The sequence below is a fragment of the Mytilus galloprovincialis genome, chromosome 1 (assembly GCF_965363235.1).
Source record: "Mytilus galloprovincialis chromosome 1, xbMytGall1.hap1.1, whole genome shotgun sequence".
NCBI lineage: Eukaryota > Metazoa > Mollusca > Bivalvia > Mytilida > Mytilidae > Mytilus > Mytilus galloprovincialis.
In genome coordinates, this window is record NC_134838.1 from 54,198,283 (window position 1) to 54,329,254 (window position 130,972).

Genomic DNA, 130,972 nt, shown 5'->3' on the forward strand with positions numbered 1-130,972 from the left:
CAAAAAAAGTGAAAAAGTATATTTAAACAAAACGCATTTGACTAACAGGTCGAACAACTGATGTTCTTTAACCTTGCTGACTGCCAATGGCGATTGCCAAATAAAATTGATTATGTACAAGATCTAACAAAATGGATCTTAATATAAATTTAATACTAAACAGAAAACAATTGACTTGTGGCCACGATGTTATGCCACAAACATAAGGTGTCAATATATATATTTTTTTGTACACCAGATATATATATATATAAGTGCCTATAAATAGCAGCACATGACATACAAATCTATGGGAGTGTGGATTAATCAGTACAGAGATTAATTCAATTACACAAATAAAAATATAGATTGCCTAACAATGTAATTTTAACACACTATTTAGTATGTAAATATAAGAATGTTTTAATATTTACAAAATGATGAAAATAAACGCAATATTTCGCTAGACCAACTAGCTTTATCAAGCGTGCATCTATCCAGGTGAAATCGGATGTAGATGATAAGAAACTTTTGCAGCTCAATGTATATGTTGCACTTAGCTGCCTTGAAAATAAGAAAATTTTGCAGCTCAATGTATATGTTGCACTTGAATTTAGCTGCCTTGAAAATAAATACTTGGTAGTTGAAGTTAGCAACGTCCATTGACCAATATTACGGGATAAAAAGGACGATGCTTTGTTTTAAATTATTCTTTATCTTTCCTGTATCTTTTCTCGTCTTTTTCGTTAAGACCATCAGGTTCTAAAGTGTGGAGTTGGTGGATCCAAAAGTTTTATCTTCTCCTTCTTGCCGTGGTGTCCCACTCGGTGTTGACTTCTATAAATTGGAAAGTAACATTATCAAAAGGATGTTTCGTTGAACGAAGATGTCTTGTGAGAGGACAGTTTTTGTTGGGTTTGTACGATGAACGATGGTTATTGAGCCGAATATTAAATTTGTCCATTGTTTCTCCCACATACTGAATGCCACAAGTGTCACATGTTATTATATATAAATTGAGTTCTCCGTTTTACAGTTGGAATTAGAGTAGATGGTATAATTTTGTTTGGTAACGGAGCTGATGAAAGAACTGCTTGTATTGGCAGCTTTACAACACACAATTCCTTCGACCACATTGTTCGTAGCAACCGGGCGATGACGTAGGCTGCTTGGCTAATACAGATGTTACTAATTTGTCACGGATGTTTTTATGTCTTCTGAAGGCCATGACTGGTGGTGATGAAAATACTTTTTTTTAGATTTAAATCATTTTCTATAATTTTCCAATGGTTCTGAACAATGGATGACACATTTTTAAAATCAGGATGGTAAGTGAGTACAAGGGGTGTTCTGTTAGCTACTTTATTCTTATCTTTGTACTCAAGAAGTTCTTGGCTACTAGTTCTGTTTGCTCTTTCGAAAGCGCTATTAATGATGTTGTTATTGTATCCTCGAACAACTAGATGTTTAAGAAGTTGTCCAAGTCTAGCATTTTTCGTTTTTTCAGTAGAGCATATTCTCTTGATTCGCAATGCTTGGCTGAATGGGATACCACGGGAGCAGTGTTTAGGATTATATATATATTATATAATATATATATATATATATATATATATTATATATAAACGCCTAAAAAGTGTACATAACAACACCAAAATAATAAAATAAAATATAAATATTTCGGATAACAGATATCCTTCATCGGTATATACGATTGTGATGTTGAATGAATCAATTATCAGTCTACTTAGATTAAGCTGTTACAATCTTGAAATTTATACAATAACAAGAGTCAAACCGAACATCAGGTAAGACGCTTGCACAATTCTAAAAATTTGTTAAACACGACATAGGTTATATCACTAGAGACATCAGAGAGTTCAAATATATGCTTTAAAGAAAAATAATAATGTGCGATATGAACTAGCACATTCTAAAGCTTTAACGGTGTCGACAATTATGATGTTACAAGAAAGATTGCGTCAATAAGAATTCCAAATAAACAGCACTGAACGGTCTAAATTTGTAAATATTTCAGATTTGACAACGGTAGTGTAGTTACATTAGAGTCTGCGATGTTTAAAACAAACGGCCGTTAAAATATAATAATACATTTTGACTAAAGTAAACCAGTTGAACGTGGCTTGGTACTTATACATCCCTAAAAAAATTAAGCAATTTAAATTGTTATATTCAACAGATTTATTTTAGAGATGAATAAGGTAAAGAAATAGAAACAGAGTATAATAATAAGTAATATAACCCAGTCGGAAGCACTGCATGGTGTCGAACTACATCTTTTCATTTATCCCATTTGGTGCCAAAGTTGTTAATTTTCTTATCCAAAATCTTTCCCGAGTAAATCTATCCTCCCTAGACCAAGCAGAGTTGTGGTCAATGATTGTAATGGTCAGTCGATTGAGATCTGCCTTAGTGTGGCCAGGGGATCTCAAATGTCGACTAAGAGGGGATCTGGCTTGCACTGGTAGTCGCTTCGATGACCGTTCATTCGTTTGTGAAACGGCTGTTCTGACTCGCCAACATACTGTTTACCACATTTACATTGTAGGAGGTAAACAACATTTGTAGTCTTGCAATTAACATTGCAAAATATGGTGTCTTCTGTACCAGTGGAGTGACTGTTTAAAGTCTGGGTAATCAGTATTTGCTTGCAAGTCATACATCGTTTGTTTCCACAACCCTTACAAGAGCCCACTGACGAAGAGCCTGCTTGAGAGGATAACTCAGCTCTCACAACTCTGCTTGGTCTTGGGAGGATAGACTTACTCGGGAATGATTTTGGATAAGAAAATTAACAACTTTGGCACCAAATGGGATAAATGAAAAGATGTAGTTCGACACCATGCAGTGCTTCTGACTGGGTTATATTACTACTTATTAGTCTCTGTTTCTATTTCTTTACCTTACTCATCTCTAAAATAAATCTGTTGAATATAACAATTTTAATTCCTTAATTTTTTTAGGGATGTATAAGTACCAAGCCAAGTTCAATTAGTTTACTTTAGTCAAAATGTATTATCATATTTTAACGGCCGTTTGTTTTAAACATCGCAGACTCTAATGTAACTACACTACCGTTGTCAAATCTGAAATATTTACAAATTTAGACCGTTCAGTGCTGTTTATTTGGAATTCTTATTGACGCAATCTTACTTGTAACATCATAATTGTCGACACCGTTAAAGCTTTAGAATTCTGCTAGTTCATATCGCACATTATTATTTTTCTTTAAAGCATATATTTGAACTCTCTGATGTATCTAGTCATATAACCTATGTCGTGTTTAACAATTTTTTAGAATTGTGCAAGCGTCTTACCTGATGTTCGGTTTGACTCTTTTTATTGTATAAATTTCAAGATTGTAACAGCTTAATCTAAGTAGACTGATAATTGATTCATTCAACATAACAATCATATATACCGATGAAGGATATCTGTTATCCGAAATATTTATAAATAATTACATTTATAGTTCCTTTTTATTTTATTGGTGTTGTTATGTACACTTTTTAGGCGTTTATATAATTTATTTTATTGTGTACATGTATCGTTACTTGTAACGATCCAGCGCCCTCGTGGGAAAAATCGTTGACTATTATTCAGACGTTTTATCTATATATATATATTATCAGTACCGTTGTGCAAATTTTTAGACTGATATATATATATTATATATATAACAAGTCAAAAAGGGTACAACATCACCATTAAATAACTATAAAATGAACAAATATTAGATATTTCGGATAACAGATATCCTTCTTCAATAATAGCACGATGTCAAACTTATGTATATATAATATTTTGTAGTGTACAGAATCATATTACATGATCCATCGCCCTGTAAGATTAATCATTGACTATTTATTCAATCATTCTATATAGTCATTCTATATATATATATATATATAACTCGTCTAAACATCAACCCAACAATGTTAGATCTGTAAATTTGCTTTCGCATAGCTACATAGCCAGGTGTAAAGTCAACCCCTCTGAACTCTGGACCATATAGAAATTATCTGTAAAATCAAAACAATATTTTCGCATTTTACATTTGAACCGCGAGTTAATATTATAACACCTTCGTGTCTAGCATATTAAACTCGATCTATTCATTATAACATCATTTATAAGTCTGTGACAATAAATTGTACGGCATGTGACCTTGATTTGGAATAAGAACTGGGGAAAAGTCATACAGACAGGGGACAGACGGACAATATTTCAAGATTTGTTATAGAGATCATAATTTGTTTGACTAAATCCTTTTCATTTAAAATTTACTTTTTTATGTTTTGCAGTAGTTGGACAATTGTACTTATAGGTATAGCCTGCCTCGCCGCCCTCGTTGGATTATTTTTCTTCATCACAAAAATATGCCGTTGTAATGATAAATCACCAAGAGGAGTTATTCACAAGGACTTAACAATGACACCTATAAATAATATCCACGAGCAGTGTAAGTTAAAAAAGTCTTGATTTATATATCGAAGGCAACAATTTCAGTACATTTATTGTAAACTACAGTCTATAACTACGGCTGTCATTCGGGGTATATCGAGTACATGATCTTGACAGAATACCTTACGGTGTGAAAAATCTGGTGTCGTGAATGTAATTAACTATCATTCCACTTCAATATATGTAAAAAAAAGTTTCTGTATTTTCATAACGCGAAACAAATCCGACAAAAACATGTCTTTCAAAGTGATTGAATTTTCCCAATAAATTTGTGCAATTAGATAAAGAAAATATGCAGTACTTTATCAAAAATAAACACAAAAGACGAAGCACAAGTGTCCGGGATTCATAAAAAAAAACCACGTACTGTACATGACATATTTAAAACTTAATCTTTTGTGTGTCAGATGGAACAATAAAAAAACATAATTCTTTCTCTAAATCGTTCATTTCGTTTTTGGAAACAATGCATTTTGTTGATTTGTCGTCAACATTGATCGTGACATATCGTACAACGCAACGCAATATCCTGATCGTGAAAGACAAGGCGTGACCAGACGGACACAGAAAATGTGCGCCTTTTGACTTTTACAACTATAGGAAATTTGCGCTTCAAACAATATCGTCATTTGCGCTTTAAACTTTTAACACCTGTACAAAAAATAACAAATCATATTCTATATTTCGGGTAAACCAGACATATTTTAAAGATACAGTATACGTTAATGGGTAAACACTAGAAAAAAAACGAAGTTTTTATGGATAAAACATTTAAATTTTGAACAAAATCTTCAACCCGCTTTCTAATTAGTGGATTTAGAATAGGCAAACATATTCTTCTTGTGTCCATTCTGTTGCATGAATAGTTAAAGCATGTTTACCATCTTGGATTATTCAAGAAGAGTGAAATTTTATTTTGAACCACCTGCTGAACCTCAGACTTTTAGAAAGATTCATTGTTGTAATACGGAGGCTATTTTCGTCAACCCTCTTTGTTGATGCTTTTAATTGTATATGAAAATATAAATATTAAGTTGTTTTTTTATATATTTAATTTTATATATATATATTATTTGTTGTTGTTTTTTTTTTTTTTTTTTTTTTTTTTTTTATGTTGTTAAAGCGCCAATGTCCTATTGGAAAAGCGCAAATGTCTATTAAAAATGCACAAAAAAGTACAAACGTCATGCGCCAGATCAGAAAATAATATTTATTTTACCAATTGATATAATTGTAACTAGTTGAAGCGTAAAATTATTTTGATAAGAACAAACAGTCATTCTTTAAATTTTTTTCACATTTTTTGTTTTCAACACTTATCCTTAAAAGCTATTACAATAACTAAATAAAGGCAACTGTACTATACCGCTGTTCGAAATAAATAAATCGATTGAGAAAAAAACAAATCCAGGTTACAAATTAAAACTGAGGGAAACACATCAAATATAAGAGGAGAACTACGAAACAACAGAAACACAACACTAAAGTGTAACACACACAGAAATGTTTTGTAGCATCAAATCTTTTACGATTCTTTTCACGATCTTCGAAAAGCGGTACGCGATCTTTCACGATACGACGTTTCTATTTTTTGTGAATATTTACAAAAAAAGTGTATTATGCTAAAACAAAGTTACTTTAAAAAGTCATTTGAACCATTGAAATGAAACAAAACTTTACAAAGAAAGTCATTACATATGAAAACATCTTGTTAGTTTACATATCAAATGTCATTGAAATGTCGTGGAGCAATCATCCATTTGTAGTTTTGTAAATACGATGTACTTTTAAACATTGAGTTTTTTTCAGATACTGATCAAAATGTTGAACTATTTGACAGACGGTTTTCTATTTATGTAAATTTGTCCGTATGTTTCATTAAGTTTGATTAGTTATTAGCCTTGCATATGTCTTTTTGATAAAATTTCCTTCACGATCCTAAACAAGAGCTTTCACGATCGAATCGCAAAACTTGACCACCATTAGGTATTCTTTCACGATCTTTTTTCTCGATATATCGAATGACACCAGTGAGAACACTGCTCAACTCTATAATACAAATGTCAATACGAAGAGAAATAAATAGACAATCAGCCAATAATACAGTTAAAAATATATTGGATCTCAGATACTAGTACATTAGTTATTTATAAGGAAGTACGACCAATTTAGCTGTATTTGTTTTTGGTATTTTATATTACATCTTTGAATTTGAATATTAAAAAAATAGATATGTTTACTGAAATAAATTTCAAATTAACATTTATATCGAAATTTGATTCAGTGTTTTTGTTGATGGCGACAATTTGGAAACCAGATCGCAAATTTTTATTTTTCTTTGTAAACTTTAATTTCAAAACAAATCGTGTATCCACTAAATTTGTCTGATTGATGGATTTGATTAATTTTCCTTTTGAAATACAATGTACTCCTGATTTGTCAAAGCTGGTAATGGCAGCTGATATCTCTAGACAAATATATACTGTTGTTATATATTCAAAAAATACGTCAAAGTATTCTTAGAAACCTCGTCCCCACAATAAGCAGTATTCTTATCTGTAAATTCAAATAAAGACTGAAAATAGCATCGGTGTAAATAAATGACTGATGATTTCCTCTTTGATAGCAAGTGTTTGTATATGCTCATTAGTTCATCTTTAATTCATTGTCGTTGTAGAACAAAACTGGCGAAGGAGGAATGATAAAGAAGATCTTGATAGCAGTTTTTTGAAAACTTATTGACACCTTTTGAAAATTCAGAAGGATTAAAAGCTTGTCAAATTGTATTGACACTTGTTTATTGTTTATGTGTTTATTATTTTTACAGTGTATTCATAAATATGCAAGAAATAGTGGCAAACTGAAATCTAAACGTTTATGTAGATACGAGTAATTATCTGCTCCCGAACAACATTATAAAAAAGTACATTAAACCTGACAAAATCAAACGCGCGACTATATCAACAAAAGGAACGAATGGAAAATAACTGTCGTATTCCTGATAAGGTACAGGCATATTTTTAAGAAAATGACAGGTTTATCCTGGTTTTAAACCTTGCTTATATTCACGCTTGTATGTTATATAAAAAAGAAGATGCGGTATGATTGCCAATGAGACATCTATCCACAAAAGACCAAAAAGACACAGACAGTAACAACTATAGGTCACCGTACGGCCTTCAACAATGAGCAAAGCCCATATCGCATAGTCAGCTATTAAAGACCCCGATTAGACAATGTAAAACAATTCAAACGAGAAAACTAACGGCCTTATTTATGTAAAAAATGAACGAAAAACAAATATGTAACTTATAAACAGACGACAACCACTGAATTACAGGCTCCTGACTTGGGACAGGCACATACATAAATAATGTGGCGGGTTAAACATGTTAGCGGGATCCCAACCCTCCCCCTAACCTGGGACAGTGGTATAACAGTACAACATAAGAACGAACTATAAAAATCAGTTGAAAAAGGCTTAACTCATCAGATGGACAAAAATACAAGTAGACGTGGCCGGGTACTTATACATCCCGACACAAAAAGACGCAATGAACAGATCTGAGAGTACTTGCAGTTATCTGACAACTAGTTCAAAGCCACTAACAACTAATAAAAAAAAAACATGCATCTAAGACTAAACAATCAATCCGTACACATCCAACATCCAATGGATTTAGTGTAAAGACGTCATAAACAGCCAGAGAAAAACATGACCTTGTGCAATGCCAAGTTACAGGTATCGACAGATTGTAGATCCATGAATATATATATGTATATAACATACTAGTAATATTTAGTTAGCTTTTAATTTACTGATAACAAAATTAATATTTATACCAATAAAAACAATATTCAATGATCTTATTACAGTGTTGAATAGGTAACCTTTTAGAATAAGTTTATTTAAAGGAGCGACAAGTTTACATGGATCATTTCTAAATTTCCGGGCACGGTTAGTTGATTATAGTACCGTTATATTGAGAAAAAAAACTAGCTTAGCAACCGAAACTGACATGATTAGTTTAAGTGACACTTATTTGGATCCAGCAGCAAAAAAAAAACGTAAACAAACTTTACAGACATACAAAGACAACTGACATAACAATTCAAACAAATACACTAAATTTGATAAATACTCCAACAAAACACGTTTAGTAGTTCAAGACTAAGGATTTTCTTATCCCAGGAATAGATTACCATTGCCGTAATTGACACAACTTTTTGGTATAATGGGTCCTCAATGCTCTTCAACTTTGTACTTGTTTGGCTTTATGATTTTTTTTATCTGAGCGTCACTGATGAGTCTTATGTAGACGAAACGCGCGTCTGGTGTACTGAATTATAATCCTGGTACCTTTGATAACTATTAACACCACTGGTTCGATGCCACTGCTTGTGGAGGTTTCGTCCCCGAGGGTATCACCAGCCCAGTAGTCAGCACTTCGGTGATGACATGAATATCAATGTTATGGTAATTTTTATAAATTTCCTGAAATAAAACTTTGAATTTTTCGAAAAAACGAAGGATTTTCTTATCCCAGGAATAGATTACCTTAGCCGTATTTGGCATAACTTTTTGGTATTTTGGGTCCTCAATGCTCTTCAACTTTGTACTTGTTTGGCTTTATAACTATTTTGATCTGAGCGTCACTGATGAGTCGTATGTAGACGAAACGCGCGTCTGTCGTTTTAAATTAAAATCCTGGTACCTTTAATAACTATTTAAACAGTTCATTATCTGTCAAATATATGTCCACAGATTTGTGACAAATTCTTACATCTAATTTTCTACATACTAAAGCGTATATTCAAGTTAAAACAAGCACTTGGGACCCTTAAGTGCCTGAGTCCATCATAACGGTCTACAGGAACATTGTAGACTATAATATATTCTTGACAAAATTTTTTTTTTTTTTTTTGCTGATCTTGTATTGTTTTTCATATTTACATTTGCTCTCTATCTCCCTACGTTTATGTATCAGTGTCTGAGTAGAACGTTGATGAACCAGGGGTATGTCAAAGAACGTCTCGTCGTTTTTCTAAAAAAAAAAGTTCATCGGAAGGTACCAAGACCTTGTTGATAAATATTCCGTATCAACTTCACAAATAATACATGATGGTCTTGATGTATAGATTCTGCGTACTGATGTTGTTTATCACCTTAATAACGTGTTTTATTCAGGGGCGGATTTAGTCGGGGGCGTGGCGGGCGTGCGCCCCCCCCCCCCCCCCTAAAATTTGCAAAGCATGGGTTGTCCGCACGTAATAAGTATCCGAAGAGACGACGAAAGCTAGCCTAATGTCGTCGCATTCAATCTGTTTTAACATTGAAACAAGTATTAATATATAAAACAGTAATTTAACAGAATTATTTAACGTGATTACTAATCAACTGACCTATTGTTTATTTAAGTTCTATAAACATGTTACACTTCAAAGGAAGGTGTCAAACGCGGTACTGCGTTTGATGACAAATATCATAGGCTTTCAGCAGTTAGAATAAAACAATTGTGACATTGTAGTTGCAGTTTTAATAAACAATTTCTTTGATAATCGAAGTTCAAAAACATCCCTACATCACTTTCTCACGAAGAAGGTGGAAGTGCCCTACCCGCTATTTGGGTTATTTCATCATGGCAAGACCAAGAAAGCAGTCTAAGTTAGATTCTTTCTTAAGGAAAGATAAAGATTATGTTTCAAGCGAGAGGTTAGTTTGTTAATTTGACTCATTATTTTATATGTGACAATATATGATTCTCACTTGCAACATATAAATTTTGCCGAAGCATGCATAAACGGTCAAGGACCAAACCAGTACTAAAGTATTACATGGGATCCCAAGAAAATAAGCACAATTTTTTAAGGATCTCATTTTGATTTTAGTGGTTAGCGGCCAATATTTTTTTACAGAATTGAAAAGTCTAGCACGACCTCCGAAAATAGAACAAAAATAAAAACACGTATTATGAATTGACAAATAAATTGTACCAGTAATAATTTTCGTTTTCAAAATCTTATATTGGTCAGATGAAAAATCGTCATTTGCTTCGTCTCACTTTGCGTCTGTCGGTCCGCCTGTCTATCTGTCAACTCTTCACATTATGGTTAATGTAGATTGTCATTAAAATTATGCGGTTTTAGATTGAAACTTTAATTTCTCGCTCATTTTACCACAAATGTTTCTCGCCACACTTCGCTTGGCAAGATATCTATCTACATTGCACCCACTCTAGAAGAATATTTCAATAACTTTGATTATTTTAACCTCAAAAAAATTTTCGCTTCGCTCCGCTCGGCGAAATTTTATTCTGCGCCCCCCTAACGTCTAATCCTATATCCGCCCCTGTTATTGTTCTTTCATTTGGCCTTGTTCTATTATTAATATTACGTTTACTGTTGGATTATTTTATGAGATATCCGTTTAACGTGGCTCGGTACTTATACATCCCGTCAATGTGTTTGTATTGTCTATCATGTTTTGGTGGTGTGTTTTGTATATCCGACTTTTTGTATTTCTTTGGTTCTTATAACGTGACTCTGTACTTTAAAAGATCCCGTCAGTATGATATTTTTCTATTTTATGTCATTATGATATATTTCTATTATGAATTACAAAATACGTTGAACCACAAACGTCAAAATCATTCAATCACGTAGTGGAATTAACTATTTGTTGATTCTTATAAATTCTAAATAACTTTTGGACTATTTTAAATCTCGGTCTTATTTCTGAAATTTATTCTTACATACTTTTGATTTTTTAACCCTGGGTGCTAACATTGCCTATGTGAAATTTTAAAATTGTTTGTATGTACATTGAACGACAAATATATGTGACGTATAAAACAATTTCTGACGTCAGACACGCAAATCAATGAATTTGTTTGTAGATAGATGTTTTTGTGTTCTGTTAAATTGTTTCGTTTAAAATTGTTACACGATGATGACTGCTGTACTCATATTTTGACTATTTTATTTATTGTGTCTGTTTAGTTAACGCATCATTGTAAATATAACGGAATTTGATGAGACTGTCATCAAAGTGAGAAGGTTAGCGCTATAAAACCAGGTTTAATCCACCATTTTCTACATTTGAAAATGCCTGTACTAAGTCAGGAATATGACACTTCTTGTCCATTCGTTTTTGATGTGTTTTGTTATTTGATTTTGCCATGTGATTATAGACTTTCCGAATTGATTTTCCTCTAAATTCAGTATTTTTATTTGTGATTTTACTTTTTATGCCAAACACAAAAGAGAGCAATCTTATAAATAGCACTATTTTGTCAATTTTGTTTAGCATTTTTGTTATCTAAAGTTTTTAGAGAACTCCAATAAAGATTTGACTTATGAATTCGACAATGTTGACTGATTTCTAGGTTTTTTTTCTATTTGAAGTGTCTATATATCAATGATAGTTTTTAAAACAATAGGCAAATGCACTGAGAATAGGTGAACATCGTCATAAAAGGCATTAATTATAATAGGGATTCGTCTGCAAATTTCAAACATATTGAATCATATTTAAAACTTGTTTTGTTGAACATTTTGCTATTATAAATTTTCTCTATTTATTATGGTTTTCAAAATAAAAGGCAACACTGGTAAACATCTTAAAATGCTTTCGTCATTTAAGGACAATAACCCCCATGAAAAGATGTCTGAAAATTTTGACGGAAAAAGACAGTAATACATTGTAATTCAATCATTTTTGCTTCTGTAAGAATTTATCCGTCTATAGCGGTTTTCAAAGTAATTGACAAAACTTGCATTTTACCCTGAACTTCTTTTTGTAACAATGTTGGTCATGTTGGTTTTATCATTTCAAATTGAAAGGGTATTTTTTTTCAATTACGATAATGTAGTTTTTATGCATAGTAAGATATCTTACTCACCGACACATAATTAAGTTATTTAGATATAAATTTATACAATAAAGAATACAAACATTTCCTCATGAAGTTTGAGATTTTTGAAGGAACTAACAAGAATTCCCAATTAGTTACATATAAATTGTGTACCTTTATATGATTTTATGTCATTGAAAATCTTTTATATCAACAAGAATTGTTAAGGTAATATTTCATTATATATATAAAAGAAGTACAAACCAAAGTGGTAACTCAGTTTAAAATAATATTGTGGATTAGTGTACTCAATTCAGAAGGTATGTACAAAAAGTAATGGAATAAAAACAATGCCGGGTTTGGTACACAATTATTCCTGTTGATTTCATAAACATCTATTTCTCTTTTTGAATTTAAAACTTTTTTGGGGGGGGTATTTAAGAATACCATAACATAACAACTTCAGAGAGGAAATGTAAAGATAATGCTTGTCGCGGACTTTATAGTATGTATTAACAATCTTTAATTGAAAGTTCTAATTAAGTTTTCTTGTTAAAAATATCATCCGTTTTAAAGACGAATGCACCTCTGGCGTAAAACATACTGATTCTGGATATCTATGATTAGTACGTTTACCTTGTCTATCTCAGGGTATAACCGACCAAGTTGTTAGCACTTATGTGTTTGAATGAATGTTATTTTCATGGTCATACATTTTGGAATTATAAATAAACTATTATCAACTGTTTAATTTTTTTGAAATACTAAGGATTTTCTTGAATACATTTTACAAGTTTCCCTTTTAAAAATAAATCGCTTGCTTCATTGACCTAATGTGTGGTGTTCTATTTGATAATAAAATAAAAAGACACTTTATACATTGCATGCATCTTGAAGCGTTTGTATGTACGACTTGCTCAGCAAACAAATATATCAGCTTAACTAAAAAAAAAACTGAATGTAAACTTATTGGATACCTGATGAATTAACCTACCAATAATTATTAAAAAATATGAGAAGATGATCTGTGGGTGTGACTTCTACGAAGATAAGCTCGAGTTATAAGATAATACTTACACTTCCTGAATTCCAAAATAGGGAACTTCAAGGTAGATGAAAACACTGGATTCAAAATTCAAATTCATATTGAGAATTTTCATTCATCTCGGATACATACAATTTTATATGTTTTGGACAATACATTTGTTGAAAGTTGTCGAAAGTTTTGTTAATTTTTTGTTCATATGTTTAGTTATAATATTTATAGTGTTTTCCACTCCTCGTTCATTTCAAATTAAATAAGATTTTATTTTAGCTCGGAAAACCACTTTTACCTTAACTATATACTTTTTATGAAACATGCATTTTGTACAGTTACGGTAGATAAGTTATTGGTGAATGAAGTTTCTTTTTTTTCAATTGGTCTATTAAGACGTGAACAAATGAATTTTCAAAATCTATTCAATGTTTTTTTTTTGGGGGGGGGGGGGGGGGGGGGAGGGGTAATGGTTCAACTTTTGAATCACAACAAAAGTCATTGGTATCTAAGATATCTAACTCATCGACGCATAACAAAGTTAGTTAAATGTATTTTATTATACAAAACATAATACAATCATTTCCTCCCGAAATTTGAGATTTTTGAAAGAACTGATTGAAATTCCCAATAATTTACATATGAATTCCTTTTTATGATTTAAAATCCACCTTTTAACGACAATCAAAAATCAAGATTTCTCAAGGTAATTATTTTCTATAAAAAACAAAATTGATAATTCTTCCTTACAAATGATATGGCTAACTGTCTCTACAGCAAATTTACATGTATGTACAAAAAGTAATTAAATAAAACGATGCTTAGTTTGGTACCAATAATGCTTGAAGATATCACAAGTATCTATCCCTTTTTAAATTGACCTTATTGGCCTCAACAACCATCTCCCTACCACCCCCACGCCCTCCCTCACCAAAAAAAAACAAATTAGAAACCAAGAAACAAAACAAAACTAAAACATGCACGAGATGTACACATTACTTTTCAATATTAAAAAAATCGGATGAGTATCATAAGCAGATAAGCAATTTTCCAGCTACTTATTGTCCCATTAGTTTTGTAAATTTTGTACCCCGCATATTTATTTATTTTCAAGTCATTGTATATAGAGCATAGCGAAAGTTGTAATTCAATATCACCCTTTACATGATCTTGACGTATTGATTCGCTAATCAACCTAATAAAGTTCTTATTTTGCAGTACATCAATACACGCATAATTGTATATGGATCATCGATATGACATATTCAAACATTGAGAGAGGATTATATTAATGAAGACTATCATTACTTTAAATATCCAACGAGATGATACCTCAATTTTAGGCCCTATACCTCAGTAAATGTGAAGCCGTTTCTTTAGAAGGATAAATGTATTTTTTGAAAATCCCACTTGCTTTTTCAATAAGATTTTTATAATATTGTAAAAGGTAAAATCACTAAAATACTGAACTCCGAGGAAAATTCAAAACGGAAAGTCTCTAATCAAATGGCAAAATCTAGTACAGTGATAATGAACGCCTTACATACTCCAAATTATACACAAGGAACTAAAATTAAAAATTATTCAAGACTTACAAAGACCAGAGGCTCCTAACTTGGGACAGGCGCAACATGCGGCGGGGTTAAACATGTTTATGAGATCTCAACCCTTCCCCTATACCACTAGCCAATGTAGAAAAGTAAATGCATAACAATACGCACATTAAAATTCAGTTCAAGAGAAGTCCGAGTCTGATGTCAGAAGATGTAACAAAAGAAGATAAACAAAATGACAATAATACATAAAAGTCTATTCTATGTTGGGAGTCTGTAATTCAGTAGTTATTTCTTTTAATTCCTCTTTTGTATATTAATTAAGCCGTTAGTTTACTTGATTAAGTTGTTACACATTTGTCAATTCGGGGACTTTTAAAGCTGATTATTGTTGTATGCCGAACGGTGACCTAAAGTTTTATTTGAAGATTTGCCTCATTTCTGCTATCCTACATCTTCTTAATTTTATATGAGTTGTAAATCAATATATTGAAAATTTCATTATAAGGGGGTCTTTAAAGTTATATGAAACGAGTTTCTTGAAATTATAATGCTACGGAAATTATTCACACAACATGTATCTACTGTTTTATTAGCATTATTAAACTATGTAAAACACTTTATTCCCATCTATTTTCGCAGCCAACTAGAGGATAGACCTCTATTCTTCAATAAACTGGATCAATTTGTATGTATTGTCAATAAAAATGAGGACATATTTCCTGTTTTAGAAGGAATTATTATGTCCCTCTTGCCATCCCGAAATGTATACATTGTGCAATAGTATACCGCAGTTCAAATGAAGAATATTCTTAGGAAGGGGGATGAAAAAATGTATTTTAAAAATTGCCACAAAGCACCTTCAAAAACAAATTTATTTTTATTCTTAGATTACTATAGCATGTTAACTTCCATAGTAATCTTAGTGTTATTGTGTTTGGATATATAATTATAAATACTAATGTCCCGAACATGTCTATGTATAGATATTAAAAAGTCTTTTTATCGTGTCTAGAGGATTAATACCGGAAACTATATAAAAAAATCATGTCACAACTTCATTGTTTCTTGTTTATTTTATTTTCAATCCTTACAATCTTCAATTTGACAGTATGGCAACTGTTGTTATGGAAAACGGAACATGGTTATGTAAAGCTGGTTTTGCAGGAGAAGACAACCCAAAAACTGTTTTTCCTGCCGTGGTTGGCAAACCGAGCCAAATGGTTTGTATATGGATATTTTAAAATATTGTATTTCTCTAATTTTGTTTAGGCTTAAGAATCTTTATAAATGTAGAAAGAACGCATTAAATTGATGAAAATATGTTGAAAAAAAATATAGAATACTTTAACACATTCAAGTAGTAAAGGAAATGAGGCCCATGTCCAGATCGTTTGTTATCGTAGAAACTATATCAGCACACGTGTGAATAAATAATATACTCCCAAGTCCGCAAGCATCAACTATTGTTGCTCTTAACGCCATATTTACAGAACGCATAAAAAAACAAATAAACAAATGTATAAAGTATAAAATTATTTCAGTAATAAACTGGCTGTATATGACATGATAGCGTGCAGTCTGAATTTTTTTCTTTTATTCTAAGGGAATTACTTATTACCTACACAAATGTACTTACTGTTTGTTATACTATTTTCTGGGTTTTTGTGCTGATCATCTTTTTCTGCTTTTAAGATTATTAACTTTCATGTATACAAATGCAAGTTGATACAAATAACTTATCATGGAAGTCTGTAAAATAGTTACAAACACTTTTATTATTCTTAACTCTATTTAATTCATTCTTTCAAGTTGCAAAATATTAAACGATATCAACAACTTTATTTTAGACAATACATTTCAATTTAGTAATAGTCCCATTAGAAATAAAGACAAAATTATTAAATTGTATTATAGATATTAAATTATTTTTCACCAGTAGATGACGTCATTTATAAAGTAGTGTAAGCATTTTCTTCATCGAGTTAAGAATTGTTGTTGAAACGGTTATGTTAGTGGCATGATCTTATCATTTTAAACGTAATCATTGGAGTTCCTAAAAAAAAATCAGAAAAACTAAAAGAAAATGATTAAAATTATATAGACTGTTGCGTCTAACGGTTATCGATTGTCCCTTGCTATCTGCTTCAAAATCGTGCGTCCTGTACCATGGATCTTTTTTTTTTTTTTTTTTTTGTCGTAAACTAGACCATTACTTTTTATATCTCAGAAAAAAAAGGAACTATAATTTCAATCATTTTTTATATATTTTAAATGCTTAATTTGCATACACTATTTCTTAAAAACCTGACCCGATGGTGTACTTGTATCGTATATGCCTCGTGGGCAGGAGGCCGTAAGTATTTGATGCTTCTCCGTCGTGCAACGGCATTAAAGAGTGAGAGAAAAGACTGGTTGCCGCGCGGTCAGAATAAAGTGTCCGGTTGGTTGACATTGGTTCCTGTATGTTTAAAATCCACTGTATCATTTTGGTCTAGTACAAAGTATGCTGAATAATCATATTACATTAAAATGATAGTATGCTTGTCCTGAATATGCATTCAATTTTAAAAAGCTATCAATCATAACATATGTTTGATTCCAATTTATGTACCTGTTACTTTTTAAATATAACAATGATTTGACTTCACTAATATCGTATTATTGTTAGGCATGATTTGTTTTATTGTAGGGCGAAGCAGCTGGAATGGATCCGAATTCCGTTTACGTTGGCGATGAAGCGCGCAGAAAACAAGGACTCCTTACAGTTAGACATCCAACTACAGATGGTTTTTTGTCTGACTGGAGTGATATGGAAAAAATATGGCACCACACATTCCATGACGAACTCGATATTGCAACGAAGGAGCACTCTATTTTACTAACAGAGCCTCAGGTAAATCCTAAAGCTCTCAGAGAAAAAATGGCCGTAATGATATTCGAAGATTTTGATTTCCCTACGATGTATATTAAAGCAAAAGAAGTTCTTTCCTTATACTCTTCTGGGTGTATTACTGGTGTGGCATTGGACATTGGTGACGGTATTTCTTGTTCTGTACCAGCATGTGACGGTTATGCAATTCGCCATGCCGTAAAAAGATCGGGAAACTTAATTAAACTGACTGAAAGATTATGATTTCATCATATGAACATCAGGCACAATCCTTCTCGTTAGGGGTTTAGTATCATACCATCATAACATATATGAGAAGAACATAACCCGTGTCATTCCGACAACTGGTTTTTTAATAAATGTGTTTAGTTCCGATGCAAAGACCCTATAAGTGAATCAATATTAACGCCAAAATATGCAATCTTTAATGACCTGACAACAGTATCGTAACTATATCCCTTCTTAATAAGTCTATTCAAAGGTTTTGTTAGTTTTTGAGGTGAATACTGACACCTTTGTGCTTTATAAAGAATATTTCCATAAAAAATTGGATGTGAAATACCTGAACGTATATGAAGTCTGCATGTTGAGCTATATTTACGAATGATGTCCTTATACCGATGATAAAATTTAATAAATGTTTTGACTAGTTTGTGATATCGAAAACCCTTGTGTAATAATTTTTCAGTAATACATAAATTTCTCTCGTTAAAATCTAAAACATTGTTACATACACGAGCGAATCGTACAAGTTGAGATATATAAACACCGTAAGATGGTGACAAGGGAACGTCACCATCTAAAAATGGATAATTAACGATAGGAAATGAAAAATCGTCTCTTTTATCATAAATTTTAGTATTCAGCTTTCCGTTAGTGATATAGATATCAAGATCGAGGAAAGGGCAGTGGTCATTGTTAGTATTAGGTTTATTTAAAGTAAGTTCAACAGGATAAATTTCTTTGATATACATACTGAAGTCGTCATTATTGAGAGCCAAAATATCATCCAAATATCTAAAAGTGTTATTAAATTTGTTTATCAGATGTTGTTTCGATGGGTCTTTGCTTATTTTTGTCATAAATTGTAACTCATAGCAATACAAAAACAAGGTCCGCAATAAGTGGTGCACAGTTAGTCCCCATTGGAATTCCGATAATCTGACGATATACGGAATCCCCAAAGCGAACAAAAATGTTATCTAGTAAAAAGTCAAGGGCATATATAGTATCAAAGCATGTCCAATTGACATAGTTTTTTTGTTTATTACTACTAAAAAATTACCTAAAAGAGTTTGAACATATATATTCACATTCTGACTTTTTAAATGCCCATTTAATTAGGTGTGTGATTTTTTTCTTAATGAGAATGTGAGGCAATGTGGTATACAGGGTAGAAAAATCAAAACTTTGAATAGATTCAAAATCACCAATATAAGCATGCAATTTATCAAGTACTTCCAACGAGTTCTTGACACTCCAAAAGTAATTAATTCAATTTATTATCAGGTTTTTAATTGTACCAAGTGTGCTGGTAAGAAGAATAGACAATTTAGTAGTGGAACAATGGCTTGAAGACGAAATAAATCTATATTTGTAAGGTGTTTTGTGTAGCTTCGGAGTTGGGACTTTCATTGTATTTGGCTCTGCTTGTAAAGCGGTAGCTAAAAGTTTATGTTTGTTACAGATGTCGTTTTCTGAAAATGGAGTCAGTTCGAATGTTGGTGAATTGGTGATTTCTTTTTTCAGAACCTCAATGTAAAATTTACGTCAAACAATAATAATATTATTAGCAGCTTTATCGGCCGGGACAAAAACATATATCATATATATATCATGAAGGCCAGAAAGGGAATAACCAATATATATTATTAATATTTAAATAGTGTGTACAGTCTTACTAAATGAATTCAATTAGAAAGAGCCACCTGTTCAAGTATATTTTTTTAAGTAAACCGAAATAAAGCAGATAGAATTGATATTGCATAGTTATTGTTCTCAGTCAATATACTTCTTTCAGTACGATATATCCTCATATCGACCTCATACAAAAGCTTTAATTGTACAGTATCGTATTATACAATTGGTCGACAGAAGTCTATAAAAGACATCACAATACGTGGAATAAAAAACTTCCTACTTAAATGTCTTTTGAAAATGAGCGAGTTTCCATTGTTTCAAATAAAACTTTAAACGTTACCAAAATTTTCAAATTCATATTGAATGGTTTTACACTAATAATTTTGGGTCCCTTTGTAGCTTGTTATTCGGTGTGAGCCAAGGCTCCGTGTTGAAGGCCGTACATTGACCTATAATGGTTTAACTTTTTTTTAAATTGTTATTTAGATGGAGAGTTGTCTCATTGGCACTCACACCACATCTTCCTATATCTATGAATTACAATTGATTTGGTTAATGTCCAATCCAGATATATAGTCACATACTTAATCAAATGTGTTTTAAGTTATAATCTAAATATTATTAAAAAAAAAATATTAGAAACTCAGCAAATTTATTAATTTTACTGTTATGAATATACATTTTTCCTGTATAAATATGTATATATATATATATATATATATTTAAAAATGTATTTATAATAATGCGCTTATGACAGCCACAGGAAAACATATAATATCTATATAAATATACATTATTGTTTAATTTATCTTTCTTTCCATTTTGATTATAAATTTTAGTGCAACCAAATCATTTAAAACCTTGTAATCATTAATACCTAATTTAACTTGAGAATCCTGACCGTCATTACAGGCGACTTTAATTGGCAATAAAATATTTGAACTTGAATTTTGTATATATAGTTCCCTTTACCATATGAGTTTTGTTCAATATTGCAGGCCGTACGGTGACCAATGAATTCTACTGCTAACGTCTTATTTGGCATTGGTGGAGGGTTGTTCAATGGCATACAACATCTTATTACTTCACAGAATGTCATTACTGCTTACTGCATTACTTACGATTGATATTACCCTCTAATCGGGAACTAATCGTTTATAACCACTGGGTCGATGTCACTGCTGGTGGAGATTTATTTCCCCGAGGGTATCACCAGCCCTGTAGTCGTCACTTCTGTGTTGACCTGAGTTATCATTGATATGTTCATAATAATAAATTAACTGTTAAATACTAAGGCTTTTCTACCTCAGGAATAGATTACATTAGTTGTATTTGGCAAAACTGTTAGGAATGTTTGTTACTCAATGCTCTTCAACTTTGTACTTTATTTGGCCTTTTTAACATTTTTTTACTCGAGCGTCACTGATGAGTCTTTTGTAGACGAAACGCGCGTCATGCGTATATATGAAATTTGAATCCTGGTATCTATGATGAGTTTATTTATCTGCAGTGGTCTAACTTTTTTATTCGAGTGTCACTAATGAGTCATTTGTAGACGAAATGCGCCTCTGGTGCTAATTCAAAATTTCAGTCCAGGTATCTATGGTGAGTTTATTCTCTACCCATTAGAAGTAAATGAAACAATTCAAGACGGTGTGAATGTCTATCCAGTTTTTTTATTGCTATTCAGCTATAAGAGTTTCAAGATAAAGCACATCAATAAAACATTTATTTTCATGGATGGTATGATTGGCAAAACGACAACCAGTGGTAAATCAGGAAGCGGTTATTAATCTGCTCAGGGGCCAGTTAAAAAAAATGTTAAATACATTTGTCAACTCAATTTTAGATTGATACAAATTTAAATCGCTCGGTGTTACCCTTTTGAGATGTGTAATTACGAACTACTGGATGGAGCAACTAAAAAAGGGCGAAAGATACAAGGGGACTTTCAAAGTTTAACTCTTATATCGAAAATAAACTGTCAACACTATAGCTAAAAAAAAATTCTTATTTGTAATTCTTATTGTATCAATCTCTTCTATTTGCATGGCGGTGCGTGTAACCCTTTGTGAACACGTGGAGGTTGAAGTATGCGGCTAATGATCGAGCAGGATAAGCTCTTTCAAGTTATGAATATTATTGGTTATCATGGTGTAATCAGGGGTGTACAGAATTTTACACCGTTGTTGAAATTCATACACCCTGAGGCGCAGCCTTTGTTCACAAAGGGTTACACGCACCGCCATGCAAATAGAAGAGATTGATACAATAAGAATTACAAATAAGAATTTTTGGTGTAATCAGGGGTGTACAGAATTTTACACCGTTGTTGAAATTCATACACCCTGAGGCGCAGCCGAATGGGTGTATGAATTTTCAACAACGGTGTAAAATTCTGTACACCCCTGATTACACCAAGATAAAGAATTTATTTCTTATGAACAATTCCTTTAAATACTCATTTTTAAACCAGGATGTCAAATTGAAAAAAGGTAATGAAAAATTTCCAGTGTATATTTTTTTCAAAGTCGATATTGTTGTTTATTGTCAAATACTTTTTTTCTTTATTTTCGGGAAAATTCTGAAAAAAATTGTATTCTTTTGAATTTTTAGGGGTAAAAATATTTTTTCAATTTTTTTTTTTTTAATTTTTGTCCTCAAATTTATTTATTTTTCAATATTTTTTTTTTTTTTTTGACATTTTATTATTATATATAATTTTTCCTTAATTTTGGCAAAATTTCATTTTTTTTTAAATTTGGCAAAATTTTATTTATCCCCGGGTGAACAAGGGTGGGGTGTTATTTACACCGGGGTAATTAACCAATCAGATTGTAGTATTTTTGCTCCTGTAGAAATAATAGGATTTACCTGGGACTATAATAGTCCCAGGATATACACAACATTTATCTGCTGATTATTTGACATTGAACTATGTAAAACATTACTTATTATTATTAGTCGTGCGCTACAAAATTTCTTACACGATATTGTATTTGAGATGAAACTTAAAATGAAATGACGTTATAAATGTTTCCTGAAAGATGACGCAAAAATGTATTTGTAAATTAGTTGTTTGGTGCAAATGAAGTATAAACTTGTAGCGTAAATAAAATTATATATATATTAATATTCTAAGATTTTAAATCATGTTAACCTAATCAGTTATATTTTGTTTGATATAGATAATATATGTCCCGAACAGGTGCCCATATAAAGACAATGTTTATTTCCGACACGTTTGGATGATTTATACCGGAAACTATATAAACAAATTTGTTTTATTTACTTTATTAACTATTCTTATAAAGTTTAAACCGGCAGTATGGCAACTGTAGTTGTAGACAACGGATCATGGTTCTGTAAAGCTGGTTTCGCAGGAGAAGACAACCCAAAATGTGTGTTTCCTGCTATGGTGGGCAAACCGAAACAAGTGGTTTGTATAATGGATTCTTTGACATTATATATTGGATTTCCGGGAAAATACCTGATATTGTTTTAGGCTTCAACAAGTCTTACAAGTATATATATTTCATTTGACTTAATTAGCCGTCCTTTATAGTATCGGCCGCCCATCGTAATTACTAATTTTGATAAGTATTTCAATGTTTTGATTATATAGATCATGAGCAAACGCCTAAGGCATTTGTACAATAAAATAGATGGACAGCATAACAAAAATATACTGCTATTGAAATATCGTATAAATAAGAGGAAGAGTGCATTAAATCTGTGAAAATAAATTAAAATGATAAAGAATATGTCATTGAACAAAAAAAGAATAAACATATAACATGTATAATAAGGAAAAGGAAAATAGAGGATCCTTTCCCCAAGTCTTCTCATTGTATGATTTAATGAGAACTTCATCAACACTAGCTTTTTACATGTTATACATGTTATAAGAGGGTAAGGACCAACTATGTATGCTCATGATGTTATGTTACTAAGAGCAACTAATTTTAAAGGTATAAATACATTAATATTTCTGTGAAAAACAACTGGCTGTTATCAAATAATTGTTTTGATAAATATAATACATCAATTGATGACACGCAGCCCGAAACTCGTTCTTTCTCTCTTTTAATGTTGATATGTATGACTTACCAGATTTCCATGATTATGGATATTTCCTTTTTTCCAACACTAGAATGCTAGATGAGGGAAATTGAGATTAATATTTTTCATACAATATTCAGATGCAATTCCACATGCTTAAATTGCATTCAATATTTCATATATAAATCTGTAAAATTCCCATTTACCTTTCTGTTACCTAATTTTTAGTATAGTGTACTATCAACGTAAAGCATTATTTGTTTTATTATAGGGCGTAGCAGCTGGAATGGATCCTAATTCCGTTTACGTTGGCAATGAAGCGAGCAGAAAACAAGGACTCCTTTCAGTAAAATATCCAACTCAATTTGGTTATATCACAAACTGGGATGATATGGAACATATATTACACCACACATTCAATAACGAACTTGGTATTGTAACGGAAGAACATCCTATTTTACTAACCGAGGCTCAGTTAAATCCTAAATTAAACAGAGAAAAAATGACAATGATGATATTCGAAACTTTTAATTTCCCTGCCATGTATGCTAAAGCAAAAGGAGTTCTTTCCCTTTATTCTTCTGGTTGTATTACTGGTGTGGCATTGGATATTGGTGAAAATATTTCGTATTCTTTACCTACTTATGAAGGTTATGCACTTCGCCATTCTGTAATGAAATCGGAGACATTATGGATTGCTTACAGCAATCTCTCATTGATAAAGGTTACAGTTTCGATTTCTCTTCCGTAGCAGACAGGGAAATCGTTCGTTATATCAAGGAAAATATATGCTACGTTGCATCCGATTTTAAAAAAGAAATGGAAAAGTTTTCAAATGAAGTATCCTCATTAGAAAAGAAATTTGAACTTCCAGATGGAAATGTTTTAAGTATCGGCAATGAACGAATTCAATGTGTGGAATCTCTGTTTCAACCATCTATTGCTGGAAAAGAGTCTCCGGGACTGCATGAAACGTTAAACTATAGTATTTTAAACAGTGGTGAGGATCTTCGTAAAGATCTGTATGGAAATATTGTTTTATGTGGCGAGACATCACGAACTCCAGGGATAACTGAACGTATGCAAAGTGAGATTACTAACCTTGCACCGCTCATTAGAAAAATAACAGTACAAACTCCACCAGATATTAAAAATTCAGCATGGGTTGGCGGTTCTATCCTTGCTTCTTTACCAACTTTTCAACAAATGTGCATCACTAAAGAGGAATATGATGAGGAGGGTCCGATAATTGTGCACAAAAAATGTTTTTAAACTAGTTATTTTTATTTGGTTAAAAGGATAACCGAATGAAATCTTTAAAATTCAAATTGTTTACTATGCATAAGTTGGTTGAATTAGCTGTGGGTTCTTAAAGAAATAATGATTTAATAAAAATATCGGAATTCATGTTTTGTGTACATAGAATAACGATTTCAAATATATCAATAGCATATTACAACAAATATTTACAGTTTTGACATCTCAGGTTTTCATTCAACCATTCCATAAAATGGTTGATTTTTTTCTAAGATATATATACAATGTATTATAAAGACAAAAAAGGAAATAACCCAATATATCTTGCATATTGTTTATTTACTTTGGAAATTATGATTATTTTTTTTTTCTATAAATTTTGTACAATTTTGTTATGATCTAATGTTGTTACATGTCTTTATATTTATATATTATAATACTTATTAATTATCATATTTAGGAGAAGGCTATCTAAGTTGTGATAACTTGTTTCTGATCCTTTTTGTTATAAGTCATGACAAATAAAATATGTTTGTATGAAAAAAAATATACAAGTCTAAAAGACAAAGCAATAGATGGAATATAGAGAAAAATAATATTTTGCAAACTTTAGAACAAACTATGCCCCGTTCCTTATGTAAATGCACGGCATATTACTGGAGAGGGACGGAAATGTGTGCGTTACTTCAGTTACAAGCCGGTGAAAATGTAAGATGGAAAGTGTTCGGCTCAGTACAAAGCATGTGTCCATCAACTTAATATATGCTCCCATCCGAGAGTAAAAATCCTAAAATGCTGTAAGGTTTTATTCCATGAAAAGTATATTTGAAGGGAAGATTATAGCGCTAAATCCAGACAAATCATTAAAACACATAGCTTACACATTGTGATATTGATATGGTGTTTTTTTTTTTGTTTGTTATAGACAAATATAAGTGTAATGAAATACGCAAATACTCTATCAAATGTCAAATCTTGCATACATATTCAGGATAAGAAAAAAAATAACAATTGACAAATCTTGATTAACCTGGAAAATGGGACATTGCCATTGAAAGATAAGGGAGAATTTTGGTACGGTCAAAGTTCCGCTTTATACAATATGTCAGGCATATAGCTTGGTATGTGTTATGGCTTTTTTTCATTGGTGAAGCCGTCCAGTAACATATTGAAAGTTTCTACTTTTTACGTCATTTGTTCTGATGAAGAGTTGTTTCATTGACAAAGGAGTAGGTTCAGTAACAAAATTAACGGTACCAATTTTCTTGCACCAGATGCGCATTTCGACAATACATGTCTCTTCAGTGATGCTCGTGGCCAAAATATTTGAAATACAAAGCTTATATAAAAGATGAAGAGCTATAATCCAAAAGGTCCAAAAAGTATAGCCAAATCCGTGAAAGGAATCAGAGCTTTGCATGAGGGAGATACATTCCTTAATTTATAATAATTTCTATCATTTTGTAACAGCAAATTTTAATAACACAAAAAAATCCGTATTTTCATGCCAGTACCGAAGTACTGGCTACTGGGCTGGTGATACCCTCGGGGACTAATAGTCCACCAGCAGAGGCATCGACCCAGTGGTAGTAATAAAATTAACGGTACCAATTTTCTTGCACCAGATGCGCATTTCGACAATACATGTCTCTTCAGTGATGCTTCAGTAAGACACCTTTTTGGCCCCAAAATATAGCAGTTTTACAAAATTGTGAAAATGTAATCTTTTAGCTATTTACTGGAAAGAAGAATGCTTCTGCTACATAAATATGGACTGTTTTTGACAATACGATGCACATATATCGGATACTAGCATCATTAAGTCATGCTAAATTACTGAAATCTTCTCAATTTTAGCATTTTAGATAAATTTTAGACGGTTTCCGTCTTAAATGAAAGTGGCCGCGTTCGTGTTCATTTATAATATTGAAATGAAAGTTGTACTTAATGATAATACATAACATATGTAAAGGTTGGGGATGAACACGGATGCGGCCATATTCATTTTTGACAAAAACCATCTGAAAAGTGACGTTTTTTGGCATATTTTATAGATTTTTCATAGTTAAGCTTGAATCGGAGCTTTTTTAATGACTAACTCAGTCAAAATCTTTCACTTAAACGAAATGAATCAATTGAAATAGACACTCAAGTGTTTAAAAAGTGTCCAAAATCTTTCGTTAGATGAACCTGAAATTTAAGGCCAAAATTGGCCCTTACCGGACCTACTCCTTTACCACATCTTCGTATGGATCCTTTTGCTAGTGCAAAACACGTAATTTAACAAGTTTTTTTAAGAAACAGAGAGATTGACAGTCTTTTACCATGTTTTATTGAGTTGTATTCTTACCAATGATACCATACTCGTAAAAATATTCTGAGATCAGACATGATTTGATGTGGAAGCAGATAAGCTCTTATTGCTGTTCTTAATCTTGACACTTGCTGAATAGTTTTTAGCAATATAGTACACTGTATAGAACAAGAAATCTGTCTCAAATTGCTGCATTCCCTTAAAAGGATTCTTGTAATACTCTCCTCGTACACTCCGGCTTTCTCCATCAATAAAAAATGACTGCGTAAAAATAGCACAAAAGTGCTGAAAGTGGACCTAAACGCTAATCTACTTATCAATTGTTTAAAGAACACTGGTGGTAAGTTCAAGTCCCAGAGTAGAGGGTCACAGGCACTTGTCTCAGATTTTTTTTCTGAGACAAGTGCCTGTGTAGAGGGTAGTATCAATCAGGGTAGTATCAATCACGCTTTGGTACTGACATTATTTATACACATTTTGTAAAAGCAAAAAAAATCTTCGACATTGTCAAAATATGGTTATTCAATCTCATTCGGCAATATTCGGTAGAATCCGCTACTCTCCTTCTATCTAGATGAGGGTACGGAATCGACCGAGTTGTGACGAATGATTCCAATCTATTTCTCAATCGTTATCAATGTTGTACAATAAACTTTGATAGAGATTGAGGAACAACGAGTAATCCATGAACTTCCATTATTTTTTTAATAAGGATGGGAGTAGGTCAAATATAAATAGTAAAATTGTCTATTTTAATGGTTTATACAGTTTTGCATTTAATGCAAGACGTGTAAGTCTCAAGTAAAAACAGTTTGAAAATATAATTGAATTTAGGTGGTTGCATTTTTTTTTTTATGTAAAGTGTGACGTCGACTGGCACATATTTCCGACCCAAACAATATATGATGGCAAAACCTGGCCTTACCGTACCATTTGATTATTTTTTTAATAATACTATTTTTCATGGCTGTCTTAAAAATTCTGCTTTATAGCTATTAAAATCGTGACCAGCGGAAACTTTCAAAATCGAGATTTATCGGTGCCCTATTGCTTTACCAAAAGAATGCCGAGTATAGTATATACAAAAATCAAAAGATAACTTCTTAAACATCTTACAATGTAAATAAAAATCAATGTCGATTAAAACAATAGATAAATGATTGTATAAAGCATATGGGATAATCAGATGCTGCAATATGTTACATCTAAATGTCTTCAGTATTGATGCTGCAAAGGAGTGATTTCGATTTAATTGATGACCACGCATTCCTTATCTTTTCTACATTAATACAAATTATCATTCTGACATATAATGTTGTTAGTTGACTTTGATTTGAGCCTGGCACATACATCTATGAGGGAAGACCGGTCGTGTAAATAAATACTGAAACAACAATTTATAGATCGGGTTGAGTCAGATAAATCAGAAGCGCCTTCCACTTAAAAAGCTCATCATGTTCTAATTGTAAACATACATGTATGATTTATAAAACTGAAACCGCGTTGGTCATAGAAAGAAAAGTAACACCATGGCAACAAACATGAACAGAAGAAAAACACCACGAATCCTACGAAAACGTGGATTTATTCTAGTGTTCTGAAGGTCAGCAGTCCAGGTTCTACTAGTGCCCAATAGTATAATTCATATACATTTTGATGAAATGGCAGTTTAGCTGTTTCGATCTATAAAAAAAAGAACGACAATAATAGTATAAGTGCTGATTTAACTTCATCTTCCATTTTTTAATTACTTTTTCTAGCTTAAGAAACAAAAATTAAAGTGTACTCGCTAGAACGACAATAATAGTATAAGTATACTGTAATATTCGCTGATTTAACTTCATCTTCCATTTTTTAATTACTTTCCCTACATTGTAGCTTAAGTGGTGGGGTTCGTGTTGTTTATTCTTTAGTTTTCTATGTTGTGTCATGTGTACTGTTGTTTGTCTGTTTGTCTTTTTTTATTTTTAGCCATGGCGTTGTCAGTTTATTTTAGATTTATGAGTTTGACTGTCCCTTAGGTATCTTTTGTCCCTCTTTTAAGAAACAAAAATTAAAGTGTATTCGCTATTGATGTGTTTATCATATGGACCCTCTTTTCCTTCATCAGACTCCAACATGTTCATGTTTGAATCTGTCACACATTGAGAGGTAACAGTTTGTGTATTCAGCATTTCTATCAGTAACTTTAAATAACGTCTTTAGAATGGGTCGGACTATTTTCGCAGTATTTACCCTTCTTTTTGTTGTTGCTGTTATCTTCGTTCAAGGTAAGAAACATTGACCTGAAAAACTTTCCATATTTGTTCATGTTGTATTTATTGTATTTCCGTTTACTAATAGTATGTGAAATTTGAGAATTAAAGAAAAATCACCCTCTTAGTGAAATAAAAATTTCCATAGTTGTACGTGATACATTAATTGTTCTTCGGTTTACCTAATATTCTAAAGATGATAAAAATAGAACTAAAACACATTATTTGTGAAATTTAAGAAATATGTTGAATTTTTTTTTACAGAAACTGTCAGTCTTGCAGATCCATGTGGAGCATTCTGTGACTCCGCTACAGGAAAAGGTTAGTTCAAACTATCAATTTAGCATTTAGCAGGACGGTCCACTTTTTGTTTAAAGTGTTAATTATTGTGTAAAAGTACTGGTGGTAGTATTTTTCAAATCATTTAATAATTTGTAAAACATATAACAGCTATATTTGACTATTAAAGGAGACTAGGACTGTTTGAACTTTGGTCTATTTTAGCAAAATTTCGGAAATTGTTTTATCTTTTTTTAATACTGTATAATTGGTGAAATTATGTCACTGTTTGTGTTTTTGGTATTGAATAGCACTTTTTAAAGAAGCTTTCATATTTCTTTATTGTTTGTTATGATGTATGGTTTTAACATGCTTTATCGGGTTTTTCGTGTAAAATACACTATGATCTTGATTCAATCAAACAATCTTTAATTTTAACTACTGATGTATACATATCCACATTTAAAAAAGTATATTATCTTCTACCAGGAATTACTGGTAAAGGAGGAAAGGTAAAGGGCAGAGCAGAATGTATTCAGAAATGTAAAGGTATGTCTTATTTGTTGTTAATTAAGGCGGTAGACCTGGGATAAGGGAAATAACTCTTAAAATCATCAGTACGTTGGTGTCAAACATTTTCCTTAACTGCAAGGTTACATAGATTATTTTCAATCTGTTTCAGGTAAGGGATTATAAATCTTTGATGAAACTTGACTTTTACAAACGCGTTATTGGTTGAAAGAGTTATCTCCCTAAACCGAGGTCTAACTTCTTTCTTAAGTTACATTTATATGTATAATGCATAATTGCTATAGCATTGATTTCGAATCAATATCAGATCAAACATCCTTCACTGGACATGAATGAACATTTTATGGAGATTCGATATTGTTTCCCTTGAATAAAAAAAAATACACACGTCAATTATTTTTTTTTTTTTTTTGTATAAACGTTCAGCACAAAGAAAGTTTTAACAACTACTGCTCTTTTCTTTAATTTTCTATTAATATCCTTACATGCATATCGTACCGAAATATCTCACTGATAAAAAGAACAATTACTATTTACAAAAAAGGTAAATTTTAACATAGGCCTATATATGCCATCGTAATTTAACATATTTCTACCGTCAATGTTGATTTCGACTTATTTCGACTAACGTGTTAAAAGGACGATGTCATTTCAAGGGAATACTCCTTGATAAAACTTGACAAATCCTCATCATCATCAGCTGTAAAATAAACAAAATATTAATCTCACGTGTTTAATTGTAGACGGAAACTTTTATGAGAACTGCATCAAGCAAGGAGACAGAGGTAATTATGCATACAAGAAAGCGCATACATGTACTAGTGCTATTGTGCAAAGAATACTTAAAATAATATCTCTGTTGGATGTTTCATATTTGCCAATTAGCTTTTGACAGAGATGTGTTGTGTGATGTATATAGTTTTTCGGACTTGTCAGTCATGGTCGCCGATACTTTGAATTTTCAACATCTTGAATGAAAACCAACAAATTCGTAATACTTTTCTATATACATTTACTCAACAGGACTTTGTATTTGCCCGCTAGCTTCGTAATGTAAAAAAGGGACGAAAATTTAACTTCCAAAGGGGTGGGTATGGTTTTTTTTCTTAAATGAGACTGTAATCCTCAATTTGATGAAAAAAATATTCTAGTTGAGCAGACTACCCAAAAATTTATTCTGAATGCAAATCCCCCCATTCCTTATACAATATAGTGTAAAACATTTTTTTTAAATAATCTGATAGATCGCGTCGAAAAACTAAAATAAATCTGGTCGCGCTCTGTGCGAAGAAAACAATTGTGTCTAAAAAAAAAAGAGGGGGTCTACAAAAAAAAAGAATACGAGACGTGTCAGATGAATGTTTTTTGTAACATGATGAAACTATGCTAATAATCTGTAAACTGTATTTTAAACAGCTAAAAATGATTTATATTTTTTTTTTTTTTTGCATATGTACTTTCGGTTGTCCACCTTATATGTATCGTTCAAGAACCTTAAAACATATGTAAATGTGTATAAATATTCTTTTGTAGAGAACCCCACACTTACAGCCTGCATTAAAAACTGTTGTAAGTAATTTCTTTTCATTCTTATGATTATATTTTAACATACAGCGTCATTGACAATCCTCATAATTTGTTTTGAAGAATTATATCGGTTTCGAGTCTGTAAAGCACTTGCACATTTTTAAAAATAAGCTATTAACGGTGAACACAGCTTTATTAATTTGTTTAAACGTCCATTGACAAATATTTCATATATAATCAAAACGAAAAAAATTCACACAGTCCTACATGACGAAGTCCATTCATTTAAGTCCTTGAAAAAAAGGTATGCTAAATTTAGGAACCGCACGTTCTTGTATTTCGTGAACATCAAAAATAATCAGTAATTAGTAATGTCGAACTAGAGATTCCGTATGTGACCCCTTTTCTATACCTCAGTAAGGCATCGACTATTAGATATTCTTAGGGAGGGGACAAGAAGATATTTTTTCGGGGAAACTATTTCCTTTTCATCTGTTGCTACGCATACTTATATTTTTCAGCGCAAAAGTTATTTTCACTTTTGGACACCATTGATTCCATAATTGTGTGTAGTAGATCATTCATGGTCATCCTGTCTTGACAAGGTTATCAAATTATAAAATCCTCCTGCCCCTCCAGAAAATCAAATTGCCAACCGCTAATAACACTAAGATCCATTTAAAAAAATGTACTTCTAACATTTTACATTTCCAGGTTATCGGCAGTTTTTATGCCACATTTATGGGCATTATGTTTTCTGTTCTGTTCGTCCGTCCGTTCGTCCGTCCCGCTTCAGTTTAAAGTTTTTGGTCAAGGTAGTCTTTGATGAAGTTGGAGTCCAATCAACTTTATACTTATGACATGTTCCCTTAGATATGATCTTTCTAATTTTAATTGGGGCATCCGTGTACTATGGACACATTCTTGTTATACTATCTCATCCAATACCTCATTACGATGTTAGACTTTATGAACAACACCAGCTCACTTTTTAACAAATTTAACTTATATTTTTTGGAAATAATAAGTTTGGAACTTCCTTAAATGCAAGAAAACACGTTTTTTTTTTTTTATCTAATTGATTTGAAATTGTTTTTACAGTTACGTTTGCACCACAACCAGAACCTCCTGCGAGTGCATAGATGAAGATGGCCATCATGCTGTATTGCAATACTGAATTACATTGCAATTAAAATTTAGTATGTCAAGAGAGAGAACATGCTTTATATTAAAAGAGTATACAGTTTATGAAAAATATTCTCCAATTCGTTCTTTGTTCCAATATTTATGCTTACGAAATATTTGATTTGCAAATGTAATATAATTTAACTTTTACTTAATATAAAATTACTGCTTAATTATAAGTAGACATGGAAAAGTCACACACCGGCATTAAAATAATATTTTTTCTCTGAAAATTTGAAATAGATTAAATTTTGAGATATATTTCGAAAATGAGGCTCATAACCAATAAATCTTTCTATAATCTGGCTTGAATTGGTTTTTTTTCTATCTTTTCTTTTATTTCAGCTTTTAGAAGTTGGTTTGTAATTATTCATCAGTTGCAAAATTTAATGCATCAAAACTGGATATTCTTTTTAAGACTACAATCTTAATTGACTAGGATTGTCAGTTTTCCGATCGAAAGTCGGTGGTTTTCTCCGGGCACTCCAGTTTTTTCCACTAATAAAAACTTGCCGCCACGAAATAGCCTAAATGCGGTGCTTAAAAGTGGCGTTAAAACACCAAAAATCAAAAATCATTTTTTTTAAGAGTTGTGTATTGTAGTTGATATAGTATTTTGCACTGTGTGGGATTTATTTCTATTGTCTTTTTTTATGTATTTTATTTTTTCTCGACATGCATGAATTACAGAGACTAGTTGAAGATCAACCATTTCCATGAAACATTAACAAAAGACATAAAATCAAAGAAATCAATTGTATTTTCAAAGAAATTAATCAAAAGTCATTTAGATAACTATCTGATTTCCTTAGGTACTGTAACGTGTCAGTATTCTTCATATTCCTCCACTGGTGGTTCGAATCCATCCTGAAGCAAAACACAATTAAATTGTTATTTCATTAATTATTGATTGAACCCGACAGTATAAGCGTGGAGATAAGTTACTTTGAGATAGCATTAAAAAACGGATAATTCTTTGTTACGGTGTGATTTTTATAATTAAGGCTATATACCGGATTTGTAATAACATAAGCCACACGACGGGCTTGGAGAGCAGGATTTGCTTACCCTTCTGGAGCACTTGAGATTACCCCCAGTTTTTAGTGGGGTTCGTGATGCTTAGTCTTTAGTTTCCTATGTTGTGTCTTCTGTACTAGTGTTTGTCCGTTTGTCTTTTTATGTTTTAGCCATGGCAGTTTGTTTTCGATCTGTGAGTTTGACTGTCCCTCTGGTATCTTTCGCCCCTCTTTTATATTGTTGTTGTTACTTGTAGCTGGTTTGACAATGTCTGATACTGATAATATTGTGTAAAGTTGATTTGCAAAACATATTAGGTTTTGTCCCTTACTCTTAGTCTGGTCAATATGAGAAAAGATTAGCTACATGTACTGCTTGATAGTGTTCATTCCATCTAAGTCGATATGTTTGAATAAAGTCTGAAACCTTGTCAGTTGGTGTTTTTTTAATGTGCCTGTCGTCCAATGTTGATAGCAGGTGTTTATGTTTTGCCAATGAAAATTTAAATTACATTGTATATAATGTAGAAAATTGTCAAAACAAAAATATTCGAAAGACAAAAAATCTAATGCAAGGGAAACGAAAATCAGACGATAAAAAAAAACATCAAAGGCAGTTGTAACTATGAACAAGAGACATCCTGGCATTGTAAGCAGTCCTAAGTCAGGAACCTGATGTTCAGTGGTTGCCGTTTGGTGGTGTGGTTCGTAAGTGTTTCTGTTTTTTTCTTAATAGATTAAACGGTTGATATTCCTTTTTTTAACGGTTAAACACTTACTAGACATTGTTGGGCCCTTTACAGCTTGCTTATCGGTGCGAGCCAAGGTTCCGCGTTGAAGACCACACTTTAACCCATAATGGTTTACTTTTTCAAATTGTGACTTGGATAAAGTTGTCTCATTGAAAACTCATAGCACATCTTATATCTATTTCATCCCATATGCACAAATTGCTAAGACGTCTAGTCTTATCTAATCACTCATGTAATGTTCTTGAATATTCATCAAAACACAAAAGTTATCTATTTATTCTTTAATTAATCCATACAATTTACCTCATAAGCACATAGCACGTCCATTACATGCTTGGACATTGGCTCATCTTCATAGTCTTCAGATTGGCATAATACTTCAATTTGACGTAATTTGTCGAAGTAGAAGTCTCGCTCTTTTTCTAAGGATTCCTTGTCCATTTTAACCTCCATAATCTGGTAAAATGAAACACTATTACTCAAAGCAATAATATATATATATGACCCGATTTATTCTAGTTGTTTTAAATTCCTAGGGAAAGTTGGTCGTCAATATGCATTTTGGCCTCGGTTTGGATTCGTTTTGGTGCTCTCGAAAGATTAATCAATTCGTTCACTTTGAACTAGGTTCTGGATTTTAAAACATTTTGATTTAGAGCATTACTGAAGAGAATTAACTTTTTAAATACGCATTTGATGCAGTAAAATTGATATCGTTAATGTTTTACTACGATATCTCTGCGGGTGGACTTTTAGTGTCTGAGGGTACACTAGTAAGCAGCCCAGTAGCAAGTTTTTTTTTAAATATTGGCATCATTGAAGACCATTCTTTGACCTATAATGGTTTACTTTCATAAATTGTGACTTGGATGGCGAGTTGGCTTATACCACATCTTCTTATATCTATCAACATTATAAAAAATCAAGGAATGTATCTGATAAATAAAAAAGCTCTGAATCGTTGTCGTAATTATTAAAGTTTTTTGTTCCTTTAAATTTGTTAGTTTATTCAATGGGAGTCATGTTGAAAGTCGTCATTTGCACTATAAATCGTACCACATCTAATTTGTACTTCAGTCATTTGTTGTTATGAATTAACCAATGCATACCTGCTGCCTAAGTTCTTCAAGTTCTACATCTAATTCACTACTAGGTCGACCTCCAGATTCCACTCGATATGTGGATGTCGATGAGGCTGAGCTCTTGTTTGAGTTTCTTGCTACAATATTTCAAATAATTCCATTAGAAGACCATATATTGGGATGTATTGGGATATTATATGACAAAACTACGTCTGCAGTAGTTTACTTTGTTTTTTTTTCAAATATATTAATTATGCGTATGATGACCCAATGTCATGAAAAAAAGATAGTTCTGCATTAATCTGACCATATGTAATACACCATACTATTTTGTCAAAACTATTGCCATAATTTGAACAGATTGGCATTTTTGACTTTCAGTGAATCTCTATGTTGTTTGTCTTTATAAATTTCGCGAGACCAGAGCGCTGTTCAGACACTTTCACCCACATAAATGAAATCCATAGATGTATAAGTACATAGAAACGTGATGATCTATATACATTAAAAAGTGCTACATAAAATAATTAATCTTTAATTTAGTTACTAGGTCCACTTTGGTGAGCATTTAATGTGATAGTATGATAATTAACATACTCGTTTTACATTAAAAGTTAACAAAAATACAACATTTTCTTCTTATTAAGAGGTGTTGGCATAGTTTTGAAATTCTAATGTAAATAATAAGCCTGATCTGTTAGCTTAGATTTTAGTTGTAATAATTACATATACAATACAGTTTAAGTTATACTTTTATATTATTGTTGTAAAATGATTATAAATGTACTATATCGAAATTGCTTACTCTGACTTTGCTGAGTTAACTCCCTTTTGTGTACTGTACTTACTAAAATCAACTTACATGATCTCTTTGATCGTCTGGCAATGACAGACTGCGGCCTATCTTGTGGTTGGCTATATTTCATACCTCTACAGTTTGCATCAAAGTACAATTTGAACCATTGAACAAATTCAAAATTATCTTGAAACCTTCCCTTTACCAAGCGCTCGACTGGAATTATCTAAGTACAAAGTAAATAAAATTAATTCCCAGGGTGCAATGCTAAGTATGTATAATGGTTAAGGAATTATAGACATCGGGTACATACTTGAAATTAGAATAATCATTTAAAGCTTAAAAATGAAAATGTTGATTGAATAATACATATTGTGCTATTAAAACGCTTCCATTCTTCAAGTTATGAAATATACATTATACTATGCTGTTTAACCCAAAAATAATTTTAAGGATAAAATTGAGAATGTAAATGGGGAAAATTTCAAAGAGACAACAACCCGACTTTAGAGCAGAAAACCCAATAAGCTTACCTTGTCTGTTCCAGTTTTATTGAAGGCATTCTGTAGTATTTTGAAGTTATTTATAAATTCATGCTCTAGTTTGGTCTGTATTTTGACTCTTTGAAGTGGTACTTTACCTATTTTACAAGTATGTAAATATAATATGAAAAAATAGAAAATATATGATTCAACATTTTTAATGACTGTCAGTTTTGACCAACTTAATCAGTTGTTTTTTAACAACAAGAAAAAGGCTTAAAAGCATAACAACTGATTTACATTGGATGCCTCGATCTATAATATTGATCTAAGTGACTTATCTGGTTTTGACTTTAAATTAAGATAAAACAGCTGTCGTTTAGTGACTTGCGTTACTCTGCCAACCTTTATTCACACCTTTAATTTATTTTTTTAAGACTGACAGATTCTGTTTTATCAACAAAAAATACGTTTTATAATATTTAAGCTGCAGTTACTATAGTATCATACTTTTTTGTCGTGTATTGGTAGAGTTTTGGACAGTATTATTCAGTACGTACCAGGAAACAGTATATCAACAGCTTGACAATAAGCAGCACCTGTAAAATAATATATGCTTCGCAGTTACTTACTTTTGTTTTTATGTTTTAGATGACAAAATACTACCGTTCAAATTTAGTATTTACAAAATTAATGTGTGTATGTGTCTGTAACAAGTCAGGAGCCTATAATTTAGTGGTTTGCGTTTGTTGCTCTGTTAAATATTTGTTTTTCGTTCAATTATTTTACATAAATTAAGCCGTTAGTTTTCTCCTTTGAATTGTTTGACATTTGTCATTGGGGGCTTTTTTTAGCTGACTATGCAGTATGGCTCATTGTTGAAGGCCGTACGGTGACCTATAGTTGTTAATTTCTGTGTTATTGGGGTTTTTTTTTAATAAAAAGTTGTCTCATTGGCAATTATACCACATCTTCCTGTGTATATGTAGCTAAAACATTTATGACAGTATACATAATGGCCTTTCAACCATTCCTTGGGAAAATGAGGGATTTTAACCTTTTACTTTTCCGTGTCCTTTTGGGGTTTTTACATATATTTCCTTTCATTTCGTAAGTTGGGTCAAAGTTCCTATTTTTTATACCAAGCAATATCATCAGTGCGACATACGAAATTTTCCACATGTAATAATTGTTCTCTAAATCTACTATTTCTCGTTCACAGTTAACAAAGGCCGTTTCACAAATTTTAAAGGTTTGAAAGGATGTAATGTAACACGTTCAACTATAACGTTTCTGAAGTTTTCATTCTTGATTTAAGATCAATGTGTTGTGTGTTCATTTTGCCAGACTGTCTGTTGATATCTATCTATTTCGAAATACGTCACTCTAAAATTTCAATAATAAAAAGCAACTGTTTTCAGCACATAAAAAGGTTTACTACCTGTACTGAGCTCTTCAATCTTGTTGTAGTTGGTATTTAAGATACTATTTATCCAATGAATGATGTCATTTCTACTCAGATTATGGGAATTATGATTGTTAGTTAATCGTACGTTGATTGCCGTCATTTTATTTCTGAAATTAAAGTTGATAGTCAGTGTATAGAATCAAAATTCTAAAAATGTAAGAAATACGTCCTGTTGTCAAATACGTTTACATTTTAAAGCAAAGATTCCCTCTTCAATGACAATGTTTTGATCATAAATTCTGAATAACATTAAACATTTTTCTACGCGGATTTCTTCACTAATTCTTTGCTAGAAATCTGATTCCATTGCCAGAAAGTATTTTCGGGTGAGTGATACCATCAAGAAATATATTTCACCATGCTGACACACAAAAGCCACTTTTCGAGGTCCGATTATCTTCGATTAAGAAAGAAAAGCGCCTATACCGAAGTTCCAGTTTGTTTTTATTTATATTTATACAATGTTTTCAGCAGAAACAATCGAAGGTACGACATAAAAACTTAAGTATAGATACAGAAAAAGATAAAGAAAAACATATATGATAAGTAAATTACATAACAAGTAGCTTTTTTATTAAACCCTTCGGAACTGTTGGTACTCAATGCCTTTCAACTTTGTATCATTATACTTTATTTTAACTGGTTATATTTGGTCAAAAGGAGAAACTACTGTACTTCCTCACACACGATGAAACATCGTTTTACTTTTCTACTCCAGGATTATACCATAACAAGTGGCGGATGCAGACTTTTCATAAAGGGGGGGGGCGCTGACCTACCTAAGGGGGTGCACGCTCCAGTAATGCTCCAGTGATTCCCTATATAGTCAACCAAATGTTTCCAACGAAAGGAGCACTAAAACTTAAGCAGTACAATCGGATAACAAATTGGCACAGTTAAACTCTTGTCGGTTTAGAAATCAGACCTTATTTATTTGTTTATAGTTTTTTTCATGAAATAATGAATAGATATCAGAAGATGAGGTATGAGTGACAATGAGACTACTCTCCATCAAATTGGCTCAGTTAAAACTCTTATCGGTTTTGAAATCGTAGCTTATGTTCATAGTGTTTTTTATTGAAATAATGAAATAATGAATAGATATCAGAAGATGGGGTATGAGTGCCAATGAGACAACAGTTAAACTCTTATGGGTTTTGAAATCAGAGCTTATTTATTTGTCCATAGTTTTTTTATTGAAATAATGAAATAATGAATAGATATCAGAAGATGGGGTATGAGTGCTAATGAGACAACAGTTAAACTCTTATGGGTTTTGAAATCAGAGCTTATTTATTTGTCCATAGTTTTTTTATTGAAATGATGAAATAATGAATAGATATCAGAAGATGGGGTATGAGTGCCAATGAGGCAACAGTTAAACTCTTATCGGTTTTGAAATCAGAGCTTATTTATTTGTCCATAGTTTTTTTTTTATTGAAATAGTGAATAGATTTCAGAAGATGAGGTATGAGTGCCAATGAGACAACTCTCAAAGTCACAATTTGCAAAAACAATCCATTATAGGTCAAAGTGAGGCCTTCAATAGGGAGCCTTGACTCAAATGGACCAGCAAACTATAAAGTGCCCCGAAAATGACATGTGTAAAATCGTTCAAACAGAAAAACAAACGGTCTCATCAATATAAAAAACGAGAAACGAGAAACACTTATGAATCACATGAACGACAACCACTGAACAACAGGTTCCTGACTTATGACAGGTGCTAACAAATGCAGCGGGTTTAAACGTGTTATCAGACACCAACCTCCCCCCTAACCTGAAAGAATAGTGTATCATCACAATATAAAAAGACATAGTCTATACTTGCTGCTTTCACAACCCTATTTAATGCTCATTTAACTGGACTTACTGTTGGTTGTTTATCTCAATAAGAAATTTGGTAATGTTGAGAACTTCAATAAATCGATATTCTTTGTTATAGTGTTTATTAATCGGTGAAAATGTCAGTTTCTTTTAAACTTCATAAGAAATTCTTCCTAGATATCGAAGGGAATTTTCTATTTTTCGCTTGTCCGGCAACGCGGTTATTCGGTTCTCTTCTAATTATGGGGTTTGAATGTTTTGTTCGATATCTTCCCCCTTTTTTAATTCAAATCGTACACAGTTTGTACGTGTAAAATATTTACGTGTACCTTTAAAATGACATTTCACGGATAATTAAAATAATTATTTGTTTTTTAAGCTTTATCATAGAGAAATATTTCGTTACCTACAACATATAAATTTGAAAGATGGACTTACCTATAGGCTAACCGTATGTAGATACAAAACAAAGTATTAAAAATTAATTAACAAAGTATGTCGATGTGTTTGCATCAGTGATTTGCAGCCAGTATTAATTGCTTCTACTACTTGTGTTACAACGTACATGTATGAATTATTTATATCTTTATGGTTCGCTAATGCATAACTCGAACGATTTCATTTACTAGAATAAAAATTTCTACTAGGTCAAACTGTATTGTTCTTCAAAAAGAACTAGTCCAGCGTTAATCAGGTAAATCTCCTGTGTTTTAATAAATTATTTATTGTATTTTTAAGTGTTTTACATTGATTTTTACAATTATTTCTTGTAACTTTTTATTTAATCTGTAATTTTTTTTAATTTTTATTGGAATTTAATAATTAAAGATGTCAATTAATTTTGATTGTGGCTTCATTTACAGAAGCGATGTTCATATTGATTGATTGTTGGTTGCTTAACGTCCAGTGGCAAATATTTAATGCATATTTAGGACGAGAACAAGTTTACAATAAATACAATAGGTAGGTTGATACAAAAGAGGCCTTGCAACAGGCCACCTACGGACCCCTCAAAGAGTTGTTGCAAGGGTTCTTAACGTGCAAAGAGCGTGGCACTCTCCTTACACGAGGCATCGGATTTAACGTCCCCAATCTGACCGGACGTGACTGCGTACTTGATACATCCCGCACAGCCAAACGGACGCCTCACTTCGGCAAGCGTTTTACTGCCGGTCTGAAGAAGAACAAGAGACCATATTTCTATTCCCCAGTCACCCTTGGGGGAGGGGGGGATGTTCATAAGATCTTTATATAAATAATTGTAATAATGAACGGTATGCAATACGTTTAAGATAAAACACATCATGAATTTTTCTTTAATGAACAAGATTTTTAGAAATTTTTATACATAATAAGTAAGTTAACTAACCACTTTCATTCGAATATGAAAATGTTAGTAAAAAAAAGCAGACAGGACCACCGTCAAAAGAAAAAAGAGGAAAAGACCAACAACAGTCGTTGCACATTTCTATACAGGATGACTGAGCACAACGAACTCAATCAAAATACGAAAAGGAAATCGGTTCCTCCAGAACGGTTTGATAGTTCTTGCTTTAGTTATAGTGACACACTTCGGGTAAATTTTGGTGATAAGTTGCAAGAGGAAAAGAGATTGTGTCTACAAGTAGAGTAAATAATATTCGGTATGGGCTTTGCTCATTGTTGAAGGCCGTACGGTGACCTATAATTGTTAATGTCTGTATCATTTTGGTCTCTTGTGGGCAGTTGTCTCATTGGCAATCAATCATACCACATCTTCTTTTTTTTTTATATATAATGATCATTTGAACGGATATTTCTTCTGTGTGACAAATGAAGAAAGTGTAGCCTGGAGCAATTCGGGTAGTCGGACCAAGCAGTACACACCACGTGTTTCAGAGTAGCAAGTTTATTAGTCTAATTAAAATACAGTTCTACTATAATGTTATATAATAATCTGGTCTAGGGATGTTCAATACTCTAAACAATCTCTAAACACCTTTAATACCGCGAAGAGAAAGCTGCATGCGAAGATAAAATTACTTCAATCAAAACTGTACTTTCGCTCATTTTGACAAGCGATTTAATTACAGTTTATTTTGCATTGAAATGTGACGTTATAGGATCTTATATATTTGAATAATACATAACAAAGGAAAACTGTATAAACAATATTGAACAGTTCAACAGACCATATATCAACAACCAACACTGATGCAGACCAACAACAAAGAACATTGAACACCACGTGGTCAAGCTAGTATGATGTACATGTACGTGCTGAATAAAAGTTTGAATGTGAACGCAATGCGAACACTTCTGCGAAAGAAAGCCAACACAAGCTAACAAAAAAATAAACCTGTATTAAGTTTAACTGTTCTATCTTCAATTAAAAACACACATTACTACAAAATGAAAGACTTTATTTCAATATAGAATCATTGTATTAAGCATAATAAAAAGCACCAAATCATAAAACTTGTAAATTTAGAATATCACACTCATATTTGATAATGCATGTGACATTTGCATGATCTCATTCAAACGACATCGATCTCTGTATATGCTTACACAATGTTACATATGTTTGTGTACACAAAACATTTGCCTAAAATCGCATAATGATAAGTGGTGTTTTCGAAACACTCCTTTCTATTTCATCACAAAAACTTATTTGTAGCAGATGTAATGTATGATTTATTTGGATCCTTTTTTACAAAGGTTACAACTTACACATGTTACAAAAAAGAAAGGTGAAATGAATGTCACTATTGTTGTGAATTATGATAACATAGTAAGCTTTCAATTTATTATTTATGTTTGTTAACTAAAGGTATTTTGATCCAAACCGTATGTTATTAATTACGATATGAAAAGGATTGAGCAACTTGCACATGCAACATATAATTACTAAACAAAAAAGTTACTTATGGGCTCACACAATCACATGTTTACATATTTTCAAAACTTATCTGAGTGTGTATAGTAATTATATGTTATTCAAGTACCTTAATATAAGAATTGATCTTTTATAAATCAACACCATGTATAAGTCTTGTTAAGGTAGAGTTTTTATCGATCGTGTCAAACATTCCTTTGTTGAACACTTCGACTATTAAGCTTTATCTGCGCTGCCTTTTTTCTCCAGCGCTGATAACGAAATGACAGACAGGGGATTTAAAAAAAACTATGTCGGTATGAAACCTACAGCAATACAAGTATAAGATGTATATTGAACAAGAGACACGAGTCAAAGTGACGAAGATGTAAGCAGACACAGGTCATCATGTGGCTTTCAACAAGCATTACTAATAATTAATTCGGATATTCGTTCCTTAATAGTTACCTCTATTTATGCATATAATAATTTCACCCTGAGAAATGTTTAAAATGACATGCAATTTGAAGAAAATTTTAAGCGCTTTTTCCTGTATTTTATCACTCAAGAAATATAAACAAATACGATGTTGGTATATGTTAGGGAAAAAAATAATATGTGCACACTCAGTGAATAACCCGCGTAGCGTGTTATTTTAAAGTGTGCACCACATATTTATGTTATTTTGAATAGGCAGAAAAAATATTACAGGCATTCTTTATAATTTGATTCCAAGTTAAAGTTTTAATAATCAAACCGGAATAAAAAGTGAAAAAATGTTGATGACGTCACAGTCACATGATAAAATTATGTCTATGAGCTGATAGATAAAACACTGTCAGCCATTCAGAAGACGCGTAACATTTAAAATTAAATCATTACATAATAAAAACCAAACAATCTGAGACTCATGGCTGTGCTCTTTGGTATTGTCAATGGCATTTACTATATATTCGAGTAATGCATTTTCTAGAGTTCTTGTTTGAATTAAATCAATGTTGCATACGCATACATTTGTACACAAAGAATGAGGATTCCAATATGTATAAAAAGGAAAGTTCCATTAAATAAAGTTAAAATGATGTTTCACTCTGCTAGCAAATATTATCCTTCGTTCAAATGGACGCATATTTACTGTGGCGGTGGTGCAGTCGGTTGTTCATTTGGCTTAGTTTGATAGGATGCTTCCTCGTACGATGGAGGACTATATGCTATATTAGAATAACCCGCCATAGGGGGTTGCTGTGTTGGCTGGCCGGTTGGGTATGTTGGTTGACCGGCTGGGTAAGTTGGTTGACCGGCTGGGTAAGTAGGATATGTGTACTGTGGCTGATATCCCGGCTGTTGTGGATAGTATGGCGCACTGTAGCCTTGTTGTTGAGCTGTAAATAAAATAATGAATATAAATACACACGGTTTAAAAAAATGCTATCGAAAGTTTATTTATAATAAAGATCGACATAAATAAAAAGGCTTTTATTCTATGATAAGATTTTACGCGTTGCAAGTTTCTATTGTCGTTCGTTGTTCCCCTGTTCGTTGGTACTACGCGACCCAATGCCTCGCGTGTTGTATAAAATGCATTGCTTTGTCCAATAACGAATCTTATTTGAAGTGTTCACTTTACTCTCTACTCACAAGAACTGTTGCAACATTAAACTCCTTGTTATGTTATGGGTTAAGTTAAACCAAGATTTACACCTTACATAGTGTCATTGGTTATAATCAAAATTGGTTTATTGTGAAGTTTATTTTCCTTCCTTGACATATTTTGGATATATGTGAAAATATGTGGTAATCATGAAAATCTCAAAATAGTAAATAAAACTTGACATTCTAATTCTTTCAAGATTGATTGATATATTGGTTGATTTGTGGTAAACGACACTTTAGCACTTTTATGGTATTTCGATGGGGTCACTGTATTGGTGAAGGGAGTTGTAGAGAACCACCGACCTTGGGTAGGAAAAACTGACAACCCAAATCAATAGATACTTGCATCGAGTGCACTTGCCACGTGCCGGATTTGAACTTACATGTACATGTACAACCTCAGTCTTGACAGGCTTGTAATACAATAGTTCGAACACTTAGACCTATCGACCGCCGAGGCCTCCATATTTCAAGTGATGCAAACAATTTTGCATTGTAGCCATGATTACAGGTACTAACTGAGGTAACTAAAGCTGTCACGATTTCATTGATCAAATCATTAAGGTATGATTTTTAATAATGTATTATGTGCTCCTTAAGTTCCTTACGTACGTCAGCATAAAACCTTGTTCCATGTTACCGTAATTAACGGGTTCTCTGGTTTTTGTCGAGAAAAAGCGAGACAAAGCGATCCAACATATATATTCTCTCATCGTCGGCTGTGCAACCATTTGAGATTCAGTCAAAAGTTCAAAGATTTTTTTTAAATCAATAAAATCTTTGTCGTACCTTTATAGAATATTCTGACAAAAGCTGATGAACTTGGAGTATTAAAAATGTAAATCAACTGTAATATATGATACTTGAAATATTTTGAAGTTTAAAAACATCACCAATAGGGCGATGATGTGTTCCCCTTTAAGATCCCTTAAAGCCGTGTTGCTTGTTTCGGGTTTAAAATAAATCAACAGCGTTAAACGCGTAAAAACCATGCAGATATGATTAAGCTTGTGAATTTCGTCAGCAGATTTATTTTGATAAGGATGTGCAACGAACACAAAAAATGCTTCTATGTTTTATATATCGAGCATATTTCTGATAGTCTTTGTTTTGTATGTTGACCTTAAACAATTAGTGACCCCATAAATTAGTATCGGTTGTAATAGAGCCATCTGAGTGGACGTAACTTACACAGTTTTGCTTATTTGGACAGGCCAATGAATTCATTGCCATAGGTCTAAGTTGTTTTATCATGCATTCCATATCACTTAATATATAGTTAATATGGACATTTGATTTTGAATTTACATTGTGTCATAGATCAAAGTATTCGTTCAGTGTATGTTCCCTTGTTTTTGATAATATGTCTTTTGATTGAGTTGAGCCATTTTAATTGATATTTTATAGTGTCTTTCTATGTTGTGACGTTACACTATTGTTTCAGATAAGGGTGAAGGTTGGTACCTATTAAAACGTTTAAACCCGCTGCATTTGTTTGCACCTGTCCTATGTCAGGAACTTGATGTTCAGTGGTTGTCGTTTGTTGATGTGATTCAGACGTGTTTCTCGTTTCTCGTTTTTTTTTATTATACAGATTGGACCGTTGGTTTAATTTCCTGTTTGAATGGTTTTACACTAGGCATTTTTATCGCGATTTATTATAGCTTGTAGTTCGGTGTGAGCCAATGCTCCGTGTTGAAGACCGTAATTTGACCTATAATTGTTTACTTTTACAAATTGTGACTTGGATGGAGAGTTGTCTAATTGGCACTCATCTTACATCTTCTTATATCTATTTTCAAATAAACTTACATGCATTGGTAGTCACTGTAGAGACTGATTGATTATTTACAATTGTTGATCCATTGTAAGCTGGACGTCTTTTACAGAATCTACATAACAAAACCATTACCACAATACAAATAACGAAACTGATTCCTCCTCCAATAGCTGAACCAATTATTCGTGCGGTGCTCCTGTAATATTTTCACATTTCAAATTATTTTCACCATTATCAATGTTGTACAAACATTTATAATTGCTTACTTACGGAAATAATGTTCACGGATAAGTTTAAAGTCGAAAATTTGAGAGAGAAAAATAATGTCCCCTATAATACGTTTCCGTACTTTTTGTATATTAATTTACATTTAAATCAGTTTTTGGAAGAGAAAAAATATCTTTCCATTATAAGAAATTTTGAACAGAGACGAAGCTTAACAAAGCTCACAAATTCATCACACCACTTAAGAATTGAGTCCGGAAGGTATCAGGATACTCTCCTAAATGACAGAACTTTTACTCGTTTAACTCCGGAGAAGTGGAGGATGGATATCATTTTCTATTCCAATGTGTTAAATTTAATGATGACCGCAATCATCTATTTCAAGAGATAACTAAAAGTTGCCCCAACTTTTTAAAGTTTGACGCAAGAGATAAACTGATATGGCTTATGAACACAGAAGATAAGTATATTCTCACTGCTGCATGTAAATTTATTTCGAAAAATTGTTAATTATGTGGCTTTCTTGTCTGCTTCAGACAAAAATAAGTAAATAAATAAATAAAAAAAGTTTGCCACATCTATGGAGTAGCAACTCTTAAATACTTTTTTTATTTAACAAATAATACCTGTATGACTTTATTTCAATAGTTTATTTTACAATGTTATGTAAAATACTGTATGTTGTATCAATTATATATGTTATGTGTATTTGCACACCTGGGGACCTAATTTGGAAAATAAAATTTATCTTATCGTTATCTTATCTTATCTTATTAATAAGAAATTGATTTTCAATATTTAAAAAAAAAAATCCTTTATATTAGCTCAGACGTCAATGCTTTGGTTCTGACATGATAATTCCATTTTTTTTTTTCTGAAATTCCTGTTGAGGAATTTAGAAATTATTAAGGAAAAACTAAGATTCCGATTGCAACATCCAAAACTGACTTCAGATGAATTAGACTGTTCAAAAATTTCCCTTGACAAGTTCATATGTGAGAAAACCAAGTTCGCTATGCGTAGGTCGATGATTTAGTTTTAAATAAAAATGCTAGTTTTGCCCCTATAATTTTTCTGGGTTAAAAGGTTTCATATCACAATACAGAAATGAAGCATTGCTATTGATTTTCTCATTAATAAGTTACTTACCAATGACTGCCATAGTTGTAGGAATAATAGCAGTAATAACTAGAAGTGTAGTAATAGCATGTAGCCGTGCTCTGGATCACTACAAAAGAATTACAAGTCATATCTAATACATTGTTATTTAATATGAGTTATGACAGCGGTGATCACTAGGATTAGAAACGAATTCCAAAAAATAAAATGGAAACAACAGTCATTTTCTTATTTACAGTCTCCTCATTGCGGTAAGTGGCATTACAGTTAAAATCAGTTTTGGCATCTCTGAAAATGTATCAGGATATGTGAAGCGAATAAGTAGTCAAGACATAGGCCTATTAGACACCAATCAGAACTGAAGAAGCTGTATTCGTTGTCCTTGAAAATTTATAGACAATTTTACCATACCATATTGTGACAGTTCTTGATCTAGAAGACCTCTTTTGAAAACATTTTTGTAATATAATACTGAAAGAAGTGCATTGTATGTAGTCCTATACCATATCAATTATATTTTCCGTTTTCTCATTGTGACGAGGAATTGTCGCACATGTAGCTACACAGGAAACATTTAATGTGTCTGTCTTCTTTGACAGCTGGATAAGATTTTAGAATTCTAATGAGTAATAGAGAAGAAAAAAGACCAACAAGTCTATGAAAAATTAGTATATTTGTACCTTAGAACCAATTCTGACAGTTCTGCCCTGAGAACAGTATATCCAACATCAGTATATATGTTTCTGTTCTACCCTCGAACATATTCGGACAGTTCTAACACAGAACTGATTCTGACAGTTCTACCCTAGAACAGATTCTGACAATTCTACACTAGAACATATTCTGACAGTTCTACCCTAGAACTGATTCTGATAGTTCCACCCTAGAACTGATTCTGACAGTTCCACCCTAGAACTGATTCTGACAGTTCTACCCTAGAACTGATTCTAATAGTTCCACCCTAGAACTGATTCTGATAGTTCCTACCTAAAACTGATTCTGATAGTTCCACCCTAGAACTGATTCTGATAGTTCCTACCTAGAACTGCTTCTGATAGTTCCACCCTAGAACTGATTCTGATAGTTCCTTCCTAGAATTGATTCTGATAGTTCCACCCTAGAACTGATTCTGATAGTTCTACCCTATTCTAACATATTCTGACAGCTCTACCGTATAACAGATTCAAACACTCAATTGTACCACAGAACAGATTAGGACAGTGTTATTGTAAACTCTAGCTCATTAAAAGTTTTACCCTCGAACAGAGTCTGACTATTCTTGGTTAACTATACAACTATAGTTGAGATCTCATAAACATGTTTAACCCCGCCGCATTTTTGCGCCTGTCCCAAGTCAGGAGCCTCTGGCCTTTGTTAGTCTTGTATTATTTTTAATTTAGTTTCTTGTGTATAATTTGGAGTTTAGTATGACGTTCATTATCACTGAACTAGTATATATATGTGTATAGGGGCCAGCTGAGGGACACCTCCGGGTGCGGGAGTTTCTTGCTGCTTAAAGACCTATTGGTGACCTTCTGCTTTTGTCTATTCTATGGTCGGGTTGTTGTCTCTTAGACAAATTCCCCATTTCCATTCTCAATTTTACAACTATTATATGACAGTTTATTCAGACAGTTCTGTAGAAGGATTCGACCGAACCTAGTATCCCAACAATATAGTGAACACTATTACACAGATCGGAGCCTTTAATAGAACAATACTTATATATTAATTTGAATTGATATATTTTATAAAGCGCATAGGGTCATTTTAATATTATATAAGGTGCGGTTATAAATACTGTATAATAATAACAATAATGAACAATGGAAAGAAAGAGTGTGAACTATATGGTGTACATATAGATTAACAAATCGATATCATTTTTGAATATACCTTTTTGGTTTATGATAGGCCAAACAAAAGATATGGGGGTATCTATTCAAAACAAAACATCAGTACATACATAGCAAAAATACACACAAAAAGCAAAGGAACAGCGCTTTTATTGCTATTCTTCATGCCAAAGTCATTATATCTTTCCTGAGCTCTTTTTTTTATAATTTTCAAATAGTTTTCCTCGAGCATCACTGACAATAAATTAATGTAAATGCGCATCTGGTTTAGAAAAGTTGGTAACGTTAATAATATTACATGACATGTTTAATGATAGAATACTCACTTCAAAAATGTACCCCATTTTGTGTAAGCTTCATCCGAGTATTCAAAATTGTGTAAAGCAGTTAACTATGACACATGATTTTTTCCTTATTGACATACTCAGTTTATTCGGAATCTAACTTCCATTTTAGTGACAGATTATTTGAGTAACCCTTTCAAAGTATAATTTCTCTTCGGGGTTTTGATCCCTCCGCGTATTTCGGATCCGATCAGGATACTCAGTGTTGTCTGTGACATAATATTTTGACTATTTCAAGATGTGTTGTATCACACCTTCTAATTTTTAAATTAAGAGTTAACAAGAACGACCACGATAACGATATAGGAAAGTATTTTTTCAAAGGACACAATGTTTAGAAAATTTAAAAACAAAAATATGTTGACAAGGATGAACAAGTTAACGGTACAGGAAAGTAATCTTCAAATGATATGTACATGTAAACAGACAAATAGTGTTGACAAGGGCGATAACTGAAAGTATCACCTATAATGATAACTTGAAACTATCCTGGTTTTCAACAGACGTTAGTCGTCTCATGAGAGTCAAAACCGACTAAAATTATTTTGTATTATATATAAATAGAAAGATATAAAAAGGACACTGTTTATCATGTTATGTATATTTTTTTCAAATTGTAAATATAATAATGGTTCAGTAATTATCTACATAAATATTCTTCTGTAACACAGTTGGTCAACTAATCCATAACTTTTAATCGATATCATTTCATTTGTATTGACATGTGACTTCCTTCATAAATTATATAAAACTCTACCTACCAGAAGCAAGAAAAGTAAATAAAAACAAATACAACTGTCGTCCTTCCATTTTGAAACTTCTTGGTAATTGTACTATTTCACGGATGTTTGATTTTAAAAGGCCCACTGATCAATAGTAGAAATTCAAATACCTGAGTTCTATAAATAACCCTTAAGGTACATATTTATAAATTGTAAAATGTAAAGGTATACATTCAAAAATTTATATAAAGTCCACTCGATGTTTTATATTAAGTACTGTAAGACCACAAATAAAGGATCGCCGGTGTAGGTACCTAACGTAACTATAACAATTTATTTTTCAATATGGGATTATTTTTTATTTATTTCCCTCTTTTGGGCTAAAGAATAATAATAAAAAAAAAAGGTCCCAAAAAGTGAAAACATCTCGAGTCTGTGTTTTTTTTTTCTTTACTTTTGAAACTTCTTCACCAAACGATGTGTACTCAAATGTTATCTTCATAAAACATAACAAACTAGTATATCTGAAGATTTACGACTTTTTCTGTGGGCTTGTGAGAAACCGGATTAAGAATATGACTCGCATGCACATGACCTCATGTGACAATAAGACAAGAAGGAGGCGTGGTACGGTACGATTGACAATAACCGCGAAAGACAAGGATCCTGTTACGCGTTTTACATGTTTTATATGACGAAGTTCACCGATTACGGATTAAAAAAGATGGACGAATTGTTGTGATTTTTTCTTTTTTTTCAGAAAATGTAACTGAGATAATCCTATAAACTGTATATAATCCAATAACATTTTGGCAAGAGGGTTACTGCAAATTTACAAAGTACAAATATATATATATACATCATGATGATTGATTTATTGTTGGTTGCTTAACGAAACATTATGAAAATCAATTTATATATGGGCCTATATACGTCGATAAAAAAACCACACATGACTATAAAATGAAAAACTTTATTTTTAAAAATTGTATCAGTGAATATAAACAGCAAAGCATTATAAAACTTTATAAAAGCAATTTAGATGTAAGCATTAAAAATAAACGACTTTTTGACTATAAGTGACGTCAGAAAAGTAAACTTATTTTTCTGAAATAAAAAAATACTGTAAAGTTAAAAGGAAAGAATACTTTCTTTTGATACATTTAAAAAAAAAAGTTGATTGTCAAATAAATGCAGGAAGGATAACTTGAGAGCTAAATTTTGAAAAGCACAATGACATATGTATCGCGTATCGTAAATGTACATGAGTGTAAGTACCATGTGTATATTGCAGTTCTGTCCCCCCCCCCCCCCCCCCCCCCGGTTTGACTTAACGTTTGGTCCTTTTCGGTATTTTGACTGCAACAAGAATATTAAGTCCAACTATCATATCGAATCACCGACAGTCAATTTGTAGAAATTAGTGTGTTTTCTTCTCAAATTTTACATTTGACTGATATATATTCAAGATATTAAATTTGTTGTTGTATAATTCTTGCCAGACGATAATTATAATCAAAGACGTAATATGATCAGAAAATAGTGTTGTTCTTTATACGAACATAGTAGAATCATATTCAAAACAGTGTAGCTGTGGCCATTGATTGACAACCTTAAATTATCCCATTGACTGGGGCAGATTAGGTGAACGTTTGTCTGTAATAACCGCTGCTCACTATGTACTTGTTAAAGGCACTTAAACTGTGGGGTCACAAAAGGTTCTCAACACCTAAATAAAGAAATTAGAAAAACTAATCAGGAACATAACGATGTTTTGATTTATATCAATAATATAAATCAAAACATAAAGTTATTCCTGATTAATTTTTCGAACTATTTTAATATTAAAGGCGTTAAGAACCTTTGGTGACCCCACAGTTTAAATTCTATAATAAATAAGTAGTGAACAGTTGTCGTTACAGACACACGTTCGCCTAATCTGCCCCAGTCAATGGGATAATTTAAGGTTGTCAATCAATGGTCACAGCTACACTGTTTTGAATATGATTCTATATTATTAGATTCAGATTCAGATTCAATATTTTATTATAGTCTCACCACATACAAACATAAAATGAGATTCACATACATAGATTTAAAACATTAAAACATTTGCATTGCATGTACCAATCTTAAAAAGATTTATGAGAGACTTTTAAGATATACATTGTATTATATACATATAAACATATTTTTACAATTTATAATTAAAATTCACAATATACATTTTTACTAAATGATAGTAAAACATTTGTTTCATTAAGAACTAGTGAAATAGAATACTATTTCTTCTTAATAAAATATTGTTGCAGGTTTTGGCAACTATAGCAGCAACATTGCCATTACTAAATAAAAATATAAATTTTTCATTATCTGATAAAAGGTTAAAATGTTCATTAAAATGTATCGCTTCATGTATCATGATTTGTCTTAGATCCACATTTTAAAATGACATGTAGTTCATCTTCAACAATAGAGCTACAGTTAAAACATGTCCTCTCGTGGACTTCTTCCCTTTCATATCTTCCAGTTTCTATTTTTAGTGGAGCTACCCCACATCTAAATTTAGCAAATGAACTTCTGTTTTTAATGACAAAATATTTTGCAAATAATTTTCAGTACAATAGTTATTTATTAGAACAATCTCATTACTTTCTTCTCTGTTATTGTGAATTGCGGTATAACTTGCATTTTCAAAGTTCTTATATTTTACAGTTTAAATAGTAATATATTGAAATCCATACCACCGTATGTGCAATTCGTGGATGATTAAAAGCATTTGTTTTATATGCATTGAGACATACACTATAAGAAAGTGAATATGAAAAAAAACTTTTAAAAATTACGCAGCATTCAAATTTTCATGTTATTTATTAATTTTTCTGATAAGCGGTATATGTATTGGTTAATCGAATGACCATATTCACAATGCTGCCTTTACTTTTGTGAATGAAGTAACTTGGTTAGATTCGTTATGTTATAAGTCATCCGTTTATATAATCAATTTGTTGTACAATGTCCTTGCGAATTTACTGCATGGGTGCAGTCGGTTGTTCATTTGGCTTAGTTTGATAGGCTGCTTGTTCGTACGATGGAGGACTGAAAGCAGTGTTAGAATATCCCACCATAGGGGTTTGCTGTGGTGGCTGACTGGTTGGATAAGTTGGCTGACCGGTTGGGTAAGTTGGTTGACCGGCTGGGTAAGTTGTCTGACCGGCTGGGTAAGTAGGATATGTGTACTGTGGCTGATATCCCGGCTGTTGTGGATAGTATGGAGCACTGAAGCCTTGTTGTTGTTGTTGTTGTTGTTGCGCTGTAAATCATGCAAGAAAACAATACACTGAATTTTAAGGAAGCTCGCTTGTCATGTTTTGGAATTTTGGTCAGATTTTCGGAATCCTCTGGTTTTATCAATTTGAATGCCTTAACAAATTTTGCCCGGTGACCCCCATTTTTCTTTTTATAATTCTTTTACATGTATAATGATAAGCTGTCTGTTAAAGTCTTATAAAATTTTAATTATTTTTTAATAGTTTTTGAGGACTTGAACTTGTCAATGATAAAGCTATGTAAAGTCAAGAGAAAACATTTTCCCGCCAAAATTTCAATGGCTTATATCTTGAAAACAAGCACGGTGACCTATATATTTTTTTTTTGCTCTTTTGATTCCTTTATTAATCCCCTATTAATATATGCTCGTGTTATGAAAAGTTAATTACTTTTAAACTGAGAAGCCAACTCCCTTAAAATACTATTGAAAGTGCATTATGTGATTAAAAATCGGCATAACTCAATTGTACTTTAAGCATTCTGTTTCTATTTTCGCGTATTTTATATTAGCTGATGTTCTCATTAATTGTACGTTTTCAGTTTACATTTAAGTATAATAGCCTTTTGGTTATCCTTTGGGTGCCATTTGAGTTTAAATAATTACTTATATATTTATTTTACCAATGACATATCAAGTTATAACTTGTAATATTAGAACGTTCCTTGGACCATTCAATCTGTTATCATTTGAACATGTATTTAAAAAATTTAATCAAGTTTAACTGGAATGCATTTGCGTATTGACGTATACTCTATATTCCATTATTTTTTTTGTAGCCCATATTTGTCTCAGTCCGACCGATTTTTTCTTGATACCGTAGCATCGTAGAATACAAGTCATTTGATCTTAATCTGATGTCACATGGTTAACATACTTGATCAAATGCATGTAGCTGCACCCGAATTTGTTAAAAGGATTTCATCATAAATACTACATTATCAAGGCTAAATGCATGTGTGTTGTCGTTTTAATAGAAATTTTTTATATTATAAGCTTGCAAAATGTGGTATTAGTGGTAAACTTTTTTCAATTATTAAATCTTTATATGATAATTCTATGAGCTGTGTAAAATTTAAAGGTGAATTTTCTGACATATTTTCTGTAGAAAAAGGAGTATTGCAAGGGGAACCATTATCACCTATACTATTTTCAATGTTTTTAAATGATTTTGAAAATGAGTTTATTAATAGCTTATGTCTACCAGTAGACATAAAAGAACTTTCATTGTTTTTATTGATGTATGCAGATGACACTGTTATATTTTCCGAAACTATTGATGGGTTGCAAAATATGTTGAATTCACTACATAATTATTGTAAAAAGTGGAAACTTATTGTAAACACAAGCAAAACTAAGGTGGTTGTTTTCAGAAATGGTGGTAAATTACGAAGCGATGAAAAATGGTTTTATAATGGCGAAATTATTGAAGTTGCTGATCATTATTTGTATCTGGGTGTTATGTTATATTACAATGCAAAGTTTAATCAAACTCAGTTAAATATTGCTGCCAAAGGCAGAAAATGTTTATCAATGTTGTATGGTAAAATAAAACATATGCGTTTAAATGTACAAACAAAATTGTATTTATTTGATGTCTATGTATCACCTGTTTTATTATATGGAAGTGAAATATGGGGTTTTCATAATGCATCTGATATAGAAAAACTTCATATAGAATTTTGTAAAAATATTTTGACTGTTAAAAAATCCACTGCTACCGCAATGGTTTATTCTGAGTTGGGAAGATTTCCTTTATTGATATCTCGGAAAGTAAAAATATTAAAATATTGGATTCGTCTATTACGGACGAGAAATTGTATTCTTAATGCTATATATAATGATATGTATGATGAGTGTGAATCAGGAAATAAGTCATCATGGGTTAATAATGTTAAATGTATGTTACTTAGCCTAGGTTTTGGACATGTGTGGTATGCACAGAATGTTGTATGCGAAGAAGCATTTATTATTTTATTCAAACAAAGGCTTATTGACCATTTTCTTCAAGAAAGAAATATGTTTTTCGATTCATCATCAAAATGTACTATCTATAAACACCTTGTGGATAATGTTCAATTGCAGTTTTATTTGACAAAAAATTTAAGTCCACAATGTATTAGATTTTTAACTAAGTATAGACTGTGTTCACACAAATTGAATATTGAATATGGTAGATTCATTAAAAAAGCAAAAAATGAAAGATTATGTATCTTATGTAACCAGGGTGACATCGAGGATGAGTTTCATTTTATTTTAAAATGTCCAAAATATGACAATATTAGAAAAATGTATATAAAAAGGTATTATAATTATACAAATGCATCTGTTTTTAAATTAGTTCAATTATTGTCAACAAAGAATGTTTCGGAATTATCTAATTTAGGAAAATATCTGAAATACGCCACAGATATAAAATTTTCATGACAATCTTCTGAATGATTTATACTATGTAGTCTTGCCTCCTATTGTATTTAAAATGTTCTGTTATGATATACATGTACATATTTATGATATACCTATAAGCTGTATTGCTTTTGGTTTGAAATAAACTATTAAACTATTAAACGTTTAATTAAAGGATACTTATCACTTATTAGTTAATATTTTTGACTTGGATGGAGAGTTGTCTGATTGGCACTCATACCACATCTTCTTATATCTATTTTCAGATAACTTGACTTACATGTAGTCACTGTAGACACTGATTGATTATTTACAATTGTTGACCCCGCATAAGCTTGACGTCTATTACAGTATCTACAGAAGCAAACTATGACCACAATACACACTATTAGGCTGATCCCTCCTCCGGCCGCTGAACCAATTATTCGTGTGGAGCTCCTGCAATATTGTTTTCATTTATTTCATGTTCCTTCTGTTTTTAACTTGTTATTTTAAAAGAAATAGGGTTCATCCCCCTCATTTTGTTTTACTCGAAAATAGGCAAATCTGAAAGCTCTCCAAACCTACTTGGATTTAGATTACACTTGCAACATTTTTTAACGGTTTTGAATATAACTATGAAGTACAAACCTATTTAAGCGCAAAAAGAGCTGTTGAACTCATTTTGATAATAATTGTATGCAAATTTTATATTTTTTGACTGAACTTATGATCACATTGGTACTGAGAACAATACCGCCTAATGAAGAAGTATCACCTAATATTCGCCAAGACAAAATAAACACCTGAGAATAATTCCATACACCAATTTTAGTTGACTAATCACCTAAAGTAACTGAATCACTTATACTAAAAAAGACATGTACAACTTACTATAATTTTAGATCTATATCCGAACTTTAATTGCAATTTGCTTATAATATCTGAGAAAAACAAACTTAATTACGAAAATTTTACGTTCACCAATGAACCACCAAGATGAGGTCAAATTCGGATGAACCCTACAGACAAACATGTGCATCTGCCAATCAGTTCATTCCTTAACTATAGTTGACCTAGTTCTATTGCATATAGTATTCATATAATGTCTTTTATTCAAGACATGAATTATTTAGGCCTTTTTTTTTTAAATATAGTTTAACTTATAGAAGGAGAGTCCAAGCATATCCAAAAACTTATTTGTCACAAATAAATAGAAATTAAAGATACTAGATTATACTTCATCAGCATTTTCTTTAATTAATCAGAAATTTCCATTAAGTCGAGTTCAACTCGCCAACAAAAAAAAAACTAGTATATTTTTTCCGCTTGCATGGTAACTAAAAACACTCAAAATATTTATCATAATATTCATATTAGCCCTTACCATAGGATAATCTAGCGTTGTATACCAACTTAGAGAGGATAACAAGCACTCAATTTCATTCCTATAATGTGGTCTATGTTTGAAATAAATACGAGGTAGTTCCGCCTATTATATACTTTGTCAAGTTTAGAATAGGGACCAAAAGTTGAAAAAAAAAGAAACATAAAAATAAATCTTAGTTTTTAAAGTAACTTACCAGTATGTGGAATAGTAATAGTAGTAGTATCTACTATAACTAACGCAGTAACGTCCCAAAGTATCGTAACGGTAACACAAAGCTTTGCACTGTATCACTGAAAAAGAAGCATATTCACAGACTTCAAGAATATTTTAAAGGTAAAATCGACAGATTTAGGGAGAGAGGATAGCGAGCACTCCAACCTAAAATCAACAAAATAAGCGAAAGGTTTTTTTTTTCTTCTTATTTTTTTTTTTTTTTAATGATCTCGCTATACGCTCTATTGCAAAAATTTCGTTTGAATATATATTTAACCCTTCTAAAAACCTAGCAGATCTGTCATGAGAAAATTCTAAAACACTTCTCCTGTTGCCATTTTTTACATAATCTGTCTTACTTTACAACATTTTGGGTTGTACGAAACACATTGCGACAGTATTATCTTAAGGAAAATTTTATGTTTATTACCGTTTTCGTTTTCCCACATTGACGAAGTATTTGTCATAAATGCATAATAATTTTTAAAGCTTTGGCATTTTGTTGCGTCAGATTTTCTCGACGACTAGAACTGACTAGGGCATTTTGGACAGTTCTATCTTAGAACAAATTCAGAAAGTATTACTCAGAACAGTGTTATACCTATTTACGCTGTCAAATTTCTCTGGTATAAATGCTTTATTACAGATTGTGACAGTTCTGAAGATAGGTTAAATCTGAATCTAATTTTATCGGAAACAACTTCCTCGTCCTGTTTTTAACAAAGGTCATAAAATGTATTTTCGAATATCAAATCGATATAGTTTAAATTGGGACTATATGTGATCACTTTTTACAATATTACAGTTTGTCCACTGATGTAATTCAAATGGCAAAGAAGATACTGATCGTGAAATTTTCTGTTTTACTGAATATTATTTTGAAAATCTAAATCATATTGATAAAACATTTTTGTGCATGTATGATCAATTAAAAAGAAAGTCTTAGTTGACGTTGATTGTTCGTGCGTAATTATTGTGACTGTATAAAAAATTTAATGATTGATTGATTTTATGGTGTTTTTTAAATCGCTGTTATCATGGCATTTACTACGTATTTATAAGTTTTGTATGTTCGTTTCTTTCATATGCCTCAATTAGTTAAGATTTACCTACCTGAAGCAAGAAAAGTAAATAAGAACAAACAAAATTGTAGGCCTTCCATTTTGAACAGGAAGTTCTTGTTTAGTCTATTTCACGGCTGTATGATTTTAAAAGGCTTGTTGATCAACAGGAGAAATTTAAGAACCTGAATATTAAATATCTCAACAGTGCAAGTGCAGTATGTAAAAGGATGTCACCGCTCCATATATTTAATTGAAGTCCTTTGTATGTGAATAAATTTACGGGGGGGGGGGGGGGGGGGGGGGAGTGTGTAAAGTTTGTTATATGTTTTTTTTTTTTTCAAATCTCAAAAGTTTAGTTTTTAATATTTTCCGAATCATTCCAACAAAGATTAAAGATTACAGAAAATAACTCTCATGCACATGATATGCAATATAAAACCTATACGACGTGATATTGCAAATAAAAACTACCCACCGTTTATTTAACACGGATGTAAACCACTCAGGGGCGCCGAATGGGACTCTTTTGGTTTTGTACTCGAAATTCAATTTTGTACGGACAAAAGTGAGTTTTGTTCAACAAAAATGAGTTCAGTTTAACAAAATTTGTAGCATACTACAAATTTAAATTTAGTCATACGAAATTATCTTTCAGTGGGTTTTGTCATGACAAAATTCATTTTTGTAACAATACAATACAATACAAATATTTTATTTACGTCTCACCATTAATCATGTTAATATTACAATACATAACATAATACACGAATACATACAATAATATAAAATATTAATGCCAATCTAAAAAGAATTATGAGAGACGGGATTAAAATATATATATGTATATATATTGAAAGTTAAATATCACTGTACAGCTAGATTTAAAAAAAAATCCTTTAGATATTTATATTTACAGTTAAAACAAAATGTTTAACGATATAAAAAACGACGTCTTCTATTGAAAATAAATCTGCAGATTTTGGCACTATAAATAATGATACTATCACAGTTACTGACAAGAACAATAGACAATTTATCCGGTTAGAAAAATTTTAAAAGTTTGAGTAACACAGACTTTTGTTTTGTTATTTTGTTTGGATTCTGAACTAATTTGCATACAAAACTGAGATTTTGTCACAAAATTCAATTTTGTGTTTATTTTTGTGTAGACAAAATTTAATTTTGTAAAACAGAAGTGAAAATTTAACACAAAAGTCATTTTTGTCACAAAAGTCAATTTTGTCTACACAAAAATAAACACAAAATTCAATTTTATAGACAAAATTCGTTTACAAAATTCAATTTTGTGTTTATTTTTGTGTAGACAAAATTGACTTTTGTGACACAAAATTGACTTCTGTCACAAAAGTTAATTTTGTGTTAAATTTTCACTTCTGTCTAACAAAACTCAATTTTGTCTACACAAAAAATCATTTTAATTACAAAATCACAGGATGCTAATTTAATCCACATGTTAATTGCGTACAAATTCAATTTTGTCTCACAAAATTGACTTTTGTGTTTTAATTTCCATATCAGGTAACAAAAGTCAATTTTATATATTTGCGGTGGCGGTCATTTGTTATTGGTGGAGGGAGCCGGTCGTGCCCGAAGAGAACCTCCGACCTTCTATTCGAACCCACAACCTCAGTGTTGACAGGCTAGTGATACAATATTTGAATTCGTATACATGTATCATATGGCACCGATGACCCGACTAGCAATTGACGTTTTATTTACAAAGAAAATATTACAGTGAAGTTGCAGGTTTTTCTTGTGGTTTTGTTTAAGTTTTTTCCCCTTCCTTTTGTTAAGAAATTCATTCTGATCGTTAGTTGTAATTAGACTGGTTTATCGGCTTGAAGTCATTATAAAACAAATCCATATTTGATAAAAAATAAATTTTTAAAGTTCTTTATAGTATATACGTCGGTTCAAAAAAAAAACCACACGAAAAAAAAATTAAAGACTTTATTTTCATAAATTTCAGTAATGAATATAAACAGCAGCATATTATAAAACATTATAAAGCCATTGAGATGAACTATTTAATATAAAAAAAATAATAAACGACTTTTATGAGTGACGTCAGAAATTTACACATTTTTGGGAAATGAAAAATACTGTAAAGTTAAAAAGGAAACACAACCTTATTTTGATACATTTTTCAAGTTTTGATTGTCAAATAAAGGCAGGACACTATATATGTACTGTATCGTAGATGTACATGTAATAACTATGTACATGTGCATTGCATATCTTGAACCTGTTTCCTTTTCCGGGTTTGACTTGACATGTAGTCCTTTTCGGTTATATGGCTGCAACAAACACTGATTATAATCATATCGAATGTAGGGTTCGTAAGGTAACTCTGTTTCAGAGCAGAATAAACTTAACTATCATATCAAATCTCCGACATTCCAATTTGAAGAAATGTTGTAGCGGTTTCTTCTCAAAATAGTCGTTTGATGATGGACGATTTTAACGACCTTGACTTGCTATACAGGTGAGCCCTTGCACGGTCGGTCAAATTACACACTGAGACCAGAGAGATATTTAGAGTACCATTTTTTTTATTGTATAATTCTTGACATACGACAATTATAGTGAAAGTATTTGTATGATAAAAAAAAAAGTGTTCTTCTTAAAAAAAAAATTCGCATATTCGAAAAAGAAAGCTTTACAAAATTTATACACAGCATAAATTATATAGAATGAATCTGATTTCAAATGTTCATGTTATTTAAATTCTGGTTAATCAAGTGATACCGTATTTACAATGCTACCTTAACCCTTTTTAAATGAAGCAACTTAGTTAGATTTTTTATGTTATTAGTCATCCGTTTATATCTATCAATTTGTTGTACAATGTGCTTGCGAATTTACTGCATGGGTGCAGTGGGTTGTTCATTTGGCTTAGTTTGATAGGCTGCTTGTTCGTACGACGGTGGACTATATGCAGTGTTAGAATATCCCGCCATTGGGGGTTGTTCTGTTGGCTGACCGGTTGGATAAGTTGGCTGACCGGCTAGATAAGTTGGCTGACCGGCTGGGTAAGTAGGATATGTGTACTGTGGCTGATATCCCGGTTGTTGTGGATAGTATGGCGCACTGAAGCCTTGTTGTTGAGCTGTAAATCAAACAAGAAAATATTACACTGATTTTAAAATTCTATTGAAAGTACATTATGTGATTAAAGATCGGCATAACTCAGTTGTACGTTACGCATTCTAATCCCTTTTTCAATTGTTTTATATTTTAAGAGGAATTCTCTGTAAGGACCAGAATTTTAATGAGGGGGCCAGACATGCATAGTCTCAGAATTTGGTCATACTTGTACACAGAATCTATTACCACCCCACAATAACTTAAACAATAAAAAAATTCAAAGTTTCAGTATGGTTGCCATGGTAACCACTCATGCTTATTTTCATCCATTTTACATGGAACAAATACCCTTTTTTTGCCATTTTCTATAATTCAATTCTCATTATGCATAACTGATAGGGCAGTAACAAAGAAAACATGAACTTAATAAAGTTTAATCATGACATAAATACATCTATTGGTAAATTTCGATATTTCCTTACTATAAAAAAAATATAGAAGGCCACCCCCCTTTTTCATTTTTTTGAAATGTCAAATTTTGTATGGATTTCTAAGGCTAATTTTTAAAAATGCACCAAATCAGTGATAAAGTTATTACTCTTTTTAAAGAACATTATTATTATGCTGTTCAAAATTTAAAAAAATATAGTGGGGTAAGAAGTATTTATAGTTAGACATGAACCCCAAAAAGCCCCCACCCAGTTGCAAATTTTCTGCATTTCACACATATCAAAGTAATGTTTTTTTCATTTTCTTATATTCAATTATTAACCAAAATGTTCAAAAAGGATATGCCAATGAGATGCTATGAAAAGCAAAAGATTGATAAGGAATTTTAGATTAATACTCTAAAGGTCAAGGTCAGAGGTCAATGTCATAGATCTGAAATATTTACATTTTTACCAAAATCTGTAGATTTCTAATGATATTCCTGACTGTTTCTTTATTGTTAATAGTATATATCTACATTGTTTATTGCTATAAAGAAAGAAATACAAATAAGACTTGCCAGATTTAAAAAATCAAGATTAAAGGTCAAGGTCAAAAATAAAAAAAATATGTTAAAAAAGATTACTCCACTTCCTGATATGTTTTAACTTTCTTCATGTTACCTTCAATTAATATAATAGGTTAATATTCAATCGGATAACTTTAAGGGCATTATATATAAGTTTTTATAAATCAAACTGGTCAAATACCAAGGTCATTTCCACAAAATTCAAGCTCAAGTGTTCAGATGAAATTACATGATCAAATATAGAAGAATAATATTTCGTCTAGTTTTAGTCTAGTATAATAACAGAATTCTTCTTGAGTTGTTATCTTTAATCAAGCTAGTCAGTATTCAGAATATGTCATTTTGAGGTGAAAAAAGGTTCAAATTGCACTTTCAGGACAACTTTAAACTGGCAAGGTCAAATTTGCAAAATTCAAGTTTTTGCCTTGAAAAATGAGATATGGCGTTTGGTCGTACTAGAATTAACAAAACATAAAAGTACTGTAACGTTTTCGCTCTGTGTTGCTATAGCGTTTTCGTTACCCTGAAGTGAAACTCTGACCCACTGACAAAACTAGACAATTCGCCAGACAAACTAATACTCGGCAATAAATACTGTTTCAAATGACTGCTCCCTTGGGTTAACTCAACCCTGTAATCCAATAGGTGTATTTAAAGATGCGTTGATTCAGAAGACAGAAATAAATAATTCGTTTAAAGTTAATGATTTAATGAAGTGTTACTATGATCAGTTATATATATATGTCATTCAAACAATTTCAATATTGTATATCTTTTTACATTAGATCAACACAATAAATAACACTTAAATAGTATGCAAGCTAGTGAGTACTCTGGTCAAGTTCTATATACACATGTATTAAATAAACAATCTTATTAACAAGTAATTATAGAAATCTCTATAATTATATAAGTGATGCCGACTTCTCAAATGTATAAGTTGCGACTCCGGGTTTTACTGTACTTTTTGTGAATATTCGAATTCGTAATATATATGTAAAGAATCGTTAATAATTGCAGTTTCTATACTGTTGGTATATCGAGTAAATAATACAAGAATAACTTTAACTGTTACTTTCTCTGAAGAAAAACTCTATGGACGTCTTATTAAAAGCGACCTTAAGACTCGAGACTGCGTCGGTGAGTCTCTGTATATAATATGGAATATTTTATATTTTTCTGACTTTTCTGTACTTTTCAGTATATAACTTTTTGTACGTCTAATGATCTCTAATCTCTAGAGTCCCTTATAATATAAATTTATAAAGCTATGTTTTACATAAAGTAAAACTCTGACAAAATATTTCCTAACCTTTTAAAGTGCAAGACTCAAATTGTAAGTTACAGTGCAGAAAGGATTTATTATTAGGCTTGTGATTGTAAGCAACCTTTTGCCACGGTAGTCCGATCACGACTAACGCGCTCAATGGTAGTGCAGTATATATACAACACAAAAGACTTGAAAGACTTCATATTGACGTCAAAAGCGACTCGAAAGACTCTATTTCAACGTAATATTGCCGTTCACGACAGTGCACTTTGACGGTTTACGGTAAAGCGACTCAAGTAAACATGGCGGACATTACAAGGAAAAAGAGAAACTCTGAGTCTCTAGAAACTTGACCAGGTTAACTAATTCACTCAATATAAATATATATAGAGATTAAAACAACATAATACAATCATCAACAAATATATAAAGGTAGGTCCAGCATAAGGAAATTCTGTATTTACACTGTACAAAAATAAATAGAAAGGCGACTCAGTTTCAGGGAGGACTTGACATTATTTTTATCTTTGCTCAAGTTACTGTTCATAATAAATATCCAAGATAACTTATTCTAATAAAAAGAAACATATTTAAAAATTTATAAGTATCCAATACGGTTAAACAGAGATTTAATCTGATAAAAAGTGAAAAGGGGGAGGGGACTCAAACTGTTGAACAACGAGGCCGAAATCCGTTACATTGCCCCCTTCTTTAAAAAATTGTCCGACCTCGGACAAGTTGATTTACTAAAATATTTTTTTTAGCATTAATAAATATACTACCTTTATAATACACATTTCTTCAAAATTGATTCAATAAATACAATAAATAAATGCACTTTATATACAACTTTGCATATTCTCAACACACAACACTCTAAACTGGAATGAAACATCCAAGTTTCATTAATATTTGTTCTAAATAACCAATCCCTTCCCAAACTATCAAGAACTTTACCCAACCCAAAAATTTTCCTAATTACTCTACCTTAAATATAAATTTTTACATAATAACTAATTTCTTAAAAGCCTATAATTGTCCAAATTTAAAACTGTTCTAATGATAAAAGTCAAAATCCATGTATTCTTCCTCTATGTCCAGCTCTAGTTCTTCTTCTGTGTCTTTTTCCATTACCACTCTACAATCTTCTGTTTGGACTTCTCTCTCTTTCTTAATAACTCTCCTCGTCTGGGTGGCTGTTGTTGTAAGCACAACCCGCTTATCCTCTGTTTGTGTACTGGTTTGTTGCACTTGACGCTCGTCTGTCTGTATGTCCTTCGACCTTAATATTTGGAAAGATGGATCTGGTACCCATGTTGCAAACAGTTTGTAAACTGTCCCGTCTGGCAGAATACATATTTCTTCCTTCTTCACACATCCATAACCTACTGGCAATACACTGCCTGTATATTTCCCTGTCTTCTTTGCCTTCTCGGCCACTAGCATGCACTTTGAAGCTTCATATGAACACTGGAAGCGGGAGGGTGGAGCCTGAAATCTGTCTTCAGGACAGACTTCATTTCCAATAGCTGGCAAAGCCAAATGCCTACTATCCCTCAAAGTAGTAACTATGGAGGGTTCTGGTGTTGGTTTCTCAGGTACAATACTAGTTTCTTCTCTGGGCTCTTCCACAGCCTTGTAGGAGAGTCAAAAAGATCTACTAAGTTCTTCTTGACAGGTGACACGGAGCTGTAATCCTCAATTCCCAAGGAAATGCTACAAGGAGATATTTCTGACAATGGAGAAATGGGTTTAATAGACCTTGTTAATATAGGTGTTGTTGGTGGTGTTACTTCTCTTGGTCTAGTGACTGTGCAACTTTGTCTTGTATTAAAATTAGAGGTTGTCACTGGTTTTCTTGTTGGAGTTTCTGGGATAATAAGTTCTCTGTTGTTGGTTCTTGGATTCAGAATATGTCTATGGACATTCTTTTCATGCTCATTCAGGCGGAACCTCTTACTTGTTGGTACCATGTAAGTGCAAAATCTGCACTGAAGCATCTTCTTAGGATGTTTGTCCCTTACATGTCTTGTTAATTGGCTTCTTAGGTTGTACTGAGCACCACAGTGAAAGCAAAAGAAAACCATCTGAAGTATAAAAATACTGTTTTGAGAATATATTCAATTTCAACATACAGCACAGTTGACCAGTACCCATAATTTTGCTTGCATACTTTGGTAAGTATTTATACTTAAATTTCTGTTTTTCATTTTATTTAAAAAAAAATGAAACACATTACTTTTTATTAACACACAGCAATAAACCTCGCTATGATTAATATATATATATGAACACACAAAATGCGTTCTTCATTTATTCAAACACATTTACTAGCTTTCAAATTTCAAATACGAATTTGAAACACATTTTATTTATTTTTCAGATTCCAGAGGCAACCACAGTGTTAACAGTATTGTCAGTTCTTTGATTTTCTTGTTCGTTGACCCAGTTTTGAACATCACCAAAGAATGGTTTTAGCCTATCATGATGCACAATTTGCATTTTAGACGTTGCTGTCTCTTTAATCTTATATATTAAATCCGATATAACTTCTACAACAAAGTATGACCCATCCCAATTCCTTTGTAACTTTGGACTCAGTTTTGGCTTTCGATTAAAAGTATAAAGCCATACTACATCGCCTGTCTTGTATGTGTTCTCATGTGCCTTAACATCATACTGACGTTTTTGTTTGTCACTATTTTTAGAAATATTTTGTCGTGCTTTAGCAGACACTTTCCATATGCCTTCCTGCATATTTTTAACATAATCATTGTGTGATACTGTTTCGTCGGGATATTCAATCTCCTGGGGATGGGGACCATATATCAAGTCAACTGGCAATTGTATTTCTCTGCCTAGCATAAGCATACTAGGACTAAACTTAGTCGTTCCATGTTCTGATGAGTTGTAAGCCATTAAAGCCCAGGGAAGTTGCTCATCCCAATCCCTTTGATTTTTGCTGATGTATTTACTAATGGTATTTTCAAGAGTTCTATTGTAACGCTCCACAAGACCATTACTTTGTGGCCTAAATGATGTAGTCCTTGTTTTGTCAATTTTTAACTTAGCACACAGTTCCTTAAATAAACCAGACTCAAATTGTCTCCCTTGATCTGAGTGCATTTGACAAGGTATTCCAAATCTACAGAAGAAATGGTTAACTAAATTATCAACTATGGTAGTAGTTTCCATATCTGGCATGGGAAAGCCTTCTACCCATTTAGTAAAATAATCTGTTACAATCAAAGCATATTTGTTATTTTTATATGAAATCGGTAAGGGTCCTATTATATCCAAGGCAACTCTTTCCATTGGAGCACCCACATTATTTGTTTCATTTTGCTTTTAGCTTTTCTGGGAGGCTGTTTGCGTGAATTGCAAACAATACAGTTTTGCACCCATTTGGTTATTTCATCTTTATGATTAACCCAATAAAATCTATTCTGTGCTCTGGCTACAGTTTTGTGAATGCCAAAATGGCCAACTTGTATGTCATCATGTAACATTTTCATAATATTTTCTTTCCAGATTTCAGGGACTATGAATTGTAAATTACTTTCTTCAGTGGTAGTGTTTATCCACTTTCGGTACAACACATTGTTTATTAGTACAATGCGATCCCACTGAGACCAGTATTTCTTAAGTTTTACATCGTGTAAAGCCACATCGGCCCATTCAGGTCTGTTATTATTATCAGACTTCAGACGGAATAAATTGAACAACACATTGTCGCTCTTTTGAGCTTCAAACATTTCTTCATTTGTTTTATGCTCATACCACATAACTGAGTCTGTTTTAGTTGAACAAGAGGTCTCTTAAGAGTCCTGCACTTTAGCCATTCTTAAAAAGTCAACCGTTTCAAAAGTTTCATCGGAATTATCAATTTCTTTTTGATCCTGTTTTGAACAATGACTACATGGAAAACATTGTCTGCGAGACAAACCGTCTGCATTACCATGTTGTTTACCAGGGCGGTGACGAATTTCAAAATTATATGTGTTTAAAGTCTCAAGCCATCTGGCCATTTGACCTTCAGGATTTTTGAACCTGAGAAGCCAAGTTAAAGCTCCATGATCTGTTCGTACTTTAAAATGTGTACCATAGAGATAGTGATGAAAATGTTTAATGCTTAATATTACAGCCAAAAGTTCTCGTCTTGTTACACAGTATTGTCTTTGCGCTTTACTGAGGGATTTACTGTAATATGCTACTACAACCTCTTTGCCTTCATGAATTTGAGAAAGGACTGCACCAATTCCGAAACCACTAGCATCCGTATCTAGTATGAATTGTTTTGTCATATCAGGGTAGCCTAAAATTGGTGCAGACATTAAAGTCATTTGGAGTTTCTCAAAAGCTTCATTACATTCATTGGTCCAATCAAAAGTACAATTTTTCTCTGTTAATTTATGAAGTGGTCTTGCAATTTCAGCAAAACTTTTAATAAATTTGCGGTAATACGAACATGTTCCTAGAAAACTTCGAACATCTGTCATTGATTTTGGCAATGGCCATGTTTTTACACAAGCAATTTTATCAGGGTCTGTTGCTATACCCTCACTTGAGACAATATGTCCTAGGAAAGAAACTTGTTTCTGAAACAAACTACATTTTTTAGGTGAGACTTTTAGTCCTTGTAGTGCTATTCTATCTAATACATCACTTAGTCTTGATAAATGAGATTCAAATGAATCTGAAAACACTATTATATCATCAATATAAATCAGACATGTCTGCCAATTAAGGCCAGCCAAAGTATACTCCATTAGGCGTTGAAAAGTGGCAACCCCATTACACAGACCCATAGGCATTACGTTAAAATGAAATAGCCCTTTTGTGCTGGTAAAAGCTGTTTTCTCCTTATCATTTTCGTCCATCTCAACTTGCCAATATCCACTTGAAAGATCAAGTACACTCAGCCATTTAGAACCTCTCAGAGCATCCAGAGAGTCGTCTATGCGGCATAAAGGGTACGAGTCCTTAATTGTAAGGCTATTTATGGGTCTAAAATCTATACAAATTCTCGTGGAGCCATCTTTCTTAGTCACAGGCACTATACAAGATGCCCAGGGACTTTTTGAAGGCTCAATTATTTTACCGTCCAAAAGACGTTGAATTTCTTTATCGACTTCATCCCTTTTTGTTAGAGGTAAACGCCTAGGGGGTTGCTTAAAAAAGATGATGTTATGATTAATTGTATATTTCATAACATATTAGTGTAGCCGTTTGATTCTCCTTTGGGTGTCATTTGAGCTTAATAATTAAATATGAAAATTGTATTTATTTTACCAATGTCAAATTATTATTAATAATATTCAAACGGTCCTCGGACCATTTAACCATTTTAACATGTTGTTAAAAAAAAGTAAAAATCACAAAAAAATACTGAACTCTGAGGAAAATTCAAAACGGAAAGTCCCTAAGGCAGCAACCATTTGATTTTCTGGGGGGGGGGGCCATGGGGGCTATGGATTTTTTTGGAAAAAAAGTTTGTTTCCAGTTTTTGGAGAAACAAATAATTTGTTTCTGATCCTGTTTCACCCTCAGCTGCCACTATATGAAAATAGATTGTACAGGAAAAAAATCCATAGCCCCCCCCCCCCCCCCCTCAGCCAGAAAATCAAATGGTTGCTGCCTAATGAAATGGCAAAATCAAATGATAAAACACATCAAACGAATGGACAACAACTGTCATATTCCTTTAAGTTACTTTGTGCAGGCATTTTCAAATAATTTAATTTTGAATGTAACGCGTCTTCTGATTGACTGACGTTATTTTGTTATCAGCCCATAGACATAATTCAGTCATGTGACCGTGACGTCATCAACGTTTTTCGTGGTTTTCTACGGTTTAAAATGGAATTTAGAATTAAATTATAAGAAAAGACTGTAAAATTTTTTTCTGTCTATTCGAAATAACATAAAAAATGTGGTGCACACTGTTAAATAACCCGGTACGCGCGTTATTCAGTGTGCACCCATTTTTTTATGTTATTTCTTCATAGACAGAAAACATATTACAGTCATTCCTTAAAAACACTGAAATTTCTCACTTGTATGACGGTCGCATCAAATTCCATCACATTTACAACGACGCGTAAACAAAACAAACACAGTAGTTAAAAATTGTCAAAAAATTAGTACAGCAGTCATCACTGTGTCACAATCTCAAGACAAACAATCATTTAACAAAGAAGCACAAAAACATCTCTCAAATTTAACAACATCATTCATTGCTTCGTGTGTTTAACGTCAGAAAATGTAAACGTCACACAGGAAAATATAAAATAATTTTGTCATTCAAAGTATTTTCCGATAAAATATAATTTCACGGTGGTATACAGGGTTAAAAATTCTAAAGTTTTGATAAAACTAATTTCAGAAAAAGACCGAGATTTGAAATTATCCAGGAGTTCTTTAGAATTTTTAAGAATCCACATATGGTTAACCCCGGGTCCAGTATGCGAGTAAAATAATTTAGTCAAAATGTTTAATGAAGCAAATTTAAACTGCATTTACGTCTTGACAATTACTCTATATCCCCTTTATTTTTTGAAGACTATAGTGTCCCTGCCGATTTTTTCCTTGCGACTAGTGCATCGTAGAATAAAGGTTATGTGATTTTCATCTGATGTCACAGGTCACCATACGAAATTATATAGTACATGAAATTGCCCAATTCACTTTATATTATCATATATACTAAATTATCGATATCAAATATGAGTATTTAATCTAAAGACACTAATGTTCCTTCATTATAGATAACCGCCTCGGCGGTCTCGCCTAGAGTGCTGGAGGTCGTGGGTTAGGACCCCTGCGGGCTCATACCAGAGACTTGAAAATTGTAATTTGCTGCTTCTCCGTTAAGCCAATGACATTAATGAGTAAGAGCAAATATGATCGCCTCGCAGTCAGAATAATGTTTCTGGGTATGGTGACATATCTTGCTACGGACTGTTACCATTGTGAACTGTGAACCAGCATGTTGAAAATATGGTCTACACTTCGTTCGCTATGCCCGTGTCTGTTGTGACGTTTTTTTTTTTAATGAACGGAATCTATTTATAACTGATAAATTATTATTTAAGCTAGGTATTTCGGTACCACAAATTACTTCAAACATTTAATTAATTCTTCCATAGATATAAAGATTTGGTTTTGAAGTTTGGTTGTACTTATTTCAAACGGGATAGCACGTTCTCATTTTTATTGACATGTTGTTTACTGTGCCCGGAGATTTCGAAAAGATCCTTGTAACCTTATCGATTCTTTAAATAAACTTATTCTCATCAAAGGTTACCAATTCAACACTGTAATAAGATCATTGAATATTGTTTTATTGGATTTTGTTATCAATAGATTAAAAGCAAACGAAAAATTATTGTAATATATATATACATATTCATGGATCTACAGTCTGTCGATACTGGTATCTTGGCATTGCACAATGTCATATTTTTCTCTGACTGTTTACAACGTCTTTACACTAAATCCATTGGATATTGGATATGTACTGATTGATAATTTAGTCTTAGATGCATGAATTCTTTTATTAGTTGTGGCTTTGAACTAGCTGTCTGTAACTGTGAGTACTCTCAGATCTGTATTTAGTGTCTCTTTCTTGTTGGGATATACAAGTACCCAGCCAATGATTTTTATAGTTCGTTATTATGCTGTACTGTCCCAGGTTGGGGGAAGGGTTGGGACCCTGTTAACATGTTTAACCCCGCCACATGCTGTATTTATGTGCCTGTTCCAAGTCAGGGGCCTGTAATTCAGTGGTTTTCGTTTGTTGATGTGTTACATATTTGTGTTTCGTTCCTTTTTTGTATAAAATTAGGCCGTTAGTTTTCTTGTTTAAACTGTTTTACATTTGTCATTTCGTGGCCTCTTATAGCTGACTTTGCGGTATGGGCTTTGATCATAGTTGAACTCGGATATATACGGTGAGCTATAGTGGTTAATTTCTGTGACATTTGGTCTCTTGTGGAGAGTTGTCTCATTGGCAATCACACCACATCTTTTTTTTATAAGAAGGATTTATATTTCATATCACATAACCATGTTCTTTTTCTGAATATGAAATGATTTGCAATTTACTGGACGTTGAACAACCATCAATCCATCGTTACTAGAAAACACTTACTTCCAATAGTGGTAACTGTAGGCATTGATTGACCAGTAGTAAATGTTGACCCCATGAAAGCTGGACGCCTATTACAGAATCTGCATAACAAAACCATCACCACAATACATACTATGAGACTGATTCCTCCCCCGACTGCTGATCCAATTATTCGTGCGGTGCTCCTGTAATATTTTTCATATTTATTTCATGCTCCATCCGTTTTTAACTTATCATATTGAAAGATGTAGGATCAATTCCCTTGTTTCATTTCACTTGAACAGGGTCGAATCTGCAAGCTATCAAAACCGCCTACTTGAATTTGAATATAAATGAGTCTATGTTAAACACTAAGAGCATATTTCAATAGTTTTACATATTGCTATAAAATAAAAATCATTTCAGCACAAGTCAACATGTTTACCGTCTTTTATACAAGATAAGAAACACCCAGACCTTCATCTTTATAAAATATATACCGTTATACAAAAGGTCTACGATGTCGATGACGCCGATGGATTGGAATACATATTTTTCTCATTATGCGACTTTCAACGAAGGTGATTCCGAACGGATCCAAAAACTAATTGTCAAAAATAGAAAGAAATTATGTAACCAAATTAAACCTCATCACCATTTTCTATAATTAATCACCAAATTTCGTTCAGACTAATTCCTCTCGGTGACAAAGTGAATTTTATTTTTTTCGTATGTGTTAAAATGTTATAATACTTATATAACTTATATATAAGAATCTGGCTTTTTTTTGTTTAACGAACTTTGGGAGACGAGCAAAAACCTGATTCATTCCGCTTATTATTTGGTCTATGGTTAAGAATAAATATTACTAGAACACACCCGTGATATCGCGGGTCTGTGGCTGAATTAAAGAATATAACTATGCGTAAGCCTTATTTTAGTATTGGTATTGTCATCTGATAAAGTCATGCCGATTATAAGATGCACAGTTTTCTCTGCTTTCAACATCTTTCTGTTTGAACCCGTCGACCTGGAACTTATCAATTATTGGTATTATTAATTTTATTTGGAAAACAAAAGTCTCATAATTAAAGTTTTACGTCATTCCGGCTAACAAATTGAAAACTGTACATGCTGTACCTATATGCCTTATTTTAAGTCCAGAATTATATTATTCGTATTGTCATCTTAGAAAGTCATACTGATTAAAATACTACAATCCGGAACAATGTGACAATGATTGAATTTAGTAGTGTCAACCCTGTGATTACGACCCGTATAGCAAAATCCTAAATACAGCGTTTGGTGGTGCGCCTGTCACATGCGGAACGTACAGATAAGGTAATAGGTAACAGGTGAATATACTATTGGTATCGGTATCGGATTCGACCCGGAACTTCTTAATTATTGGCAATATTAATTATGTGGGAAACAAAGGGGTCTGGAGTGGTGTAATTTTTAATCAACAGCATTGTACTATATCGGTTAGATATAAAGTTGAATTCTTTGATTCATCATTTTTACGTGATGACGGCTGATAAATTGGACCTCGTAATTTTAGTATTATAGATTTATCGTAGTTTCACCTTCAATATTATTTCTACTTTAGAAAATTGGAAAAATCCTACTTTTTTTAAAGTAACTTACCAATAATTAGAATAATAGTAGTAGTAGTAGTAGCTGTAGCAGTTATATTCATAGTAACAAGAGGCTTTGCACTGTATTACTAAAATAGAAACATATTTATAGAAATATATTTAAGGGTGACAACAACAGATTTACTCCAACCTTCAATTGAATACTTATTAAAGTTTGTTAAACAATCGTCTCGCTGCGCTCTGTTACAAATGTAGTTTGAATCAGGTTTAATCTTAAAAAGTTTCTTAAAATCTGTCAGAGAAAAGTTTTAAACACTTCATCTGATTCTTAGTAACCACGTTTGAACAATGTTGGACAGTTATGTCTTTAGAAAAGTTTGATTTTCATTACCGTTCCCGGTTTTTTTTTTTCCATATTATCGCAAAATAACAAATCTTTGATGTAAATGCATTTCGAAATCCTGTAATCTTTGACAAATCCAAAAGACTTCCTCAACGTCTAGAATAGTTATCAAGGGTACCCGGATTATAATTTAGTACGCTAGACGCGCATTTCTCACCAGTGACGCTCTTATCAAAATATTTATGAAGCCAAACAATTACAAAGTTGAAGAACATTTATCAGGGAGTATTTCACGTCTACATCCTGACAGTTAAATGTTCTACCCTTGAACAATTTCTAACATTTTTTAACAGTTCAACCCTTGAACAATTTCTGACAGTTTTATCCTTGAACATGTTTGAACAGTTCTACCATTGAAGATGTTTGAACATCTCTACCATTGAACAGTTTTGGACAGTTCTTACCTGTAGAATGTTGAATAGTTCTACCCTAGAACAAAGTCACATTCAATCCAGAACATTGTTTACAGTTCTACCCTAGATCAGATTCACAAAGTCACATTCAATCCAGAACATTGTTTACAGTTCTACCCTAGAACAGATTCACAAAATCACATTCAATCCAGAACATTGTTTACAGTTCTACCCTAGAACAGTTCTACCATTGAAGATGTTTGAACATCTCTACCATTGAACAGTTTTTGGACAGTTCTTACCTGTAGCATGTTGAATAGTTCTATCCTAGAACAGATTCACAAAGTCACATTCAATCCAAAACATTGTTTACAGTTCTACCCAAGAACAGATTCACAAAGTAACATTCAATCCAGAACATTGTTTACAGTTCTACCCTAGAACTGATTCACAAAGTAACATTCAATCCAGAACATTGTTTACAGTTCTACCCTAGAACAGATTCATAAAGTCACATTCAATCCAGAACATTTTTTACAGTTCTACCCAAGAACAGATTCACAAAGTCACATTCAATCCAGAATATTGTTTACAGTTCTACCCTAGAACAGATTCACAAAGTCACATTCAATCCAAAACATTGTTTACAGTTCTACCCTAGAACAGATTCACAAAGTCACATTCAATCCAAAACATTGTTTACAGTTCTACCCTAGAACAGATTCACAAAGTCACATTCAATCCAGAACATTGTTTACAGTTCTACCCTAGAACAGATTCACAAAGTCACGTTCAATCCAGAACATTGTTTACAGTTCTACCCTAGAACAGATTCACAAAGTCACATTCAATCCCAAACATTGTTTACAGTTCTACCCTAGAACAGATTCACAAAGTCACATTCAATCCAGAACATTGTTTACAGTTCTACCCTAGAACAGATTCACAAAGTCACATTCAATCCAGAACATTGTTTAACAGTTCTACCCTAGAACAGATTCACAAAGTCACATTCAATCCAGAACATTGTTTACAGATCTACCCTAGAACAGATTCACAAAGTCACGTTCAATCCAGAACATTGTTTACAGATCTACCCTAGAACAGATTCACAAAGTCACGTTCAATCCAGAACATTGTTTACAGTTCTACCCTAGAACAGGTTTTACAAAATAACTTTACCCTGTAATCTGGTATACATATTCTATGACAGATTATGCTGACAGATCTGAAGAGATGGAACAACTTATTTTAACTATATGGTCCAAGGACACATGCAGTTTTCGTTATTTGGTTTTCGTTGTCTTTCGAATTTGGTCCCGATTATAAACAGTCACTGTGTATTACTTGCAAATGTTTGTTCATACACTTTCCCAATTTATTTCTTGATATTTGATGCATGAAATATTAAGTAAGGAAGTGAAATTGCATGCTTAAAAAATTGTGTGCTGAATCTTTATGTTAAGAAATGATATGGTTTTAGTTAAATAAAAAAGTCAAAAATTAGTATGTCTGAAACTGACTAAATTTTAGACCCCCTTAACACAGAATTATCCATATTTTGAGCTAGAGCTGGTGACGTTTCTATAATTTTAATAGTATTTGTCCAAACACACTTCACTGTAACAAATCGTTTTGAGACAGAGCAGGTGCGATTTTTTTTAATTTGAATTTAAAAGTCTAAAAGAAATGCACTTACGAAATATAAACTGTGTTCTAGGGCCACATGGGGAACAATTTCCTTATATATTGTTATTAGGTCCGGAAATAGAAAGAAAAGACTTAATACTTAAAAATCTATTTTCAAATAATGAATCCATATCTTTTATAAATGTGACTATATTGGTTTTATATCTTTTTAAAAACATTACTATGTCTATTGAAATAATATTATTTTTTTTTTTTTTTTTTTTGATTTTTTTTTTTACATATATTGATTTGGTAAAATCTATCCCCAATTCTATGACATGTACGATTAAAAACAAAGAATTTTTAAGTGACTGTTTAATGCGAAATTGCTACTTGTAACTGATTTCAAAATTAAATTATATATCACAAGTAATTATTTTGAAATGGGCCGAATGATTGGGTGTTGTCATCGTCGACAACTGGATACTGATGAGGACGACAGAGGAAAAGTGGCTAATATAAGGCAGCAACCATTTGATTTTCTGGGGGGGGGGGGGCTATGGTTTTTTTCGGAAAAAAAAGTTTGTTTCCAGTTTTTGGAGAAAAAAATAATTTGTTTTTGATTCTGGGTAAAAAAAATTGTTTGTTTCACCCTCAGCTGCCACTATATGTAATGCTAAAATTGAAAGAAAAAAATTGCTTTCGACTTGTCGCGAAAAAAATAGATTGTTTTTCGCCGCAGGCGAAAAAAAAAATTTGTCCAGAAAAAAAAACCATAGCCCCTCCCAGAAAATCAAATGGTTGCTGCCTAAACGTATTATACATGTATTTAGCCTTGCAAATTTTTTTAGATGTTTATTATTTTACATTGTATTGTATTAAATGTCTCTGTTATTATATAAGAAAACAAATAAAATAAAATGGCCACAGTGTGTTATTTTTACCTATTTAAATCACGATTATTATGTCCTTTGCTACATGAATATATAAAGTTTTAGATGTTCAACAAATTCCTTTTCCGAGTAATGTACAAGGAAATAGTGTTTCATTTGTTCTTAAATTTGCCTTAATTAATTAATATCTACCTACCAGAAGCAAGAAAAGTAAATAAAGATAAACAAAATTGTAGGCCTTCCATTTTGAACAGGAACTTATTGGTAATTGTCTAGTTCACGGATGTATGATTTTAAAAGGCCTATAACAATTGATCAATAGGTCGATATTTAAGTACATCTATTTTTAAAATACCCCTACAATACAGGTACAGTCTGTAAAGGTATATTCCAAATATGTCTATATGCCGTATTTTATTTGAAATGTCCGAATACTTTTCATGATAAGATAAGATCAGATATGTTTAATTCCAATTAATGGGCCCATGAAAAGCAAAGTAATGTAAACAGATTTTTGGGAAACTGGGTAAAAACGTGTAAAAAATATGTAACGTTTAATATTTCAAATTTCAAAATGGTGTAGTTTTTTTTTTCTTCAATTTCCCTAATTTATCTAAAAGAATAAAATCTGACCCGTAAGAAACAACACATGGAGTCTTTTAACATCCATGCAGTAATCAAAAGCTGCGCGCAAACGTAAAACTTTTTAATCCACAAATGCGCGCAAACGTAATGCGCCCATTCATTTATAATTCGAATGGTACCCATCCCACATTGCCACTAAACTTTTTTAGAATTTTAAAAAGTCAATGCACATAAATACTTCACAACGCAGTTAGGGGCATTTTTCAATTTTTCACATTTTTGAAGTTTCAATGGTAACGGCGGCCATTTTAAAAATTCGAAGTTCAAAAGTCCCCCCCCCCCCCCCCCACCCCCTTTCATTGCCTGTTACCATCTAGATCAATTTTTAGTTAAGTTTGGTGGATTTTGAAATTTTTGGACATTTTCGCCGTTTCAATGTTAACGGTGTCCATTTTAAAAATTAAAATAATAAATTGATTTATGTCATGTTATATATTTAGACTATATGTGGGATATTTGTCTCATCAGCTAGCAAAACGTAAAATCACAAAAATACTGAACTCAGAGGAAAATCAATTCGGAAAGTCCACGATCACATGGCAAAATCAAATAACAAAACGCATCAAAAACGAATGGACAAGAACTGTCATATTCCTGACTTGGTACAGGCATTTTCAAATGTAGAAAATGGTGGATTGAACCTGGTTTTATAGCTAGCTAAACCTCTCACTTGTATGACAGTCGCATCAAATTCCATTATATTGTCACCGATGCGTGAACAAAACAAACAGACACAATAGGTATTAATGTCAAAAATAGGGGTACAGCAGTCAACGTTGTGTTATCATCTTAATCTTTATAAAAACAACAAATGTTACGAAGAAGCACAAAAAGGCATACATAAAATTTAACATTCTCATTTTGCTTATATTATACGATTTTATTTATTTATGTAAAATGCACCCATAAAGGATGGAAGGTTTTATGTTCTCGTAAACCATATATCTTTGTTCAAAACGTGTTTTATTTCGTTTATAGCTAAACTTGTTGTCATACCTTTGTATGTATTTTCTTCATAAAATATTAAACGAATAAATTTAGAATTTCTACAAAATTGTCTGAAAATGACTGTTATCGGTTAATAATTTCACTATTTACTGAATATGATTTTTTTAAGGTAAGAATACATTTCCCGTAAAAGACTATTAACCGGTCAATAGTTAAAGAAACTAGTTACCGAATAAGTCCATTAACAAATGGCAAAATCAAAAGCTCAAACACATCAAAAGAATGGAAAACAACTGTGATTCATAGTCCTAACTTGGTACAGACATTTCCTTATGTAGAAAATTATGGGTTAAGTCAGGTTTTATATCTATCTAAACCTCTCACTTGTATGACAGCCGAACAGACTGGATCAGAATAATTCAATGTTATGATTTTTGTGTGTGTTTTTTTTTGTTTTGTTTATAGACCGTGAACACTAACACTTTAAAACAATGAATTTAAGTGATCCGTTACGGTTTACTTTCAAATAATAATATGCGTGTATATGGTGTCAGTATACAAAATAAAATATAGTAAATTGTTCAAAATGGCTTCCCGATCGCTGTTGATATTAATATCTGTATTGACCATAGGTACTGTATTATTCATATTGTTGTAAACTTTTTAAATAACAAAAAAAAATTAAAAACAGTTTTTCAAATGAGGTAATTCTCATAGTCAGATATTATTTCATACACCAGAAACATATGACATATTATATGTCATTGCATAACTATTCTTTTCTGCAAACATTTTGACATATCTTGTTACTGCTAAGGAACATTTTATGTTTGAAAATATAATGATTATTAATATGTAGTCAGTCTTTTATATTTACTCATCTTTTTTTCAGGACTTTTTGAACTCGTTGAATCGACTAAACTTGATCCTGAGTAAGTATTTGTAAATAAAAAGGTGTAATTCCATGCTCATGTATAAAATATAAAGAGACGTAATATTATAATACTTGAGTGAAATAGAAAGCTTAGTATCATCTGTTAAAAAAATCAAAAGCGACTACACTCAAAGTATAAAAAGTCGTAGTATTGGGAACAGTGGTACAGTAGGACCGCAGTGGCGGATCCAGGGGGGGTTCCGGGGGTTCGCACCCCCCCTTTATTTTTGCCGATCAATGCATTTGTATCGGGACATATGTTTTGCACCCCCCCCCCCCTTTGCCCTGGGTGCCCTGGGTTAGCACCCCCCCCTTTCGAAAATTCCTGCATCCGCCCCTGGACCGAAACAATTCAAATAGACAAATTTGTCTGTCAGGAACCAGGAGCCTGATAGTTTAAACATAATTATTTATAGTGGATTGAGAAAATAGTTATTGCAAATCATATTAATCCCTTTCCACTTAACGGGTGTGAGTGCTGCCTTATAGCGATATTAGCCTAGTCTAAATCTACAAGGGTGTCTTTTATCTGCAAGAGATGTTAAGAGCCTGTTGTTCAGTGGTTGTCGTTTATTGATGTCGTTTCTCGTTTTAATATAGATTAAATCGTTGGTTCTCCTGTTTTAATGGCTTGACATACAAAAGTAATTTTGGGGCTTGCTGTTCGGCGTGAGCCAAGGCTTCGTGTTGAAAGTCGTTTTTTTTTCACCTATGATGGTTTACTGTTAACACATTGTGACAAGGATGGAGAGTTGTCTCATTGGCACTCATACGACATCTTATTTCTAAATTGATAATGTGCAGTGAACTACATAGACATGCGAACATATAACGAAGTTAAATCAACTGCTTTGGAAATGTAAGTATTCCCTGTTCCTGACTAACCACATGCACCATCCTGTGTAGTCTAGTATTGATAAACACGGGAAATTTCAATCTGAAATCTGCTGTGGGAGCAGCACATATCAGATTGCTATGCCAGTCCGAATTTTTTGTCCTTGTTGGAACCCAAAGGATATCATCGAAATGTAAAAATAGGGTAAACCATAGACTTAAACCATCCGACAGCAAAAACATATAACATGTTAAAGAGGGGGCATCTGCTTTCCTTTCAGGAATATATAAATACTCAGTCAAGTCTGATCGAAATGGAAACGTTAATTCCAAAACCAATTTAAAAGAGACGGAGTGTCACGTTTCCTTTGTGTGAAAAAAAACTCTTGCAAAGGGGTGTCTGTAGGTGGCCAAGTTCTCTCTATCATGCCCTATCAAACAATCCCCAACTTTCAAGTTCATGTCGCAGTCAAAATTCCATACCATACATCCGGCCGAACCACTTTGGGGAACCTATACTTATTGGAATTATTGTAGATGATAATACATGAATTTTTTGGCCCTAGATGTTACATATACACAAACAACAATCGATCTTTCATATTGTTGGCCCTTTTTGTGCAACACTAATTAACAAATAGCCTGAGTGAACTACTTTTTGTCGGCATCAACTAAGTTCTTCGTAGTTTCTAAGTCAAGGGAATGGTCGTATTTCACACAAGTCTACAAGCAGCAAATAAAATTGAGAATGGAAATGGGGAATGTGTCAAAGGGACAACAACCCGACTAAAGGGCAGAAAACAGCAGAAGACCACCAATGTATCTTCAATACAGCAAGAAAATCTCGGAGTCGGGCTTCAGCTGGCACTAAAAGACGAATATGAATACGAAACACCGGCATGAGATGCATAGTATAAGAAACATCTACACTTTAGAGATTGATATTCAAATTTAGATATCAGATATTTAATAAAAAATAAAAAAACAAAAATAATTAGCAAGAGATGTTTTACTAGTATGATACAATCTTAGTTATATTTATGCTGTTTTAGTATTTGAAATTGTTTTTCGTATTTTGGTACCAATAAAATAAAATAATCTATTGATAGCATTGTCCGATTTCCTATTTATAATAAGTGTAAATGTACTAAGTTGTATGTATATACGATAACCACAGACGTCCTCTATCAAAAGAACCGAAATGTCGTCTAGTAGTTTAATTCATTATCCAATATTTTATTCGACAATGCTCACTATTGTTTTTTGTTTTTGATAATCATGAAATTATTTCATTCAAATCGATTATTTTTTCAGTGCTGGTTTGAAATATTATATTATTGGCGGAACCGTCTTGGGAATATTCCTAGCCATTGTTGTGATTTCATTGTTTGTACTCTGTTGGTGCTGTAGATTACAGAAGCCTAAAGAGAATATGACAGAATTGAAGACACTAGATGTACGCTCACGTTTTAGTGAGGCAACAACACCAAAGCACGCTGTCATTGCAAGTAAGCCATTATCATCTCTGTACCTTTTATGGTGTGTTTGATTAAATGGTCTATGTTTAACGGCACTTTCTGCACTATAGTCTATTTAAAGGAAGTCGCTAGGAAGAAAATCGCTGTCATGTGCGACCGGTTCCAACCACTTAAATTTTGACTTTTATCCTTGACAAACATTATTATCTTTAAAAAAACAACAACAGACTGCTGAAAGATTTGTTTGGAAAAACTGTACATTAATTTAGGATAGTCATTTTACCATCTTTTTTTTTTAATTTCGAAAAGCCCGTATAAATATGAAAACAATGAAAATTAGGGAAATAAAATAGACTTCATACCATTATATTCTTTCAAAATATATTTACTTTAATATTCATGTGTGTTTTAGGTATGGCACCACGCAGAGATTTCATGAAGAAAGGAGACGATCCATTGCCTTATAAAAAGAAACCCAGACTTCTAAGAAGAGAAGAAAGTTATGTCTAACAGTTTTGTTAATGACTAAAATAGGATATTTATTGAATACATATAATTACGAAGTATTAAAATAAAATTCATTAAAGGTTTAATTCTAATTTAAACAATATTTTATTCAAATAGATTGGATTGGATTGGCCAACAGGCATAGCCTATGTAAGCCCTCTCTTAGAGGTTAAACAATTTGTAACATCTGTTTCATTCCGGATTTTAAATTCTACAATTGGTTTACAATATATAAGAGGTTAATCTTGATCAACATGAAGTTTGATAATGCGTTGTTGATTGAAACCATTAATTTTTCATTAGGTATATGGATTAGAGATATCCATTCATCTTCGAACTCTATAAAAGATTAGCCCGAACTATTGTGAGCCTAAATCCATTAATTGCGTAGAAATCTGATTCATAGTTTATGCTTATGCTAGCAATGAACTAGACGCAATAAAGAAGATGTAGATACTCTTTTCTAATGAATTGAAGCTAGCACATATCCAACCTCCATGAACAAATAGTGTTGTCCCCTTTGTGTTTAAATTACAAGTAATTGTACATTGATTGCCAGTGAGAAAATTATCCACCAAAGTTCAAATGAGGTAGTTGTAGGCAATTATAAGCAATCGAACGGCATTCAACCATGAGAAAAAAAAACATAATGTATATTCAGCTGTAACAGGCTACGACATAAAAAAATATATAACATTATATTATTTGGCACATGACATATATAAAGAAAATAGATACTGACAAATCACTTGGGACAATCAACATATACCCTAACGACCCTTTATATCAAAGCTAAAGTCGTGGGTAATTATAGTTCAGATCTATTTTCCTTTTGAATTTCAACCAAAAATTAAAATACCGGATATCCCTTTGCCAAATTGGACACCATTATAACATAAGTGGCTTTACAACGCAATAATTGCGTCTTCTTAGTGCTCCACGAAACAGGCCACAGACCACAATTAATTCCTCTATCAGTTCTTTATAACATTTTGTATCATTAAAAAAATTGCAACATGCACGTTTGTCAATTTTGTGTGTGTGTGTGTGTGTAATGTATAGTACTAGTCCAAATACATATCTAGAATTCAGAAAGATTGAAGCAATCACTTTTACAAATTTAGCCAATACACATTCATACCCCTATTAACAAGTCAAGAGCTGTTCCGAAAACTTTCAATATCATCTTTTTGCACTTGGCCTAATCACTCATTCCAAATCAAAATCAGTTTACATACAACATCCAAAAAATTATTTCATCTCTCTTCTTTCATTTCCACCCAAAAAAATCTAAGAAATGAGTGAGGAAGGGAAAGAAAAAAAATAAGGAAAAATATACTCTAATTAAAAGGAACTATATTCATTAATTGTGGTCTTGGGCCACTCTTTCATAATTTGAACATCAATGTTATCGGCAATTAAATTTGTAGAGAAGAAAAAAGAAGTAAAGTTGTAGTCGTTCCTTCAAAATAAACATTACGGGTGCAATCACGAGTTGGTTTAAAGTTATAATATATCACTTACACAGATTACGACGGATATGTTCCAATTATCATAAACACAATCCCGTTCTCTTTTTCCCAATTGAGATCTACCGAACAAAACACCTGATACAGTGGCGGATTCAGAGGTGGGCGTAGAGGGCGTACGCTCCCCCTTTGCTCGGACTTTTTTTTTTTTTTTTTTTTGTAAAATGATTAATCAGACTAGACTTCATGAACTTTACCATTTCCCGTGTATTTAATTAAGTCTCCCAAACAAAGTTTGGAGACTTATTGTTTTTGCTCAGTTCTTATTATTAAGTCTCGGCCCAAACAAAGTTTGGAGACTTATTATTTTTGCTCAGTTCTTATTATTTTTATTATTCTTCTTCTTCCTCTTCCTCTTCCTCTTCCGACACTTTAAAAAATGAACTTGTCCGCAGCGTTTCTCCCAAACCGCTTGTCAGATTGACTTAGGATTTCATAAAATGGTAGACTAATATGTCTAGGTGAGCCATCAATCTTTCGTTTGTGCATTGGGGTCTAATAAGGGGTATTCGGGGGGTAAAAAGGAGGGAGGGGTTTACTATAGAACCCTATGGGATTTTATTTTCTAAAATTTTCAAACTAATATAACTTGAAAACTGTAAGTGATAAATATATGCAGTCTTCAGAAATGATTATAGGACAATAAAACAAATCACATGAAATATAGGGGGAGTCCCTGGGAGTTCATCCCCACCCCATTCAATTTGAGAATGTGCTATTATCTTATAAACGGTCCAGATCCCCACCCCTAAACCATATATATTCTTGTAGGAGACAATAAAACAAATCAAATGAAATTAAAGGGAAGTTCCTAGAGGGTCCCCCCCCCCGTGTTTGAAAACTTGTAAACGGTCAACATCCCCACCCCTAAACCATATATATTCTTGTATGGGACAATAAAACAAATCACATGAAATTAAATGGAAATTCCTGGGGGGTCACCCCCACCCCGTTCAATTTGAGCATGTACTATTATCTTTTAAACGGTCCAGATCCCCATCCCTAAACCATATATATTATTGTAGGGGACAATAAAACAAATGAAATGAAATGAAAGGGAAGTCCGGAGGGAGTCACCCCAACCCCTCTTGTTTGAAAACTTGTAAACGGTCAACATCCCCACCCTTAAACCATATATATTCTTGTAGTGGACAATAATACAAATGAAATGAAATAAGAGGAGAGTCCCTAGGGGTCACCCACCCCCTCTTGTTTGAAAACTTGTAAATGGTCAACATCCCCACCCCTAAACCATATATATTCTTGCTAATCAAATGAAATTAAAGTTCCTGGGGGTCGCCCCACCCCGTTCAATTTGAGAATGTACTATTATATTAATATATGTAAACAAGTTTGTGGGAATACACTTTTTTCTTTCTTTTTTTAACTCTTTGTGTGGCACAATGTAAGGATAATTGACTGATTATTTAAAACTTTCTAATTGCATAAAATTTATACAATTGAAACTTATATTAAATTATGCATAAAAGAAGCAACTTTCCTACTGACTCATGTTTTATTGTGGATTTTTTTTCTTTTAAGATCATAATAATTGTCACTTTTATTAAAAATAATAATTCAAGAGAAACAATTCCCTAATTAAATGTTTTTAAAATGCTATAAAAACACAGAGGTTAAATTTGTTTATTTAATATTTTTATCTAAATTCACATTTTGCCTTAGTTCAATTCCCATCTGGCCTTAGTATATTTTTTTACCTTTTTTACCTGGAATTCACAGCTAAGGCGAAATGAGAACACACCCTTGTAAATGGTGGAGATCCCTACTCGTAAGCCATATATATTCTTGTATGGGACAAAAAATCAAATCAAATGAACATGGGACCATATGAATGTCGAGTTATGGGAGCTTTGTTTGGGAGACTTCGTAACAGCATTCTGTTACAATTACTTCTTGTTTTTATACAATTCTTTACTCATAAAGATATTTTAGCTGATATTTACTGATTGTCAAAGTCATGTGATTTGCTATGGTTGAGGTGACCAGTGCGTTGAGAAAACGTCACTCGGTTATTTTGAAATTCAAATTACAGTAACATATTGCTTAGGCTGAGGATGTCATGACAATCATGAAACCTTCAAAGAAGGATTGAGCAAGAACGTATTTACTTCTATTTCACTATTCCACCAAGTAAATACTCTATAGACTATTACACTCTCATGAAAAAATGTTCAACCATATTATTTACCTACGAAAACATGTTTAACCCAAAATGCCCCAACCTATTTTATAAATAACAAATTGAATAATGATCCCCAGTCAGTATTTATAAGCTCTAGAAAGATTTCAAGTCTCAGGTACGAATCCTTTAATTTGAGGTGGCAGTCTGAGATATTTGAGAGAGAAAAAAATGACTCTGATTCTTGCCTTAAGCAAAACTCAGTTCTGGTCGTATCTGGATTGAAACAATAGTGCTATTAGAAACTAAAATTTCCAACAAAATTATTTAGCATTAAATGAACATGATGAATAAAAACGGGCGTATTTTTTTTTTTTTTTTTTTTTTTTTTTGTGGCCGAGGTTTGCATGTCTGACCGGAAGGTCTGTTTCACCGGACTTATATATTGAATACTTTTTTCAAGACCAGACTGTAACCTGCCTGCTGGGTGTGGCCTTTATGTCTCCATTTGTCGTAGCCTTTGGTTGATTTGGAACCCCTCCCTTTCCTTAGTTTTGCTGGGTGAAACATATCAACCAAACATTTGGATAAAAACTGCATGTTTGTCTTTTTAACTCGTATCGGTCGTATTGTAAATTTCATCGAATAACCCGGTGTATATCTTGTTTAGAAAAGAAGAAATCTGTGAGGTTATGCCAACTTAACTTGCAACAAACCAACGAGAATTTCCTTGTCTATTTTTTACTGACAAATCCCACATCAAATATATCAGTACATAGCTTTGGATCCATGCTAACGTTATATGATAGACAATTAATAGGGAGAATACAGCATCAAAAATGTCCAACCCTTACACTTTACAGCAACTATAAAATATACATGCTCCACGCCAGGAAACCGTTTAAATAGTACATATACTGACACTTGTTTTATGTTTTTTTAGCCCAAAAAATTCCCAAAAAACTTTGACACTTCCGCCCCCCCCCCCCCCCACTTTTCCAAAATTCTGGATCCGCCCCTGTGATATCATGCTCGTTTTTTGAAAAGGTAAGTGTTATCCATGCAGTCTTTGGTATTCTATGTTGCTGTTGTTAGTCTTTAGTTTTTTTTTCAATTTATGAGTTTGAATATACTTTTGGTAGCTTTTATTTCCCTTTTATATGAGGTAAGGATGTCAAGAAAGGTCATGTAAGATCGATTTGGCTAGGTATGTAATTTTACTAAACCTTTTCCAACAGAAAAATGTGGGTATACTCTGTTTATTATTTTTGCGTTTGGTGGTGATAAATGTGTAATGTATTGGTATCCCAAACGTTTGATATCGAGTGCACCTTGTATTCGAGACAAACACATCCTGCGCCAAATATCTGATAGCAAATACTTTTAAAATAAGTAAATACAAACATGTTTATCTGAATTATGGAATGATAAAAAAATGAGACCGATTATCAGTTCATTTTTTATTTCTCTGTTCTTATTCTTACATAGTATCCAATATAAAAGTATCCAATATAAAAACACATTTATATCATACTAAATTACCTTGCATAATGAGTATTTTTTAGTGATGACAAATGCTCTAATATGTTTTTTGCGCTTAAAACTTAGCTTACTTTTTTTGTAAACTCGACAATTACTTTAATTCAAATAGATGAGCTCTGTCTAGTTAGATTGTCCATCGTTCACAAATATATTGACAGTTTGATTAAAGCAAAAAAAATGAACTAGACAAAAAAGATGTATGGCCGTAAAAGTGAAGAGAAAAAATGACAGAAATCGTGGGTTCAAATCCATCCAACACATGTTACATTGGATCTGGTATTACTTCGTTTGTAAACTTCTGGTCTCCCAGGTAAATATTGTCCTCACATTGTCTGAATTTTCTTGTTTCTCTCCAGACACACTCTTCGCCATTATGAAAACATATACCATCGTCATGGTAACAATCAAACATAATTCCAAATTCCCACTCGCATGTGTTGTTGCTGTCCAGTTGTCCACATTGTCCATCCCGGCAGAAAGAAAACTAATAAAACATAAACATAGAAAAAGTATATAAATGAATTTTAAGTGTCCATTCAATAAATTGCCAATCAAATTCAGCAAAAATGTGATGATACGAGCTCTGTTAAATTTCCATAAAAAAATATTTATTAAGTAAAACACACTGATCTTTCTGTTTTGTAAGTAAGGAAACATACTTAATATTGCAAGTAGATACCGTAACGGTTTACACCATGGCCAAATCGGTAGCCACATTAGATCTATTCAGCATTCCATATTTTATTGGGACTTTTATAATTAATTCAGTCTTTATGATTGACAATTTCCTAACATGCCACACATTTTACAGACAATATAGACTTTCATTGTACCTCAGTCTCTTTAGACTTACCTTAATCAATAGAGACTTACCTCACACTGACATCCAGAATCATATTTAAATCTTAGACCATTTTTCTGTGCCTTTGTCAGATTGTGATATGGTTTTACCCATTCACAGGTAGATGTGTATAGATTATCTTCCATTATAGTTCCTGAGGGAAATAAAAAAAAAAAGAAAGAATAACCAATAAAGCTCTTTTAACATTACAATATTTAAAGAGGCAATAAAAAAATAATTAGCAATGACAATATGGCAATCAAAAAGCAACAATGTAACACGTTTTCTGCTGAAGTTCTAAAAATGTGTACTTTTCCTTAAAATTATTGTTGAAATTTCCAAAAGATTACAATTGTAATGCATTAATATCATAGTTATTTTTCTTGTAGCAGGGAAAGTTTAAAAAACACCCGAAGAAACAATTTTCGAAGAATTACTTGCCTGTTATGACGTAGTTTACATTCATTTGTAGCCCTCTAACTCCAGTACTAGATGTTGAAGAAATAATCATTGTCTTCGTTGCATTTTCATACTCTGGTCCTGCCTAAAAGTTAAAAATAGTTCCATAAAGGTATATTACATGTATATTTTCAGTTCTATTAAGATATGTTATTGATATACAAGGTAGGTATATTCCAATTACGCACGCGAAAGTTAGTTACAAAACCCGCGTCCCATTCGAAATAGCTTGGAATTTTACCGAAAAATTAGCGCAAAGCTTATGATAATCTGTAAACTGAAAGGACGAGATTTACATTCTGTAATTTTATAACCTCATTGCAGGTTGTCGTTGTTCAAGACGGGAATAAAATGAGTAAAATTTGTTCATTTGCCAATATTTCATGATTTGACCATATTCGTCTGTTTTCAATGAGAAGGACTCGTTTGATAAAACTTTTAACTTTCTAACCATAAAAACGGTTAACTAAGCCTGCGTTTGTTGAAGCCTCAGTTTCCGGCGAAGTATATAATACGTTAATTTATCAACAGGGAATTTAGTACAAATATGTAATGAATCTAGTCAATAAGTAAGCTTTTTAATAAATAATGGTTTTACCTTGAAAACTTTTTTGATGTTCACAATATAATGAATCGCCATAGGGAAACCATCTTTATGATAGATAACATCTTTGTCCAAGACTCCTGCTAAAACGACTATTAAAAAGAAAATAAAGAATTGTACAAATTGTTAGACAGTTGCAGGATAAATGTACCATTTACCCATTTATGTAACCCTCTTAGCTGATACGATTTCCGGATAGTGTTCCCTACACAAGTTTCTTTTAATAATAAAGGGTGGTTGCTGCCTTCACAGAAGTAAATTCAGTAAGAAAATGGTTGGGCTTTTTGTTTCAGTGTTGACATATCTTAAGATGTAAGCCAATGTATATAATCATAGTAGTTGAACAGATTAAAGACTAGTGCAAATGATAACGGCCTGTGTAAATGATGCCTTAAAGTCTAGTGTACATGACAAAGGCTAGTGTAAAGTATGCCTTTAAAGACTATTGTAAACTATAACGACTAGTGTAAATGATGCCTTCAAAGGTTTAGTGTTAACGATTACGGCTGCCTTCAAAGACTATTGTAATCTATAACGATTGGTGTAAATGATGGCTTTATAGACTAGTGTAAATGATGCATTCATAGACTAGTGTAAAGGATGCATACATAGACTATTGTAAATGATGCATTCATAGACTAGTGTAATTGAAAAAGACTGGTGTACATAATGTCTTTAAAGGCTAGTGTAAACTATAACGACAAGTGATTGATGCCTTCAAAGGCTAGTGTAAACAATAACGACTAGTGTAAACGATAACAGCTAGTGTAAATGGCGCCTTCAAAGGCTAGTGAAATCAATAACGGCGAGTGTAAATGATAACTGCTAGTGTAAATGGCGCCTTCAAAGGCTAGTGTAAACAATAACGACTAGTATAAACGATAACGACTAGTGTAAATGGTGCCTTCAAAGGCTAGTGTAAACAAAAACGACGCGTGTAAACGATAACGGCTAGTGTAACTGGCGCCTTCAAAGTCTAGTGTAAACCATAACGGCTAGTGTAAATGGCGCCTTCAAAGGCTAGTGTAAACAATAACGGCTAGTGTAAATGATGCCTTCAAAGACTGGCATAAACGATAACTGCTAGTGTATAAATAAAGGGTGCCTTCAAAGTCTAGTGAAAATAGCAAAGGGTGCCGTTAAAGATGAACGACCAGTGTTAAATTATGCTTTTAAAGATTTACGACTAGTGTAAACAATGCATTTTTGTTTTTCACAGTGTCAAGTTTTCTTAACGACACTCATCGTAGTAAGAAACAAATGCTCTCTTAGTCATGATGTTATTAATATACAAAAGTGTCGCTTAGGCATGATTTATCGTCAACAATGATTCCACCACTTCCTATATAAACAAGTGTCTTCCGCCAAATTGTCCGAATGAATAAATCCAATTCAAACTAGTGTGAAAAATTTAACGATAATTTGAAGTGTGTCTGTGTTTGTTTTTATGAAGACTTAAACTAGTACGACATGTACAAGTGTGTATGTTTTAATTACCTTATATAAATCTTGCACACCAAAAAAACAAAAACAAAAACACAAAAAAAACTGTAGAAATTTCATTTCACGCTGGCTTGCCACTTTTACATTGATAAAGCTATAAAGCTAAAAACAATAACTAGAATAACGAATGTACGCCATCCTCAAAGTTGTTTGAAGTGGAAACTACAAATCTGTAGTATTACTACCAGGATTTAAAAAAATATAAATCGTTTAAACTTTCACTAAACATACAGCAAGTTTTTTTTTTCTGTAACAAACTTTACTAAAACACTGTCCCTTCCTTTTTTTCTTTTGTTGTTGTTGTTGATAAATATGTACACGTATTTCAAACTAAATAAAAAAAAAAAAAAAAAAAGAGTTTTAATCAATTTTTGAATTAAAATTGCGAAGCCACATTTGATAAACACCTATGATCAGATTTTGGTTTGATACATGTACCTGTTGTAGCCATTTTAGGGCGGGATGCCTGCCTTTAGGGCAATATCATATTCAAAAGTAAATTAACAATAATACCGAATTCCAAAATATTAAAGGAAAACTTGATTAATCTATAGCATGAATCATACATAAAAGTGTAGCAAGAATCAGACAATTGCAACCACTACTTCACAACTCCCTCCGACAAGAAAACATTGCGCACAAAATATATACAAACAAAGACGAAAAACAACAACAAACATCACATTATCTAATACATGTAAGTTGATTTGGTTCAGACACGAAATTTGAAACATCGATAAGTGTCTTACCAAAGTCCGATTCACAGTACTGTTGTTGTGGATGGCGGGGTGCACACATGCAATCTCCATATTGAACAGCATGAAAAAGCAAAGCTGCCACCAAAATGTTTACAGCTGCCATTTTCTGTCTTCTGGAGATAAAAAATAAAATTTCCATTGTATTACTGGAATAAACTAGGAATGAAAATTATGTAAGTTGACTGCCTGTACAGCCATGTCCTATTTGGTGTGTTTTAAAGTTTTTCTCTCCGAAATGCTGTTTGAATATGTAAAATTGGTCGCTGACTTACAAACTTAAAAAATCGCCCCGCATTTAACAAATCTAATAAATTTAAAAAAAATCGTTTGCATCATATTAGTAATATAACAACAAATAAAAAAAAATATACAACGACAGAACAAGAAAAGAACATTTATAAAGAGTTACATTCTATCAATTTTTCAAGAGCCTATGGTAAATTTTAACAAATATAATTTCAATAATAATACACTGACCTGGTTTCAGATGTGATGAACAATATACATGTGATTCGATGATGTAGAGAGGGATTATTTAATATACAAACAATGATGAGTTTCGGATGATGTAGGTGAGAGCCTTTTTCCGTTCTCATTGGTATTGATGTCAGGAGTGTTTACAAATACTCAAGACTCAACCATGTGTAATCATCTCCTTATATTTGACTGTGCCTAAAAATAAGAAATATAAGTGGGAGGCCTATGTTTTTTGGTTTTTTTTTCCATTTCTATTCCAAATACACAATAAATATATAAAAGATTATGTAAGAGTACACTTAAGGATATTGTACTTTTGCTACATTTTACACAAACACCTTTTTTTTATAAGTAAACACCCAAAACCAACACGTACGTGCGTAATTAGAACGTCGACGTAACGTCAAACTCCAACATTGACACCTATCTCCAATAGTCTCTTCATAACTCGTCGTAGTTATCCAACTTTCTTCTCCTATACATGTGTGCTCAAAGAGGAGACACAGCATCCATATTTTTTATATCAAACTATCGAGTCTAGGTTCTTATAACCTATTTTTCGTAGCGCATTAACAATTCGGTTTACTGTAAGTTGGTTTCAAAGCCTTGAAGACAGTAAATGTGTATGACGGACATATGATACTTAAATGATGCGCCTGATATTACTTTCTTCGTGTACAACAGTTTTTGGGTACAGTATGAACATGTATAATATACATTTTTTTATAAAAGTTAACTACTCTTAATATTTATTCTTAGAAGTAATTTACACACAAACAATCCTAGTATAAATATATGTAATTTAAGTCCGCGAAGAAGTTACTAATAAAATGGTTATCCACTAGAATCAAAGTGACATGGATGTAAGCAACAAAGTTGATCGTACGAACTAGGCCATTTGTAGGGTGATATTCATTTCTTGATAGAACAACTGCAAAAATGTAGAAAAATATTCATATTGATGAAATGTTTGCCACTGTACATAACGCAAATCAATCAATGAAATGATGATAGTGGGATGAGTTGAGTTAAATTATTTGTTATAATGGCTGTGAAAACACTCTATACACTGTTGAAAAGTTGTCTGCTTACATTTAGATTAGCAGTCAACATTGGTCGCGGAATTTTGGTAGATCCATTCGCGAAAGCGTAACACACCTAAATGTAGTCTCGATGCACCAGAGTATATAGAGCGTCTGGATAATCGAGACTAACCTAAATGCAAAACAATAAATGCATAAGATTCAGAAATATTAACATCATGAAAAGAGAGAAAGTAAATTTTATGTGTGGGAAAATTATGACAAAAATCTGAAAATATAACATTATATAGAAGTGTCTGTCCAAACCAGGAGCTTCAATTCGTGGTAGTCTGTGCTTGTATTTCTATTAGTAACGATATAAATCAAAGTAATGAAGTAATGAACATCGGATGACCGCAAGTTCTTGTGGATGGTCAAAAGTACATGTCACAGAAAAAGATCACATAACTGAGGTTAATGTAAAGAGATATATTTTTCGTGCGTGGATGATGAATAAATGACAGGATATTCAACCGCACCGTAATAACTATTTTGGAGTAAATAACTTATATTTTTCTATATGATAATAGCATTAACTTTACATGAATTCCATTGTTTTCGAAATGGTGTTAAGTGGGCAGCGATATGAAAACTTCATCACATGCTTCCAGCTATTATCGCATGGCATCCCGGCAAACTTTTTAGTATAATTTAGAACATTACTTTACAAATGTTGACTTTTCCAAACAGGGTTCATTATTTTTGTTGATTTTTTATATCGTCAATATATAGTATACAGATTTTTCATCGTCAATATATTGTATACAGTACAGTAGTCCTCTGTTTAAGCATTTGATTGACAGATTTCATATCAGATGCATTACATTAGACTTCCGACGTCCGTAAACTTTTCACTTTTGAACTTCAACTTGAGAACCACTTTTAAAAAGGGTCAATATATTAAACTATGATTTTTTTTTAATGTTGAGGCATATGATAAAATGATCATACCATGTCATTTTTTATATCAGATGAATTACCAGCCTTCGGCTCTTGAGTTGATTTTAAAGCTTGGGCTGGTAATACATCTGATATGAAAAATGCCATGTAATAATCAGTCTGATAATATCTAATCGAGTTATTCAATTTCAAGAGACATGACTGTAAAAGGCTCGTTTATTATTACTAAGTCTATTTCAATTAAATATTGAGTATTTAAACATATTTCTCTTGTGGTCTTCATGCAAGGAATAGATAACAGGTCACAATCATAAGATAATACCTTATAAATAATAATAATATACTGCCCATCTTGTATCTCAGAAATATCATGACCCTGACACTATGAGGAAATTGGATTTATTTTGTTTTGATTTTTTTTTCATTACAAGTACATGTGTGGTTGATTTGATAGAAAAAAATCAACATTATAAAGAAGTCAAAGAAATGTCATTACTATAGTTAGGAGTCTCTCGTCGAAAAGAAGAAAGTTCAAGATAGTCATGAAAGTCCCCGACTAGGCGGTTCAAAGTGCTTCAAAGTGTTACCATGTTCATAAAGGTAATTAGGGTTATCGAAACATAGAACTGTTAGTTTCCGAACAACAGTGACTAAGATTTGTTAATAGCATATTAATAATACATCAAACTTTTTTATTCAGTACATTATAGTTGTCATTCGTATTCTGAATAAATATGTTGCCTTTTAAAAATCATAATTAAGAAATATGTGTTCTGTTCTTTTTGGTTAATAAAGAAAAATCGCAATGTTCATGGATTGAACAGCAAATGCAAACACGTCGTGTGAAAATATCTCTGTTACAACCCACACATTTACTACCAAAGAAAACAACAACCATAATAGTTTAAAAAACATACATGTTTTTTCTTTCATTTTTTTTTTTTTTTTTGTTTAAAGTAAATAAATAAGGCCGTTAGTTTTCTCGTTTGAATTGTATTACATTGTCATTTTATAGCTGACTTTGCGGTATGGGCGTTGCTCATTGTTGAAGGCGGTACGGTGACCTATAGTTGTTAATTTCTGCGTCATTTTGGTCTCTTGTGGAGAGTTGTCTCATTGGCAATCTTACCACATCTTCTTTTTGTTTATGTACGGTTTTTATTAATATCAATCTGAGTTCTGTCGCTTTGTCCGACGAACATCTCTTTAACAACTTAGACTTACAAAAAATGGAAAATTTAACATTTTTATATGTTATTTTCGCCAACTTAATCTGTCTGAGACGGTCTCCAAATAATTATCTTTACATAGTTTATATAGTATATGAAATATATCCTAAACGCACAGGAAAACTCTCAAAATTTAAACCAAACATATCGTTGAAAAGGTGAATACAATTTTCTATTGGAATGCCTTATTTACATTATCATGATTATGTGGTAGATATCAATTTGCTAATTGAAAAAAAAATAAATGACAAGGTTAGTATAAAAGAAAAGATGTTATCAGTATCCCTTTACTTCACTTTCCACTATATAGATGATGGTCTCTCACTGAACAATTTGGTGACTATATTGAACGTATATATCCTATTGAACTTTTGATAAAGGACACAACGGATACAGTTTTAAGTCTGCCTCCTATATTGAATTACATCTAGAAATTGACAATGAGAGTAAGTTGTAAACTAAACATAACGACAATAGAGATGATTTCAGCTTCCAAAGTGTGAACTGTCCATTTTTATGTAGCAACATTCCAACAGCACCTTTATACGGAGTATACATGTACATCTTCCAGTTGATACGATATTCCAGGGCTTGTATATAAGCCCCAGACACATTATCACGTTTTACTACTTTTTAAAAGGCTACGTTTCAACTACGTTTTGAACAAAAAATGTCCCGTTATTCTGAAAGCTAGGTTTTACTAGGTTTGTGCAACGTTCTTGTCACGTTTTGCTACGTATTAGTACATGTAGACCCACGTTTCCACCACGCATTGACACATTTCGATACGTAGTTAGCACGTGTTTTTACGTTCCGATACGTATTTACTAGGTTTCTACTTCGTTTCAATTTCGGCTACGTTTGTTGTTGAATTTTCAAAACAGTCGGGGCAGGTCCCGTTTTAAACAAAGGATCACTACGTTTCGATACGCTTCGTTACGTATATTCTCGTTTCGCTACGCTTTCAAAACGTAGTAAAACGTAGGCTCTTGAAACGTGACAGTGTGACTAGGGCTTATCATAATTTTCTTGATAGAGGGTTTCTGCTCACAGCTATTAAACCAAGAGTTCCAAGGGGTGAAACTAAGTTGAAACCATACCTTCGGCAATTTACGAACGCCGTCACGAGTTGGTTGAATGTTCACAATTTCTATTTCTCAGATGACAACGGCTATGTTCCAATTGTTGTAATTACAATTCCGTCCCCTTTTACCTGAATGGGACCTGTCGAATTAGACTGATCACTGAGGTTGAACTCACACGAGCAACACGACAGGTGACATATGCGGAGAAGTTTTAGCTTACCGTTCCGGAGCACCCGAAATCGACCTCAGTGTTTGGTGGGGGTCGTGTTGCTCAGTCTTTAATTTATTATGTTGTTTCTTGTGTACCATTATTTGTCTGCTTGTCTTTTTCTTGTTTAGCCATGTCGTTGTCAGTTTTTTTGACTTTTGAGATTGAATGTCACCTTGGTATCTTTGAACTCTCTTGTGCAGTATCATATCATCAAACGGTACATCATGACTAGTATTCTTTAAAATATGAATATATCTAGGATCGTCGTCGTGAGTTTTTTGTGTTTTGTTGCCCTGGTGCAAAATAAAATCTTAAAACAGAAATAGAAAATCGAAAGGTATATTTAATTTACAAAATTACATATTCAATGAAAGGAATATTAAATTGGCGCCATTTTCTATGGTATGCAAGATAAGTTGTTATGGTTTAATATTTTTTTATTTATGAACATGGTAGCTTTTTAACTCAGTCAGTTATATTTATATACTTTATATACTATATAACAACTGTTTTTCATACGTTTCGCTGATTAATATAGGTTAACAATTTATTTTATCAGATTTTATTGACTCCCCCTTTTTTATTTACCTTTGGGTGAAATATTTTGGTTATTACTTTTCTAAAGCTATATATTTCACTTGGTCTTTAGTGAAACAAAATTATTAGTCCCTTCAAGTCTAGAAACATGGTTCATGACTCAAATCTGCCATCAAATCTAACTTGACTTATATACGGAAATAAAAAAAAAAAAGATTAACTTAAAGATTTCTATTTAACCAAAAAACGTGTTTGAACTAAATAATTCATTATCAAGTGATTTACTGATTGAATGATATCTCTGAATGTCCAGCAGCAAATATATCAATCATCATTAGGAGAATTATATGTTAATGAGTATCTAAATAAAAACCGTTTTGCTCTAGAGAAACACACTGAATCGGATATAAATGTACAGGCTTACAGAGAGGTAACCATCCTCAAGAAAATTAGAGTAAATCACCCTACGAAGACGCATTGCTCTGACTCCAATTCGTCATGCTCATACATATAAAAGATTGACGAAGAAATTGCAAATACCAATTTTAAAGTTTTTGATTTGACGCAAGAGAGATGGAACAAACTATGAGGCATCCCGTTACTTGAGGCGAACACGTAACCATGCATGGGATCACCGCCGGTCGGGAGGTGGTTTTATAGTTTCAAAAATAAGAAAAATTATACTCCAAAACTTTCCATTTTCTTCACACGCACTTGTCTTCATGGTCTCAGAAAATAAATTTCCTTTATACCTGAATAGTGTTGTATTAAACAAAGAAAATTCAAATCAAACTGAAAACATAAAAAAATTATCAAGAAGTAATTTATTTTAAGATTTAGTAGGTTAAGACATATAGAATCAATAATTCAATTATTTTGGGGAAATTTTAAATTGATATGTATATAATGACGGACACAATTATTAAGACTGTTAAAACTTTTAAAAAAAATGATAGTATGTTTTTATTACCCTTTCGTGAAATTTGCTCGCAGCAAAATAACGATATGACAAGAAATCACGTAGTATAAATTCGTTCCATTATTAACATCCAGTTGGCGTAAAATTAACTTTTTAACTGAAAGTTTAGAAAAACAAATGAACATAAAAATGCCATGTTACCGCGTCTCCAGATAAAATCTAACTAACATGCTCATTGTACTGGAAATTAATTAAAACACGTTTCATCTAAAATTAGAAGTATGTTAGTATCTATGTACCCGTTGCAAAATTAAATCCAAAGTCAAATTATGTAAAAGTACTTTAGTAGGACGGTTTGTTTTAGATCTCTGATTTATAGGCTAAAAATAAATATCTGGTAAAGAAGTGCAACAAAGAAAAAAAATCATTGTATTTAATATATCGTTATTTATTGTGACCATTGCAGATACAAAACGTATTTTCTTTAATACTATAGTAATTCGCATAAAGTTATGAATCGCCTTTTGTGTGTGTGTTTTTTCTTTAAGTATTGCTTTTTTTCTTTACCTTAGTGCACAGTATTGCTTGGAAAGTCGATTCATTTAAAGGGCCACTAGCTACGAGATATATAAAAAATCTAAAGTTTGATTATTTTTCTGTTCAATCAATAATGAAAGTGAAATAGTGAAATAACAATTCGCTTTTTGCAGCCAAAAAGGTTCAATTTCGTTAAATTACGCTAAGAAGCATTGATAATTAGTTATTCACTTGCAAGCACTTCAATTTAACACCTAGCTAGAAATTGACAACACATGCATTGTACGTGTACTGGTTATTTAAAGAAAAAGAATGTCAACAATGAAAGTGAAACTACGGTAAATCATTTGATTACTAATTCGATGCACATAAAATCATTCTTATACGGTTAAAAACAATGGGAAACATCTATTTTTAATCTATAAAATCAAATCAAACAGACCTATAAAAATCCAGTTGCACGTGTTGGTTTAATCTATTCATATCTTTATTTTTTACATCGCTTATATGGTCATCTGAGGTCAAATCGATAGTTAATTAGATGGCGTCTGGACTAAAATACACACGAAACGAACCTATATATTATCTACCCCATGCTCTGTAAACTGTTTATTTTAGACTTTTGATAGTTTGGATAAATGTTTTACATTGTTATAAATCAAAGATGAGAATTTGAGTCAAATCGGTGACCATGAATTTGACAGCTAGTGCCCCTTTAAAGTACACTAGAACACACCCGCGAAATCGCGGGTATAAACAGCTTGTGAACTGTTGTAGGATGATTTTTTGTAAAAGATATTATGTATGGAGAATTTCATAAAAGGTATCAAAAGCCCTTTTCCTTTTTCCAAAGTCCGATATTTGTTTCCTTCTGTTAAATTTAATTATTTTCGTGTTTCTGGCCTCAGACCACAATTATTCTTCTCCTTTGCTACAATGCTTCTTTTGGTAAAAGTCAAATCAAATTAAAAATTTGCACCGTTTCAAACATGAAATAAATGTAACTGCTTATATATAGACCATTATAAGTCTAATAAAATATGCTTCTAGGACAATCCATCAGTGCCTTTTCTTTTGAGAGCCTTATTAACATACCAATGGTAGGATATGAATCATGTATAAATGACTAAGACCGACTTAGGCTAATTTGAGGGGTGGTCGGAGGGGTCCTGATCCCGAAATCCCGGGCTTAAAATCATGAAATCCCGAGATGCAGAATTTAAAGAAATTCATATCCCGAAATCCTGAAATCGAAAAATATATTCATGGATTCCGTAACTAAAGGATCAATCCCCAAATCCCGAGCTTAAAAACACCCGATCCCGACGCCCCGAAAAAGTCCTGCCTCCCTCTAATCTCTACCTTACTTTCATTTTTGCCAAATCACTATTTTCCCTTTCAACCATAAATTTGTATGCCCCATTTATGGGAATATGTTTTCTAGTCTCTGCATCCGTGCGTTCGTTCGTTCGTTCGGTCGTCCGTCCGTCTGTCCCGCTTCAGGTTAAAGTTTTTGGTCGAGGTAGTTTTAGATGAAGTTGAGCATGTTTTACTTATTAATATATATGCAAGTGGTATGACCCCTTAAATAGTTAACATTTCAAAGAAAACAGTAGACAGAATCAGGGACTTTCTATGCTAACATAGAAAGTCCCTGACAGAATACAGAGAGTCTCTATATATTAAAGTAGTATAATCGTAGTTTACATGTAATAGTTGTGATTCTTGCGATCTAAACACCATGATATGGAGAACGCTCTGAATGGCTTATTTATTTTTCATTTTTGTTGCCTATCTTACGATTGGTTGTCACTGACTTGTGTCACATGTTTTACTTATTTTAATATATATGCAACTGGTATGACCCCTTAGATAGTAAACGTTAACATTTCAAAGAAAACAGTAGACAGAATACAGAGAGTCTCTATATATTGAAGTAGTATAATCGTAGTTTACATGTAGATAAACGCGAAAAATAATTGTCCTCTATAAAGAGGTATAATAGTTGTGGTTCTTGCGATCTAAACACCATGATATTGAGAACGCTCTGATTGGCTTATTTATTTTTCATTTTTGTTGTCTATCATACGATTGGTTGTATTTGTGCATATTTCAAACCGGAAATCTTATCTATGACTAAAATTCAGTCAGATGACGGAATCATATCTGGACTCCTTTTTTGTCGTTTTTCTCCCAAAATAACTCAATCAGAATAATCATAAGAATGGATGACAAATGCGACTATGCATGTTACATATAGAACACAGAGGCATGATGATTAATTTATCGTGGAAGGAAGAGAAGCGACACACAAAATGAGGTCTTCTCGTTTAATAGTATAGAAGATATCCATTTTTTAAAATTATTATTTTTTTTACAGTCAGAGTATATCCACAGCTAACTCAGTATATATCAATCAGATGTAGGTTTTGGAATGAGCCTTTAGTCTTTCCGATGAGCTTTCTACCTTTCGTATGCTTTATATATAAGGTAGCAGTTACTGTGACAGTCTATCAATGAATTTTTGAAGGTTTTTTTATCATATAATTTTGAAGTAAGCATTATTCTGCTTTCACATTCTGTAGCTACTCTATTCAAGCATCTACTAGTGGAATCAATAATGTTAGGGTTTTGATGTTATTAATCTGTCTCAAATCATGGCAATATACAGTGAAACCTATCTAAACCGAAACCTTCGGAACTTAAGATTTTGTTCAGAACACATACGATTTGAAATGATCGGGATTAAAAAAACATGTGAATATGTTTGGAGGATTGATATCTAAAAAAAAACAGGTTTAAACCCGCCGAATTTTTGCGCCTGTCATAAGTCAGGAGCCTCTGGCCTTTGTTAGTTTTGTATGATTTTTAATTTTAGTTTCTTGTGTATAATTCGGAGTTTGGTATGACGTCCATTTTCACTGAACTAGTAACATATTTGTTTAGGGGCCAGCTGAAGGACTCCTCTGGTGCGGGATTTTCTCGCTGCATTGAAGGCCCATTGGTGGCCTTCGGCTGTGTCTGCTCTATGGTCGGTTTGTTGTCTCCATGACACATTTTCCATTTCCATTCTCAATTAATTTTATATGGTTAAGACAGTTTTTCGGTTTTTAATTGATTGATTGTTGGTTGCTTAACGTCCAGTGTCAAATATTCCATGCATATTCAATACGAATTCGGTTTTTAAAGATTCGGTTAGGCTTTACTGCATTTTGCATCCGGGCAACATCCTTTTTTTCTACAATTCTAAACTTATGGTTTGCAAATTGTTTTGAATAAAATTGAGAATGGAAATGGAGAATGTGTCAAAGAGACAACAACCAGACCATAGAAAAAAAATTAAAAAATTCAAGGGTTACATACTATATAAATACCCGCGGGAATTTAATGTTCTCCCTATTTTCGCAAACGACAGAATCTTGAACTTTTTATTTATATGTCCTTGAACTCTGTATGGTTTTTGTCCTTGAGACAAATAAAATGAAGATCAAAAATAAGCAAAGACATTCTAAAACGTATGTACAAATATTCAAATGGCAAACGACCATAGGAGGTTCAATTTAATGACCGAGAATATTTTATAATCGTCAAGTTCAATTTAATCAAACTGAAATCGGCTTCGGGTTATTTTGACTATTTTATTGTCAAGACACGAATTGTTACAGTTGAAAAACTATCTCTTAACCAGTACAGTTAATGGGTATATAAAGAGGTTTTTTCTTCTGTTGTCTTTACCACATTAGAGAATGATGATCAAGTTACTTGCTATTTGTATGTTACTGGGACTAACAGTCGGTAAGTCATTAAAAAAAATTGGTTTCAAAACTTTCAACCAGTATGACATTGCTATAGAACATTATTTATTTTTTTATTTATTGGAATCCTTAGTCTTAAAGTCATAAGAAACCAATTTCTTCAAATTACATTTTTACATGTTTATAAACTAAATTAAGACAATACATATACTCGACAAACCATTGTTTCTAGGAAAAGTTTGCGTTTATGTAAATAAATAATTATTAACTATTTTGCCGAAGTTAACAAAACATGACTTTTTAAGAAACAATATGCACAAAATCATAACGCATGTGAAAACTAAGTAAGATTACAGACATGCAATATAGCGATGTTTATTTTTTTTTAATGTTTTCCATGCGTTTCTTTTTGTCTAATAAATTTTGTTAAAACAATAATAAATTGTTCAAATATTTGGTGTAATAATTTGATTCTTTCAGAATATATTGAAACATAGTCTATATCTAACTTAAACGTTTATTGACCGTTGCTTTTATCCCGATTGCACTTGTGCTGTGCTGTTGTCGAAGTACTAACGAAGGGTCTCCTGGTTTAGATCAGTGCATGATACGGAAAATATAAAATAAAAAAAGGGGGAGAATGAGTGTACGGGTAGATAGTAAATGAATATCAGAACATTTCTGAGGGTTCTAAAAAGACAAATAGAACTTTTTCTTGTAGTTTTAATTTGCAAAAACGTTCAGTTTAAAAAAAATATAATTTACGGTTTCGTCCTTTTTCACACTTGACATCTGCTTCACATTTCATTAAACTTATTTTTATATATATATATATATTAAAGATGGTTTGAATGTATTGTCTTACCATTTGTAGAATGATGTTTTCATTATTCGAGCACTAGTTATCTGTATTTGGATAATTTCAGGATACCGGCTTAAATCAAGGTTCCTACAGAATCGACTAAGGCCACGATATGGACCCATGAGTATCGTCGGTGGAACCGATGCATACGAAAATTCTGTTCCATGGCAGGTAATCACATAATGTTGATCATCTAAAACGAACAGGCTTTTCATAAAATATGTAAATATTATTGAAGTTGTAATCTGAGTTTTCGCTAATAAAACAAGTAAACCAGTTACAATAACTTATTTTGCTGATACAAGTCTGACATTTCTCTGCGCTCGACTCAATGCTTTGGAATAATAGCCAAAGCAGTACTACAGACAAGGGAATGAATTTTGGATAGCAGATAACTTGACGTACACACATTCTCGTATTTTAAGCTGCTGGAAATTGGGAGTGGACACACACTCAACATGCCCATGTTGTTTTACTTTCTTCATTCCTTGAATTCTATGCTTAAATTTTTTGAAGGTATCAGATAGGCTGTAATAATATTATTCAAATACAATTCTTTTTAGTGGCTAGGGGTGTTCAATGAAATTTACTCATTGGTTTAAAGTGACATTAAAAATAAAATGCTTTTGTCCCTGTCCTAAGCCAGAAGTCTGTATTCAGTGATTATCCTTGGTTCACGTCTGTCATACTTGTTTTCGTAAATTGATTTGTCATAGACCGTTAGTTTTCTCAATTCGCATATTTTTCATGTCGGGGCATTTTATAGCCAACTATTGATACGTTATGGGTTGTACTAGTTTTTGAAGGCCGTACGGTTGCCTATAATTGCTTACATCCACTTAATAATTTGAATCTTGGTGGATAGTTGTCTCATTGGCAATCATATCACATCTTCTTATCGTCTATATTTATATGTAAAAATAAATCAGAAATTATTATTTATACACTAAAATGTATAATCAAAATTTCCTTCTTTTATTTTAGGTTTCTATCAAAAGTAGTGATTACAACCACTTTTGTGGTGGGTCGTTGGTTAAAGGAAAAAATGGTTTAGCCGTAGTTACTGCAGCGCATTGTGTCAGTGATGGGTAAGTCGTGTCGTCTTTTACTGCTGAATTTCAACGAATAATTTGATTGTCTTCTGATTGGCTTTAAGAATTTTTTATCAGCTCATAGTCTAGACATAATTTTGTCATGTGACCGTGACCTTATCAACGTTTTTTCATGATTTACTCCTTGAATATGGAATATAGAATTAAATTATAAAAGATGATTGTAATATTTGTTTCTGTCTATTCGAAATAACATAAAAAATGTGGTGCACATTGTGGAATAACCTGCTACGAGCGTTATTCAGTGTGCACAACATTTTTATGCCCCATTTATAGGCATAATGTTTACTGGTCTGTGCGTCTCTCCGTCCGTCCGTTCGTCCGTCTGTCCCGCTTCAGGTTAAAGTTTTTGGTCGAGGTCAGGTTAAAGTTTTTGATCGAGATAATTTGTGATGGAGTTGAAGTCCAATCAACTTGTAACTTAGTACACATGTTCCCTATGACATGATCTTTCTAATTTTAATGCCAAATTAGAGGTTTTATCCGATTTTAACGGTCCACTGAATATAGAAAATGATAGTGCGGATGCGGCATCCGTGTACTGAGGACACATTGTTGTTTTTTTATGTTATTTCTACATAGACAGGAAAAATAGTATGTAGTAATTCCTTAAATGTCCTATAAACGGTTTCCTTGCTTTTCTCATTACTTGCTTCATTGCGTGTTATCCCTGTCCGTATACAACATGTTCGTCCGGGCAGACTAGAATGTGCGAACGTACCTACGTCCAAACGTTCCGAAATTGGTTTCCATTTTCTACCTTTAGTTTGCCTCAACCAAATGTTATGAAACCTATAAAGATAATTACCACAATAACAGATCAGAGAATTGTGATGGCGTACCTTTGTAACGTTTTACGCATGCATGTGGGGGCGTCATCTTTGGTGGTGTCAGTGTAGAATTCCCTTTACAACGTTCCAATTTCAAACTTACTGCAACAAATTGTTTTGAAACTTTTTTACAATCATTACAACAATACTCGGAACAAATTCGAATTTCGGTGGCGATCCTTTATAACTTTATATGCGATCGGAGGCATCATCTGTGTTCCAGATTGACACATTCCCCATTTATTTACAAAATGTCGTTTTGATTGTTCTCTTAATTAGTTCATCTTGTAGATTTAATCGCATTGAATTAAACTATAACTATATTTACAAATATTTCCTTTGCATTAGCCTACTTTACTTCATTCTAAAATTTCGGTACATTTAATGAATGGCTGTTATTTATTTTGAATTTATTGAACCATAAAATTAATTTTTGACTCTTCACATTGAATAATCCGCGAAGCGGATTATGTTAAATGTGAAGAGTCAAAAAATAATTTGATGGTTCAATAAATTCAAAATAAATTATTGCCATTCATTATAAATAAATTTCTATCAAAAATAAGGCTCAAAGATATATATTAATACAAATAACAACGTATATATATATATACACAGATGTTTGCGTATGAAGTACAGCTCTTTATAAGAACCAGGCAGAGTGCCATATACATGTGATACATGGGGGGTTTCAGATTTTATCTATAATTGACCTAGTAGAAGCAATAAATGAATCCTGCTCAAAAAATGATTTTGAGTGGCAAAATATGAGTGGTTGCCATGGTAACGGACACACAATTTTTTGGTTGTTAAGCGTAGTAAAATCTTTCAAAAATCAGCTAAATCACCACATTTCAGAGCCTGATTATCATTAGAATCATGCATTTTTCATTAATTTTCATATGTAACATTGATAGATCTTGGTTTAAGCTTCATTTTAGTGAAGATTGCATGTCAACCAAATTTGTAAATTTTTTGAAAAATTTTGCGAAAAAATGCATATTTTCAACTTTTCTGAAATTGGGATTTTTGCGAAATTATCAAATTTTCTCTGGTGTTTTTCAGAAAAGTGCAAATGTGTACAGAATAGTTAGCACTGTAGTTATGAAATTTGGATACTACTTTACCAAATTGAATAGAAAAATGTGTGGGATTTTTTTTAGTTTTATCACCATAGCAACCGATTTTTTCCTTGGAAACGGAGTTTTTATTTGCAGAATATTGCTGTTTAAGAGCTTAAATGTCCTGAATTGTTTTATAACCGATAAGAAAATACATAAAAGCTAACGCAAACTTTAAATTACTATCGTCAAGTGTGTTGATTTCAATTGTTACCACGGAAAAACATATTATCCATAGCAACATCCACTAAAAACTGCATAAATAGAAATTTATGTAAAAAAATATATAAATAGAGGGTGTTTATTTTCAAATTGGAATATGTTTTCATTCTTTGCTTCACTCACAGTCTTGTCTGTTTTTTTTTTCTTCAGATTGTTCAATAAATGTAATATGTAATGAAACATTGGGGTTGGGTGGCTTGGAAAAAGGGAGGTATGTTGATTTTTTTAAATGTTGCATACAAGTAGATACTTGAAAAGATAATTGCGTTTCGTCGTCCGAAGACATATTTGTTTTCGCATTTTAACTTTAGTTTAAGTTAATAGAAATCTATGAAATTTAAACACAAGGTTAATTACCACAAAAGAAAGGTTGGGATTGATTTTGGGAGTTTTGGTCCCAACAGTTTAGGAATTAGGGGTCAAAAAGAGGCCCAATAAAGCATTTTTCTTGGTTTTCGCACCATAACTTCAGTATAGGTAAATAGAAATCTATGAAATTTAAGTACAAGGTTTATGACCATAAAAGGAAGGTTGGGATTGATTTTGGGAGTTTTGGTCCCAACAGTTTAGTAATTAGGGATCCAAAGGGTCAAAATTATACTTTGTTTGATTTCATCAAAAATTGAATAATTGGGGTTCTTTGATATGCCGAATCTAACTGTGAATGTAGATTCTTAATTTTTGGTCCCGATTTCAAATTGGTCTACATTAAGGTCCAAAGGATCCAAAATTAAACTTAGTTTGATTTTAACAAAAAATGAATTTTTGGGGTTCTTTGATATGCTGATTCTAACCATGTATTTAGATTTTGGATATTGGACCATAATAGGTAAATGTCCAATTTTTATAAGTTTTTAAGTTTAAGTTCTTAGACCACATTCATTCTGTGTCAGAAAACTATGTTGTGTCAACTATTTAATCGCAATCCAAATTCAGAACTGTATCAAGCTTGAATGTTGTGTCCATACTTGCCCCAACTGTGCAGGGTTCGAACTCTGCGGTCGTATAAAGCTGTGCCCTGTGGAGCATCTGGTTTAAGGTTAACAGATGATGAACTTCATCGGAAAGCAATAGCCGGGCCAACCTGGCTTATGGAAAGGGAAGATAGATATGGCCCTAACAATTGTAAGACAATTCTTAATTTCTTATGGCACACATCCGTATGAGATGTTATTCCACCAGCATAAATCACAAAATTGACCCGTAACATAATATTAACAAACAAATAATAGAATCATTTGGTCAAAGCATTTCTAAACTGAAACTGAAGTGTGATGGACGGGCGGATAGACGGACAGGCAATTGAACACATTTTAAGTTGGTGGTGATTTAAAAAATAATAATAGTCAATGGGTGATCGCTAATATCGGAAGTCCAGTATAATGGAATACTCTTAATATATACATGTAGCTATCAACATATCATTAATAACTGCTTTGTTGTACTAATATCCCGCAATTGGAATTCAGGATCTCCGAGATAGACAAATAGAATACATCTGCTAAGTTGGAATTGTGCTAATCCCGGTAAAATAATTATGCTATAACCGGCAAAACTATCAAATCAAAATTATCAAGCAATATAATTGTATCAATAATGAATCATTCCTTACTATGCGTCGTTCTACATATATCTCACAAGTTCAAGATTCCGATAACATAACCGATAACATAATATCTTGTTTTGTGTGTGTGTGTGTGTGTGTGTGTGTGTGTGTGTGTGTGTGTGTGTGTGTGTGTGTGTGTGTGTGTGTGTGTGTGTGTGTGTGTGTGTGTGTGTGTGTGTGTGTGTGTGTGTGTGTGTGTGTGTGTGTGTGTGTGTGTGTGTTGGGGAGGGGATTCAGCTGAAGCACACTTCTTATCCTTCTGAAATCCCCCTCCTCTCCTTTAAGATAGTAAACCTGTATAAAGAGGTATCATTTTTTTTGGATAATTTAAAAAAATTGTTTTGCTATTCCCAACGTTTTTTTTAACCTTTACATGAATTACGCCCTTATTTTCTGTATCTGTCTCTGTAACCTTTACAAAAGACTGCATTAATCCCAAGATTTGGAATGGAACCACTAAGCTGAAAATGTCTGCATAAATACAAGATAATAACAGTTATAATTTGAAGACAAATTCCACACATTCAATTAAAAGCAACACTAGAAACAGCGCTGTTCATACCAATCTTATTTTTCTTTGTAAATATCAATGCTATCTAGTCCCAACAAGTTGTAAACATTCATGAATACAAGACTTAAGTGTCCCATGTGAAATAAAAGAATAAATTTCCAATGTCCCACTCTTTGTGCACACATTTGATCTATTCAAGGTTCAATGGCAAAAACTAAAAAAAAAAACACTTTGATGGCCGTGCCTCAATTATTTTTATTTTTTTTGGGGGGGAGGGGTTGTAGTAGGTTTGACCCATGTTAGTCAGTACATTAGTCGTCACAAAGTTGGTTTCCATTTTATAATTTTAGTTTGCCTCAATCAAATCTTATGAAACATGTATACACACAGAGTTTGAATTTTGTTGGTGTCATTGTAAAGTGTTAACTGTATAATTTGCCTTATATGGCCTGGTTAACTAAAGAAATTTCTAAAAGTGACCATTTGATCTTAGGAGAACCTTTCTGGAGCCCTCTTTTTGTCATACATACAATATTATATTTTTCGACTTTCATGTAGATTTTTTTTATCTTTTCTGTTAATTTAAAAAAGAAGATGTGGTATAATTGTTAATGAGACGGTTACACGCCATTATTCCGACTAATTGGTCCGACAGCCCATTAGTCCGACAACCCATTAGTCCAACAACCCAATAGTCCGACAATCCATTGCTCCGACAGCCCAATACTCCGACAACCCATAAGTCCAACACTTATCAAGTCAAGCATAAGGGTAACAGGATAAAAAAAAATTGTCTGTCTTTATTATTACGTTTAGATATAATAACATGTTTTTAAAGAAATAACTCCGTATATATAACATAAGGCTTAGGTAGTTCAAATACTTTCTATATACTCAATTCGAAATCTGTATATAGAATAAAACAGAACAGAATATTTCATTTTTCCAAATTAAAGGGTCTATAAAGAGCATATAAACTACCAGTGATGGTGCGAACTACTGATGATACCCCGCCCAAATATTTCGTTGTTGAGTTGTGAATCTGAAAAAGCATCACACAGTATAGTTGACTAATATAAACCCTGAAACCAAATTTCAGAAATCATTGTATTGTAGTTCCTCAGAAAAATATGACGATTTTTTTTAACTTGGCTGTCATGTGAAAAGTATTCGGTAAACAGGAAGTGGTTGAGTAATGAATCTGAAAACTTATCACACGATATAGCCGACTTCAATAAACCTTTCAGAAATCCTTGTAATGTAGTTCATGAAAAAAATGCAACGAAAATATTCATGGGACGGAGGGATGAACTGACGGACAGACTGGCCGATGGACGGTTGGATGGACGGACAGACAGAGGTAAAACAGTATACCCCACTTTTTTGAAGCGGCGGTATAATGATTGGATCAACATAAAGACTTTACAACAATAATAATATGATATAATTATCTTTATAGCACCATAAGCCTCAGTCACAATCGGAGCCAAAACAAAATAGAAAAAAACAACTATGTATATCAAATAACAGTCAGTATCAAGACATGTACTACATTATTCAAAAGAACTATTGTTTAACAATACAATCGTCAGTATCCCCCATAATAGTAAAGTTTTCTTGTGTAAACATCGAGATGTGCTAGAAATGTGCTGAAAGAGTTCCTCCCTCAAATTATTATGAAGTGAGCATTCGATTGAAAAATGACGCTCATCCTCAACTCTATCAGTTGTACATTACGAGTATCTGGCATTTTTCAATTCTTAATGTAATGGGTGAGCACCGATTCTTAATTAACATATGCACTACCTTTCTTAAAATCTACGGAAGCGTATTAGCACCACACATTTTTTAAAATTTTTCTTCCAATGTTTGCGTTACAACGCAAACCTTTGCGAAATACACAAACCTTTGTTTTATCTTATTTCTTATTTAAGATTCAAAGGAAACAGTAGTTATTAATAGAGGAGGCTGCATATATTAAAATGTATCACCATTGTAGTCATTGCAAAGTAAAATCCTTGAACATTTATATCATATCATTGACTTCAATAATGAGCAGAATAATATAAGAAAATGTGGTATGAATGCCAATAAGAAAACTCTCTATCTAAGTCACTATTCCTAAAAGTAAACCATCATAGGCCAAAGTACGGTCTTCAACACGGAGCATTGGCTTACACTGAACAACAAACTTTAAAGGCCCCCAGAAACGATATCCTTGTTACTACTGGTATATATATTACAAAGAAAATTGAGTAAATTGAGTTTATACGGAAGAACAAAAATCAACCCTGCTAATATAGCTATAACCGAATATAAATATACTTCCAACGTAAGCTTTCGTTTGAGAACTGTGTAAAGTAGGTTGGCAATAAATATATAGAATGAAGATGTTTTATTAATAAAATTATGTTCTCTCTATTCAAATTGCTACCCAAGCATCTTAAAAATACTTCATTATATTGAAATGAAAATTCAATGACTTTCTATCAAAGAATCTTGATCATATTCTGAGATTTAAAAAAAATGTTTCCTTATTAAAAATTCATTTTAAAGCAGAAAGATAAATTTGTCCATTTGTATGACATTATTTTGGATCTTTCAATTTAAATATAAGTGAATATCGATAGGGATTAATAAAAGAATCAAAAGAGTTAACAAATATTTAGATCAATGTGCTTGTTTTCGAGATATTAGCCACTGAAATTTTGGCGGGAAAATATTCTCTCGACTTTTCATAGCTTTATCTTTGACAAGTTTACATTCTCAAAAACTATCAAAGAATAATTTAAATTTTATAAGACTTTTACAGATGGCTTTTCATTATATATGTAAAAGATTTATTAAAAGATAAATGGGGGTCAAAGCCATTTTTTTAAGGCATTCAAATGAATAAAACCTGAGGTTTCCGAAAATCTGACAAAAATCTTAAAACATGACAAGCGAACTACAATGTACCTTAACTAAGCTCTGAAGCTAAAACCAAGTTATAGATTATCGATCTTATATATGAAATTTCTGAAAAAAAATTGATTCTATTTATAATCAGGCTCTCCGACCAAACATAATTTTTTCAAGAATCTACATGTAGGATATCTTTAAAAAATAAACCTACACTCCCCCCTTTTTCTAACCTTCCACCCCAATATTACATTATATATTACATTTGATGAACCTTATGAAAAGACGTGAAGAAAAGCATGCAGTCATATTCCAATTTGAAAATAAACACCCTCTATTTATGTATTTTTTTACATAAATTTCTATTTATGCAATTTCAGAGTGGATGTTGCTATGGATAATATGTGTTTCCGTGGTAACAATTGAAGTCAGCAACACTTGACGATTGTAATTTAAAGTTTGTGTTAGCTTTTATGTATTTATCTTATCGGTTATGAAAAAATCAGGACATTTAAGCTCTTAAACTGCAATATTCTGCAAATAAAAACTCCGTTTCCAGGGAAAAAATCGGTTGCTATGGTGATAAAACTTGAGAAAATCCCACGCATTTCACTATTTGATTTGGCAAAGAAGTATCATAACTTCATAACTACAGTGCTAACTATTCTGTACACATTTGCACTTTTCTGAAAAACAACAGAGAAAATTTGATAATTCAGCAAAAATCCCAATTTCAGAAAAGTGGAAAATATGCATTTTTTCACAAAATTTTTCAAAAAATTTACAAATTTGGTTGACATGCAATCTTCACTAAAATGAAGCTTAAACCAAGATCTATCAATGTTACATATGAAAATTAATGAAAAATGCATGATTCCATTCATAATCAGGCTATGCATTGTGGTGATTTAGCTGATTTTTGAAAGATTTTACCACGCTTAACAACCAAAAAATAGAGTGTCCGTTATCATGGCAACCACTCATATTTTGCCACTCAAAATTATTTTTTGAGCAGTATTCATTAATTGCTTCTACTAGGCCAATTATAGAAAAAATCTGAAACCTTCATGTATCGCACTCTGCCTGGTTCTTACAAAGAGCTGTACTGAATACACAACGTTAGAGTGGGCGTGTCGCCATAAAAATTGATAACATTGAAAATAAAGCTAATTCTTTTAACCAATCAGAAGACAGTAAATACACCAAATTTATTTATAATTACATTTACGCCAGACAGCTCGTTTATCGTGCAATTTACTTTACAGAACTCAGGCCTCGAGTATTCAGGTTGTAGTTGGGAGACATTCCTTAACACAGCAGTCTGCATCTGAGAAAACTTATCAAGTCAGCGAGATAAAAAATCATCCCCAATACAATTCGGACACCATGGACAATGATATAGCGGTATTGTTTGTTCAAGGTGAAATATCAGAAACAGAAGAAGTCGGACCGATTCAACTTCCGAAAGAAGATTCTAGTGTCTTTAATGGTCAGGAATGCTTGATTTCAGGATGGGGCGCTCTGAAAGAAGGTAAAAGTTAAAAAAAAAATAGAATTTAATGCAATGTTTCATATTTATCTTGAACAAGTATATTTGTTAGTCAAAACTGTTAGGAACAAGATACGACTTATGGTTTGAAACGCTGATAATCTAAAAACCAGAAATAATGTTTGTGGGTGTGTGTGTGTGTGTGATGCCAGATCAAACAAATCTTATATTAAATGAATGATAAGACAAATTCAATGCATACATATAAATAAGTTATTGTATTTACATACGTCAATGTGAATATAAAAAAAAAAGATGTGGTATGATTACCAATGAGACAACTCTCCACATGACACAGAAATTAATAGCTATATGTCACCGTATGGCCTATAACAATGAGCAAAGTCTACTGGGTAGTATGTATGTCAAAAAGGGTTCTATATTAAGCTATGTTGCACAGTGATAACCAACTTGTTACGTACCAAACACTAAAAATTTGTATTTTAGTATAAGTATCATACTAAAATTGTGAATGGAAATGGGGAATGTGTCAAAGAGACAACAACCCGACCATAGAGCAGACAACAACCGAATGCCACCAATGGGCCTTCAATGCAGCGAGAAACTCTGGTACCCGGAGGACTCCTTCAATTGGTCCCTACACAAATATGTATACAAGTTCAGTGATAATGGACTTCATACTAAACACCGAATTATACAAAAGAAACTAAAAGTAAAAATCATACAAGACTAACAAAGGCAAGAGACTTCTGACTTGGGACAGGCGCAAAATGCGGCGGGGTTAAACATGTTTTTTTTTTTTTTAGATCAACCCTCCCCCTATACCTCTAGCCAATGTAGAAAAAACAAACACGCAAGAATACGCACAGTTAAACTCAGTTTAAGAGGAAGTCCGAGTCCGATGTCAGAATAGGTAACAAAAGGACCTAAACAAAATGACAATAATACATAAATTAACAAAGGACTACTAGCAGTAACTGACATGCCAGCTCCAGACCTCAATTAAACTTAGTGAAAGATTATGTCTTTATCATATGGATATCAGGCACAATTCCTCCTGTTAGGAATTTAGTATTTAAACCATGATAAAATATACGAGAAGAACATAACCCGTGTCATGTTGTTTTTAGGGAGCTACCATTTGATTTTTATGGGGGGGCTAGGATGAAATTTGAAAAAAATAGGCAGGACAGGAGTTTTGAGTAAAAAAAAAGGCAGGATGAGACACTTGCAAAAAAAAAAAGTCAGGACGACAATTTAGGTAAAAAAAGTCAGGATAAACTATAAAAAAAAAAGGCAGGACCGAACAGAGTGAAAAATAAAAAGGCAGGACAGAGATTACAGCTAAAAAAAAAATGCAGGACAAAATTTTTCATCCTAGCCCCCCCATAAAAATCAAATGGTAGCTCCCTTATGGACTGGAAGAACAAAGTCGATTTTAACAACTGGTAACATGTATTCAGATTTTATTGTGCTTATATATATTTATCGTTTGTAAAAACACACATTACGAATTTTTTATTTTTCGGACGAGAATAGATAATACAATATGATTAAGTCTGATAATTTTCTTGTGTTCAAACATTAATTAACTGCTGTGGTTTTGCAGGAGAAGAAGGGCCTGACAATTTGCAAGAGGCTTGGGTTGATCTATTCTCTAACGCTTTGTGTTATGGAAAATACAATGACGAATTCAACAGGAATGTAATGATATGTGGGGGTAAAGAAGAGGGAGGTGTTGATTCCTGTCAGGTAAAACCAGCTTCTTATTAATCCGAATAATCCAGTCGTTATATTACGATCACTACAATCACCAATCGTAACTACTCGGCCATTCTCGCTACGCAGTACAATTTCTTCGTGCAACCAGAAAGGCCGAGTTGTTCCGATTGTACAATCACTCCATTAACCTCGAGAAAAGCAGTAGATAGAGGGCGCTAAATTATTCGAGTTAGTTTCTTATCGTGAATTTCTTCACAGGCTAAACAATTAGTTCATATTTTACTTGCAAGAGGTCATTCAATTTATTTCTTATTCGTTTGTAACTCGTTTATAAACAAGTAAATATGTAAAAATTACAACAAGGTACAATAAGGGTCATATTTGGCATATTTCAAAGAAACGAGCATTATAATGTTATACGCCTAGCCTGATGAGTGTTCAAACTTTTGTTTATATTGCTTTGACTTTAAACATTTTGGTATATTTAGGATATTAAACGTAGCATAGAAATTTTCTATTTCTTTAATGTTGTTAAAATAAAAATTACTAGATTGCTATTTCTTTGCGAAAAGCTGCAAAACATAAAATTTCAGTTAACAAAAAATAATTCCAAAAAATAAAAGGGGGAAAAATAACATTATGGTCAACAAAAACGATTACCAAAAAATACAAGTGGGAAAATATAACATATACTATAGTAAACTAAAAACTATTTCCAAAAATTTAATGGGGATACATAAGTGAATGTTTTATTAATTCAGCGAATTGAATATTCTATCAATGACAATGGTTGAAACGTTCTTGATTAATTTTTCACGAAAGTCGCTCCCAAGAGTATTAAATGTTCTTTAAATTGTAACATTGGTTTTACTTGTTAAACAGGGTGATTCCGGAGGACCATTTGCATGCTTTGACGATGACTGGGATCCAATCCTTGTTGGTAAGTAAATTCGGGAAACCGTAGTTGCTGTTAATTGTTTCTCCGCTAAAGATTAAACTGCATATTTTTATCGTGGTACGACAACAACATCGTGGTCTGATAATAATTGGTGCTTTGAACTTTATCCGGGTTTGGGAGGGGTATACTAAATATTAAATCGTATGAAGACTAAGGAAAAAGTTACTATGAGGTAGTTGGAAATCTTAAGTAGAAGAAGAGCAGACAAGAAAAACGACACAAAGAATCATTAGTCTACAATAAGCTACAGAGTAAACTTAACATTTAGTGACACGAACTTATTGCATGTTTTTGGGGGAGACAAAATGTTTTCGTGTTTTATATAAACCATAATTATTTAATTAATATTGTACATTTTAAGGCGTTACTAGCTGGGGAGAGGGCTGTGCTAGAGCTGATAAACCAGGAGTGTATGCAGATGTGTACAAACTAAAAAGTTGGCTGAATGGTGTGTTAGGTCTGTAACTCGTACTCTGGGGCTGCAACGAAGACATAGTAATCTCATGAAGAACTGGATTTCCTTCTACAATCGTTACTTATATAAATAAAACATAATTATGAATGTTGTTTATTTTTGTCTTTCTGTAAATGCAAACGTTATCTTATTGATATGTTTGAACACGCTACATTATCTATGCTGTGTTTTGTATATTTTGTTTTTCTCCATCTTTTGATATTTTTCAATTTTTGCCATGGCGTTGTCATTTTTTTTTATTATCTGTCGCATCGCATCTTTCAAGATCAAGTGTAAAGCAAGACTTTAGTGATGATTCTAATTTTGCAAAATCATACGTGCATCGTCACTGGCTTTCATTTTGGACAAATGTGAAAAAGACGTATACTTATATTTACAGATCTTAGAAATCACATTTACCTGTTGTCAATTTCGTATCTGAAAGTTAAGATCTATATTCAAAACCTCAGATAACATTGTGTAGCTTTCTGTTAAAACTGCTAGTGCAATAAAAGTAGAAGTTATGGTGAGGAATCTTTTGATAGCCCCCCTTTTGAAATTTGAAAATCAAAAGTAGTACAAATCTACCAAATACAGCCTTCAGATGTTCATAATAGATTCCTTATAGATACCAGGATTAAAATTTTGTAATCCAGGTAATCGATTCGTCTACAAAAAACACATCAGTGACGCTCGAATAAAAAAGTTTAAAAGACAAAATAAAATAACGTACGACGTTGAATAGAATTGAGTAGCCAAGAGTCCAAAATGTTTTGACAAATACAGCTAAGTTTATTTATAATTTCTGGGGTAGAAATCCTTAGTATTTCGAAAAATTCAAAGATCTGTAAAGAATTATTTCATGATTATGACCATATCAAAGATGTCTCTTGCCAGCACGAAAGTGCAGTCTACTGAGATGGTAATACCATCAAAAACAAAATTCGACCATGCAGTAGTGACATCGACCAAGTGGTTGTAAATAAACTCATCATAGATACCATGACTCAAATTGTGTACATCTACCAAAGACACATCAGTGATGTTGAAGAGCATCGAGAACCAAAAAGTCTGAAAATTTTTGCCAATAACAGCTTAAGTAATATAGTCCGGGTTAGAACATCAATAGTAATTCGAAAATTTTACAAAGTTCGTTAATTTATTATGATTACCATATCAATGATAATTCATGTCAACACAGAAGTGCAGACTACTGGCCTGTTGATACCCTCGGGGAGGAAACCTCCCCAGCAGTGGTTGTAATAAAACCCATTATAAATACAATGTACTAGGATTACAATTGCATACCAAAGACTTTTCAGTGACGTCTATGATTAAAAAAGTTAAAAAGTTTTAAAAAGAAAGCATTAAATCCAAAAATCTGCAAGTTTTTGCAAAAATACAGATAAGATAATCGTCTGTAAGTGGTTCCTTCTGTTTTCGCAAACAGAATAAGACGTATTATTTTCTACGGAGTTAGCTGAAGTATATTAAAATTATGTATCTGACCGGTCTGTCTATCTGTATAACCTTCCTTTATATATAGTGTACACTTTCTTTCAAAAAGAATTTAAAAATATTCATATTTCAAAATTGAAGTATTTCATACGTCTCTTCAATACAGTGTAATGCAATGATTTCAATATTATCGTTTGCACAGAAAGGACCTTCCATTTTTTCCATATAAATGATCAGAATGGTGATGTTTCATAATCAGTATTGACATACCTAAAATTCATATCCAAATTAAATGTAAATTTTGTCATTAACTGTTAAGAGTCTAATAAAGACAACAGTAATATACCACTGTTTAAAATTTATTTATCGATTGAGAGAAACAAATCCGGGTTGCAAACTAAAGCTAAGGGAAACACATCAATAATAAGAGGACAACAAAGGAACTACAGGAATACTGAATTGTAAACTGAAACCCCAAACGCCAATATACATAGACACGAACTATTTGATAACTGCATTATTCCTGACTAGGCACAGGAGGTTTTAAGAAACAAATGATGGGTTGAACATGGTTTTATGGCTCGCCAAACCTACCGCTGATATATAAATATGGCAATGTTAAAAAATATCGCTAAAATGACTGAAACTGGTCATCGTAAGTATCATAAAATTTCCCGCAATATTCTTGATACATATTAATTTAAGTTGTTAATAGAAACAAGAAGATAGGGTATATATAAGTGCTAATGAGACAATACTCCATCCAAGTAAAAAGGTATAATATGTAAGCTCACACCGAACTGCTATCTATAAAGGGCCACAAAATGACTAGTGTAAATTAATTTAAACCAACAGTCTAATCTATATAACAAAACGAGCCACGAGAAAACTTGATGAACTACATCAACAGGCTCCCGACTAAGGACAGGTGCTAGCAAATGTAGTAGGTTTGAACGTTTTAACAGGTGCACCAACCTTCACCCTGGCCTCACACAGTATAGTGTAACATCGCAACATAGAAAGACACGCTATAAAATATCCTGTAAAACAATATTTGAGGAAAACTGCATATTTCTGACTGTAACTGGTTCTCGACCAGTACCGAATTAAAAACAAAATAAAATGCATCTGTACGATCTGTCATTGTCATTCCTCAAGAAACACCGTTTGAACTAAAAATTCCGAAAAAAAATCTTTTTAATGACATTGCAGTTTTTTGTGTGTCTTGCAAAAATGCATATATGAACCGAAAGTGCACACATTTAGTGTGCTTCTAAATGCACAGCTGTTCGAAAAGGCAATGGGGAATTTAGCTATGAGTTTTCTTAATTACTTCTTCATTTTTAGTTAAATGTTCAACTTTCACTGAAGCAAAAAGGTACGGATAATTGTATGCGCCATGTGTGGGGTGTATAGACCAGATAAAATAATGGGCAGAAAAGTGCAGACTAAATGACAAAAAAAATACTAAGTCATAAAAGAAACGATACAAGGCAATGTATTTTGCGTATATAATATACACCGTACCAAAGAAAATAACTGCATGCCCAAGTGGTCTAAAATCTACAGAGTTTTATTTTCTGATCTTTACTTGAAACTACATTGACAACATACATGGACCATCATTATTTATTGTAACAGTAGTATCTGATTTATATAGATCATTTGTTACTAATTTATTTTGATCAAAGGGTGGTGCCAATCTTTTGAAGATGGAAATAAACCTTGAACGACATTAAAACATGTTCAAAAACAAATTTTTATCTCTATCGACATTCATAAAAAAAAAAAAGTAAAATCACAAAAATACTGAACTCAGAGGAAAATCAATTCGGAAAGTCCATAATCACATGGCAAAATCAAATAACAAAACGCATCAAAAATGAATGGACAAGAACTGTCATATTCCTGACTTGGTACAGGCATTTTCAAATGTAGAAAATGGTGGATTGAACCTGGTTTTATAGCTAGCTAAACCTCTCACTTGTATGACAGTCGCATCAAATTCCATTATATTGTAACCGATGCGTGAACAAAACAAACAGACACAATAGGTAAAAATGTCAAAAATAGGGGTACAGCAGTCAACATTGTGTTATCATCTTAATCACTATAAAAACAACAAATGTAACGAAGCACAAAAAGGCATACATCAAATTAACATCCTCATTTTGATTATATTATACGATTTTATTTGTCTATGTAAAATGCACCCATCAAGGAAGGAGGGTTTTGAGTACTGGTGAAAATTGCGCGTTTGAAATTCGCACAGGTAGACATGAAATACTTTTGTCGTTCAAAGTATGACGGGATGCATAAATACAGTCACGCAAAATAGATATAACAAAAACGACAATATCTTGTTTGCATATTTAAGATGAATTAAGGTATAATATAGCAAAGTTGGATGTTTGACCAAAAAAGGCCTTCCGGGATCTAATTTTTCGAACCAACATGTACTCCCAAGCGCGTTCTCTTGTCCTGGGACATCATCGATTGAGTGAGACTTTGAACTTACGTGAGCAACATGTACGATCAACCCCAGCTTTTTGTTGAGGTTCGTGTTGCACGGTCTTTAGTTTCCTCTGTAGTGTTTTGTAGACTGTCTCATGTCGCTTTCTGGCATGGTAGTTTACTCCAACTTATAAGCGGAAAGTCTCTTGGATATATATTATTACATCCTCTTTAGTGTGTTTGTGAATATTATCAAAATATTATAAAAATAGAAAATTGTCTCGTTCGTTATCGACAATGTTTTTGTCAATTTCTAGATGTACTAGTAGTAGTCAGGAATCTGATGTACAGTAGTTGTCGTTTGTTTATGTAATATATATGTGTTTCTCGCTTTTTTATATAGATTAGATCGTTGGTTTTCCTGTTTGAGTGGTTATACACTAGTAATGTTGAGGCCCTTTATATCTTGTTGTTCGGTGTGAACCAAGGCTCCGTGTTGAAGGCCGTACCTTGACCTATAATGGTTTACTTTTATAAATTGTTATTTGGATGGACAGTTGTCTCATTGGCTCTCATACCACATCTTCCTATATCTATATTGTAGGTCGAGATGTTAGGCAGGCTTAACTGTATAGTTTGTATGCTATATTTCAAGCTCGGTGATACAGTTGCGGTCTACTATAGTGATCAAACTTTGAATTATTTTTTTTATAGGAAATCGACTTTATAGCTCCTGTATGAAGTCCGCCGAATATGAATTAAGGAACTGGTCGGTAGTGCCAATTTGTTGAAAAACACATCCTCCAAATGTCACAATAAGTTGCTTTTTTGCATATACTTAGCTCAATTTTTCAGTCGGTTCGAAAATCCTAGAGAAAATAGAATATCTTTTTGTGATTTTTGGAAGTGACTTGTGTGATGAACCTTTTGTAAACAAAACGCGAGTCAAAATTTTAATCCTGATATCTATGATGAGTTTATTTACAACTGTTACCACTGGATCGGTGCCTCTGATGTGTCTCCGAGGTTATCACCATCCAAGTAGTCAGAATTTCTGTTATGGAATGAAATATCATTTACATGGTAAATGTCAGAAAAATATCAACTTTTTTAAATGAGGCTTAGAAACTTGGGAAGGTAGAAGTTTCTATACAAGTTTCGTGAATACAAACAGTTGTTATGTTTCTGACATTGATTTAGTAGTTTTAATACTATAGATAAAACCTCTACAATTATATTTATGAAACAAAAATCAAAAAAATTTGTCACAATATTTGGTATAAATTAAAAGACAACAGGAGGTGTTCTAGCTACTGAAAATAATAAATAAACAGTTTATAAACTTTGAGTTTTTCGAAATACGAAGGATTTTTACTCCAGGGATAGATTATCTTTATGAATTAAGCAAAACCTTTCGGATATTTAAGTTGATTATTAAACCCTCTTCAACTTCGTACTTTGGTTGTCCCTTTTATTTTGTTTGACCCCCCCCCCTCTTTTGGATCCGCTTATGACAATACGACAAAAAGACGAACAAGTCCACAAACACTTCAAGGAAAAATAAAGATTGAACAACACGAATCGCACCAAAAACTGGGACCGTTATAACTCGATTTATTTCACTTTACTGGGCAGAGTTTAACCGGTTCGCTCATAATAAACCAGTCCATCTATAGATAGGTGTTATAGGATAAACACATCAATGAAGTGGCCACTCATTGTTTTGTAAATTCCTTTGATGACACTGATAGGTGATTAGAAATCAGTAATAATTAAATAATTATAACGGCAATCATCCTTATCACACACATCTTCAAATAGACTGTCCTTATGCAAATTAAAACGTAAGCTCCGCCCGATCAGTTGTAATATCACATTGTGAAAAGTTGCAGTCAATTAATAGCTAATGGTTTTAGAAAAAAAAACTAATTTATAACATGGTTACGATTTCATGTCAGTATAGTATCAGTAAACTCATCATAGATACCAGGATCAAATTGTGTATATACGCCAGACGCGAGTTTCGTCTACAAAAGACTCATCAGTGACGCTCAAATCCAACAAAGTTCAAACCAAATAAAGTACGAACTTGAAGAGCATTAAGGATCAAAATTCCTAAAAGTTTTGCCAAATACAGCTAAGGTAATCTATGCCTGCGGTAGAAAAGCCTTAGATTTTCAAAAATTCAAAATTTTGTAAACAGTTTATAAATATAACCATATCAATGACAATTCATGTCATCACAAAAAGTGCTGACTACTGGGCTGTACATTGAGCTTGCACTCAGTAACCATGGGCATTCTTTGATAGAGTATTATTAACTATCATTTTCTCTATCATGACTTGTTACTATTGGACTAGTATTAAAGAGGTAATTTTTTTTTTATTTTTTATTACATATTCTTTTATGGATCTTTTGATAATCCAATGGCAGATATTAAAAGGACAGTTTAAGATATGAAAACTCAAGACTGCAGAATGCTGATAATAGCTTAATTTATGCGCTATGTGCTTTCATGCATAAATGTATTGTTCATCTGACCGTGACCTTATTTCAAGGAACTGTGATCAATGTTTAGTTTTAGGTCACAAATTGAAAAAAGTTGATGTATTGAATGATTTAAAGGTGTACATGTTAGCCTACTTATATAGCAGGATTCATCTAACCTTTACCTCATTATCATGGATCATTGATAATCTTAATTTTTATAAGATGTATGTAGTAAAACAACATTATTAAAGAAATTCAACATAAAATTCAACAGATAGTTATCAAAAGAGCAGCCGAAACATAAGGGTACAACTATTTTATATTCTGAGGAGAGATGTTTGTTGATCGACTATTTATTTTCATATGTTGCTTGCTTGTCCTTTCTATAAAATCAAATGCTCGCCCCTCTACAGCTTATGTACTCTTCTTAAATTTTCAAATATCTTCTTGCCATAAAATTATTTAGACCTGAACATAATGTTCATTGTTGAAGACTGTTTTGATTTTTTTTACATAGAAAAAAAAACAAAATAGTGTGTTTAATTGACATGCGCCCCATATCTCTTCATTGAGGCTCCAATTATACTTTTTCGTCTGATTCTTGTGCAACTCTGTCCTGGTATTTTTTTGTCTAAGATGCTGGCTTATGTTATCTGGTATAAAGTTGTATATAAAGAGACCTTTATGTTTGTCAAATTAATATTTGGACTCCTAGGTTTTTTCTACGATACGGTGGGGGGGGGGGGGGGGGGATATTTTGCTCCATAACATTAAATTTTCTTTTTCATATAAGACTTTAATAGCTCATAAAAGATCATTAATCAAAATTCAAGCGAAATTCAAGATCTGTTTTCTTTTGATTTGAGACCCAAATAATACTAAGTTCTATATGCATATCTACATTAAAAGGCAGTATCAATTTCCATGCTGGTTCCACATTGTAACTGTCAACCTAACCTGAGACTTATCGAGTCGTACATAGAAATCGACAGTAATTAATGTCGTTGAAATCGAAACATTTGATTATTTTTCAAAACAAACCAAACTGAAAAATTTTCTAAAAAAAGTCAAAGGTATAGTTACTTTTTTTATTATAATAAATTAATTAATTTACTAACATTTTTTACAATAGTCATTAACTTTTCATTTTTAATTATTTTCAAATTATTCATAACTTTATTAATGATTTGTCGATTATCACTTATTCATTTTGTTGTTTGAGGTGTTGAGGTTATCGAAGAAACACGCATTGTAACTAGTACCATACACTCATATTACTGCACTATAATAACTCTCTTTGTTTTAATGTATCGTTTTTTATTTATTTATCTAAATTAGATATTAAGTCATTTCCAATGTGTATGATTTTTATTACCCCAATATTTTTCAAAAGTGTCTAAAAAGAAATAAGATTGTGTCTTCAATTGAAGTTTTTCTGACGATCATATTATAAGTATTTCGTCGCAGATGTGCATACATATAGATAAGTTGTTTGTATTGTCGGGATAATTTTCCTTGCATCTTTCACTGGATATATCCATGGTGTCTTTTCGGTAGACAGCTAATCGTCAACTTAGAGAGACGTCTAGATTCAGGTAGAAATTGATTAATATTTTACCATCAGCCCTTCAAATGTACTATCTATGTTAATGAACAAATGAATTTAGTTTTTCCAAATGCAGTCACACATATAATGCATGCACAAATCCATACTTCGCTTTCTTCATTAGCTTATTTTTACAATACTCTAAAGGTAAGTCGTTATGTTACGTTATATATATACATATATAATTCTCATTGTGTTATATAACAACTTTTTATTACATAAAAAATAAAAAAGAATTGCTGCACACAACACCCATCAATTCCCGAATCCTCCGAAAACATGATGCAAACACATACAAACAAAAAGAACAATCCATTGTCCAGATAGCCTGATTTAGAATAGGCACATATAAGGTGAACTTTTCCTTTTAATGTGCGCACAACCCTCTCCCCTTTGATTGTTTTGATGTGCACACAGCTATATAAATGTACAACATATATACCTATGCAAAATCATCCTTTTAAAGTTGAAATTTATAAAATTATGACACCTACTACAGGGCCCACAAAATGAGTTTCAGGAATATCCTTCATCTGATATATACGAGCGAGACCAAAAATATGTCGAGCATCACAAACAAAAATATTGTCTTAAAAGAAAAACCAAATCAACATTAACGTCATCGACCGCGATTGATTAAATGTTTTTTTCGGTGTTTAACACCCCTTTCAACACTTTAGACTATTTGTAGCGGCTAGTTTTTATTGTTGGAGGAAGCCGGAGTGCCAGGAGAAAAACACAGATCTTCGACAAAAACTGGCAATCCTAATCAACAAACTACATAAATTAATAAAAGCGTTGACAGAAGCACGTTTTGCAAGCGTAGTTAAGCGCTTCACACTAAAAATGTCTGCATGCATGATCAACGCTTTTACAACACTATAAAACTACAAGAAGTCTATGCTCTGTTGTGACGTTGTCACGGGATGCATGTGCTGTCATGAAAGTTGAATTTTATTCGGAAATACAACCTAATTTTGAATGCCTCTCGATTGTTGTCATCATCGTTAGCCAAGGGTTACGATCCAGTTCCCTCCCAGACAATAAAAAGTACGGATTATTATGAAACATACATGTTATGTAATAGTTTTAAAATAAAATCAGACATACATTCATAGATGCCAGTAAAAAAAGGATTTCGTCGTTCCAACTGGGACATCTCTGCCAACGACAAATCGAGACCTACTTCTGTACAGAATGGTATCCTGTTGAACATCAGTACCTTGCAAGATGCTCCAGACGTTACCAAAAAATTAGAAAATAATGACTTAGAAAGGTATCGAATATGAAATTTTATTTTGTGGTATTGCAGTATCTTCAATGGGTAAATAAACGAGGGTCTTGGTGGGATGTCCTTCGTTTCCTTTTTCTTTAATTTTATACATGTTTCCCTAATCTTTATTTATTTGCCCCTTATTCTTTACTCTTTATGTTCAATGGTCATCCCTTTATTCTCTATTCTTTATGTGTTTGTCCTATTTTCCTCTTCTTTTTTCACCATTGATGCTGCTCTTTTCTCCATTATACTCTATTTCGTAGACCCAAGGATTTGTATCGTAACGAATTCTTGGTAACTAAACCCCTGTAGAGACATAGTATTATGTCTTTGACTCCAGCCATACCCTTATATATATATAAATAGTTTCATTCATAATGTGAAGGAAAGCGATATCAATGTTAATATACAAAAAAAACCCAGTTTTATCGGCAATTAGAACATTTTCCCTTTGATCTTATTGCCTAATATTTTCAATATCATGGACAGGACTTGATACTCGAAAATATTAGGCAATGACGTCATGTATCAGTGCAGTAATAATTCAATCAATTCAAATATTTATAGTCATATAAACTCTGAACAATAAGTTTGTGACAAATAATATAAACATACACAAAATACATTTAACAAACAAAACCATAAAAACAAAAAAAGCAAAAAAGCAAAACAATCTATCTATATGATATATAAATATATTTTATAAATAAATCAAGTGTCCCCTGTCCTCAGTTCGAATGCCTGTTTGGAATAGGACCCTAAGCTTTCTACTTCTATTAAGGTTGATGGGCAAAGAAGATATTTAATTTTTTTCATTTTCTTGCCAGGACATAAAATCTGGCATATGTAAACGTCACATGTTCTTGTTCATCCGCTTCAATTTATCAATGAAATGCACGCGACTTCATTCATACAACCGAACAACAAACCCAACGTCTTGTACGCGTAAAAGTAGTTTCACTTATTATTTCAATTAACTTCATATTCTTTACAAAAAAAACATAGAGTTACGACAGATTGCCGATAAAAAAAATAATGGCATTTTATTTTTGGATGCTGACTTTATCAGCTAGAATATCAGCTCGCCCTAACGGGCTCGCTTGATATTCTTGCTGATAAGGCCAGTATGAAAAACAAAAACAATAATACGACTGAATTGTGCAGGATGTTGTTAACAAATCAAAACTTCTACACGTTTCCGTAAATATTACCGTGGCCAGATTTTTTGGGTTCTGAAATTTTAAATTAAATGAAATAAAGATATAGTATAAAATTATTTATTTGGTGTAAGCAAGGATTGGCTTGGTATAAGCCAATAAGACAGCAACCATACGACAAAATACCAAAAGTAAATCTACTGTCTTGAGAAATAGTCAAGCACCAATACAACAGGATCTGTTTGGGAGTCCTTCAATTCTCTTTTTCTTTAATTTTTAAGCCTTTTTCTCTATTCTTTTGATATGTTGCCCCATTTTTGTATTTTTGTTTATTTAGAAACCCATTATTCTCTATCCTTTGGGTTTTTTTACCTATTTTTCTCCACGACAAAATATTTATAATTTATACCATATGTAAAGTTCTAAATTTTAATGGATCTTTTAAAAAGATTTAACGGAAATCTTTTTGACGATTATATTTTTGTGTTCTTCAATATTAAAATTTTGCTTCGTTTTACCAAGGATTTGTACAGTAAGTCTTACTATACAAATCCTTGGTTTCACACTCTACACTTTTCAATACCTACCATGGATGAAACAGATACAGTCGGAAGTGACAATACTTTTCTGAAACAAAGAATTACTACACAATCAAGGAATAAGTAAAGAAAATAACATATATATGTATGGGAAAAAACCTGATCGAGTAAAGGATTCCGTGAAAGTTTTTAAACATTCCCTCATAAAATAAAACAGATGGAAAATCTCAAAACTTAAAAAAAAATTGTTTTGTAATCCCCGATAGTACGATTCATATGAGCAATATACAGCCGGACAGCAAATCCCTGAGTGATATAGAACAAGAACAATTAAGAACATATTTATTACCACAAGACATGTGACAAAGCTATTCTGGTACTGATTTGAACCACAATACGAAAACATTTTCAAATTACATCAGCTCTTTTTATAATCTAGTATTATGTAATGATGATTTTGAGTATTTGAGTATTTGGATCTGGAAACAGTATATGTCAATATATATATGTTCCTGATTGGATTCATCCTTATTATTTTCATATTTCAATTAACATACTGACACATTAACAAATCAAATCAAATCAAATACTTTATTTTCGTTTAAACTTTACAGTTTGTGACCAACATGTATTAACACGATAAACATATATACATACATATCACATACACAATAAAAACAGCATCAAAATTTATAAAAACAAACAAGCTGTTAATATACTTACAAAATAAAAAAAAGGAAGTAACTTTTGTAGAATGTGAAAATATGCAAACAAGAAGAACTCTCTTAATGAAATGTATGGATCTAGGGCTAGTAAGTCAGTGTTTTATAAGTTACAATAAACCATTAGATTTTATGGGCGCAATCATTTTATGAACATGGTATTCAGAATTAAGAGTAAAAAATATGGCTAATCCTGATTGGCTGATTTGTGCGCCCATTATTTCTTATTATTAGAGACTTCGTGCCCTCTGCGTTATATCAAAGGGAAATTAAATTATTTTCCTTAGCTCTAACAAAAAGGAGATGTCTTTTCAACGCTAGGATTAGACACGTGTTGTATGTGTAAAATTGATAGGCATGGGAGATAAGTACAAATTACGTTAAGAAAAACAACGGGAACCTATATTTTTTGGACCAAAAAATACTGTCCGAATATTTTTTCTTTAATTCCGGCAAGGTTTCGTTTAAAAATCAACTTTCTAAAGTCTGTATCTCGAAAAAGGCTATCATTGTCGCCTATGGGAAAATTAATTTGTTTATTACAATCTATACAGCGTCAACATTTCTTTAATACAGTGCTCAAAAAGTGCCAAAAACAGTAATTTTACTTGATATTTGATGTGAAACCGTGTATTTGGTGACAAATGAATTATTGATCAACTAGTTTTTAAGCTATAGTCTTTTTCATATTTGTATTGCGTTTTACATTAGAAACAAGGGTGGGCTCGACTTTTGACTTACTGTGGAGAGAATATGTCATTTTCTGAACTTCTGCTGATTTGCTTGAAAAAAGCACGTACATGTCTAGAGTTTGGATGCAAAAATCGATTTTTAAACATGACAATCTCGACCCAAGTGGTCCGAGACCACAATTGTCGTCCCTTGATTTTCGTTGTTCCACGAATATAGTCCCAAATGTTGACAGTGGGTTACTAGCCATTAATTTTTATACCCCTTCCAAATTTATTTCTCCATGTTTAATGCCTCGAATTGCAAGAAGGGGGGTGAAATTACACTATAAAAAAAAATGGGTTCAGAATTTTAAAGGAAAGTAGTGATTTGGTCCAGCTGAAAAAGGTTAAAAATTAGCACTTCGGAAGCTGTCAGATTTCAAAACGCCCTAAAAATAAAATTGTCCATATTTTGAGTTAGAGCCGATGAAGTTTTGTATAATTTTGGTATAATTTGTCATAAAAGTAGTACAACACACATTTCGATGAAGTTTACTTATTTTTAAAATGGCTTGCTGCCAGGAAGCAATTCGCCGACATATTTTCCGTATGCAAAATGACCTAAGCTTGACCCTCCTCGTAAAAATCCGGTGATAGCAATACGCATGAATCTGTCATTAAAATAAACAATTACCTGATTGTATATGTTAAACACGTGCTCAATACCCATGCTTTTTGTTTATTATTTACTATAAGATGACAATCGGTAAACTTCGGCTTCAAAACACGGCATTTAATGAGTAGCCATATTTGTTAAATCATAACAGACAGAGAGAAAAAAAAAGAACGATTATACGATATATGTGCGTAAAAAATGATAAAATCGTGCACAGATTTATGATATATACATGCATTGATTCAATAATTGGATAAACATGATTATTTTTCATCAGTCACTCGTTTCTTATGACTTTAAAGAATAGTTTTCAATGTTAAAACACATATATTTACACATTTTTCATATTTTGAAATGCTATATATTATTCAGGGTTCTCGCTAATGATTTTTGAAGGCGAGTCAAGGGACTCGTAATTTTTGGCCATGATCAGTCCAACAGCAAGAAGAAGATATTTTATTGCAATAAAATGTAATATTTTAGTCTCAATGGCCTAACAGAGCAATGAAATGACATTAAATTCAGATTACTTTTAAACTTTTGCTATAAAATGATGATATTTGTGTTGAACTGTGTTCAGCATGTTCAGTTTGTTATACTTTACACAAAATATTTCAATCTTGATATATCTGTGGACTCAACAGTTTTGAAAATGGTGAGTCCAGACGGATTTTGATGAGTCCAGGACTCATGGACTCGCCTTAACGAGATCCCTGTTATTAATGGAATATTTTTAAGGATTTGTGATTCGTTAAAACTTGATCACATGAACATTTGTATTTACTCAGTTTGCACGCCAATACTGTTGTGTTTAGTTTTTCGTAGGTCAAAAACAGCATATTGCACAGG

General features: G+C 32.3%; 7 protein-coding genes and 1 long non-coding RNA gene across 8 annotated transcripts in view; 3 read left to right on the top strand and 5 right to left on the bottom strand.

Annotated features, from left to right (window-relative positions):
- LOC143082665 (uncharacterized) overlaps positions 1-7,250 on the top strand; it is a 16,033-nt gene extending 8,783 nt beyond the window's left edge. The window contains exons 3-4 of the long non-coding RNA XR_012980445.1: positions 4,305-4,462; positions 7,142-7,250. This is a non-coding gene — a long non-coding RNA (uncharacterized LOC143082665). The remainder of the gene's footprint in view (positions 1-4,304; positions 4,463-7,141) is intronic.
- A 26,561-nt stretch (positions 7,251-33,811) lies between these two features.
- On the bottom strand, positions 33,812-41,008 carry LOC143078796 (microtubule-associated protein RP/EB family member 3-like). The gene is made up of 8 exons (XM_076253777.1): positions 40,931-41,008; positions 38,639-38,772; positions 37,758-37,796; positions 37,249-37,355; positions 36,782-36,941; positions 35,947-36,056; positions 35,141-35,293; positions 33,812-33,936 (listed from the first exon to the last, which is right to left on the bottom strand). The coding sequence occupies exons 2-8, from the start codon at positions 38,763-38,765 to the stop codon at positions 33,895-33,897; spliced, it is 738 nt and encodes a 245-aa protein (XP_076109892.1). The 5' UTR covers positions 38,766-38,772; positions 40,931-41,008; the 3' UTR covers positions 33,812-33,894.
- Positions 41,009-42,877: 1,869 nt separating this feature from the next.
- On the bottom strand, positions 42,878-51,245 carry LOC143078822 (uncharacterized). Its single transcript, XM_076253809.1, has 4 exons — positions 51,088-51,245; positions 48,157-48,235; positions 46,815-46,978; positions 42,878-44,731 (listed from the first exon to the last, which is right to left on the bottom strand). Exons 1-4 carry the CDS (start codon positions 51,134-51,136, stop codon positions 44,481-44,483), a joined length of 543 nt encoding a protein of 180 aa, XP_076109924.1. The 5' UTR covers positions 51,137-51,245; the 3' UTR covers positions 42,878-44,480.
- A 2,655-nt stretch (positions 51,246-53,900) lies between these two features.
- Positions 53,901-59,620, bottom strand: LOC143078811 (uncharacterized). Its single transcript, XM_076253797.1, has 4 exons — positions 59,478-59,620; positions 58,345-58,441; positions 57,063-57,220; positions 53,901-54,361 (listed from the first exon to the last, which is right to left on the bottom strand). Exons 1-4 carry the CDS (start codon positions 59,524-59,526, stop codon positions 54,078-54,080), a joined length of 588 nt encoding a protein of 195 aa, XP_076109912.1. The 5' UTR covers positions 59,527-59,620; the 3' UTR covers positions 53,901-54,077.
- Positions 59,621-61,385: 1,765 nt separating this feature from the next.
- LOC143078829 (uncharacterized) lies at positions 61,386-78,143 on the bottom strand. The gene is made up of 4 exons (XM_076253820.1): positions 78,007-78,143; positions 74,582-74,660; positions 72,977-73,140; positions 61,386-62,558 (listed from the first exon to the last, which is right to left on the bottom strand). Exons 1-4 carry the CDS (start codon positions 78,053-78,055, stop codon positions 62,311-62,313), a joined length of 540 nt encoding a protein of 179 aa, XP_076109935.1. The 5' UTR covers positions 78,056-78,143; the 3' UTR covers positions 61,386-62,310.
- A 1,831-nt stretch (positions 78,144-79,974) lies between these two features.
- LOC143082717 (uncharacterized) lies at positions 79,975-83,236 on the top strand. The gene is made up of 4 exons (XM_076258583.1): positions 79,975-80,035; positions 80,296-80,335; positions 82,486-82,679; positions 83,062-83,236. The coding sequence occupies exons 1-4, from the start codon at positions 79,990-79,992 to the stop codon at positions 83,157-83,159; spliced, it is 378 nt and encodes a 125-aa protein (XP_076114698.1). The 5' UTR covers positions 79,975-79,989; the 3' UTR covers positions 83,160-83,236.
- A 5,034-nt stretch (positions 83,237-88,270) lies between these two features.
- On the bottom strand, positions 88,271-93,155 carry LOC143078836 (metalloproteinase inhibitor 3-like). The gene is made up of 6 exons (XM_076253831.1): positions 93,010-93,155; positions 92,524-92,645; positions 90,266-90,363; positions 89,650-89,752; positions 89,241-89,362; positions 88,271-88,851 (listed from the first exon to the last, which is right to left on the bottom strand). The coding sequence occupies exons 1-6, from the start codon at positions 93,126-93,128 to the stop codon at positions 88,630-88,632; spliced, it is 786 nt and encodes a 261-aa protein (XP_076109946.1). The 5' UTR covers positions 93,129-93,155; the 3' UTR covers positions 88,271-88,629.
- A 10,041-nt stretch (positions 93,156-103,196) lies between these two features.
- Positions 103,197-117,181, top strand: LOC143078845 (trypsin-like). Its single transcript, XM_076253845.1, has 7 exons — positions 103,197-103,304; positions 104,191-104,297; positions 105,111-105,214; positions 113,695-113,960; positions 115,549-115,691; positions 116,544-116,601; positions 116,981-117,181. The coding sequence occupies exons 1-7, from the start codon at positions 103,256-103,258 to the stop codon at positions 117,082-117,084; spliced, it is 831 nt and encodes a 276-aa protein (XP_076109960.1). The 5' UTR covers positions 103,197-103,255; the 3' UTR covers positions 117,085-117,181.
- Positions 117,182-130,972: the final 13,791 nt, after the last annotated feature.

Excerpts from the sequence above, each read along its gene's own strand:
- LOC143078822 (XM_076253809.1), bottom strand. The coding sequence starts at position 51,136 with ATGGAAGGACGACAGTTGTATTTGTTTTTATTTACTTTTCTTGCTTCT. Across the intron at positions 48,236-51,087 it reads ATTTACTTTTCTTGCTTCTG|TGATCCAGAGCACGGCTACA; the intron begins GTAGGTAGAGTT and ends ATTCTTTTGTAG. Across the intron at positions 46,979-48,156 it reads TACAACTATGGCAGTCATTG|GAGCACCGCACGAATAATTG; the intron begins GTAAGTAACTTA and ends AAAATATTACAG.
- LOC143082717 (XM_076258583.1), top strand. The coding sequence starts at position 79,990 with ATGGCTTCCCGATCGCTGTTGATATTAATATCTGTATTGACCATAG. Across the intron at positions 80,036-80,295 it reads AATATCTGTATTGACCATAG|GACTTTTTGAACTCGTTGAA; the intron begins GTACTGTATTAT and ends TCTTTTTTTCAG. Across the intron at positions 82,680-83,061 it reads AAAGCACGCTGTCATTGCAA|GTATGGCACCACGCAGAGAT; the intron begins GTAAGCCATTAT and ends TGTGTGTTTTAG.
- LOC143078829 (XM_076253820.1), bottom strand. The coding sequence starts at position 78,055 with ATGGAAGGCCTACAATTTTGTTTATCTTTATTTACTTTTCTTGCTTCT. Across the intron at positions 74,661-78,006 it reads ATTTACTTTTCTTGCTTCTG|TAATACAGTGCAAAGCCTCT; the intron begins GTAGGTAGATAT and ends TTTCTATTTTAG. Across the intron at positions 62,559-72,976 it reads TACAGTTACCACTATTGGAA|CTCAACAACAAGGCTTCAGT; the intron begins GTAAGTGTTTTC and ends TTTGATTTACAG.
- LOC143078811 (XM_076253797.1), bottom strand. The coding sequence starts at position 59,526 with ATGGAAGGCCTACAATTTTGTTTGTTCTTATTTACTTTTCTTGCTTCA. Across the intron at positions 57,221-58,344 it reads TATTACTATTCCACATACTG|GAGCTCCACACGAATAATTG; the intron begins GTAAGTTACTTT and ends ACAATATTGCAG. Across the intron at positions 54,362-57,062 it reads AGTGTCTACAGTGACTACAT|CGCAACAACAACAACAACAA; the intron begins GTAAGTCAAGTT and ends CATGATTTACAG.
- LOC143078796 (XM_076253777.1), bottom strand. The coding sequence starts at position 38,765 with ATGACGGCAATCAACGTACGATTAACTAACAATCATAATTCCCATAAT. Across the intron at positions 37,356-37,757 it reads TGTTGATATACTGTTTCCTG|GTAAAGTACCACTTCAAAGA; the intron begins GTACGTACTGAA and ends CTTGTAAAATAG. Across the intron at positions 35,294-35,946 it reads TTGAAGAACTTAGGCAGCAG|ATTATGGAGGTTAAAATGGA; the intron begins GTATGCATTGGT and ends TCATTTTACCAG.
- LOC143078845 (XM_076253845.1), top strand. The coding sequence starts at position 103,256 with ATGATGATCAAGTTACTTGCTATTTGTATGTTACTGGGACTAACAGTC. Across the intron at positions 103,305-104,190 it reads GTTACTGGGACTAACAGTCG|GATACCGGCTTAAATCAAGG; the intron begins GTAAGTCATTAA and ends GGATAATTTCAG. Across the intron at positions 115,692-116,543 it reads GAGGTGTTGATTCCTGTCAG|GGTGATTCCGGAGGACCATT; the intron begins GTAAAACCAGCT and ends CTTGTTAAACAG.
- LOC143078836 (XM_076253831.1), bottom strand. The coding sequence starts at position 93,128 with ATGAGAACGGAAAAAGGCTCTCACCTACATCATCCGAAACTCATCATT. Across the intron at positions 90,364-92,523 it reads GTACTGTGAATCGGACTTTG|TCGTTTTAGCAGGAGTCTTG; the intron begins GTAAGACACTTA and ends TCTTTTTAATAG. Across the intron at positions 88,852-89,240 it reads ATTCTGGATGTCAGTGTGAG|TTTTCTTTCTGCCGGGATGG; the intron begins GTAAGTCTCTAT and ends ATGTTTTATTAG.